The sequence below is a fragment of the Amia ocellicauda genome, chromosome 17 (genome assembly GCF_036373705.1).
Source record: "Amia ocellicauda isolate fAmiCal2 chromosome 17, fAmiCal2.hap1, whole genome shotgun sequence".
In the NCBI taxonomy this organism is placed as follows: domain Eukaryota; kingdom Metazoa; phylum Chordata; class Actinopteri; order Amiiformes; family Amiidae; genus Amia; species Amia ocellicauda.
In genome coordinates this window covers 3,251,821-3,395,999 of record NC_089866.1, presented here as the reverse complement: position 1 = coordinate 3,395,999, position 144,179 = coordinate 3,251,821, and the positions used below count along the sequence as shown (strand labels likewise).

Sequence of the window (144,179 nt, the reverse complement as noted above, 5' to 3'; positions counted from 1 at the left end):
AGATAGGATTTTTCATTTCCAGTGAAAAATTGCTGCCCCCTTGAACTGATTTACCATCCTCAGTACTGTTCTCTGCCAGCAGACAGTATCATCTCCTGTTGGTCCCTAAATCAGCGCCGGAGACAGGAGCGCTCCTGCTGTAAACCTGCAGCCCGGGCCGTGCCGCGTGTGATAATTATTGATTACAGTCATATGTTTTAAAGTGAACTTGGGTTGTGTATGCTATGTTTATTGCCACAGTTTCCCCTTCATAAAAGATCACGAATTGCTTTGCCAGGCCAATTTTTCCTGGTTTGGAATGAATCACTTCATCACGCAACAGGACTCCTGTGTAAGAAACTCCAGTGAACGCATCTGTCTGTGTGTGTGATGCTGGAAGTACACAATGCAATTTTAGATAGTGTGTGACTGTGCTACACACAGGCAGGAAGTGTATTTAAAATCTGTAGCAGTTCAGTGTGTGCCAGGCGACTACTGGTTGTGAATGAAATTCAGTAAACTTGAACTATAAACACTAGCTACAAGTAACTGTCTACCATGAATAAAGTTATGATGTTTTCAAAGTGTTCAAGTTCGAACTTTTAAAATTTTATACTGTTACATCATTTGAGAAATCTGCAGTAAAAGAAATGGGATTTTTGTTTTCATCTATTAGAATTAATCTTCACAAACTGTGGCCTACCCTACTATTGCGAGTGCTACTTTACTTGTATTCTGTGCATAATTAATTTTGTATGATTGTGTGCTTAATCACTTGTATTGTGTTGTGATAATTATTTGATTTTATGTTATACTGCAGTTAGTATTTTTTAAATCTGATACCTGATAATCTGGCCGTGGCAGCATATAATCAGGAATTTAGCATTGGCACTTAACATCCGTGAGGGCTGAATATTTTAATTTTATTTTCCTGTGCACCATCCGCAAATGTTTCCCCTCACAAAAAAGTAAAAAATGGGAAGGTTCACGAAAATTTGACATGCATAAATATTCATCTACTGTGTTTAGTGAGAACTGTACTGTATTAAAGAAGGACAAAATGGTTAAGCGCCGAACTTTAATGAAAGCATGACGATTTATGCTCAACCTCAGTTTCTTGACTTCAAGACTTCAAAGAACCTTTTATATTACTCTTCCAGAAAGTGTGTGCTGTCATATTAGCTTAAAGTACAGTCAGAGCGGTTCAGAGGTGCATTCCTTCAGAAACTGCAAGCTCAAGAAATTGTATAACACTGATGTTCACAGAATTCATTCTGTACGGTTTTGTCACTACCTTTTTGCCGCCTTGTGTTTTTTCTTTATGAGTAAGCGCATTTCATCTTTTTCTTCTGGCCGATAACTGTCTCTCATGAGCAGTTTAGTGGTTCAGGTAGAAGATTTTAAAGGATGAAGCTACTCCTTATGTTTTATCATTACTAGTGCTGAATATTAAGCATTTATTTTCACACACTTATATTAAATACAATAAAATAAAGACCAAGTTGTTTTGTGGATTTTTGGACTGTTAGTTATAACCACTAGAAAAAAACTAAGATAAACACACACACACACACACACACTCAAGTAAGTTGTCAGCTATTTTACATCACACATTCTCCTGACATGAAATATGCCGCTTCCTACCAATACATTGCAACCCCTGCGCTGAACCAGCTCCAATAAATGGACTGCAATATATTCACATTTTAATTAAAAAAAGAATGTCCGCTAGCAGGTAATTTGTTTTCCAGTGCTTTCTTTATTTTTTATTTTTGTAGTTTACTTCCTTTTACAGACATTGTATTTGAATTGTGTTACTTGCCTCAACAGTATTAAACTCTGTAGGTTACAAGCTTTCTTTTCATACATTCAGATACACAGGGCTTCTTGGCTGAATCGTGAAGCATTTCTTATATCTTAGGAGTTACCCATCAGAGCAAGCTAATTATGATTGGCTTAATGTGTTTTCTTTATGATTCAAGGGTTTACCTCAAAATGTATTAAATCCGGTTGTCAGGGGGCCCTCGCTAGTCGGCCCAAAGTGACAGGAAGTGCAGTGTGAATAGCTGTGGTGCTCTGAGAGAAATCCAGAGCAACCCTGACGTGTCTTTGAAGCTGCTCTTGGTCCTAATAAAGATGTCCCTTACAGCTATACGACTTCCTGATAATAGTGAATATTTCAACTCCCTGTGCATACAAATTGCTGCTGGTTACTCTTTATTTTCTCACAAGTCCCACAGTTCTCATTGTCCCACAAGTATATTTGGATATAAGTATCTTGATAATGAATAACAAGTACTTCTTTCCCTCCCCCCACGTCTGTTGTGAGTCCCGAAAGGATATCCTTGATTTTAAACCTATTCTGTTCACACGTTTACACCTTCAGAGTGTTCATAGCACCAAATGTTGCAGGGAAATGTTATACAGCATTGGCATTTCAAACTCAATCTTGAATATTTTTTGTATATATACTAGCATCTATATTGAGATCCCACCTGATATTGTGATCTTGCAAATAAGCTTTTACCCATATTTCAAATTTAATTAGAATCTTTGTAAGTGACTATTGTGCCCGATATTACTCAGAGTCACCATCATCCTTTCAATAAACGCAGAGACTTACTTTAACCTCTCCCAAGTTCAAATTGCTGATATTATTATATTGGAAATGACAAATGATGACACATTAGGGGAAATTAGATGGTAAAAATTATGACAAAACTAAACAAATTATTGACTTTCTACCAATCTTTATGTGGACTGATCAGTCTGTGTATTCATCCTTGAAAGGTTTAGAGTCTGGATCCTTAAGTAATTTGAACTGTGACAACTTAATATTAATCACGGAGGCTCGTAACATTCGCTTCATATTGTAAGACGCAGCATGTATTGACCACAGGTAAGTACTGTGATATTCATCTAAATACAAGGTTCGGCCATCATTTCATCTCTAGCAATTAGAGGAACGCCATGGCAATTTGTGAAGTGACAGGTTCAAGAAACAGTCATAAATAACTTGTAGGTTTCATCTTTCCCTTTTTGGCTGGAAATACTGCTGGGAAGAGGAAGAAAATGCAGGGCCACCTTTGCGTGCTTTGCTTTAATATCAAACGTGTGTTTCAAGTCAATTATTTGTATGCCATTACCACGTTGCAGCTGTAAGCATATCCTGCTCATAGGACACAACATGGAGCCAATTACCTGAACTAATACTGTTCTCGTTCAGTCTGTACTCCGTGTACATGACAGGGAACCGGCTCAAGGTGCCTTACAGTCCTAATGAAACCTGAACAGAGTGAGAGAATATGATCAGAAGTGCTGTGCGGTCAGCATTCGGGGAACATTAGATTTTAAAAAGGAAATTGTGTGGAGCGACAGGTCCACGGGGGACAGGAGTCAAGGAGCTTTAATTCCAAGTATTCAAACAAAGTTGATGCATTTTCCAAAAACAAGTGAACAAACAAACCACAAATCACATCATGGCTACTGATTGAGGATATCATTAGAAAGAGGCAGAACATTTGGCAGTATGAATTAGAAAATGGAGAAGCTAAAGAGAGCAGACTTGTCTCCAGATCAGATAAGAGTACGTGGCCCCCTGTTCCACAGAGATTATAATAGCAGGAAGTCCCCCCCCACCCATTGATAGGAAATGCACTGTGATAATATTGTGGTACTTTCCTCTTTGTAATCTGATTTTCACAATACACATGGGTGGGGACCGGTGGGTGACATGTCCATTGTTTTGTTTTGTTTTTATTTATTTATTTAACATTAGTGTATTTTAGATCTTTTCCATGATCCCACACCTAAATTCTTCTTCCAATCCCTGCTGTGTTCTAGGGTACAGGTACAGATTCCACAAATCCCACAGGACTCTCGAAAGGAAGATCTCGTAGGACAGCTCCCTCAAAATGGGAGGAATCTGGAGAGGGTTTGTGTTCGTGGGGAGGGAACACTCTGAGGTTTAAAACTGTTAAGTCATCTGTGGCATTTTCAGGTCAACGCTATAAAAGCTCCTCAAACCTATTGTCTCGTTTTCTATGCCACAGACGTTGTCAATGCCCTGGGCACCGTTCTGTTATAATTGCTCCTCAATACATTTTACTTTATGGGATGCCCTAAATCACTCCTGAAAGGTCTGTCTTTCTTTTTCCTCCTCCTGACAGTGACACACTTTATTGTTTAGTGTCTTTCTTGCGCACAAAAGAATCATAAAGCTCATGCTTAGATCCTTCTAGGGCTAGCCCAGGGAAATCTTTTACAAAAGAAACAGTCCTGTCTTACATATATATCCTTTGGAAGCTCCTCAATCTGATTACAATGTTTTTTATTCCTTGAGTGCAATGGCAGTCTGGCAGAAGAACGGCACCCTGGCTCAGATGGGCTCTGATAACCTCTCTCTCTCTCTGCTGTGGTTGGCCCCGTAACTGTTAGTGGCACCGGGGTCCTCAGGAGAGCAAAAGGGCCTTGAATACCTAAACACTGATTTAAAGAGGGCCCATTTTTCTCATCGCTCTGTATTCAGCATGGTGCTCCTTTAGATTCCCGGCTTATTTGAATTTCATGGTTTTTACTTTAAACAAGCTTATCTGAATGTCAGACTAACATAGATCGCTCAGCTGTTGCCGAGAACAAAACAGCCACTCAGCGACACACATACAGATAAACACACGGGCATGCACTCGTCAACACATATGCGCACACACGCATGCACATGTGAACACATGCACACACACTCATAAACAAATGCACACACACGCGCACACAGTGGAGAAGGAGCAGCAGCCTTTGTTACATGCATTTTTTTATTTTTTTATTATTATTATATTATCTTTATCAGGATCCTTATCAGGGCCAGTCAGTAGATTTCATTCCACAGCCGCTTCCTTCGGTGGAGACTTCGCCGTGTTCCTGCAATGGAAATCGGGGACCTCAGCCAGCCGCCTGCCGCCGAGAGGAATGGGAACTTTATCAACCCTTCCCTCCTAATTCATACATTATCTTAATGTGTTTTTGGTATCACTGAAAAATCACCCCTTCAGATGCCGTTCGAGCCGAGACGCCAAAACGTTTCCGCATTCGGATTGATTGAATAAGCTGGGAGTTTCCCCGCAGTGTCAGACGGCCGAGGAGCCTGGTCCTTTTTAAATTCAAACCGTGTGAACCTGGCTCTCGAGGATGACAGGATAGTCTTCCCTCCGGGCTTCAGGAGACGCTCTCCTTGTTCCCTTAAATGTGGGAGAAAGTAGGAACGTACAACAGAGAGGGAAACACAGAAATGTCAGAAATAAATATATACTTTGAAAATGACAGGCTGCATGTAGGAGCAAGAGGCCTTAAAAACCTAAAGACTTAAAACCCTCCGATCTGCACCCTGGTGTCGTCTGGACGTCGTGCGGTGCATTTAGATGCTCTGCAGTTACACAAATCTGTGTTTTAAACAGGGTCGTGCTGAGAAGTCCCACCTGATACAGATTTCTGTGTTATCTTTCGAAAAGAAGGTGAAAGAAAAAAGGCACCCACGAGCTGTGAGGTATTTGACTTTGCATCACGACACACTTCAGACGCAGCAGGGGTCAAACAGCGGACCATGGGTTCGTTGTTGGAAGATTGAGTTCTGAGTGCAAGATTGGTTCACATCAACATAAGAGAAAATAGCTTGTGTGTTCATTTTCGCTCCCCGTGGCTTCGAAGTGCATCCCAGTGTACCGCAGATTGCATGTTCTGCGATTTTGCAAATAGCTATTAATTTTCAAACTTGAGCAGGCAGTCAGTATTGTCTGCTTTTGTCAGTCATGCATTTTTCATGTTCGGTGTCACAACTCCACAGCTACATGTTAACAAAATGTACCAAAAAAAACAAAAACAAAAAAAATAATTGTGAAAAAAACCCACAAACGAAATAGTTACCATTGATCATTTTCCTTGTACTTATCTGGCCGAGCTGCAGTGATTCATAGTTCATCATTGGGCTTGCATTTGCTGAATTTATTTTTCTCGACCCTTTCTCTCTCCCACTTGAGTGTTGCTTTCTATTTCGGTGCCGACTGCTCAGTACATATGCCCAACTGCCCACACCCTGGGAAACTGATCATATGTAGAGGAAGAAACAATCTGACTAGATACATTCCTATATTTACGGCTGCTTGGGTTTGTGTCAGGAATGGAAGGCATAAATAGTCCAGCAAAACAACCCAACAAACTTTAAACCTGCAATGCATGGTCCCCTGACTGAATTGCCTGCTTAGTTGTTTTGAAATAAAAATGCAAAATGCAAATACTTGGCCTGCAGAACGAATTAATGTTTTATTTTGATCTGGGGTCATTTCTCTTTAACGCGATGCACAGTTTTGGGCCAGAGGTTTCAGTGGAGTTTGTGCGATTGTGCTGATTGCGCAGGGTCTGCTGTGTGGACTTCAGAAGCAGCTATAGATTTATGCTTCAGTAAAGTAGCATATAAAACAACCCAATCAATTCCATTTGATTGTTTTAGTCATTAAAAATGTATGGCATAAAGTCGTGCCCACGAGCCCCCTGTAGCATTAGAAACAGCTGTAGTAATTGAACTGGGCTTGCTTTAAGTGGATTAGTGCCACACAGGAGGAGCACCAGACAAGCAGAAAGCCACCCCACCAGGGTAATCCGAACGGTGCTCGGAAAAAGTGCTTGGAGCGTTCCCTACCCCTCTCTCAACACTGCAATAAAAACGCCAATCTTCCCAAAGTCATTAAGAGGATCTATATGGGAAGACTTGCTTCAGTTTCCCTGACTAACTGGTTCAGCAGCATCCCTTTGTTTTGTGAGCTTTTACTTTCTTTCTTTCTTTATTTATTGCTGTTTGCAGGCCTTGTAACTATGCATTTGACCTCTGACACTGCACCTGTATTGCACATTTTTCTGGATTTCCATTTACTTGACAAATATCAGTGTAAAATAGAAAAGATTTTAAAAAGTGTAGTTCATCTCTGTTGAAAAATGATATTGGGGACAGAAACAGCCAAACACATCTGTATGTAAACAGGAGGCACCAGTGGTGTGTATTGTCAAGATCTATACATAAAAACGTTATGGAAAGTTATTTTTTGACCTGATATCATCAGATGCCGACGGCTGCTGGACAGACATGTTTTCCGAGATGAATCGCTTTATAGGGTGACTTCACAACTAACACAATGAATCTTCTCTGCTTTACAGTTTGGGGAGTTTACCTGGAACAGCGTTGTGTTGGATTGAATGTTAAGTTTTGTTGTTTATGATTAAATGAAATGTGAGTTTTGTATGTTTTATTGATCATTCATTTAAAATAAAAATTGCTTTCAGAAATATGGGCTCTTAGTTGACTAGTAACATGAGGAAATAGGTCAGTTGCAGGGGTTCAGAGTGAAATGTAAGCCTACTCATAGACAGTAAGCCTACCTTTAGTGGAAAAAAGCGATTAATAAAGACTTACAAAACTAGGCATTAAAAGTGACATAGACATAATGTAATCTGTTTCATACACATTCACCGATGGGAAAGTGCAAATAAAGTCCAAAGGGATGGAGGCCTGGTCCAAATTCTCTATAAGTGCGGTTTTAATGTACGCCCACTCATGCAGAGTGACTTCCCAGGCAGAGGTTGCCTTCCCCGCACTGTCAACAGCGCTCACTGGAGTCCTTATATTACTGCGCTGACCTCCATTATTTATGATGCCAAGTGAAATTGATTGTGGTTGAAAGATCCTTACTGGAATAAAATGAGCTCCTCAATTATTGCCATTCAAATAAATCTCTGCTTCCCTCGGCGTCTCCGGGGGGAGCAGATGCGCGGCCCCCGAGTTCATGACAACAGTTTTTTCTACCTTGCAAAACGCACGGCGGGCCTCACTGTGATGCCTGTCGAGTTAAATGAAATCGGAGATCAAGTGCTTGGACCTTGTATTTATTTTATTCTATTCTATTCTGTTTTTCTGCTTTCTTGCCGGCCGAGGCCTCCTTCACCCCGCCGGGGCCAGGATAGCGGGATTGAAGCAAAGATTTCAATAGAGAGCAGATAGCGATCTTTCTACAAAAAAAAGCAAGGCCGTGTTTAAATTAAAAGCCATTGTGAGTTTTCCGTTATTCACAGATCTATTCAGAAGTGGGAATCGCACACATTATTTAAACCAATACTCTTGGTCGACTCGATAATATTCATCTTCTGAGACACCTGGTTTGTGGAACAATGAGAAATGAGACTATTGTACAAAAACAAAACAAAAAAGTGTATCTATATAATATGTATTGTGTGTGTGTGTTTACATATAATTACATAAAGTAAAATCTAAACATTCAAGAAATATGAAACAGTCGTTGCATTTAGTCTCACGCTGCCTTTCCCAAGTAACATCTTTTTGATCATGGATTATTTTAATTGATCATTTAAGGCTGAGTGCTCGAGTCTCCCTGTTCCTTCGCAGGGAGAGAGACGGAGATGAATTCTGATGTGATCTAATCAACGAGCTCCCATTCGTTTCCTGCAGACTAATGCAGACCCTCCCACACACACTTTATTTTGTTTTAACATCAGTGACACGTTGTTAAGACTCGGGCCATTACTGCTAATAGTCCTAATTGAATATATCTTGTTGTAAAACACAGATGATGTTGTCACATCAATTCTGCCTCATATTATTGTGATCTGCATTTTTAAGTTGAGGAGGCTGTATGTTTAACTCCTAACTCGTTGTGAAAATGGTCTCTCTGAGAGTGGGGTATGTCTAGTGTTTGCACAGGGTGGTATACGTGGCATTGTATTTTTCATCTCTATTGTTTCAAATGAAGCAGAGGATTGATGATTTCTGATCACGTCGGTGTAACTCCATGAATTATATCTCATAAACATGTTTCACTAGAGAGAAAAACGCCAGAGCGTAATTATACTGATGCGTGCGTTTGCTTGTTTGTTACTTCTATAGGTGAATGGATGAATGTGAATAAGACTTGAGAAAAATAATAGGCAAGTGGCCACCATTCAGACCACCGTTTCTCTAAGTCTGTAAGTATAAGGACAAGCCAGAGTAAAGAATGATTAATTATACATGCTTTAAACACTTGGGTCTTTGAAATGAAAATAAATGAATGTTTAATGAAAGCCTACCCTGAAAATCATACATATTCAGCCAATGCAGGGGAAAAAAAGAATCGGCTAACTTCCCACTGATTGAAATCCATCAGTGCTCCTGTTTTAAATTGCTGTGCATTAGATGCCATTAATTGCTTCTGTAAGTCCAGGGAATACCATACACTAATATGCCCACAGCCACTTCACTGATGTTCCTGCTCCAACTGGCCCATTGTTTTTCTCGGCAGCTTTATTAGTATGCCCAGAGTCATGTCATTTAGTCTTCCAAAAGCTTCATCACATTTCTCTTGTTCCAGTAATGTCAAGGCTGTCTATTGCATATCACATCTTTGGAGCTGTGAACACTTTTTTTCTTTTCTTTTGTAGAAGCCATTATACTTGACAAATAAAGCTCCTTTTTAATTTACTGGAGGAATTTCAAGAACACTCTTACATTGTGTGAAACTTTTACAGCGGCCCTGCTATCTCTTCTAGGTTCTGGTGAAATGACACCGCTTGTGTACCACAGTTGTGTGTGTGTGTGTGTGTGTGTTTGTGTTTTTCTGCACCAAATTCCTTGAAAGAGAATTACATATGTGAGCATTAAATATTTACCCCCATACCTGTGAACCAATCGCTTATTCCTAGAAATGATAAATTACAGGGAAGTGAGAGACTTCATTAGCATAGTTATTAAATGCCCCAAGTGTCTGATATCTGAATAAAGGGGATCACTTGATCGGTATTGAATATTTACAGACCACAGTGCTTATGATTGATATATTCCTGCAAAATGTTCTCCCGGAGAACATATAATTACATCAATTAGGAGTGTGGTAAGGTGCAGTATATTATACTTACGAACACAACATAAATAAAGAGGCAGTTTCCTACAATGTATGAAACTCGGACACAGCTATCGTGATTAACATTTTTATTGCTTCCATTTGCCACCTTGTTCTGGAGAATATAAATCGTCTGTAAATTAATTGTCATACTGTTTCATTACTTTTGGTCTCAATTAATGAATGGATGAATGAATCGACTGAGTTCTTTCTGTGTCAGATAAACCTGCGTTCATTCGTGTCCCCACCTGTCCCTCGTTTGAAGCATTCTCCCTCCCTTATAGTGCTATTGTATAGATTAGAAAAGGCCATGGATATCCTTGAAAAGCCTCTAAATAAACTCGTACTTCAGAAAATGGGAAGAATCAGACTGCAAAACCCCCCGAAGCAATATTGTTGGACGACCTGATGTTGCACCGGACGATGGAGCCATCTAAGTGCACTAATTGGGTCCATTAAAATACACTTCAGTTGCCCAGTCAGAATCTCTTGCGAGTGACTGTGCCGTTATCACCTGGGCGATAAACAGCTGTGAATAAGGCACTAGTCCTGCTTCTTCTTTCTGTGTTTTGGTAAAAATAATATAATTTATCATCTCTCTGACCCTGTGAGCCAGTAAAGGTTCCTCTTATAATTGCAACAAGGGGGAGCGCCGTATCTGCAGGAAATGTGAGCGCAGCGTCTTGTTCACAGTGCTGTTTAGGATAATAAAGAAAGTTAGGCCTGAAGCGGCTGGGCTTCATTGTGATCAAGGGCAGCCGGACCCACGGGCTCCTTACATGTTAAGAGTTTGAAATTCTGGGGAATATGTTAAGTCTCTTTCGCCCTAATTAGAGGAATGCTGAGTTTAGGTAAAACAATGCCAATATCCTGCATATAAAAGGTACAGATTGATTTCAAAGTTATTCTACATCTTTTACTATCTTTTTTTTATTGACAATTTTAATTGCTTTGGTAGAAGCAGCGATATATCTTGGCACACAAACATAAAGTATCATTATCCTTTTATCTTCCAAATAGTTTGCCTTCAATCTCAAAGATGTTAAAAAGATAAAGACACAAAAGGCAGATTGCAGGTCTTACTTTTCTTTTATGGTTTAAATGGTCTTTTTTACAAACTACATTCTAGGACCATTTGCTGCCGTGTGTTTAAGATGTTAGTGACTTTATGCTAATTCAGGCCCAGATTCTTTTTGAAGTGCTAAAGGAAATGTGCTTCTGGTGATCATGTTATATTTTAAAGTCCCTTTGATGCACAGAATGTTTATTTAATTTAACATCGCTCTGCGTGATCTGCTTAATGAATCCCATAATCATTTGCATCCCAATTAAGTCGAGCTGCACAAAAGAAACTACCTTTCCTTCATCAAGAAGCATCCCTTACTACTACTTTGCAAACCTAATCCATCCTTTCTTGTATGCAGGATTTCTAAGGCCTCCCACCAAATAGAAGCCTTGCCTTCATTTTGCATCGCAAGATAATTATTATATTATTTAAATCTGTTTCATGGATTGTGTTTAGTAATGATCCCAAGGAATCAGTCTGACAGAGATAGATTGTTTCAGAGAAAGAGGTTATAAAATACATTGCTGTATGAACACATTTCAAAATGTGGCCCCGTTGATTCTGGCACCTGTGAAGTACATTTACATGCGTGTGATGAAATATCCAGATAGAGCATCATTTGTGATCGCTAAAGGATGCCAAGAAATCAATTTCCTGTCGAAAGCATCACCAGGCAATGGCAGGTTTGAAAGCAGAGATGATTTATCCAACTCACATTAATTAATTAATAACTCGCATTAACTTGCAATAAGCATATATTATGCACATTATGCAGCTGCCTTTTGTTTCCAGCTTAGAAAACCTCTCTTATTCGCCAACACTTTCTCCTGCTGTGGAAGAAGAGAAGTGTCCCTCTCGCATCCCTTAGAGGGAAGCTCTCTGCACTGTCCCTTGATTTCCTGTGTGAATTGCCGTGGCTTCTCTAATCTGGATGGCATCACCTCTCGCTATATTGCCCGCCTCACTGAGCACAGATGCAGAGAGGGGGAGCAAGAGTCATCGGAGAGCAACACAGAGTGGACCTTTCTTTCCTGTCCCTTTTGAAAGCATGGGTTTGAATGTTTAGAATGCAGTGCATGCTGGGTAGTTTTTTTGTTGTTTCTTATTTGCTGCTAAAGCAAGTCATTGAGATGGGGGGAAATGGTTATAGCTGCTGGGATGCGTCCTGCACGGCCCGCCTGGTTATGTAAAATGTTATGGATGAGGCGGAAAGATCATTGATTGAGATCTTGACGAATTGGTCAGCTCGGCGGACAAGGAGGGTGAATTGAACACCGTCTGACAGCCTGCTTTAAAACCTGCCAAAAATAACATGAATCAGGTGCAAGTGTTCCCTTAATAAAGACAGTTTGTTTAAAAGTGATCATCACCTTACAGGTCGAGGCATTTGGGAGTGCAGGCCCATGAAGTGATTATTTGATTATTTTGGATTTGTTTTACCAGAAGGCTTTTGAAATGATTCATAGGGGAATTACAAGTTACGTGTCAGGTAATTTAACAGTGGGCATTAATTCTGTTAAAAGAATCAATTTCGGGAATGTTTATTATTGCAGGGAGAGACGAGTGTAAAACTTTTACCTGCTAATACATACAATAAAAAGAAAAGAAAAGTGCTCTGGCCAGCTTTATTACAGTGCAAATAAGTAGTAATTAACCTTGCATATGCAGCCAGTAGGTTTATTGCTGCTGTGGGATCCGACTGCGTTACAAATTAGGTAATTCTAATCTTTTCCTGCAAACTTTCTAGTACATTTAACCAGTTTTGATTGTTCACTGTAAGCTGTAATTTAAACTGATTTATGGTTTGTGTTGAGAGAAAAAGAAGTTCAGCATGAATGTTACAGAGGTCTGCAGCACCGACATCTAGTCTCCCTCCCTCCCTCTCACGCTCTCTCTCTTGCTCTCTCTCCCTCTTAGCCTCCCCCCCCTCTCTTTCTCTCTCTCTCCCTCTCTCTCTCCCCCTCTCTCTCTCTCAATCTCCCTCTCTCTCTCCCCTCTCCCTCTCAATCTCTCTCCCTCTCTCTCATAAAATAATGCAAGTAAACACAGATAAAAATCAATTGCGTATTGGGAGCAGATTTTAATGAGGGTGGCGAGTAAGAGGGTACTTATTATAGGTGCCACGTTGTCATCTGCCGTCTGCCGAACAGTTCTGTGGGAGAGAGAGGCTGTGCTAAAAGTGACAGCCATAAAGATTGTATTGTCCACCAGAGATCGTTAAACCGGAGACTCCTGCTCAGCGAGTCCGTTTCAGTTCAGACATTTTTTTGGTTTGTTTCTAAATTGTAGGGATGTTTGCACAGTTGAGGACACAAGCTTTAAACTATTTGTAAAACATCTGATTCATAAACTGCTTCTATATAGAGATGTTTATACAGTATAATTGTATGTGCATGAACCTTTTTTTAATGAATAATTTTATTTTAATAGTATCGCTATTAATTCTTATTGCAGTGTCTCCGAAATGTTAGGCTGTAACCAAACAGTTACAAGATGTCAGGCTCCTTACACTAAAAAATAAATAATAACTGCAGATTATATTTCTCATTTATATTTGTAATTCCAACAATATTTGTGAATCTCTATCAAGTAAATATGTTAATAAAATGCAACATAAATCTGTGAGTTTACTCATTCCCCCTTTCCTCTGATGAGAGACATGAAGCCTCTGGTCTCAGTCTGCAGTGCGCCATCATCATATTATTGATTTTGTAAATAAGATATGAGGCTATCCGTATGCAGGTCATATATTTACCAGATACTTCTCATTTAGGCACAGTTCAATATCATTCATTTTATATTTTGAAATATCAGTCTTCAGCTGAGCAGTCATGGAATAAATTTCTCTGAGCCATTAAATATATATATATTTATAAAATTAAGTTGCAATACATTGTAAAGACTGCACTTCAGTATTGCCAAGTTCAAGTTTACTGTGAATCAGAGCAAACAGTTTGTAACTTCGACAGCTATAGTCCTTGTTCTTTGTGTGAAAGTGACGAGAGCTGATTTTCTGTGTAGTGAAGTCTGCAGCGGTTCAAATCCTGGATGTTTTGTGTAGCTGTGTCGTCCTCGGAGAACCACGGATACAGTTTTATTACCCTGGATCATCAGCAGTGCCTCTGAGGACTACCTGACAGCCAGATAACATTAAACACTGTAACAAGATAACAGTTCCTCTGGAGGAATAAGTGATTCTTTCTCTTCCAATGCAGCAGTGAAATAGATATATTTTTACATTATAATATTATTGATCATGTTGTGATGTTATATGAATGTCTGAATTGAAAAATAAAACAAAACAAAGTGTCCTTCAAGCCGGAGCCATTCCTGCTGATTGGCTGTGACCTCTGACCTCTCTTGGCAGCAGGTCAAGAGCCCCTTGGAGAGACGCCTCTTGGCTGCTTCGGGCAACGTGACTTTATCGTTCGTGTTCATCTCTTGACACTGTGAGCTATTTATTATGGGATTTAAAAAAATTTTAGTGTTGTGGATAGAGGCAATTAATACTGCGCTGGTAGGCATTTAATAGATGATGCTACGGGGTGTCGAGGGATCCAGGTATGAAGAGTGCTCTAATTACACAGAGATGAACTGCCAACGTGGCGGCTCTCGTTACAGTGAAGAGGGCAGCAAAGCAGGGCAAGGCTTGAGTAACTAGACGGTCCTGCCAGGTGAGATCTGATTGACTCAGGTGAGCAGGAGAGGCTTGTGATGCTATTAGACGGTTTTTGGAATAAGTGCATTACAGTGTGTAGCTCTCGCACTGCTGAAGACCTGCTCTCAAGCAACGGCCGTGATTACGCAGGGGAGCGTCACGGAGGACTGACAGTGGTCTCCTGTGAGCACCTCGGGGGGACTGCAGGTGACGGAGGGGGGGACGGAACTGATTGTCAGGGTACAGTGTTCATGCAGTCTGTGACAGCGGTTCCCAAAGGCAGGAACACGGTCCCCTGGGGGGCCTCAAGGTGGCGCCAGGGGTGCCGTGCATAAAATATACAAGTTACATTTGACATGTAGGCTGTTCTGTTAAAATTCGTGCAATTCAAAATGTGCCATCAGTAGTCAGAATAATGACTCCTACTAGGAAGTGGTATGAGTTTGGAATTGTCAATCTAATTTAAAAATAAATGATGCGACTACCACTAACACTCCACGCTCGATATCCCGTCAATTTGTCACATGCTTTTCATCACGGACAAAAAGTCACTGACAAAAGATTGTGATTAACAAGTTTTCTGTTAGAAATCACTTCATTATACACTACATGGCCAAAAGTATGTGGACGAACATCTCATTCCAAAATCCCCCTTTGCTGCTATAACAGCCTCCACTCTTCTGGGAAGACTTTCCTCTAGATGTTGGAACATTGCTGTGGGGATTTGCTTCCATTCAGCCACAAGAGCATTAGTGAGGTCGGGCACTGATGTTGGGTGATCAGGCCTGGCTCACTTTACAGTTGGCACTATGCATTCGTGCAGGTAGCATTCTCCTGGCATTCGCCAAACCCAGATTCGTCCGTCGGACTGCCAGTTGACTCCAGAGAATGTGTTTCCACTCCTCCAAAGACCAATGGCAGCGAGCTTTACTCAACTTCAGCCAGCGCTTGGCATTGCACATGGTGATCTTAGGCTTGTGTGCGGCTGCTCAGCCTTGGAAACCCATTTCATGAAGCTCCCGATGAACAGTTCTTGTGCTGACGTTGCTTCCAGAGGCAGTTTGGAACTCTGTAGTAATTGTTGCAACCGAGGACAGGTGATTTTTATGCACTATCCGCTTCAGCACCTTGCAGTCCCATTCTGTGAGTTTGTGTGGCTCCACTTCGTGGTTGAGCTGTTGTTGCTCCTAGACGTTTCCACTTCACAATAACAGCACTTACAGGTGACCAGGGCAGCTCTATCAGGGCAGAAAGTGTCCACATACTTTTGGCCATGTAGTGTAGTCACTAATTAAGGCCACAGTATATCATAAGCTGTGCTAAAAACAAACCGCGCTATAATAAATCATAAATAACAGATACAGTACATATTCACTTACAAATTACATAAATAAAACCCCACTAGAGCTATTAATGCATCATAAATATATGATCATTTTTCACTTTATATAACATTTTCATCATACTGCTTGCTTTTACATTGCTAGTACTCATGCTGTTTATTTTGATTTCCCCCGTCCTGTTCCCCTGAGCTCTTCACTATGACTGCACATCTGTCTATTACAATCTAGGAAGTAGGACTTTTATTTTTTATTAACTGTACACTTTACCTATGCACTAAGTAAATAATAATAATAATAATAATAATAATAATAATAATAATAATAATAAGTAACAGATACAGTACATATTCATTTCAGTAGCTATGGGTGTGTGTGATGAAACTTGTTATTATTAAAGGGGGCCCTTCATGAAAGAAGTGTGAGAACCACTGGTCTGCAGTACCCAACTGATAAGACCCAGGAATTGAGGACTTTTCCCACCATATGAAGTTTACACTTGTTTTGTCCTGATATATCTACCATTAAGCATCACATCAGTATTTTAGAATCCTAATATGCAGAAAATGTTAAGTGTTTATTATTTTGTAACACTATAAATGAGTGTGGGGAAACAACAGAAGATCAACAGGCAGTTTTACATATCAGCTATTTACCTCATGGCTATTTCTGTCTGTTTGCCAACTGCATGACAGAAGCTAAATCTGAAATTCCCTTTTCTTATAGAAAAAAACAACCTATCAACACCACAACAGTTGTTTATAACTCCACCAAATAGTTTTTGATGCTGCAGCTGAAGCATGAAAATGCTGAGAGAGGTCAGTATCTTCAGGACAGTCTTGTGAATCCCTGAGGACAGTAGCTGATGCCCATGGTGTGGGTCAGTTCAGGTTACGTTTGGCACAATAACGGAGAGTTTACAGAGTAAAGCATAAATGTAAAATGAACATTTTAAATGTGGAATGTAAAACTGCAGAGGTTAGTTTTCAATAATCAAGGTTTAAGCATTATTGGCAAACCTTTACGTAGGGTGCCAGAACAACTTTGATATCTGTCTCATACTAATTAAATAATTAAATGAAAGGAAAATAGGATGTTGCTGTTACAGATATTGTTTTTATGTTTTGTTTTGTTTCTTTTTATTGTAGGTTGAACTCTTGCTTGGGGGCGGCCATGTTTGACTAAGACCTAAGAGTTAAGGTCATTCATCTAAGGGGTGTATACATTGATTTCTCATGCACACAGCATGCTACAAGTAACACATGTTGGTGTTTTGGTTTGTAGGTTTGTATTCATATTTTCTGAGAGCTGTTCTGATTTAATAAGATTTAAAGTATTCAGCAAATGGTATTTAATTGTATTTCACTCAGATTCACTTTGCTAGTCAGAAAGCATTTTGTGGCCCCTGAAATGAGGGCTGGATCTAATTTCTACATAATCAGAATCCTAATCACAATCCGAGCCCAACTTCAATTCTGAATGCATTCATCTAAACCTCACCCTTAATTACAGTTTTAATCGGTCTGTAAAGACTGTACTGTCATGCAAAGGAAGAATTATGAAAAATTATGGTTTGACTGAAATCAGAGTATAATGTGTAATACAGATTAGTGTAGCGTAATGGCATTTAAGTGTGTGTGTGGGGGGGGGTCTGATGATAGCAAATACTTATGTGCAGCCCAAGAGATTTTCTTTGGTAAAATACACTGTTTATCTGTGCACCCCATTAAAATCATTGTTGTTGTTGTTAATATAATAATAATGAAGACTTTTAATAGTAAAAGTAGCCTAGAAATGCCTAGAGTGTTGTTTCGTGGGGGAAGATGAATACTGCCTTTTCCAGGTGCATTGTGGGAATAATAATGCATTTGAAACACCGGGATCATTGCTGATGTACTGTTTAATTAAAATAAAAACCTTTCATGAGACGGGCTGATTACATGTTCACGTGTCAGCTGTTAATTGCAGGTATTCATCATCTTGTACTAAGTAAATAGGTATCGCCATTCATCAGTGCACGAGGCATCATTATATCCTTATCTAATGTTTATTGTGAAATAAAGTTCTAATTAGGCCTTAGTCTACAATTAAAACACAGACTGCAAAATACAGGAATATGTTTAGCACTGCAATTAAAAAATAAAAAATGCAATAGATAATAAAGACATAACTCTAACACTGTACTATTTTTTTCCTGCATGCATCCAAAATCCAGTAGTAAATTGACCACGGTTTACTTGCATAAGAGCAGTATCAGGTGTCACTGGCTTTGAGGTGCACAGTTCAAAGCTCTCGCAGGAACTCGTATCACCTATAAACAATCGTGCATCCCCCCGGCTGTATCAGATTTTTCTCAAAACATTGGGGTTTCTGTAGCAGTTGTTTTTTGCATATACCAGGGAAAGTAACAGTGCTGTCACATGTTGTTTGTGAACACCTAATCCATGCCTTTATACCCAATAAGGGCCACATGGTACAGTTGCTTTCATAGCGCAGAAGCTCCATAAATGTCCCCCTGGGCTTCCCATAACCAGACAAGTGTGTGAGGTTATTAGCTCCAGGTTTTTTGGGGTGTAATCCATTTCAGCGCCACGCCTCGTCCCCACTCATTTTCCATCGGTATAAAATGAGAGCCCGAACTTCTCTACACCATCTGGCTGGCTGTGTCCCATGGTTTCCCATCTTATTTTTCCTCAGTCAGCACGGTCTTACAATATGGGCACACAGTGGCATCTCAAGTTGTATCTAGATAAAAATGAAAAATGAATTGTTTGATGATTAATTGGTGAAAGGCTACAGAAACTTGCGGGCGGTCTATTCATTTAGCTCGCTCTCAGAACTAGTCCCACGCTTTTCCTTTGGTAATAGAAAATATAAAATTTCCAGTAACATTAAATGTATGTAAAATGTGTTTCACCCACCAGCAGATGAGATAATAAAGGAAATGTTAAAAAAAACTATGGCAGGTTGATAGTTGGCCTCATTTCAGTTCCAGTTCAGAATATATTGCAAGGTTCTAATAATGAAACAAATGTTTGGCAAAAATGAAATTTGCAAGGCTGCAATTACAAGGCACTTTCCCTCTCCATCTCCATCTCTCTATATCTATTTTTCTATCTATCTATATCTACGTATCTATATATAAAGTTTGATCATGTTTTCTGTATAGTTTATTTTTTGCGGTGCCCTGAATCACCAGTGAAATTGCCCCACATGGAACAATATCTTTCAGCGTATTTTCAAAGACGAATCTCAGCAAGACAGTGCAGGCGCTCATGCATATAGAGTTTGCCACTGGCTACTTCTTTATTAGAAGAAATATGAAATGTTATTGTTACTGGTCTGGTTATTATTGTTCAGAAATACAGCGAGTGGTGCCTTCTCACAACCGTCATGCTTACCTCCCACCCCCATAATCAAAATAATGTGGTAAACACTCACAGGAGAGCAATAAAACTCAAACGGCAATGCCCTGCTTCGATAGCTCAGCCTCTTCTGCATGTGTGTGGGTGGGGGGAATAGTGATCTTTTAGAACTGCTCAGAGAGCCTGTGGTTTTTCATGGTTTTAATGCACGCTGAACACACAAGGACGCGGCCGCATGATGTCTCATCGAGGCGCTGCGATGGTATCTGTCTTCCAAATGTGCCGTGGTTTTAGACTCTGAACGGTTTTATTCTTCGTCAATAAAACGTTTGGTTAGTGTAGGCAAGACTCGTATCCCACTGTTGTAAAGGGTACCCCCTTGCAGCAATCAATTTTCCTCCATATTCTGCCGAGTGCACGGGACATGAGCATATTTCTGCGCAATTAGGCTATTCATATATACCTTTATTAATTTGCTCTTGTCACGACCTGATGAATTAAGTTTGGTGTGTGGCCAAGTACCACTGAGCAGTCGCTGATTAATTCACTTTTGCCTCTTTTACAAGGCTTGTGCCCTTGTACTTTATTCTCTTTGACTTCAAAATGTTTATTTCATATACCCTGGTGAATACCTTTGATACTAGTTGTTTTCTTGTGATTTCGGTTTGTTGTGCTCTGTGTCTGAGTTGTAAACCTTCCCGGAGAGAAATGTAGGGCTGATGATAAGCTGATAAGTCCTTCAATTACTGTATATTTCCCCACTATTCAGTATATTTGTCATTCATACAAATGCTGATTAGTGTTTTCCAAGACCACAGAAGTGCATGTAGAATCAAAGTGGATGGATCAATTCAACGTTTGCTGTCCTTCAAAGGAAGACATCAGCGATTGGTTCGGAGGAGACCCTCACCACCTTTCTGTACTTGATAGTGCAGTGTGCTCTTCAGGTTCTTGGAACACAGAGAGCATGTCTTTGATAAATGGCATTGTAGGTCTTACTAGTGCTGCACAATATGGCCATCTGAGAGATTTAAGTCAGTTTGCACTCTTTGGACTGGGATTAGGAATCACACAGCTGTCACACAGTTTGGCACAGCTTTATTGTATGTAACGTGTTAGACTTTGACACTTACCTACTGTTGTCTCAACCAGACCTAACAGACTCTCATCTCTCCAGTCCTCCCGGGCCAGAAGACTCACAGTACCCCCCCACACACACAATACAATCACAGACTGCAGAAACCACACTATTAACTGCCATTGTCCCAGATTGTATGGATTATGTAACCAGTTTCTCAAGAGTCCCCTGCAGTCCCTGCTTTAACCGATTAGCGCCTTAATTAGTCAGTATTAACTTTATCTGTCACGTGTCTGGTGTGAAGACACCTGTGCGAGCCCATAGCAAGAGCAGGGTTTGCAGGAGCAGGGTTTGCAGGAGCAGGACACGGGCGGCTGGCGGTTGCGCTCTCGCCGAGCTGCAGCGACTCCTGTTCCTCGCTCAGTGAACGTGTGACGATGAAGCGCTCAGACAGTGGGGAGGCTGCAGAAGCACTCTCTCCAGTCATGTCCCTCAGGGTGCAGAGATGTAGCTGCTCCCAGGGGTCTTACATTGTTAATTATGCATATAATGGGAAGTCATTAGGAATATTTCTGAGCTTTTGGCTAGGGGGGATTTCCTGGCTTTGACGGCTTTCACACCTCTGATCGCCGAGAGCCCCTGTGATTCACTGCTTCATTTGTGATGCTTGATTGATCAAGGACCGCAGCCGCGTCTTCCCACAGAGAAGCATCTTACTAAACGGCACCCCTTTCCCTGCAGCCCCCATCACGCTGCTGCCTTAATTAACTGTTTGTGAATGTCTCGTTCGATGCCTTCACTACTACCCTATTGATTTGGCTCAGGTGGGGGGTCTGGTGATAAATGGACCTGTGCCAGGTCATGATGGGGGGGGTGGGGTGGGGTCTACGCACAAACACGGCTATTGGCAGTAGTGTGTAACCAGATTGCCTGTCCATGTTCTCTGTGCAGGAGGGGCATCGGTTTCTCCCGTTAATGTCCGTTTCATTTCCATGGATCTTAATAGGCTTAACCTTAACATTGATCATAGTCCAGCTCTGAAAAGCTATGAAAGCTTGCATTAACCTTATGTGGTAGAGAGAGATATAGAGGAGGGGATTACGTCCATTATTAATAGTTTTTGTTGTATTTATTATAACATGACTAAGACTCATGCAAGATAACAGCTTCAATAATGGCCTATATGCATATTTTAAGATCTGAAGCTTTCATCTAGGAATTGAAATCAGTCTTTAGTCACGTTATTGTTATTGTTTGTGCCAAGGAATTGGGGAGGGTCCTAGTAAAAGCACCATGATACAGATCCTTTATCACAGGATAGATATTCTGAGATTCTTTTCAGTTGTTAGAATGGATTTAATCTATTTTGTGATGATTTTAACATTTTATTATGAGTGAAAACATCCCAAAAATGCATATGCATTTTTTCCCCCTAAAAACAGGAAACAACACAATGCAATTTTAATGTGCCGAGTTAATGTAAAGTGATTCTGACATTCAGACCCTTTATATCTGCAATTTAGAGCCATTCTAGTCTTTATTTCTTTTCCATTATGATCAAATATTTAATGGTGTTTTAATAATAAACTGTGCTGAGATGGGACAGATCTTCCTGAATAATAAAGCCAATGAAGGAGCCCAGATCTCTAAAAAGCTAATTTTGGATCAAATCTTATTTAACATTCCCTGATTTCAAATACAACAAAGTAACCCAGCATGAATCCTTAATACTGGCTCTGGGGCTGCGCTATCCAGAGATATCCCTGATAAATAAGGTAGGAACCCATTAAATGCAAGCTCACATGTCGGCGGTGTGGTCTGCATAGTTAAATAGGAATGGGAGTTTCCTGTTAACCCATAGAGGCCAGCCGAGGCAAAGGCTAGCGTTCAAAAATTAATTTGCCTCTTTCAACTTGAGTGGTTCAAGGGAATTACACTCCACACAGTTTCCAGCGGCAGCAGCAGGGCTGAGCCAGCCGAAGCATGTTGCATTGTATTCTCCTTTCCGGCGTGTGCACTAACACGTATGTGAGGCTATTGTAGGGTGGGTAGTGAGCTTTGATGTCCTGGATACTCCTCTCACGAGTGGAACGTGTACCAGTATTTTAAGAGCGTTTTAGAAGGGAGGTTTAATAATACATGTCTTTGCGATTACCTGCAGAAATATTCTTAAGATGGTTAGAATGTGGAGGAGAAATCAATTATTGATGTGGTTGGGTTGGCCGGCTGTTTTTTGGTGGTGGTGTCCCCCCGGGGGGATGCTCCTTAAAAGAAAGCAGAGGTTTTCAGAGGTTTCAGTGACATTCATTTGTTTTTTTGCACCCCACCACCCCCTATTTTTTTTTCTTAGGTAGCAAACAACATTTTCAATTCAAAGCATGGAGGTGGAAATGTTTTGAATCGAAATCTCTTTTCCTTTCTTTCTTTCATTCTTTCTAGTCCTAGTCTTTAATGTGGCTAAAGCTTCCTGCTGTCCTGTCTTGTCCTGTCCTGGATTAGACACGTCTTGGAGGTGAAGAAAGTGCTGTGGCCGTACCCTTGACAAGTCTGCCCCCGGGGCGAATAGACCTTAGAGTGGGCAGCAGTAGGGGGGTGTTGAAACAACAGCAAGAGCAGAGAGGGACAACCTTAAAATAGTGCCAGCAGCTATACCACCTTGAAGGCCGATCTCATCAGATCTCTGAACCTCAGGAGCGCTGGTTGAAGTGAGGTTGTTCTTTCTTTCTTTCTTTCTTCCTCTGGATCAGACGTTATTCTCCGGGAGCCTGGGCACATACTCAGGGGTGAACTTACTACCGCCCACAGGAGCTTTACAAGGCATCAGGTATGAATCTTGCTTTGTATGCTGAATATCTTATATAAAATATGGTTAAAGAGGGCACCAGCTCCCTGTGGCTCTGGCGGTGATGATAGCAGCCGGGTTGTAAAGTGCACGGATGCTGCATCGCAAAACATTGATCTTCTGAACAGCGTTCTGAGCACCATCATGTGAAATTTAAAAGCTATATTTAACCAATAGGAGAAAGTCAAGAGGGTAGTGTGGGCAAAATGGAAATGCTTGTGATTTGCAGAGTGTGTATTATAGTGTTTTATCTCAACAGCTCTGTATCAATCATAAATATTTACTACGGCGCACCATTAAATGATGGTAATTCTCCGGGTCTGGGTTTCAAGAGGTTGACACGTCCGTGGTCATGTTTTAAAAGTACTTAAACCGGCAGCACAAGATGAGAGAGGTGAACTTAGCCATATGTTTGAATTTTTTGTTTACTGGGGGTTTTCTTCCCTTGAAGAACAGCCGCGCTCTGCACTTCTTCCAGTTTCCAGATGCGTTCCATGGGCGTCACGTTGGGGGATTTGCCTGCCCCTCGGCACACTTTTTATATTCTGCCCCTCTTTCCGCTGTGTGATTGAGTGCGCCTGTGTGCCGGACCGCCGTAATCCATCAGCGCTGGTTTGGGGGTGACAGCTCCTGCTTCATGAACACAGGCTCGCCTCCTCCGTCACACACCGAGATGGGATGGGATGGTTGCATCAGCAGAACGGGCCCTGATTGGACGCAGGTTTGGAGCTTGTCCTGTGTTGTGTAGTTCGCTTAAGCAAACATCCCGCAGTGAGGATGGACTAGGATCTCGGCCCAGACACCCCTTGTGCACGTCATCCCTTCAGTGTTCAACACCAGGTACTGCTTCTGAAGAGCTGCCAGCCCTGTGATTCGAGGTTTCAGTTAGGAGTCAATTATTCCTCTCTCTGTGCCCCAAAAGTTAATAATTGCTCTATTTAACTGCTTAGCCAGGAGGAGACAAATACATTACAGTCTAAGGGAAGAATGCTTTGACACGGTTTTGTGTTTAATTTCATGATGGTTCTCGCTCCGTTTCTTGCAGGCATTTACTTTGATGTGCTTTGAAGGTTTTCTGATATCATAAGCAAAACTGGATACGAGCTCCAGCTGGGTGCCTATGTCAGTGTGTGCGTGTGTGTGTGTGTGTTTTATGTGTGTGTAACATATTGTGCTGAGTCAACACCCAGGGGATAAGGAGCTGAGATTACACCAAGAGTAGGGGAAGGCCGTTGACTCAGCAAGGGTAAGAAATATCACAGTCGGCACTGTGGCCCAGAAATGTTCATAACAGTCTCAGTTTTCCCCCTCGAGCTTTATTTTATTTATGTTTCTAAAATTAAGAAATGAAAACATGAAATTGCAGCTCAAAATTAGACTGGAGCAATTGTTCGAATGAGGAAGATATGGAAGTCAAAAGTTGAACTGAGCTCCTGGATCATGCTCCACCTAGTGGCTCTTTCCTGAAAAACATCTGGGGTTTTCACACTTCAGCTGGTAGTGTTCTTCATTCGCACGTCATTGTTTCCTAGGCCTCTGCAGGAGGCACCTTCCACAGAAGACAGATCAGTGGGACACTTGTCCTGGCTCTCGTTTGAAGGAATACATGGACGACATGTTAGTAAGCTATGTGCACATGCATGTTAAGGAATCCCATGTCTAAATTCCTGTCAATGACTCTCTTTTTAACGATTCGTATTCAGTGTTAGTGGAAAAGATTCCAGTCCAATAAACTGTGGCCGTGTCAGTTATGTGTGTGTTGGGATTGTTGCTTCCACTTCAAAAGGAAACACCTGTCAGTAATTGTCTTCTTGTCTAAAGATTAGATGGATGTCTAATTACAAAATAAAAGTGTCTTATTGGAAAAAAAGAAAAGAAAATGGTTACCTGAGCGTAGACATCCTGAAACAAAATTCCAGATCCATTCATTATGTGATAATCAAAGCTGTCTTAGCAAGAGTCACTAGATTAATTACTAATAAAGTGTCCCACACTGCGGTGGACTGGACACAGTGGCAGTCCTGATAAAAGAACGATCCGGTCCACTCAGATTTGCACATAGTGAACCTAACGCCATCCACTGGTGTTGCAAACCTTTCTGTACTTAATCTCGATTTCCAGTTCCTCCACTTCAGCTCCAGTGTTTAATTACAGAAGACACTGATGCACACGGAGGCAAATAACACTCCCGTCATTGCAAATCATTACACAGAAATCAATGTTTAAAATTGTTGGGTGGTTGATTGATTTTCAGCAACACCGAAGAAAGCAAAACCCACAAAAAAATCCACCAAAAACCGTGTTCTGTATCTCCTGCTCAAGCGCTCAACTGGGATCCCCCCCCCGGCCGCGAGAAGTCCCCTCGGTGCCGCACACATATGTATTTCTGTTGTACTCTTATAATATGAGGGATTTTGTTCAAATAAATTGGCCTTTGGTTTAGCTGTTCTACCAGCTGCAGATATTGAATAAAGCCTTCGGAGACCTGTCGAGAGTCAAAGTGCAGAACTCGACTTTCGGTCGTTCTCGGGGAGCCGCCACAGTTACATCAAGCATGGTAGGTCTGGGAATTAGAATCTCTTAAACAATTTTAAATGGATACGGCGTTGCACTGAAGCAAGACTAAACCCTGCGCCGAGGAACGGACGGCTATGAAACTTGATAAGCTGAACGTATTTGAAATTGTTGTGTCATTAAAGCACGGACAATATTTATGAACTGTATTTCAAAGTGGTCTGGTGCTGAAGGAATAAACCTCTGATGCATGCCCAGCATCGCAATTTGCAATTTGTATATTTATGTACATACTCTTAAATATTTAACACAGCCTCTTCAGCTATGTGAAAATAATGTATTTTATATATAAGCCTGGAGTTATGCCAGTTTATTACGCAATGCATTGGTTGTATGTGTTTTTTTAAATAGAATTTGTTATTCTAGTTACTGTGTGTGTGAAACAGTGTAACTCAACTTGTATTTCAAGGGAAAAGCCTGGCATTGTAAGGGCAGATTAATCAAATTATCAAGTACACTATTGTTTAAAATATATAAAACTGTCTACATGTATTATATTGTATTCTGAAGGATGTATTTAGTGTTGCTGGAAGTGGTAATTTGCTGACAGCAGCTCTTTAATATGCTAAAATCCCAGCTTCTTATTCCACAGATGATAGGGGCTTCATTTAGCAGTGTAACACACAGTTTTATCACATGCAACAGAAATGAAGAAATTAATTTAACATTTAATTGGCAGAAGCTGCTTGATTTACTAAATTTTTATATCAGACATGTCTGCTCATAGCGGGGCTTGGGTCTGGCGGTAGTCCCACATCCGAGAAATTGAGATTTCTGTGTGTGTGGCCTCACAATCCCTCTCTTCAATATTTAACTGGCAAAGAGGGGAATTCCTTTTGAAAATGATTAGGAAAGGGTACTTGACCTCCATGTTTTATTTATCTCCTCTTTCTGTCATGCAGTTTGCTTGTAGAGGCAGCTCCAAAGGAGGGAAGGGACAGGTTAATTTGACCGGGGATTTTCAGCTGAATGTATCGTGGGGCTACGGTTACCTCTGCCACACCCAAGAGAAGAGAGTCTATAGTTTGTGCTCATCCTCCAGAGACTGAAGTGTCAGCACGTCATTCCCACAAGTTTATCCTTCTGTAGAGACAAAATCAGATTGTGCCTGAAGTCTGAAGACAACCTAAAATATATGTGTACAATGATTTCAGGGTTTTGTTTTGCTCTTTCTCTCCCGAAATGACAGCACAAACGAAAGGCTTTTCTGCGTGACTTCTGTCTGTTGGGGAGCACAGCTTTACCAAAACCTCGGAGATGGAGACTCACATGTGAGGCCATGGCAGTTGATGCATAAAAGCCTCTCCTAATGCCTCAGTTGTGAAAAGCAGCGGAGAAATCAATAATTTGTAGTCAGCAAGTTCTGAAAGATATAAAAATAGGCCCATCACGTATTCATACTAGAGAGAACGTGTTCTCAAATTTCAAAAACATCTCTTCAATACCGAGTTGAAGTACTTTTAGTGTTTACAGCGCAGTCATTCAATTATAACGTTGTTTTGTGAGATCTTTTTAAGAGGTGCTTGTGTATAATTTGCTTTCAAAAGGCAGTTCGCTCCCTGTCACTTACCAGGCACACTGTCAGTTTCCCTTTTCCTTTTTTCTAACCCACAAAGCACCCCAGGATTCACGTTACTTGACCTTTCTTATGCACCAGAGCAAACCTTACACAAAATATGAATCTGTTTAAAGCATGCAATACAATAAAAGGAATGCACGAGAAGAAGAAAAAAAGGAGCATGCACACACACACACACACACACACACACACACACATGGGCACACTTACTGTACAAAGCGAATCCTAGATTAATCTATGTGGGAACATTTAAATCTAATTGCTCATTTTCTTAAGCTCCCGCGTTTGCCAGACCTATCCCTCACATCACCCGTCTGCTTAACCATGCGGACAGTTGAAATTTACAGGATGCACAATTTAAATTTTTATTGTGTGCCTTTCCAATAGCCAAATTAGATTTGTTATTGACTTAACTACTAGAAAACCAATAAATCCTCAACAAAACATTAGATGAAATATGTGGCATTTCTCTTGTAATGATTTTGCGGTTAGCGTTCATGGGCGCCGTTAAGGAAAACATATGAAAGAATCGATCCACGACCATTACCTCACAAACCCGTCTCTGCATTTTGAGAATATATTTCCATCTTTAACTGTTTTAAATATCTGATACAATTTTTTGCATACATTTATGATTTGATAGTTATAAATATGTAGTAAATGTGTCAATACAAATGCATTGTGTCAATATAGTGACTGCACTTTTTCAAATAGCTGTTTAAAAAGCATTAACTATTTACCAGGGAAGTTCTGCGCAGCTGCAGTTTGTCGTTGGGGAGCATTTGAGATTTTCTGAAAATCGGGAACGTTACTGGATGTCCAGTTATTTTTAATCTGTAGTATTTCTACCGCAGTGAATGGTAAAGTTCAATTCCAGTCACAGCTACACAATTTTAGGGACTTTTACTTCCAAAGCGGTTTCTCTCATTTTCAGTGTAAATCGCTGATAAAAGTGAATTACTATTGATTGCTACCGAGACACTGACCTTCTGCAGGGAGACCTTATGAATTGAACGAGCCACATTTAACATTGACAGACTTGTGTAACTTAATTTCTGGGTGAAGTTGAAACCACAGAGGAATTGTCAAATCTGTTAAATTTTCTCATAAAATGTATCTTCCTTAAACTTGGTTTTGCTTTTTTAATACAGTGCTACTGGGTTAGACCCTACAGACAGGTCCGACCACTTCCTATCTGCCATCACAAATGCATAGAAAATGTAAGCATTTACAATGTAACAAAATAATATATCAGTGCTTTAAGTTAAAAGAGAGAGAGAGAGAATATGAAGGCTAGGAAAGCAGCTGTCATAATGACTGATTATTAGTATAATACATTGTCATCTACCCACTTTTTATCTCTGGCGTGCAGGGCTTGGTTGCCCAGTAAAGCTGAAGTGACTCTGATACGGGAAATAAATGACACCTTAAAATTTTACCCCAAAGATACAAAAAAACTAAACCAAAAAAAGGTTGAAATACATATCATTGACAAGCTTGCTGACCAATACTGTGTCTCTGTGGTTAATGTGTTACGCTAGTGACTGCAAAACAGGGAATACAAGAAGAGTTCAAACCAAATCCTGCTGGCGGACCCGATGCATTCATTCAAACTGCATGCCGTTCGTTCAGGCCGGTGTGAGCTGTGATCAAGTGCAACCACAGCTCAAACAATGCAGCACACTGAGTGATTTAAGTCTGTATAGCAATGGACAGCTTTCTATCAAATGTGACTTGATATTTTTTACAGAATTTGCACAGGCTGATTTTATTATGTGATGCTGTGAATGCCTACAAGAGACAGGAGACAAGCTATGAGATATTGCCCCTGAATGATCAGTCTCAGACTTGTTTTCTTTTGTAATTATATGGCCCCCAAAAAATATTTAATATTTCATTGATTATATACCTTTTTGGTTTGTTGGGTTTTTGTGTGCGTGTGTGGAGCGTGTGGAAGCAACAAAGCGTGTTAGTACAATTATACAGAGGTCAGAGGTCGCTGTAATCCTTTGTTTGAGTTACAAATAACTGGAAAAGATCATTTTGATGTCGGATTTATAATCATGATGAAGAAACAAAGTGCCTAGAATTAATTAAATTAAAGAGTAATGTAGGAAAACGGTATTTGATTGCAATGAATTGTTCCCGTAAATAAGATGGTTTGCCAAAACTTTAGTATATCTTTTCTTTTGAGAAAGCCTGTAAGAGAAGAGATTTTTTTTATGAAGCTGTCCTTGTGGCTTGCCATGTTATTTGTAGAAACGTTATTATTAGAAACTTTGTAGTCTAAAGCCCCCTAGCAGGCAGGCTCCTTTCTCTGGCAGTGTTACATCTCCGCTGCCATGTGGGGTTGACAATGGCATATTGACATCTCGAGTCCCTCGGTGACCATATCAAATAACCCTGTCAAGAAATGTACATTTGAATTTATGCTTATTGTATCTTACTTGCCCTGCATACAAATATTATCTTTACACGGGATCATGTGGGCATCGTTTCTGGAGAGCGATGTCACCCGAGTGTTAAACTCAATTCTCAGCATCTCCAAGCATTTCTTACTCCGATTCTTGTCATCTTTCATGAGGCAAGAATATCATATTCCCTAGAATGTGGGCTTAGGATGATCTTCATTTTATTTTTCTAAGTTTAAGCTTACATTTATTATGATCCTTTTGGTTTGGTTTGAGATCGTTTTGAAAACGTGCTGCAATTCTTAAATAGATATTATATATATATATGTTCTTCTATCAATATCATTCTTTATTCTTACATGTTGACCAAAACATATCTGACTGGTAACGAGGACTGTATTTTATTCCAGCTGCACTTACATGTTATTGCACCGACGGGATTTAGGCAGGGTGTCCTAAGAACATCAATTTATGTTGGAGGATTGGAAAATATGCCCATAAAGCATATTGTTGTTCGGAAACAACTGACCAGTCAGCATAGTAATCTTAAAGACAACATTCTTGTTAAAGTAAGGAAAGTAGAACGTAACAGGGCTATTTTAAAAGAAGCTGAAAAAATCCATTATCCACAGCGGGCTACATTGTCAAGGAGTATAGAGATTAACTGCAAGCAGGCCAGGCAGAGGTGGAAATTGAATAACATTTCTGCAAGAATAGAAATATATAAGATTTAGCAAGGAAATAAGGGAAAGCCTGGAAGGATTACTTGCAAACCTTCATCCAACCCCCATTCATTGTTAGCTACTCTAGTTCAGGGCGTAGATAAAAGCCATCTCTATTCTTATTCAAGTAAAATGACAGCTGTAGGCATCTGTGAAAGGAAAGGGATTCACTCTGCTGTGTGTACAGGAATTAAGCAACTGCAGAATGACTCGCATGACACTCTCAACCCTAATCCGTGCACGGCGCCCGTTCGCAGAGCTGGAACATTTTTAACAGCCTGTTTACCAGCTGTGCCACTCGCCAGCCCCGCTCGTGTGCAACAGTGCTCAAAATATTCCCATTCCTGATCGCTCTGAATTTATAAAGGTGGCTTATGAAGTGGATGAGGTTTTTTTTTTCCTCTCTCACAGACAATCTGCTTGTAATTCTGAAGACACACGTGGAAAATGCTTATCGTGCTCTAAAAATAAATTAATGGATTTGAAAAACGTAGTGGGACTTTTCCTGGTGATGGTGAATTCCGGGAAATATGAGTGAGATGTCTTAAAGGATGCAAACCAAGTATAGTGGAACACTTGGACGATCCAAGGGTCTGAGGGAAACGATTTTACTGCGACAGAGGGGGAAATGTTGAAAGGAGGTGTGTACTTTCTGTAGACTCGGTACACGCTGTTATTCAGTGGAATTGGATGCTAACAAAGATGTCGCAGTTTGTTTTGCCGGTGATTGTGTACATTTGGCATTGACTAATATATGTATATCATGAATACTATTCCGAGCTGCTGCTGCTGAGGTTTCCTAAATGCAATCAAAAATTGTAAAGTTATCCGTGATATTTGCCATTACTGCCGTGTGGGTAAAGTAAATTTCAATTCATTTCCATTCAAATTCGAATCCTTGTAATAAAGTGCATTTCTTAAAGACTTTGTTGACTGTAGAATTTCCTAAACACACCTTACGGTACAGTGCACACTATTACAGTATTTATACAAGTCACATCGGTGGCTGGAGGATTTAGAGTGGCTTATTAACTGAGAGTGACAAAGCCTGAGCAGCAGCCGATGTATAATGCATGTTCTGTGCTATAACATTATCCATAACTGCTTTGAACACCAGGGGCCTGTCGTCCTTTTGAATTACACTTCACACCTAGCCATTCCCCCGCCTCACAGAGACCCGGAGAAAAAGACTACCCTCGGTAAAGACGAGATGAGGTTGCGACAATTTGGGACACCTCTCCTGTTGCATTATCCCTGTGCTGCGTCTGTGCCCGGCCGCTGGAGCAAGAGCAAGTGTTTCAGACCCCGACTCGGAGCGCGTTCGCCAGACATTGCTTTTAGAGCCCTAGACATTAAAAGGACTGACAATACTGCTTTCACATCTTTCAGAAAGAATATTCCCAGAGACGGCTTCAGCATAAGGGTTGTCATTACTGCTGATTGCCAGAGTTTCTTCAGGGAAAAGGAGCAGGTTTTCGTATTTCATTTAAAGTGCACTTAGTATGTCATGTTTCTGCTTAAACACAAATTGCCTTTATTTGTGAGTAAGCACTGAAGGTCAAGGGAGAATGTCACGGCTTTGTTTTACTCATTCATCGCCAAACGGTGGATTCGGAGAATCTGGACTTCACAGGATTTGCTCGTTAAACGTTTTTGTTGTTATTTTGTGAGAAAGAAAAGAGAGTGCAACAAAAGCAAACAACACAACCGACAGTGCTTAAATGTCTCGTAAGAACCGTGTGGTTAAGGGTGCAAGAAAAGAAAGAAAGAAAACACATCAAATGCCATCCAAGTATCACAGGAAAACAGACAGATATCATGGGCTCTCAGTGAGCCAGCATGAATTGCGGTTTGGGTTTACATTTATTTTCTGAGGGCTTTTCCATTTTAGTTTGATCCTTTTAATTGCATGTTTGTAACAGAAGTTCAGTCCCAAGCAAAGTCGCTTTTCTTTACCGCCTACCTCTTGTTTGAACTGAGCGTATGCAAAAAGACCAAAAAAGATGATGTTGTTGTTGTGTGCAAAACAAATACATGGCAGGCTGACTGATGCTGGACTTCTGGATGTTAACTGAATGTGGGAGCAAAACCATAGAGACGCCTTTCTTCTGGTTTCGGGCTGAATTTCAAATGCACCCATGCGATTAAAACACAAACATTATTAAATAAAAAACGTACTTGGATGTGCTGGTATATATGTATGTATGTATGAAAAGCTGCAGTTTGGATCTCTTTTTATTCCATTTTGTTTTGCTGTTGCATCTCATTCAGTCATGTTTGCCCAGTGTTATGTCTGTCTTGTTCTCACTCCCGCACACTGCTCCTTCGCCACCACCCACAGACCCGCCAGGCGCTTAGAGGAAAGAAGGAGAAGGGGGGAAAAAAAGTAAAATGGTATTCTGATAAATTTCACTTTAACCTGCTTCCCAGGAGAAGCCACAAGCCGGGCTGCGTTTAACGAATCCAAGTGTCAGAGAGCCGCCAAGATTGGAAACCGACTCGCAGATTGTGTGTTTTCTGTCGGTTACAGATGATGGGTTTGTGGCTCTGTGACCGAGGCCTCCTAATAAATGAATAAAAAGGAGAAAAAAAAATATATAGCATCTGTAATGATTGTTATAGTGGACAAAAATTAAATGGACACCGCAGAAGGACGTGTGGCACCAGATTTTTTTATTTTCTTATTTAGAAGAGTTACATCTATGTCCATTAAGTAGACGTGGATGTTATTCTTCACTTTAAAATAGAATTAAGATGTGCACCCCCCCACCCCCCTCAGGTATCCATCTCCACCTTGTCTTTCCTCGTCCTTGTTATTGGAATGACAAGGAATTCTCCATCCATTGATGAATGGGACCGGCACTGTTACGGACAGGTTTAAAATGTAATTTTATCGCACGTCGACGGCACCCCACAAAGAGATTAAAACGAGGACGAATACCCTTAGTGTGTGGTGGTGTGTTGCCGTGCGATGTGTTCTTTAAGAAGAAAAACAAATGGCTGTGTTTGCGAAGACCCCTAAACACAGGCTGCGAGCTCTCGGCCCTTAAATGCAACGGATCCCAGAACTGCATCAGAGAAGATGCACAGGCTATACTTTAGTGTGTTTCAATAGAGGGTGTAGACATGTGTTTGACTCTTTTTTTTTTCTGTATATATACAGCATGGTAATTGTAACAGGTGCGCATTTTTATAAAGTGACAACATGCTGTCAGCCGTTACCAGTAAGTGTACAATTTGAAGGCGAAATTATTATTTTACTGAGGATTTAATTTGCACTTTAGAAGAAGTGAATTGCGTCACATGATATATTTCACCTCGACTTTACAACATAATACTAGCTTGTGGGTATTTATGTCAGAGTAATCAGAATATAATTAAGAATTTAATTGACATAAATCGGTCGCCTGATTGCTTAAATAAAGGTCAACTAGTTTTTAATTAATTGTCACCCTTTAACAAATTGTGTAATGGTTTCGGTAATATATTCCTGGTCCCTCTTAATTTTTCTCCTTCATCTTTCTCTCCATCCTTTGCACATTGCCTCCAGCTATTTCCACTACCTATGTGCCCAGTTTTTATTGTAACGCTATACATCATTTACATCTGACACGCAGTGTTAAAGCACAGTCTCGGATAGCTAATAGAAAGTTCAGGGTCCTAGCTTATATGTTGATTGCTGTGCCTGTGTTACTCTCAAAGCATAGCCGCACTACATTCCTTTGCAATCTTCAGTTTCAAATATCTCATTTTCAGGCTTGATATCCTGTTTAATCAAGCCTTTTATGACACATTCTTCCATACTTTTAGTGTGTACTATGTTAAAACTGCAGCTTTTATAGGATTGTACAAAAATAGAGCAGATGCAAGCTTTTTGTTTTTCCTTTTGTGACGCTGTCAGTTGCAGATTCATTTCAAATCACAAACACCTGGTTTATTGAATTTATGAATTAATTATCAATTTTACTACCATCAAGTAAAACAAGAGAAACAGTGCATTGTAACCAAAAGTGCTCGCCCAATATGTTATTGAAGTGCCATCTCATGGGGCGTCCATTGGACTGTGTCGTGTGCCATTTTTTAAGCATACTTGCCTCTCAGTCACGCATTTGTCTCCAATTGAACATTTAAACAAATTGGAGTGGTTAATCGGAAGAAAGTCCTATGGACCTGTATATACCTCTAATGCTTTTTACAGTTGCTACACTCCAATTCAATTTCCATGCTCTAAATGCTATTGAAGAAAATGTTTATCTCACAAACAGAGCAATTGATTTCCCTCGTAGGCTCAATTCTGGGCTGGGAAAGGTACCATTATTTATTCTTAATATTACCGGCAACCTCCAGGCCCGATTTTATTCAGAGCCCGGGAGGCGAACACATTGATATGACATTAGACTTTGCTGATAGGGATATTACACGGGATGAATTAAACGAGACGCACACATTCTGGGAACAAGCTCACCGTATCAAAAGCAGGAGTCGGAATAGAAACATTTTACCTCAGTGTTTTGTTGTTGTGTTTTCCTATATAACAGACAATTCAGCAGTTTGTGTTTAATTCTCCACAAAGACATAAAACATAGTCTGGTAAAGTGTTCAGTTAAATTGGGAAACACTTGGGAAGTTGGGAAAACTGCCATTTTCATTGTAATCCTTACCTGATGATAACCTTTAAAAGTCAAATGGTTAAACCCGTTCCCTGCGTTGTCATTCCCCCTGACCTCTTTAGAGGTGTGTGCTATTCTATATGTCATGGCAACCGGATTACTGTTAATTAGAAATCTACATAGTAGGCATGAAAACGTGGCTTCATAAGGTCCAGTGATTATGGCCTTTATAATATTATTAAAGGTGACCGCCCTGTTGTTTAATGTACCATACATGCTATTGTATTACAGGGTATTGATATAGGGTATTGTTATATTAATATAAGGTAATGGTGCTTTCATTGCTTTTATCTGCATCTTGTACTGTATAGTTGTTTTGCATTAGTTCTGGGGTTCACATTTAGAACTGTAATTAGATAGAGAGGTAGATGGATAGATACTGTGTGGCAGAAAAGTGTTTCAGCCAACTATTAATAACACTAGGGTCTGGGTTTCGATGCTCTTATGTACTCACCAACCCATTTGGATAGTCAGGGCCACATCTTCTGATAACAAGACCCTCAGCCAACAGGGGGTGGAAAATAGTTTGGCGATGATGATATACATATTTAAGCTCACAAGGATTTTTCCTTGAAAAAAGATCTGTGTTGTGTTATGTTTCTCTCTGTGTCCTTCAAACAAAATGTAATGCACAGGAATGGGTGTTATTGTACGGACTGTGGCAACAGAATCAATTGAAAATAACCTTCATTGCTCTTCTGTTGAAAGGGAGCATTTATGTAACCTGGGTTTTAGATATACGGTTCTTTCAAGAGCTATTTCAGTTCCAGTAAAAACAAATAAAAAATAAATCACATGACCAATCTTGAACTGGACGAAGTGAAAGAAGGCAGAGAAAGACATATCGCTTCAGTCTGGCTCATCCTTTCTGGCGCGGCATTGTGTGTCGCTGAACACGGGCTGAGTTTGTGTTTGCTACCTTTGTGTTTGTAATGTACTTGTGGTTCACATTCCAGTCAGACTTTTAACATTAAAGCCTAATTTACCCTCCCAATTATTTTGTTTACCATCATAGTTTTTTCATCACTTTAATAGTCATCTACAGACCCTTCTGTTGTTTTGTGAAACATCCAATCAGTTGTGCATCAGTGAATTTAGTGCTAAATGTAATCCATCCTCAGTAATATCATCATGGTTCTCTGTTTTGCTGCAGTTATTGCAACACTAATTATTCATGGTTGTAACCACTCGGATTCAATATGTGCAATACTCATTTAATGGCCCGCTCTGATGTGTTCAGCACTACTTGTGTTTGAGGGATGGCTGTTTGTTTACGCAAAGTAAGCAGAGAAATGATCATTGTCCCGTGTTGAAAGAGTCCATCAAACACGTTTAAAATCTGTTTCATCATTTATCAAGTGCCGGAACAACGGTGTGATTTAAGATTAACATCTTTAGAGAGGCTGTTGATTAAAACATCGACATCGCTCAGGTTCCATATTGTTTAGATACGTTGTCCTTGATGGCTTTTCTGTGAGGACATCTAGAAATTAATTTACAAATAAAACCTCAGAGGTGCTTCTGAGAGTGAACGCCTCATATATTATGTATTGCACTGGGAGAGTAATAGTTATAAGTTAATAGTTTTGGCTTCGGGTTGTTGTTTTTAGTACACAAAGTGGTCAGTACTTAAATAGGACAATTAAACTGTGGGATACTGTACTTCAATGTGAAAAATGTAAATATTATATTTTGATGTCAGTGTTTATTAAGCTCTGAAGAAATATGTCTGTAGATATATAGATAGATAGGTAGTTAGATAGACAGGTAGATATATAGATAGATTAATATTTAATAATCTAAATAAATAAATAAAGCCCCAGGACTCACAGCATCAGAGCATGACTGACAGCCATTTCTTGATTGTTTGTGATTAAGGGGGGAGATTATGAGCATAATGCTATTACACTCCGAGAGATATCGTCACATATTAGTGAGTTTCTCCCGAGACACCCGTGCCCTGGCGTCTTCCTCGCAGAATACTAAAGAGAGACTCGCCTGGCCTGGAACGGAGAAGTTTCAACATTTGTCATTTGTAAAGTTACAATGATTGATTTGCACTTAGTGTTCTTATTTAAGCATGCAGGGACTCAATGCAGTCCTGCTCTCCCAAATCTCTAGCATGTGCTGGACAGTAAAGGTTTGAAGCCAATGAAAAATGTACACATCTCACAGAACCCGACTCTTCTCTGTTTTCTTTTTATGTAACGCTAAAAATCATAATTTCCACAGTCGGAGCAGCTTACAATACACTGAGCAGTCTTTTGCTATAGAGGTCAAGCATAAGAGAACATCTGACTGTTTTTTCCAGTGGTTTTCAGGCAAACAATATATCTGCCAATCATCCATCGTACAGCCGTCAACTACGCCGCATTGTGTGTAAAATAGTGTATCGGAAGAAAGCGTTTGAACTCAGAGATGTAAGTGCAGGCAGTTGGCTTCCATCGTGACAATGCACCGAAGGACTGACTTTGTGTGTTGCAACTACCCCCGTGCCTGGAATGGATAAAGCCAATTAAATATTCTCTGTATATAACTTAACAGACTAAAATCGATAGGAAGGGAACAGATCTTGAACAATTCTAAGGTCATGGCAAGCTGCTATTCTTCAAATTGTCAGATTTCAGATTGATTTGTAGCTCTGGGAGTTCTTCTCTGATCATGAAAATATTTATATAGTGAGCTATGAACCTATTACCAAAATAAATATATAAACATGTACTCTTATACTGTGTGAGGTGCTGGAGTTCTGCAGCTGATGTGTAGCTTGTGTGTAGCTCAATGCCAGGAGTTGTGGGTAGAGATGTGAGGGAGGTTTTGTTTTTCCCTCAGAACAAGGACTTTCTTGCTTTCTCTTTTTATCATTTTTGTTATTTAGCTGACGCTCTTATCCAGGGCAACTTACATTTGTACCCATTTATACAGCTGGGCATTTTACTGGAGCAATCTAAGTGAAGTACCTTGCTCAGGGGTACAACAGCACTGCACCACCCAGGATTTGACCTTGTGTAACACATTGGGTACTGATATGTGTCGCAATGCTAGCTTATTCTTTTATAACCAGTGAAGAGACGGAAGGTACGACTCATTCAGGGACACAGGTTTCATCCACATACTAATAAAACACAGCGAGAACATCTGCGATGGATCATGTCAATAATCAATCTATGACTAATCCCACTGATATCAACAGAAACAGAGTCTTGAAAGTAAAGTGGGTTGCGGTCGTGTTGTGGTTGCTGATCTTTCCTTCACAACGTTCATGACTGAGCCGGCGCTCCCCGGGTCACAGCCATGGCGTGGTGCGGTCTCTGCGGGGTTTGCAGTCCCTGTGCACGTTTTGTTCTGATTGGACGGCCAAGGAAGCATCATCATATCCTCAATTCAGCCAGCCATGGCTTCCAACAATTAATTGTGGTTGGGAGTCCCATGGGATAATGTTGATGTATAAATGTTTTGTGTGATGTATTTTATGCTGTAGTGCTCTGTATAGGAACAGTTTAGCATGACACATGTGGCCGGTATCTCTGTTAACTGCTTTCTTGACGACCACAATGGAAATAAGTAATTTGACTTTATTGTGTTTTTATCCTCAGCGTTTTTTTTTTTACAGTTGCACAACATCATTTTGTCTGTGAGGATACAGACGAGTGACAAACTAAAGGAAAAACCCACATGCAGTGTCTCAGTAAGGTGTTGGGCACCACGAGCTGCCAGAACAGCTTCAATGCTCTTGGCACAGATTGTACGAGTCTCTGGACTCTACTGGAGGGATGAACTCCATTCTCCCAAAAGATATTCCCTCATTTGGGGTTTTGATGATGGTGGTGGAGAGCGCTGTCTAACACGTCCATCCAGAATCTCCCATAGGTGTTCAATTGGGTTGAGATCTGGTGACTGTGAAGGCCATAGCATATGATTCACATCATTTTCATACTCATCACACCATTCAATGACCCTCGTGCCCTGTGGATGGGGGCATTGTCATCCTGGAAGAGACCACTCCCATCAGGACAGAAATGTGTCACCATAGGATAAAGGTGATCACTCAGAATCACTCTGTCATGATTTGCAGTGACCCTTCTCTAAGGGGACAAGTGGACTCAAACCATGCCAGGAAAATGACCCCACAGCATAACAGAGGCTCCGGACCCCCTCACTGTAGGGGTCCAGCAGTCAGGCCTGTCCCGTTCTCTTGGTGTCCCACACATGCACTCGCCCACTTGTCCAGAACACGAGCCAGTTGAGCGTCTGTGTGACTGAAGCTCCTGCCATTCGTGCCCCAATAATGCCCCAATAATGACCCCTCTTTCACAGTCACTGAGATCCTTTCCTCTTGCCATCTTGATCCAAAACTGAGGTCAGCTGGGCCTGCTCAGCATTTGTATACATGCCACAGAGCAGGATAGGATGTTAATTGCTTAATTGTATCATGCAGTACACCTGTTTGGAGGTTTCTGGATTCATGTTCCTCCACTCATTTATTCAGGTTTTTCCTTTAATTTGTCACCTGTCTGTATGTTATATTGTGTTTTGTAAGAAATGTTTCTGTCAAATCATTCATTCATTCATTCATTCATTCATTCATTCATTCATTCATTCATTCATTCATTCGGCTTCCAACAATGCGTTTTCTGGGTGGGGGGGATGTAAACTGTGTTTCATTTTGTGATTTCCCTCTTGTGTGTTCATCACATTTCCGTGTCCCTTGCGCTTGCTTCGTTGCACTCCGTCCATCGGATTTTTTTCGATATGCAGTGAGGAAATTTGAGACGTGTTTTACAGTTATATAAACGTATGAGTTTAGCCGAAGACAGATTGATGAGGGGAGGCCCCTTCGAGCGGTGAATTGACTAACGCTCAAAATGACGAGGATGCAAAATGCTCTTTCGGGAGGGAAAAGTTGAAATGATTACAACTTCAAGGGAAGCAAACCTTTCTCCTTCCCAACAGAAGCAAGTCAAGAAAAAAGCACTGAGGATGGTTATGAAGACAGGCCTGTCCATTAGCTCAGTTTCCAGCTATTTTTATGCCGTATCTATTATTGTATTCCTGTCAGAAATGTTCCCTGCTTTGCAATTGCTTTAAAATCTGACCTATAGTGCTATATTAGTGCATTTATGAATTGAATTAAATGAGCTACTTACTAGTTTAATTGCCTTTCCTGAGTGAATTGTGGAACATTGCAATTCTAAAAAAGAAATGACACTTGTAATACAATCCTCCGAGGACGGGAGCAGATTCACCCTCCTCTCGCTGGCGGACACGCTTTTACTCTCTCTTCATACTGTTTTAATACCTTTCTATAACAGTCGCTTTTCTATTCATAGATCAGTTTCCACTTACTTGTATACCCAAGGTTATTGATTGGGGGAGCTAATTAAATTTGGACTTCTGCGCTCCCGACACCGGCCAATCAATGACTGGCTTGGTCTTCCCATCTCGGATTAGTCGAAGACACGTTCTGTCTGTCTGTCCTTTGCCATTGTAAAGCCACCCCCACACCACTTCCACCCTTGTTTTATTGCCTGTTTTACATGCCAATTAGTGCTACATATTTTATTGCATTGGCTGTTGGCCATATGCACACAGTACAATAGTATCTTTAGTCTGGGGACGTTGGGACATCGAGGCAGGCTGGACCCGAAACCGTGCCAGACTCAACTTTTAAACAAGTTATCATAAATTAACACAACAAACCTGAGAGGCAAAGAAATGCAAAGTATCCATCATTTGGTTTAAATGAAGTGTGCGCCTGTCAGAAGAGCATTCGGGATAACAGAGTGCTAAATTATTGAGCAGGCCTCGCAGGAAGCCAGTTCATATAGAGTTATCCTCCGTGGTATTCTGAAGACATCCATAAATAATAAACAGTATCGATTGGCGCAGCAGGCAATCGATCGCGGATGAAGTAAAATTGGTGACCTCAAAATTATTTTGGTAAACCAGGCTCATCTTCATAAATCAAGTGTGCCGCACAGAAACAGTTTTTAAAAATGATTGTATACAGTATGTATGAGCAGTGAGACGTGGAGTGGATTTAAATGAGCACAGCTGGACCGACTTGGGGGAGCTTTAAGTCTTTGCAACCCTTTGGCGATCCACTTTGCTCCCCTGTGATACTGACTTTTCTACGATAGAAAAGCCAATTAACAAGGGAGCGGGGTTTCTTTCTCCATGTTCTGTATTACACTTAGTATCTCGTTATCTTATTTATTTATTTCTGCACATTTGTAGGAATGGATTGGGGTGATAAGTTGTCTAGAAAAGGAAATTGAAGTTCCGAAGAATGTTTTCCCGTGTAGTTAATGTGCGTTTGATTAGCTGTTACTATTTCTCCTTGTTACATCTCAAATGCCTTGTTTATGTTGCCAAAAATTTGAATAGCTGCCTCAGCACTTGTCGATTCATTACAGTGTGATGAATTTAAGAAGCTTCACACGTTTATTTCCCTCCTGTGTTTGTTATTTAGTAGATCTAGCAGCTGAACTGATTCTGAGAGAAATGCAAAAGGAATGTTGTCAGATTTTGACAAACGGCAATAGACAAAAAGCAATAGAAGTGTATAACGGTTCATGTTGGCTCAAATAGGGATTTATTTTTCGGGGGACAGACCCATGCGCCTGCAGGTTCTGCTCCGTAGATCACCATAATGTAAGCCTCTAATTGGTATGCTTTGAATGTCAAGGACAAGCACATGCACTGCATCAGAGGGAACAAACGGGAACACGTTGTCTGAAGGAAACCTCCGCTGATTTTGAAGTTGTGCCGAAACTCAAGACCAAGAAGGAAAGCAATTGTACAGGTCATTTTCTCTGTAGGTGTTGTGCTAGTCATGCAAAATAGTGCTGCACTTTATGCTTTCATTTTCATTTGCTTTGCCTTTTAAAGGAGCTTGTCTGTTTCACTAGAGGCTATTTTTCACAGCGAGCTGAACTGTAGAAAGAAAGGAAAGGAGAGGGGGGGATGAAAAGTGGAGATGATATAGAGTATTTTCCAAATCAGTTTATTGGCAACTAAGCACTTACAATCCAAAATTTCATCTCCGTTTCTCCCGGGGAGGTTTCTGTTGTACCGTAAACAAGTAATAAATCTACTTGAGCAGTCACAATGGAGTCTGCCTTATCAGAACAGGTTGACAGGTGACGTGGTTTAAGATTACAGAGATAAGGAGTGACATTTCTGTCCTCCAGGCTTCTCTGCAAAATAAGCCAACGCTAATAACAACAGTAGTGTGATTCAAATTCCTCTAATAAACATATATGATTGTGTGTACCTTTCACTGTTTGGGGTTTGTATTGGTTAATTGATTTCCGGTTATTTTAATTATTGTTGTATTATTATAAACCAGTTTTTTCATTTTTATCAAAGGCCAGAAAACCATGTCTAAATCGTGTCCTAGTAATATACTTACCTTTTATATGTAGAATATATCTTGTTACTATAGATAATCTAGCAATTTGTAGCACAAAAGTAAATTAAGATGAACAAAAGAAAGAAAAATGCACTTTGGATGTGTTGTAGAGTTGAGACAAAGGCGAGACCCAGATCCACATAGAGCCGCAAGCTGCTATCACTTGTAAATATGTTTTAATTAGTGATGACATTTGCTACTATCTGCTCAATGTGGGAAGCGTTTAGGTTATTTCCATATCGGAGTGGAGGAAGCCGTGCTGAGGTGGATTGTTTGTAGTGTCCTTGATTTTTTTTTCTTGTGCAATATATTCTTCAACCCACATTACCAGATAACTTGGCAGAATGTAAAATTATGTCTCTGATAAATAATTACTGGGAACTGCTATTGTTATCAAAATCAAATTAAAATTTAAAATGAAAAATGAGAATGTGCCTCACACACACGGCGCACACAGTACCAATGTGTAATGGGTTTCCAAGATGCTCATCTCTTTTGAATACCAAATTTCAGAGCTGTAATCTCCGTTGTCTAAATCTATCTTGTTGTTGTGGTTCTGGGGCTGAAAAATTACACCTTTGCTGACACCTAGAAATATGGGTGGAAGATTGAGAATACATAATACATAATACAGAAAAGGTTTATCCACTTCACAAATTACTGGAACTGTATCTTGTATAGAAAATAAAATGCAATGGAGGTTTTTATTTGTGTGTGTCATACAAGATGTACACGCTGTGTTGCATATTGCCTGTTGGAGAAGTAGGAAATGTCTGATAAGAGAAAATGTACGCACACTCAGCTTGTATTGTCTTTTTGTACAACCCTGACATACATATATATATATATATATATATATATAAATGTATCTTATTTTCAGGATGGTCTCTTCAGCTGATGGACTGATTGATGTTTATATGCATGTATATGTTTATAGCATGTTTATAGCACACACAGTGTCTGGCACCTGGGGCTGAGGATCACTTGCTGGCCAGACTGGGGTGATTTTGCTTCCCTGAGACAGTGGAAAGCTCTTGCGTAATTCTTTGCTGGGATACGACCGAGTTGACTGACCTGTGTCTCACCTCAGTAGTTTTAAAATACACAAATCCCACAAAGTGTCATAAATCACAGACTCGTGTGTTTTGTTTGGCCATCCATTTCTGTCGGCACATGGCATTCGCTGTTTCCAGCTTTCCTGAATTAGGCGCTGTCAACATTTCTCCCTTCCAGTTTCTCTCTCGTTGAATGCAGTTTGAATGCAGCATACTCAGCAGATGCTATCAGTAGTGTGTGATGATGACAGAAAGGTAAATGGATACATAGACCCCTATAATTTACAGATAATCTAAATTAGCATAGTGATTCAGCAGATACATAGTCTCATATTAGTGTAACCCGTGTTACTGCCCAGGTGTTTTTGTGAAGTGTTGTTTTTGGCAATTTGTTAATTTAATAGTCCAGGTAATCAGTCACAGAGGACATGCCCCAAGCGTTCTGTTATGGATAAATGCACAAACATTAAATGTGCAGATGCCAAATTAAGGTATTATCAATTAAATATAAAGAACAAAAACCAGAAGACTACACTCACTGAGTTAATTAACTCTTAAGGTCATGTATTTAAAGTTCCCTTAGCAAAAGTATATATAGAAAAATGAAAAGACCACTGCAAATTGTTCTTAAATCAGCATCTCTACACGTATGGCAGCCATTCCATTCCAGTGTCTGTTGAATTCCTACACAGGCACAGCTCATTGTACTGAATGAGGTACTGAGTAGGTGATCTGAAGCAAATCTTATTTAACGAGGAGAAGTATAAAAACCACTGCTGTGGTCATCGCTATCCTCTTGCAATAGGACCAGCTGGATGACAAAAATAGTGCTAGTAGTACCTCAAAAGTAATTGGCATCAAAAAAATAAATACTGACCATGCCAAAAGAGTTGAAAAGGAAAGTTTTGAATGAGGAAATGAAGGGTTCAATTCTGGCTTTACTGGCAGAGGGATACAGTGAGCATCGGGCTGCTTCCATCCTTAAAATTTCAAAGACGGCGGTTCAAGCAGCAGACATTGGGGACAACAAAGCTACAGACCGGCAGAGGGTGAAAACGACTCTCCACTGACCGGGATGACCGCCAACTCATTCAAATGTCACTCAACAACCGTAGGATGACATCGAGTGACCTACAAAAAGAATGGCAGACTGCAGCTGGGGTGAACGGTTCGAAACAGGCTCCTAGGGGCAGGGCTGAAGTCGTGCAAAGCTAGAAAATGCCCTTCATCAATGAGAAGCAGAGAAGAGCCAGGCTCAGGTTTGCAAAAGACCATAAGGATTGGACCATAGAGGACTGGAGTAAGGTCATCTTCTCTGATGAGTCTAATTTTCATCTTTGCCCAACACCTGGTATTCTAATGGTTAGACAGAGACCTGGAGAAGCCTACAAGCCACAGTGTCTCGCAATCACTGTGAAATTTGGTGGAGGATCGGTGATGATCTGGGAGTGCTTCAGTGAGGCTGGAATCAGGCAGATTTGTCTTTGTGAAGGACACATGAATCAAGCCACGTACAAGGTTAACCTGGAAGAAAACATGCTTCCTTCTGCTCTGACAATGTTATAATGTTCCCCAACTCTGAAGATTGTGTTTTCCAGCAGGACACAGCCAGGTCAATCAAGGTGTGGATGGAGGACCACCAGATCAAGACCCTGTCATGGCCAGCCCAATCTCCACACCTGAACTCCATTGAAAACCTCTGGAATGTGGAAGAGGAAGATGGATGGTCACAAGCCATCAAACAAAGCCAAGCTGCTTGAATTTTTGCACCAGGAGTAGCATAAAGTCACCCAACATCAGTGTGACAGACTGGTGGAGAGCTTGCCAAGACACATGAAAGCTGTGATTGAAAATATTGATTTCTGAACTCTTCCTAAGTTAAAACATTAGTATTGTGTTTAAAAATGAATATTAACTTATTTTCTTTGCATTATCCGAGGTCTGACAACACTGCATCTTTTTTGTAATTTTGACCAATTGTCATTTTCTGCAAATAAATGCTCTAAATGACAATATTTTTATTTGGAATTTGGGAGAAATGTTGTCAGTAGTTTACAGAATAAAACAAAAATGTTCATTTTACCCAAACACATACCTATAAATAGTAAAACCAGAGAAACTGATCATTTTGCAGTGGTCTCTTAATTTTTTCCAGAGCTGTATATACATGTCTCTTGTTGAGTCATGGCAGCAGGACCAAACAAACAAATTGAGCTGCTTGATACGAGCAGTAAATATAATCTGTACACGCCGCGGTGTTCACGCATCAGTTTACATAAATAGATCTCTTCCGTCCCTCTCGTATTCTCGAATCACATGGCGATGAAGCTGTTGGCAGCAGCTTTTTGTATGCAGGTCTGGAATGGGATTATGCTTCTGCAGGTATCCGTCTCTGTGTTACAGCTGGGCCCGAGGAGCCAAGGCAGCAAATACAGGGTTGCCATGGTTTCCGTTTCAGAGATGCCCGCCGTTCCTGCAGCGGGGGAGTGTCGGCGGCCGGCCGGCATCTCGCTACCCAGGCAGGGCTCACCCACATGACCTGTGCGCCACCCCACCAGTTACTGTGCGTTAAGTCAGAGAACCGGAGAATGTCTGACAGGTTTCAAGTCGAAATGAAATATGTATGTGTGTGTGTGTGTTTATAATCCATAAGTTCTCCTCCAGAAAACAGAATGAGAACAACTCCCAATCAATCCACCACCACAACCATCTCTAATTCAAAATAATACAAATGAATTACACTCACCTAAAGGATTATTAGGAACACCATACTAATACTGTGTTTGACCCCCTTTCGCCTTCAGAACTGCCTTAATTCTACGTGGCATTGATTCAACAAGGTGCTGAAAGCATTCTTTAGAAATGTTGGCCCATATTGATAGGATAGCATTTTGCAGTTGATGGAGATTTGTGGGATGCACATCCAGGGCACGAAGCTCCTGTTCCACCACAACTCAAAGATGCTCTATTGGGTTGAGATCTGGTGACTGTGGGGGCTAGTTTAGTACAGTGAAGGAGACGTGCAACTGTAGATCAATTCGTATTTAAATAAGCCCTTCCTTCTCTCCCTTCTTGAGTCTTTCGGAAAGATTAAATAGTTGTGGCTCTACAAGTGTGACCCATTTAACAATAAGCCATATCTTTCCCCTGGAGATGTATTTCTCTCATGTAATACTAAACAGCCAATGAGAAACTCAGGGGCCCCGTGCTTATTTCAGGCTGACCCCAAGGAACTACGACAGTCAGAGTTTATCTGCAAGGTCGCACGTCACATGCTTCACTGCGGCTAAAAGCATTTTTGAGGGGGTGATTGTTTTGTTTTTTAACCCAGATGTTTAATTTCCCAATAGGCTCACAGTGAATAGACTAATGTAATGATTTGTAAGGGTAAAATGTTAATGTTTACATTGAAGCAACTGTGATAAATTAGTTTTGAGAAAAAAACATAATAAAACTCAGGTACACACAAACACATGCAAATAAACACATGAGTTACAAGTACTACTTTGTTTTTTGCAGGATTTGATGCAATATCTTAAGAAACTGAGCAACAACTTAAATATTAAACAGGATATATCTATCCCTTTCTCTCTCCCTCTCTCTATACACACACACACTCACCTAAAGGATTATTAGGAACACCATACTAATACTGTGTTTGACCCCCTTTCACCTTCAGAACTGCCTTAATTCTATGTGGCATTGATTCAACAAGGTGCTGAAAGCATTCTTTAGAAATGTTGGCCCATATTGATAGGATAGCATCTTGCAGTTGATGGAGATTTGTGAGATGCACATCCAGGGCACGAAGCTCCCGTTCCACCACATCCCAAAGATGCTCTATTGGATTGAGATCTGGTGACTGTGGGGGCCAGTTTAGTACAGTGAACTCATTGTCATGTTCAAGAAACCAATTTGAAATGATTCGACCTTTGTGACATGGTGCATTATCCTGCTGGAAGTAGCCATCAGAGGATGGGTACATGGTGGTCATAAAGGGATGGACATGGTCAGAAACAATGCTCAGGTAGGCCGTGGCATTTAAACGATGCCCAATTGGCACTAAGGGGCCTAAAGTGTGCCAAGAAAACATCCCCCACACCATTACACCACCACCACCAGCCTGCACAGTGGTAACAAGGCATGATGGATCCATGTTCTCATTCTGTTTACGCCAAATTCGGACTCTACCATCTGAATGTCTCAACAGAAATCGAGACTCATCAGACCAGGCAACATTTTTCCAGTCTTCAACTGTCCAATTTTGGTGAGCTTGTGCAAATTGTAGCCTCTTTTTCCTATTTGTAGTGGAGATGAGTGGTACCCGGTGGGGTCTTCTGCTGTTGTAGCCCATCCGCCTCAAGGTTGTACGTGTTGTGGCTTCACAAATGCTTTGCTGCATACCTCGGTTGTAACGAGTGGTTATTTCAGTCAAAGTTGCTCTTCTATCAGCTTGAATCAGTCGGCCCATTCTCCTCTGACCTCTAGCATCAACAAGGCATTTTCGCCCACAGGACTGCCGCATACTGGATGTTTTTCCCTTTTCACACCATTCTTTGTAAACCCTAGAAATGGTTGTGCGTGAAAATCCCAGTAACTGAGCAGATTGTGAAATACTCAGACCGGCCCGTCTGGCACCAACAACCATGCCACGCTCAAAATTGCTTAAATCACCTTTCTTTCCCATTCAGACATTCAGTTTGGAGTTCAGGAGATTGTCTTGACCAGGACCACACCCCTAAATGCATTGAAGCAACTGCCATGTGATTGGTTGGTTAGATAATTGCATTAATGAGAAATTGAACAGGTGTTCCTAATAATCCTTTAGGTGAGTGTAGTTCAAAGTATTATCACAGATGTGCTGATGCCTATGTGTTTATACACATGGTGGCCCTGAAGTGGCAAAACACAAACACATTTGTAAACAAGCAAACAGAATTGAAAATGAGAACAGGGAGAAATTTGAAAATGTACAGAAACACGATAACGCAAACAACGATCGCACCAGAGAGGAATTCTCGGCTGATTCTCAGAGAGGAAATGATATCACTCACCAGAGCTGGAGGAAGAGGAAGCTGGTAATATCTGCCTCTGCTAAGCTTTTTTTTGCACATACATTCACTTTAAGAAGTACAGTCAAATTGACAAGGATTAGCATACAAACCCTTTTGTAAAAACACAAATTCTGCAGATGCACACACTGGTATTTCCTGTCCTCCAGCTGCTGTTTCATCCGCAATGTTATTTCCGCTGTGAGAATCAACTTCCATTCTGTTCCTGTGGGGTTTTTTTTGCATTCCTAAAGTACTTTGCAGTCTAATTTTCTTCATTTTTATTTTTCAGATGTGTTTTTGTTTGGCCACCGTAAAAACATACTTAAATGAATCAATGACTTAGAAAACATCCAACAATCTTCTCAAACATTGGGGTGAGAGAGCTTGAAGAATTAACTTGTTAGTTATTAAAGAGATGTTAATGATAGTGTGAGAAGCAGATGGGGATCAGTAATTAGCTATTTCTATTAATTAGATGTTTTTTTGTGTTGTTGTTTCTTTTGCCTGCTCAGAATGAACGTGCAGAATATTATTTTGGTTTTGGGAAAATCCATTTATATTCCTGTGTGAACAGAGCATTGAGATGTCAAGGAAAACAAACCACTGTCTGAGAATTTGAATATTTGCCAAAGCTAACTTTTAATTAGGGATATAGATGAAGATTGAAATCTTCTTACAGTTTGATTTAGGTTATGAATAAATTATTATTTTGTGTTTGATTAGGCACTGAAACCAAGGGAAGTGATGAAAATTGTGGTCCAGGCTAAAGTTAGGTTTGGAGCCCAGACTCAAGTTAGGCTCTCATTAAGGTTGGAGTTGTTGTTCCTCTGAGGTAACTGAGTTGGGTCTGTGTGGGCGTAGCTTGAACTTTTGATGTTGCCTTGGGTTTGTGTTCAGGCTGTTATAGATCACAATGGGGCCGTTAACCCACTGATGTAATGCAATGGGCTGTTTGTGAAACATATCTGTGCTGCACTGTAGTGCAGTATCGTAGTTCAGAATTCAGATTCAGCATATTATTAGGGTGTTGGGCTAATTACTTTAATTCTATCTATGAACTTAAGATTTGGATTTTTAAGAATTTCACAAAAATATGGAAAATCAAGAAATTGGAAATTTGCCCAGGATGATTTTAATTAGTGATTGAGATGATGGTGGAATTTGCTTTACAGTTATATGTTGGTAATTTATACATGATTATTGTCAAATACTTTTAGCTAAATTTAACTTTGCAATTAAATTAAGCCATTAAATTTGGTGTACAATCCGATCGCATGACAATTAGAGATTGAAAATTGCATGAATTCAGTGCATATTTTTCTGAGGTTTGCATACATTTCTTGACTCAAAAATGTGTCTTCTGAATGAAGCAAATTGAAGTTAAATCAAGGAGATGTATAAGCAATATGCAGGCGATGACACTGACAGTTTAAGCATCCCTTGGTGAAGATTCTTTATCAATGGGAATCATCACATTGTCAGAAATGTTAAATATATATATTTAACCACATGGTGTCCGTGTCAGTTTTTCCACACATCTCCAGTTTCCATGCTAACATGTTTGTACTGCAGACGGGATGTATTTATGAATATGCCTGCTGATAACTCTGCAGGGTGTACCTGATGTGTGGGCGTGTGTGATATGGAGATGCCAGGGACTGTAATATTTATGTTTCTCAAAAGAAAGAAAAGCAAATCTCAGACTCAATCCAGCGATGAGCAATTGAGATAAAAGCTGAAGAAATAAGATTTACCACATCACAGTATATTTTAAAAGTAAGCTGTTCATTTGTGTGTTGTTTTAATGATGATTCCGACTATAGCTTACCACTACAAACGTATGAAGCAATATTGAGGGCCTTGTCTTTCCCAGGCAAACGTCACTAGAGGCCTTGTTTAGCAAAACCTGCTTTGGCAGTTTCACACATGTAATTACTACAGAGTTAGCACACTAGCATTTGCACAGGAAATGCGATTTTAAAGATCCCATGCCATAGCACCCACATGCACCCAGCAAGTCTATGCACTGTGAGGGGAGTAAAATAACCTATGATAAGCAATTAAATTACATTCCTTATAAAACGGAAGGATATACACTACCGGTCAAAGGTTTTATGGAAATGTATGCAGTTTAATGTCTCAGTGTACTCTGAAATTAAAGCATAGAACAAATAAACAACTGGAGATAAAAAAGAAACAAAATTGTTGTTTAACAAAATTTAACCCCTTAAGCTGACAAACCCCTCTGGTACTCTTGAAAGGCCACCAAATCTCTGTGCTTCTCCTTAATCCCATATGTACTCTTCAGTGTTGGTGCTTTCTAGCGATGTGAAGCATTCTTTTGACGTCAAAAACATGTTTTTTATACCCCCCCGCATTTACGCCCCCCATCCTCCGCATTCTGAAATGGGGTGGGTGGGGGGATACTTGGTCTGAGTAGGAATACAAATTCTCTGAAAATATTGACAATTATGAAGTTTTGGTAGAAGCAACACACACCCATAGAGAGCTCAAAATGTCAAGATGGAAAACTCTGTTTACAGTGTACTAATACACAACAATTGTACATAATTGGATCTGAACTTCTCTGTGTTTGATAGAACATCAAATAATATATACTGGATTAATCATTAGGTTGTTCTGAACAAAACAAGTCTATTTGCAAAGAAATCCAATCGAAACTGAGTGATCTGTGACCGTCAGAATGAGACCCCCCTGGAGCAGACTGGCTCTGAATGACAGCGGGCGACACGGACACTGTGAATCGGATGTGTTTGAGAATTAAACGTGCTGGTAGCCAAGACAATAAGCTTTCAAACCAGGTGTGCATTGTAGGAATACAGTATCACTTCTATGCACAGGAGCTGCGCGTATCACTTAAGACGGTGTAGTAAAACAGTATATAACTGAAATTTACATTCTTTTTCAGTTTTTGGTAACCTAAACTTTTTTTTAACCTCTGGCAGTTTACTGCTTACCTTTGTACCATTTCAGGTTTTTCCACTGGACTGCTTACATTTCAATAAAAAAGGGAAAAATGACCGGTTGTGTATAATTTATATTTAATAAGAAAGATAATGCTTCTGAAATAGCAGAAAACCTGAGATGTGAAAAGAGAAACAGAAAGAGAAGATATACTGTCAAAGAAATCGGGTCTACCCTGCTTTGCCTGACCTGACTTGCTCTCATAGCGCTGGCAGCCTCGCTGGAGCTCCAGGTTCAGATTGTGCTTCTCTCGAAGCCTGTAATGTTTCCTCTGTGAGATCAATATCTCATCCATCATGTAGAACTGCATCATGCATAACACAACGAGCCTGGATAACATATTGCCAACTTCATGAAGAGTTTTCTGCGCAGCTCCAGTTGTCAGCCAACGCAGAGCTCTGCTTTGGTGGAGCAGGAAGCCGTTGACTAGTTACAATGTCAGCCAAAGACTCGGCACAGTTTGAGATGTGAAGCCCTTGGGTTGTGAGCTGTGAGACAAGAGTGGGAATACAATTCTGTAATGATTGAGGCAATTAATAGGGATAGATGGATTCGTATGATTCTACTGATAGCTACACGAAATGGGTATAGATCTGGGCTGGAAAAAACATTGATTTCACAGTTTCTAAAACGCTACATTATACATAACCTCATGAAGAGCATATTTGTCAATGAATAGGGCTTAGAACTGTTCTGAAACTACAGCACATGCTCCACCTGACTGAATGTCTACAGGTTTTCCTTTTTCTCCTGCCTTCACGGTTCATGCAATATTTATTATATTATAATGTGAGGCATGTGTGTAGAATCGGGACAGTTATTGAACACACACACACTAGCACAAAATCCTATACAGATGTGTATGTTTCTGGAAACAAAGACACAGCCATGTTGTCTAATGAATCCCTTGGATATTTGAAGAGATTGCTGGATGATATCCATGGATCAATATTCTGTGAGCTACTAAACTAGCTGGTTGGGTCAGATGGCCTTCTCTCTTATGTTCTAATCACACGCACACGCACATGCACGCGCACACATACACACACACACACACACATGCACGCACACATGCACGCTTTGCACTCCAGTGACATCCCATGCTATTGGGTGTTGGAAGCTGTAAAATGATTTTTCTCACACTCCTGCAGAGGAGTCTGAACTTGTAAGAATAAAAATAGAAAATGCTGCTGATGGAAAAAAATCACAGCACACAACAGAAAAGTGCTCACATCAGAAAGCCGCAGTTACTTAAACTGACTATGTTATTTTGATGCTGCTAATGGAGGCCTGTGTCGGACTGATGTGTCAGTCTTTGGTTTTCCATACCAATAGTGTAACTATGACATACTTTTACTTATTTTCTAATACTTTTATGGGAAGTAAATATGAACACAATTTTATTGTTTTTGAAAATCTTTTTCTTCTTTCTTCTTTTTTATTCTGTATAAGATTCTGTTATGAAAAAAGTATTTATATTCACAACCACAGTTAAATGGAGAACTCTTCTGCAATTAAAGTGAATATGAAAATATAACGCATTTCACATCAAATTGATAGATTTCTGTCGGTCCCTAATTAAAGAACTACTTGAACACACAGTTCTTTGATGAGTTTTATGTTCCACGGCCTTTGTTATACTCAGCCTAGATAAAGTACATATGTATCTAAACAGCTCAGAAAATATGTACTAATATGTCTAGTCATCTGAGCATATGCTTTTGTTGTTCTTGGAGTTTCATGAAATATGATGTCGTTTTTGTTTTGATGTATATTGTTGTCTTGAATTACTAATGACTCAACATTGTCTAGGTTTAGAGGGCTTTTTAAGATTTGCACTGTTAGTTTAAAAAGAACACAATTAGAATAAGTTGATCTTTAGCAGCGTAACTTGAGTTTAACAATTTAATAGATTTAATCACAAAATCTATCTATCTATCTATCTATCTATCTATCTATCTATCTATCTGTCTATCTCTTTATCTATATATCTGTCTGTCTGTGTGCCTGCCCTGCCTGCTTGTCTGTCTATCTGCCCCCCACACCTATCTCTTGCACTGTAATGGCCCAGAATTTATTGATACATTTTTATTTCACATCCAAAAACTTTGTATGCATTTCGTAACTCATTTCACGTACTATAGCATCTGAAAGGCATAAGTTATTCCTTTATCAGACTAAAGTGGTAATAACTAAAGTTATAATTGAAATAGAAAAGGTGGCTGTGTCATCAATCCTGAGATTAGTGAAGTGTAGATTTCAGGCAATCAGCACCTCCTACAGACTTTAATTAATCTCTCTCTCTCTCTATCTCCCTCCATATATATAATACAATATATATAAAAAATACATGATTAACTCTGTGCTGTGGCAAGTTCAATTGGAACTTATCCCAGATACGTTTGTTATAACTTCAGTGAAAGAAAGTATGCAGAACTATGTTATGTAACTGTGTACCACTTGCAGTCAATACTTTTGAAATGCATATTTATCAGTATCAGCTGTTGGGCTTTTACCCATATTATATGTACCTTTATATTAATAGCTTAACAGTTGATTACAAATAATTGCAAAATGAGTTATTGAACTGTGTTGCCTGTACTTAAATGTACCCAGTTCACATTCAATTCATGTTTCCATTTAAAATCTGCTCATATTGGGATTGGATAAGGTTTCTGGATTTGAAAGCATTCAAAGCATCCAGTAGTGAAACCCACCACCCCCCGCGGTGCTGTTTATCCTCTGAGTGGCCGACGAGCACATTGATTTGGAAAACACCAAGCACCTGAGTACTTTTATTTTAATACGATTGAAAACAAATAACGGTGTTTGCCTCAAAGAATAGGAGCCGCAATCTCGGGGCACTTAACAGAGATGCAAAATAATAATGCGAGTAATAAATAAATAAAAGCCGATCAGAGTTGCCGAACACTGCTGAACAAATGTACTTTGTCCCAGGAATAATGAGACCACGGGAGAGCTGGCATTCTCCATCAATAAACTGATCCCTTCAACTAAACATTTAGCCCTCCAGTCTCTCGGAGGAGCGCACTTCATGCTTGCACTGTTATGGAGTTGGGATGAGAATCTTGTGCTTTTTGGTCAATACAAACTGGAGTGTAACCACTTGAGAATTCTCGCCCTGTGTATTGTGTATGTCAGTAACCTCTCTGACACACCAAGAAGAAGAAATCCAACATAAAATGTGTTTTGCCTCATCCAAAATTAAAGCGCACATTTGACACTTGGCAGAGACATACTCCTCGTGACAAGATTGAGACGATGTGAAGTGAAACAGAGTAGAGTAGAGTGCACATTAAATTAAATGTTGAATGATATTTAAAAACATCTTGGTAGGGCTTATGGATAAGCCCGGGAGAGATCTCGCTTATAAATAGTGTGTAAGAGTGGGTACAATATAACATGAACTGAACTGCAGAGTGACAGACAAAGGTGGATGTTTGATTAATTTAATTTTCTGCATTTCCTTTTCAACATTCAGCAGAGCAGGTAGCCGTCTATTTATCAACTAAACATGCAAATCAGATTACTTCATATTTGATGGGTAACTCTTCCAACTGTGTTAAATAAAGCATAGCAATATATTTATAAAGTGAAAATGTTAAAATGGCAATGGGCCGGACACATTGCTTAAGAACGGATCAAAGATGGACAAAGGAAGATATTAAATGGATCCCAAGAGATGAAAAAATACCTAGAAGACAAGCACATAGAAGATGGGAAGATTAAGTCATACACTTTGCAGGCGTGATGTGGAAAAGAGAAGCTGTAGATCGAAGCAAGTGGAAACATCTTGGGGAGGACTTCATCCAGCACTGGACCGATATGGGCTGATGGTGATGATATACACTCACCTAAAGGATTATTAGGAACACCTGTTCAATTTCTCATTAATGCAATTATCTAACCAACCAATCACATGGCAGTTGCTTCAATGCATTTAGGGGTGTGGTCCTGGTCAAGACAATCTCCTGAACTCCAAACTGAATGTCTGAATGGGAAAGAAAGGTGATTTAAGCAATTTTGAGCGTGGCATGGTTGTTGGTGCCAGACGGGCCGGTCTGAGTATTTCACAATCTGCTCAGTTACTGGGATTTTCACGCACAACCATTTCACGCACAACCATTTCTAGGGTTTACAAAGAATGGTGTGAAAAGGGAAAAACATCCAGTATGCGGCAGTCCTGTGGGCGAAAATGCCTTGTTGATGCTGGAGGTCAGAGGAGAATGGGCCGACTGATTCAAGCTGATAGAAGAGCAACTTTGACTGAAATAACCACTCGTTACAACCGAGGTATGCAGCAAAGCATTTGTGAAGCCACAACACGTACAACCTTGAGGCGGCTGGGCTACAACAGCAGAAGACCCCACCGGGTACCACTCATCTCCACTACAAATAGGAAAAAGAGGCTACAATTTGCACAAGCTCACCAAAATTGGACAGTTGAAGACTGGAAAAATGTTGCCTGGTCTGATGAGTCTCGATTTCTGTTGAGACATTCAGATGGTAGAGTCAGAATTTGGCGTAAACAGAATGAGAACATGGATCCATCATGCCTTGTTACCACTGTGCAGGCTGCTGGTGGTGGTGTAATGGTGTGGGGGATGTTTTCTTGGCACACTTTAGGCCCCTTAGTGCCAATTGGGCATCGTTTAAATGCCACGGCCTACCTGAGCATTGTTTCTAACCATGTCCATCCCTTTATGACCACCATGTACCCATCCTCTGATGGCTACTTCCAGCAGGATAATGCACCATGTCACAAAGGTCGAATCATTTCAAATTGGTTTCTTGAACATGACAATGAGTTCACTGTACTAAACTGGCCCCCACAGTCACCAGATCTCAACCCAATAGAGCATCTTTGGGATGTGGTGGAACGGGAGCTTCGTGCCCTGGATGTGCATCCCACAAATCTCCATCAACTGCAAGATGCTATCCTATCAATATGGGCCAACATTTCTAAAGAATGCTTTCAGCACCTTGTTGAATCAATGCCACATAGAATTAAGGCAGTTCTGAAGGTGAAAGGGGGTCAAACACAGTATTAGTATGGTGTTCCTAATAATCCTTTAGGTGAGTGTGTGTGTGTGTATAGAGAGAGGGAGAGAGAAAGGGATAGATATATCCTGTTTAATATTTAAGTTGTTGCTCAGTTTCTTAAGATATTGCATCAAATCCTGCAAAAAACAAAGTAGTACTTGTAACTCATGTGTTTATTTGCATGTGTTTGTGTGTACCTGAGTTTTATTATGTTTTTTTCTCAAAACTGTAATTTATCACAGTTGCTTCAATGTAAACATTAACATTTTACCCTTACAAATCATTACATTAGTCTATTCACTGTGAGCCTATTGGGAAATTAAACATCTGGGTTAAAAAACAAAACAATCACCCCCTCAAAAATGCTTTTAGCCGCAGTGAAGCATGTGACGTGCGACCTTGCAGATAAACTCTGACTGTCGTAGTTCCTTGGGGTCAGCCTGAAACAAGCACGGGGCCCCTGAGTTTCTCATTGGCTGTTTAGTATTACATGAGAGAAATACATCTCCAGGGGAAAGATATGGCTTATTGTTAAATGGGTCACACTTGTAGAGCCACAACTATTTAATCTTTCCGAAAGACTCAAGAAGGGAGAGAAGGAAGGGCTTATTTAAATACGAATTGATCTACAGTTGCACGTCTCCGCCGGATTTTATTTTCCGCTTCACAAAGACCCAACCTTCTCGGGGATTTTCACGTTAACTTTAAGGCACTTTTTGAGACGCTTGCTTCGAGCCAGAGAGGTGGTTCTTGGAGAGTCATGGCTCTGGGAGAGCTGTGGGGAGAGCCGGGGGTACGCAAGACGAATACGACGACACCGGCCAAAAGATAACCAAGTGGGAAGCGTTTTCCTCCTCTGGCTCTCAAGAGCTGATCTGCAGTAGGTTTTTCTAGCACTGCCTTGTTTTGTATATCATTGTTACAAAAGCTCAATTCTCATGTTTTTGTGAATAATCCACTGGAAACCATTTGTGTGTGTGTGTCTGGGTGTCCTTCAATCTTGAATCACATCGATGCTTCGTCAAATCGTTGATTCACAGATTTCCCGAGGTGGGCCATGATGATGCGTTGAGGAAGAGGAGCTAATTGGAGCACAGTTTAACCATTACAGTCGGGGAAGTTTGCTTTCTTTTCTTTCTTTTTTAATTCAGAAAGTGTATGGAGGGAATCCTAACATCAGGCAATTTCCTCCCGATCAGCAGATATCCAGTCACGACACGTTAACGGCTGATGAGAACCGCAGTGGAGAAAGTTACGAAAGTGCTGGCTATGTGGAAAAATAAGTGCATGTAAGTGCAATAGCTGCATAGCCTGACAGAGGAAAGTAATGACAGGTGAGCTTTAAAGATTTGAAATGTACAGTGCTAAAAAACTGAGCAGGAGACGAGACTCCCACGTGGATTCGGTTGATCGTGTTTCAAACTCAGGATACTCATGACTCAAAAAACCAAAGCGTGTTATACCTGCGTAAGTCCTAAACCAACAACTCCTGCCTGCTGGGGTGTAATCGCAGGATGAGCCGGTTACAACAAAGCTAAATACTGCTTTAGAGTTATGTTTCATTTCTTCCACGCCAAATACCTTCTTCTGTGTTCATTCAATCAGTTCTGACTAGTTACTTAACAGTGTAACCGCTATTTTTAATTTTAAGATTGCATATTCTATATTTGAATCCTGGCCCTGGAAAAGGACAATACAGGGTCCCACCTGCAGCAGAGAAGCCGTCTGGATTGCAGTTGGGGCCGTTTGGAGGAAACAGGATAAGAAAGGGTATTACAGGTTGTGTCAGGTTCTGCTTCAAGCTGGGGGTCTGCTGTCCTGGACAGTCTGGGCCAACTATGTGGGAAAGGAAAGCTGGCCACAGTCTGCTAAAGATGTATCCTAGATACAGGCCAGCTCTCTCTGAGATACAGGGCCCAATCTGCCCCGCAAGAAGAAGCCTTAACCAGTTGAGCCCCGACATGGACTATAGTCTGATATGTGCCATGCTGTCGTGTGGTCAGCATATGGAAGCCTGGTTCCCCTGCCGACTGTCCAGCGAATCTCCGATATCTAGAAATTATAAGTGCTTTACAATCACAAGATACCTGGTTGTCCTGTGTCTAATGCTTCAGGTTATCCTGAAACACTGCAGTGTTAATATAGTTGTTGTGCATCAGTCCTACTGTGGAATACAGAAATACAATACACCACCTCCTCAATTAGTTCCTGTAAGCCTGTATCTGTATTTCCCTTTGGTGAAATGTATTCACTGTATTCAGAGCAGTACAGGGGAAAGTTTGTACTTTTTTTTATAAGAACAGCATGTTCTTTTTTTCTCCTACCTATTCCCCCTGTTAATTGATTCTTCCTGTCAGATTTCAGAAACATGACCTATCAAATCCCCAGCAAATTTCCCACTTTGACTTTGTTGGTATGCAGCCCGAGTGAACGAGACTCGCTGGACCCCGGACCCCCGCTCTCACCCCGAGGGTGGCTGCTCTCCCTGTCCATGTGCTCCCAGCACTGGCCGATAACAAACGGAATACATTTCTGTACAACGGACCCTCGCAGCGCTATACGGGTCCTCCAAGACACTCGTGTAATGATACGGGGGTTGTTGTTGTTATGTTTTTTCTCCTGTTTCTTTGTTTTCTAATTCAAAATAAATAAGAAACATCAGCCTCTTTCATATATATATATAAATATACCGAAGAGACATCAGAAGCTTTGCTGATGTAATCTGGTAAAAAAAACATGTAGACTGAAACATTTGCAAACATCTCGGGGAGGGAGGCGGCATATATAAATATGTATGTGTGTGCATGTATGTTTGTAAAGTTAATTGTGTAGAGGTGGTTTTGGGTCTTCCTCTTCTTGTGCGAGGGTGTTTGTCAGTGTACAATTTGGTTGGTGATCAAGCAGTTAAATGGATTTACTTGCTTTCGAAAAACTAAAAAACTAAAAAAGGACTGTGGATTCTTAATCTCTGTTGCTTGTGACTCCTGCCTGCGGAGGTTTGAACTTTACCAAGCATGACTGGGCAAGCTGCCCTGCTGTGAAGTCAAACACGGCACCTTCCGAGAAGGGGAAAACTGGCAAACACCCTTCGGTCTCGCGCAGCACGTGCTTCCAGCGGGCCGCCTTCTAGGACCGCTGGGGCTCGGAGACGTCAGCCGTTCTGCTTCTCTGACCCGAGTCTGATTCTTAAAGCTGTAGCAGTGTCACTTTATCAGGACTGGAACAGAGCGTGGGGTGTGCTGGCAGGGAGCAGCACTGATTTGCACATTTAGCAGATGTTTTGGTTTTGTCTGTGTAATGCCACATTAAAATCCCTCGCTGGTTTCGGGACCTGTATGATCCGTGTCACGCATGTGAAATTCTCAGAGACATTACTAATACACGGAAAGAGACAGCACCATTCCCAGTTACCTGGTTTGTTTCTGTGTGTTTTTAATGTGTTGGAGTGTGGCATGATAATTAAAGATTGGAAACAAATCTAGGTAGGAAAAGTGCATTGGGATATAATAGCTTTTACACTGTTCTGTTTTTCTTTTCAATCTACCTTATTACACTATAGCCCTTCGGAAAGTTGATCAGTACAGTACAGTACTCCATTTTGCTGTGGCAATGTTTTGATGGAGATGTGCCTGACAATCAAGAATTGTTATCCTGTCCATTGTTTCATCAATCCTTTTCTTATTTAAAAAAAAAATCCCCCACACAAGTCAGCCAAGCACCCTTAGAGAATATTTTCTTGACACATCCCTTGACTGATGTTGTCAGTCTAGACTTGTGATCACATGACGATTGATTCCATTCTGATGCCGAGATTTGTTTTTATGCCGGTTTGCTGTGTTAGTTTGTTTCTGGTTTTACCCAAAAGTGTTTTTTTAGCTTTTTTTCCCCATCAAGACTAAGAAAGATACAAGATAGGAACCCTATTTACATCATAATGTTTGTTTCCTTTGTGTGTCGGTTCTTTTGAACACAGGAATGCAGGGATTGATGTTGCAAAACCTAAAAGGAAATACACTGAAGTATTTCTACCTGCTGTACAAAAGCCTCACAGTAGCATGACCCCCCCACCCCCCACCCCCATGCTCCTAATATAAGAAACCTTTTAACCCACAATGATCCTTGAGTGTGTTATCTACAGAATGGATTCTCTTTTTGTCTGGAGCTTTTATTAAAACTGTAGGGGAATATATTGTGTAACATTGGTCGGTATTACTATTTTAAAAAGAGCCGATATGAGGAAATGTGAGGCCAGGCACCGGCCTCTTATGTGACAGTTACAAAGAATAAAATCTTATGATCATCCCCCTCCCACTTGCCACCATGAGGGTGTCAGATTGGAGCTGAGCCGATTAGGAACTGGCTGTTAGAAGAACCTGGTGTTATAAAAAGACAAAAGATTGCAGATTGAAACTGTAACGAAGCAGCGAGGATCTCCATTGGGATATCAGGCACTTTAGGCACTAAATAAACTAAATGCACCTCCCGTGGGAAATAACTGCCATGGTGGGAACCCTAGTTGAACACATAGCTTCTCCTCCTAAACCTCTGCAATGTAGGCTTGGCATGAAAGCTGACTCTGTACCATTCGTTCAACTGCTGTTTCAGCATGCAGGCCTAGAGGTTGTCTCGTCCTGTGCGTCTCTCTTTTGGACCCGAGAGGAGAAGGCGCCGTCTTTGTCCTCAAACCACACGCTGTTTAACCACCAGCAGGTTAAGTGTTAAAGAAGGGCTTCACTTTGCGAAATTGGTCCCACCGTGCCACCGTGAAGACACATCCTGGAGTCAGGGAATGAATACATGACTTATTTAGTGTCTGCTGCCACAATATTTGAGATGTTTCTCCACATTTAGCCCGTGGCCTCGTCCTAATGAAGCGGTCCGGAATGCAGGAGGAGGATTCTGCCTGAAGAAACGACCCCCCTGCCCCCCCAGCCCAGGGTTATATTAAATGATGCTCCACATCCGTAATCACATGTTCATTTCTGTCTTGTCAGTTCCTCTCTGAAAGCCCAGCTTGCTGTTCCTCTGTGCTGAAGACAGGCTGCTTGTGAGAGCAGTCTAGCAGCAACCTCTACTGTACCGACGCTGAGCGAGTGTGAATAGGGAAGAGAAGTGACAATGACAGCCTGCCAAACCAACCCTTTTTTGACTACACTTTTAACAGTCCTGTCAACAATATTTATCACAGGCAGTCAGATGAACCTGAGCGGCATGTTTTTTATTTCTTATAGTTGTTAATGAGTGCCGATGATATCCTTTCCCTTCTAGCAGTCCTGTTTGAAGGGTCAGTTGCCGTTAAGCCCTCGGTTACTGCTGTAGCCTCCCTCACCAGCGAGAGGGAAATTAGCATCGCATCCTCACGGGCCGCGAGACGTTTTATTGTCACCCTGCGATCCCTGGGCCGTGGTGTGAACGGGAGATTTGGCACAGCTGAGCCCCGGTAGCTGAATTTAGTCAAGATATGTGCCACTTCACTGGCGCCAGGCGCTTTACTGCTAGTGCTTAAGATGCCTGCAGAATATTAATATATATATTATTCTGAACCCCAGCGTATTCTCCTCGAGATTTGGCTGTTAAGCATTGAAATCGGTAACCCTTACTTACTACTAGATCTGTGTGTTTGTTGTTTAAGAGCAACTTCAAAAGTCTGTGGCAGAATCGTAACAGAAATAAACAGAGTGTCACAAAGCGAAAGGAAAACTCGTGACCTGTTACCGTAAAATACCTGGTAGCCACAGGGATTGTTATTTTCCGCTTTTGGATTGTGAAACCCTATCAACTCATTGCCACGCTCCATAGTTCTGTGATTTGTGGGGACGCTCCTTGTCTTGAACACATATTGTAGTTTGCAGCGGCCGCTTGAATGAATTATTGTTTAGGCTCTTGTAAACTATAAAATGTAATTGTCAGTCCCCGGCCTTGTATTGCATAAACATACATCTTAGTCAATGGTACAGCAGATTGCTGTTACATCGCACTGATTTTAAACCCGATAGGGAAAATGATTTTCAGCAATTTTCCAATGTGCTCTGTGTTTTTTTGCGAGTAAAATAGCTGACTGATGTTCTGCAACATTGTGTTATCCATTAGCTGCTAAAAAAACAACAACAAGTTATGTTGGATTAGTTTGAAACTAGTTCTTTGGGTACATAGTGTGACGTAGCTATCACATGACCCCCTTATTATTACATAACGTTGTTTGGACATTAAAAGCTCCATCAATGGCTGTAATTTTCCTATTTGTGATCAATGTTTCCCCCCCACGAATGCACGTTCACTGGAATTGCAACAAGACCAGGGGAAATATATTAACTGGTCATGGATTACTATTTTGTAATTGTCTTTTTCCATCTTTCTTCGCAGTGGAGACAGGTCTCGGTGGGAAGTGTTTCTGATGGGTTCAACTCTGCTGTGGTGTCTTTTTAGAGGAGCTCTATTCGGAGGTGAACGTTTCTGTTTGATCCGTGAGAGCAGACTGCCATCGGCATCGCGGGGCAGTTGATGGTGCAGATGCTACTGTTGAAAGAGGACTAAGTCTACTGCTGTTCCCTTTTCTGTGTCCTGACCCAGATATTCAGCTTCTCACAGTCATGGATTATGGTGCGGGTAAAATAATTGGCATTGTATCATAACTAGGAGAGTCCAGGTCCTTTGTTTCCATGGGGGCTGTGAAATTATTGGGTTATTGTTACCCTGGACCAGCGTTTCTCTCCTCATGCGGTGGAAGGAAGTATTTAGCATTCGTTTATCAGGCTGGGAGAGGAAATTATAGTGTACAATTGTTGTGGTGTGGACACTATCAGGGGTAAGAGCATGAGGGATTTTGTGACGGTTACTGTTACGGTTAGGATGTGATGATTGTTGTTATGTATAAAGTAATGTGCACAAGCGTGTTACAAAGTTAAACAGTTAAATGGTGAAATAACTCAATTAAGACTGTCGGACTGAGATTGTGAAATGCTGTTCTGGCGGAAGACAGGCAGTAATATAACTTTAGACATAAACCTTTAATGTGCAGAAAACTTTCATCGCACGTTTTTGCTTCTTCACACAGCAGTGGCTTTACCTCGAGTTCATCTGGCACCGAGCATCGCTCTCTCCCTTTTGAAGAAATGTAAATGAATCCCTCTGTATCTGCCGATTAGAGAAATGGTACATTTAAACTTCCTACAAGTCATGGCAATTTATCCCGACTCCACTTGATCCAAATTACAATTACACACTGGAGTAAAAAATGGAAGTAAGCCAGACTTCAAAGCATTTAAATACAATTACAGAACTATTATCATGGCAGAGATTAATTAGGGATTATCTTTAATTTACCATAACCTTCAGTTTTGTAATGTAGTGTTTTACATAAAATTAATAAGGTAATTTTTTTTAAATATACATTTTATGAAACTGACATGCTGTACATGAATACTTCTTTGTATTATTTTGGTTATTTATCTCAATTTGTTAAAAAGGGTGGGGAAGAAAGTTATGACATCACTGCGCAGGAAAGGAAGTTCGGGATGAGAGACAGACCTTCTACCTAATCGTTCCGCTAAATCCTGAACCAATCAGAAGCTGCCATTTGTCTTGTACTCTGCCAGTGTTTGGAAGAGACTGTGCCCAGTATGTCAGTGTATTTAGATGTGTATACATATATATACACTCACCTAAAGGATTATTAGGAACACCTGTTCAATTTCTCATTAATGCAATTATCTAACCAACCAATCACATGACAGTTGCTTCAATGCATTTAGGGGTGTGGTCCTGGTCAAGACAATCTCCTGAACTCCAAACTGAATGTCTGAATGGGAAAGAAAGGTGATTTAAGCAATTTTGAGCGTGGCATGGTTGTTGGTGCCAGACGGGCCGGTCTGAGTATTTCACAATCTGCTCAGTTACTGGGATTTTCACGCACAACCATTTCTAGGGTTTACAAAGAATGGTGTGCAAAGGGAAAAACATCCAGTATGCGGAAGTCCTGTGGGCGAAAATGCCTTGTTGATGCTAGAGGTCAGAGGAGAATGGGCCGACTGATTCAAGCTGATAGAAGAGCAACTTTGACTGAAATAACCACTCGTTACAACCGAGGTATGCAGCAAAGCATTTGTGAAGCCACAACACGTACAACCTTGAGGCGGATGGGCTACAACAGCAGAAGACCCCACCGGGTACCACTCATCTCCACTACAAATAGGAAAAAGAGGCTACAATTTGCACAAGCTCACCAAAATTGGACAGTTGAAGACTGGAAAAATGTTGCCTGGTCTGATGAGTCTCGATTTCTGTTGAGACATTCAGATGGTAGAGTCAGAATTTGGCGTAAACAGAATGAGAACATGGATCCATCATGCCTTGTTACCACTGTGCAGGCTGGTGGTGGTGGTGTAATGGTGTGGGGGATGTTTTCTTGGCACACTTTAGGCCCCTTAGTGCCAATTGGGCATCGTTTAAATGCCACGGCCTACCTGAGCATTGTTTCTGACCATGTCCATCCCTTTATGACCACCATGTACCCATCCTCTGATGGCTACTTCCAGCAGGATAATGCACCATGTCACAAAGGTCGAATCATTTCAAATTGGTTTCTTGAACATGACAATGAGTTCACTGTACTAAACTGGCCCCCACAGTCACCAGATCTCAATCCAATAGAGCATCTTTGGGATGTGGTGGAACGGGAGCTTCGTGCCCTGGATGTGCATCCCACAAATCTCCATCAACTGCAAAATGCTATCCTATCAATATGGGCCAACATTTCTAAAGAATGCTTTCAGCACCTTGTTGAATCAATGCCACGTAGAATGAAGGCAGTTCTGAAGGCGAAAGGGGGTCAAACACAGTATTAGTATGGTGTTCCTAATAATCCTTTAGGTGAGTGTATGTAGATATCAGTATATAGTTAGTTATATAGATATCTCACTCCACTATGGAAAAAAAATACCAATTCCTAATGCCATAGCTGTCCATTAATTCTGTGCTGGTCCAAACCTCCATGAGATAATTTCAGCTTTTGGGTTCTGGCATGTCTGGAGCTAAAGTCATGCCTTTCCCTGCATCAGGAAGAGCTGACCTTGGCGATGTCTCTCCACGAGGACACCACAGCTGGTATAAAACATCAGGGAGACTTCATTTCGATCCCGTTCAACACACAAACTGCTAACACATGAGCCGAACAAATGCTGTAATGTGACAGTGATACATTTTTCTAATATGCTATTATCCACATAAGAAAGAATGAGATGTGGAGTGAAGATACAGGTGCTTGCTGACTGTGATCTGAAATTAATTATTCCTGTTGGTGACTGCCATTCTATTCTGCATACAGGAAATGACATCACGGCAGGGCTTATCGGCCATCTTGACAGCAATGTCTGCTGATGTACAAGACATTCTGCTCAACTCACTCCCGCTGTTTGTAGCTTTAATTAATTGATGTATTTCCCTATCAGCGCTCTGTAACTATATTTCCTTTTTTATCTTTATTAAAATACATTCCCTAGCTTGTGAGATCATCAAAGAAGTCTGTAGATACATTCCCAAAAGGCTGATTACGATGCGTACACACGATGCCGTTTCAACCGTTCCACAATAACCTATTATTCAGTCTACTTTGTGAACATGAAATGATAAAAATACGGTAGGTCGCACAAAAGGATGGTTTTTGTTGTTGCTTCTATTGCAACCCCTAGGTAAAGTAGGTGTTGTCAAGGATCAGATTTTTGTGTTAGTTAGCAGTTGCATGCTGGGAATTGGGAAAAGCTCTGTGGGTTGTACTGTGCATATCAATACTGACTGTACAGCGTATAAACCCACCTGTCAATAGTAATGTTTTATAGATCCAACCGCTTTCTCGGTGGATAATTGGGTCACTTTTGTTGCCTAGCTAGCTCCGATCCATGAATTTTGTAGTGTTTTAATTAGGTAAGAAAACAGAATATGTTTAAACTTAGCAGAAGAAGCAGAAGTTGCGCATTATAGCATAATTAATCACACAGTGCCACCGTCATGTAACTAATGAACAATCTGAAAATGTAAAGAGCTTATCATGAAATGTTTTCCCATCTCCAGCCGGCACAAATCTCACGCTGCAGTGATTAATGTGGAAATGTTTCTAACAGTCTCGTCTTTGACACACTACTTTTTTTTTTCTTGAAAACAAGATGACAAAGACATAGTTAAGCTCTATGTTCAAGAATACCCCCTATTAAAACACACATTCTGTCACAATATATATATATATTTATCTCATCACCTCGGATTTCATCGCTCCAGTGCTGGGTGATGGCCTCCCTAAGATGTTTCCAGATGTTTTGTTTCTTTTCCATAAATATGTGACGATGTATTCTGTTTGACGTGGGTTGGTATTGTTTGTTTTTTATTTGTGTGACTGCTCACAGGAATACCACAATCATAAAAACAGTGCAGCACCATTAGGCAACCCATGGTGAGTAATTGCAAACGTCTTACCTCTCTGTAGGAATATGAATCATATTTTAAGTAAATAAATAAATAATTGGTAGAGAATGCTCAGAATGGACTGCCCTGGGCAGGAGACTGGGATTAGTCAGCAAGCATTGGTCTCTCCGATATGATTGACAGGAAGTATTGCGAGATGCCCAAAGGTAACCTGATTACAGGGAGAGGGGAGTCTGGAGATGAACGGTGTTTACCTACCTGTCTGGACTGATGAAGGAGAAACTGCAGCACATAGCGAAACGGGGAGTGCCGTGTCTGCTTTACATTTTAAAACAAAGCAATGGAAGGGCATGTCTCTGGAGTACGTGCTGCTTTCTCACACAGAGAAACATTCAGTGCACCGAACCAGCAGGAGCAAATTACCTGCAACACTGTCACCTTGATTCAGTCCACGTGTTTCCACCCGGACTCCCGTCTCCCGTCAGGCTCCTTCAGCTCAACTACACGTGTCCATAGGCCCCTTTGTTCATTTCTTCATTTGGAACCTCTGCACCTGAGATGAAGGTAACGCATGTAAAGCTAAACAATGCAGAATTGTAAGAAATATGTGGATCAAAATAACCCCCCATCTGACTTCATTCCCATTCCCATAGATTGAATTGTCAGACACTATAATCCCCCAGAAGCCCTATTCCTAGTTATTAAAGCTGCTGTTTTGTAGCACAGCTTCATTCCATATATTCAAGACCAGAGGCCATATGCAGAAAACCTTCTCCTAAAATCATGTGTGAGATAATAATACCAATATTGTGCCGGCCTTTTTACAACCATCTGTTGTTGCATTTTTCTTTTTTCTTCCCCAGACAAATGAAACGATATGTCCAATACTCACAGCCTTATCCGTCTTTCATTCGGCATCACTTAGCGGAACAATTCTCTTTATTCATAAAGACGCCCCGTGAAGGGGAGCAATTGCAGGCTGCTATTGTTATTGTTATGAAACCCAACTTCCTCCTCCTCCTCAGTGTCATTCCTTCATCTGCTATATTAGCATTTCTCAGATTGTGGCTACTCTTACTTTTATTACTTTCTATCGAATGTTACCTCAGACAAACACATGCTTGAAATTGAGTTATGCAAATTGAAGTCTGCCTGGCGCTGATAGACAGTAAAACCGCAAAAGACATGAAAAAGGCATTCAGCACAAGACCTGTCTTGATATGGTAATAAAGCCGCCGTGATAGAGACGGGGGTCAGTCTTTAAACATTCATTGCACTCCGCTGACATAACATCGAGTCTAAACCGGGGAGGAATATTAGACTAAATAATATGGGTTTCAAGTACAAGCTCCGTTTCATTCTTGCTCAAAAATTTAAATGGACAGTAAATCAATAGACTGCATGCTGGCAGTGGGTCTTGACGCTGGCGTGGTTTAATCTTCATTTAGCTTTTACCCCGATGCTTTCATGAGATGAAATAATGATCTTTTTAAGCTTTAGTGTCCATGTACTTAAGTCAACAACAGTTTCCAAATGAATTGCAAATATGTGTAAATGGCACCATCTTAGGAATAACATCCAGCATCTGGAAGCATATTTGCCGGGAGATGCATTTAAAAAGGGGGAAATGCCTGAGGAATGGCAGTGCGGAAGAGACCATCAATCTCAGACACATCTGGGCTGCTCAAACACATCTGGGTTGTAAAACATCCAATAAAACAGGAGTTACTAGCAAGTGCTCTTTTTTTGTCATTTATTTCACTTCCTCGTATTTGTGCATGATGATATCAGATACGACTCCGTCTGTATTAAATCATGGCGAGCTGACAGTAATATGGGATTTAAAGATCTGAGAGAAATCAGCTGTAAATGGAGGAGAGAATGATAATGTGTCTTCAGGTTCCCAGTGAAGCTGGGACCCATGTGGCAAGCGGCCCTGGGTCACAAGCCATTATACACACTGCATGTGAGTTCCACGTCATTGTTAACGTCTGTGTGATTTATAGGCAGGAGTGCCACCTGGTCCCATAAACCAGCGACATTTTCAAATGGATCGTGACATTTATGCCTTCTCTGCAGCTCACTGGCAGACCTGCCACCTGTTTGATCAGGGTGAGCAGGAGTCTTACCTGGAAGAGTCTGGGCTCAGAAAGTCATATCAAAATTCAAGTCTTACAATTTCAGACTGATGATACAGGTGTTAAATATGGCATAGACCAGTGGTGCCCAAACACGGTCCTGGAGAGCCGCTATCCAGTAGGTTTTGTTAGTCACCCTAAATCTCTACACAACTTCATTTCACATATCACCTGCTTAATTGATCACATTGAAATGGTTACAGGTGTTGATAGACATTGATAATTAAATAAGTGACCTATAAAACCTGTTGGATAGGGGCCCTCGAGGATTGAGTTTGGGCAGCACGGGCATAGAGAGAGGGAGGGTGGGCGGTGGGGATATGCAACGTGGGCAGGGTGTGTAGGGGGTATGGGATGGGTGTGGTCTGTAAGGATGTGGTAGATCAGGGGTTCCCAATGTCTGGTGATGGAGGGACAATTTCCCGAGGTTGCATGGGATGGGGGGGCCACAGTAGAAAATTAACGATTTTATTTCCTATACATTTCTGTTAGGGAACATTTATTAACTTGAATTGTTTTATTATTTTTCCCCAAATTACATGTGCTATTTGTAACAGAAAATTGTCATAAAGTGTAAACATATAGAAAAGCTTCAGAAAAGGGGTGATTGAAGGTCGGCTTTGGGAGGGCACACCAAACATCCTCGAGGGCCGCATTTGGCCCCTAGGCCACACTTTGGGAACCCCTGTGATGAATATAAGGGGGGCAGGAGTGTTCTGGTATCTAATATCTAATGTGTTTTTATTGCTTTGGCAAAACAATATATTATGTAATGCCCTTTTTACATTGGATATGAATTTGAATTTCAGAGTGAACATGAAAGAGAGTAATTATATATATATATAGAGAGAGAGAAAGAGACATATAATTTCTGTATCCAGTACCATTTTGCATTCATCCTGTTTCTGCTTGTAAGACCAGTTCTTTATTAACACAAGCGCACAGGCATTTCTGTTTCACTGAGGATTGTTCTCGGCACATAAAGGGCCGAGACAGGATTAAATGGAAGGACCTTGACCCCAGCCCACTTTGCAGTGTGCGCCTGAATTCCATTGTGCAATTCCACCATTGTCTGTAACAAAGGCACGTATTTGCAGAGATTATAATGCATTTGGCAAACATTCAAGGTCAGCACTGTTGGTATGACAGAAGACCAACTGACAAATTCTTGAAAATTTGATTTACTTTGTTGACGTGATGATCCCGGTTTTTCAAGTTTGTCCAGGTCAAACATTCTATTTCACCCAGTCGCCCGTGGGCAGCAAACTCAATCCGGCTCTTCATTGATTTTTTTCCTCTGCCATGAAAAATGATTTGTGAGTACTTCCTTCCCTGTTTAAACTTTGGCAGATATTGTTCTTCAAGGACTTGCGATGGTGTTTCTCCAGTTGACAGCTTTATTGGGTAATAGCGGTGTTTTACCTGTACTCCTCTAGCTTGTTCTTTTACACTACATGTGTTCTTGTAAAAAAGATTAGCTTTACAGTGCTGCAGCTGTAGTAAAACCTAACCTAACCAACCCTCAGATATTGTGTGTGTGTTTCAGGTCCTCTGATTTCTGCTCATTCTTTCTATACCATCCAAGTCTTTCACAGGACTTACTGCCGCTCTCACTTCAATGCAGGTTCACAAGCATCATGAAAACAGAAATACTCAGGAGCGTCTCAGTACTGCATTAAAAATAAAAAAATAAACCTTCTTTGAAATCCATCTTCTTTACCTGTTCAGCTCCAGGTAAGAACATAAGGTCTGAGCAACTGTTTCAGTTTAACAGGCCTGAACAGCTTTTCAGAGTAAAGAAGAGCATTTGTAAAGTGGATGCTGAACACAGAGAAATATACAACCCAGAATAAGGACTTTTCCGAATTTCTTGAAAATGCTTTACTTTATGCAAAATAAAACCATTGAAGCGACGACAGGATTTCACTCTTGACAGCTGTTGACTTTTCATACCAAAGTTTACCCGAGATTCACAGTGGTAAAACCGGACATGCCCAATGTAAAAGAACACTTCAGAAGGAAGCGTTTCAATTTGCGATACAAAAGAGAGCCAAGGTGATTTGGGTCTGTATAAATATTGTATTAATCTATAAATAATCCTTCTTTAGCTCGCTGGGTATAATCGCCACGGCCTATTCATATGTTTAAGGAAAATTTCACCTTGCAATTAGGAGACCTTCAAACCAACCAATGCAGCATTCTGTGACGGGAATACTTTACTGGTCTTTAAAACAAAATTGGCAGTTCAACTGTAATAAAAATACCAAAAATGAGAAAAGCATGTAAGAAAAGTAATATGCCTAAATTTTTCAGAATAGTAAGAGTGATTTCACACCTGGATAACCATGTCTGGTGTTTAGCGAGCCCCTGGTAAACTTTGCCTCCTATATTTATTGTGTGTGTCCTGTGGTACCAGCTACAGGTGTTAGGACTTGCCAGCTCTCAAGTCACTGGGCCCCCAATAAGGGCCTTGCACACACACCATGGGAGAAAGGTAGAAGCCTGGCTGGTATAACGATTCACCCAGGATATTGGGGGGCATCTTCATCAATTCCAGCACGAGACCGATATAGACCAAATCACAATTCTTCTGAGGAACAACATTTTTTTATTTGGTTTTGTGTGGTGGCGGAGGTGTGATTTTCTTCTGGATAGTTTGGAAATCTTTGCATTTAAAGTCACTTGATAAAAGAAGGAATTTTTGTTATCTTAATGGGATATTTCAGTGTATTATCCATAGTGTCGAATGAGCAGTTTACAGCGCCCAGTGGGTCAACAGAGCCACCCCCAGAAAACTCCCCGGCTTGGCCTCATTTATTCATGAACTCACTTTCCATATTTCGAAATAGAAAACAGCAACTTCGGTTAAGAGGAATCAATAGCACAGGTTTCAGTTAATTTGACAAATGTGCTTTAATTCCTCTTAATTCCCAGTGCACAGGACTCACTTGGTTTTTTAATCTTCTGTCTTCTTAATGAGGTTTCGGTCCACTCTGAGATGGATGGTTTATAATGGCTGGCATATTTTAATAGCTTCTAGCATTAATAGCTACTTAAAAATCTCACTGGCATCCTTTTTTTTTGTCTTTTCCTTTGACATCCCTTATATTATGTTTAAAAATAAGTGCTTTATTAATCTAGCGTGCCGGTAATGTGTTTTTCTTTCAAAGCGTGATTGCAGTGATTATTTGGCGTTATTTGGGGCAAAACTGTAATGAAGGTTTAGGAGGGTTATATACCCTATTTTAAAAACTCCTTGTGCTAAATAGGACTAGAATTTTTAAATATCAGGGCTGCTTGAAAAAGTCCCAAAGTGGTTGATAAATATCTGCATCGTACCCACCACAGCCGAGTGAGAAAACTGTTTTAATTTCTCTGAGTATGAATAATGGCGTTGTGCTTTGGTGTTCCACGCTGGCAGTACTGGAGAAAAAGTCAGCTTTTTTCTTTTTTTTTCTGTCCCTGAGAATAATGTTGCACCTGGATTATGCAATTATGCATCTGGTACTGTAGTGTAATCCATTTAAAAAATGCTGTGCTTTGTTTGCTGCAACAAGCTTTCAAATGGAGATGAGTTGAGTTTTTTTTTTTTTCCTCTCTCTTTTCCCCCCAGCCTTTTAAACAATTTAGGTTTAGGAGGCCAGCACCCTTTATCCAGACTCCTGCATATTGTCCTTGTCGTTGTATTGTTTACCTCATGAAACCAAAACCGCTTTTAAGTTCATATTTTCTCTAACCCTTAATGTTGAACAGGATTCATCCCAACAGTTCACCAAAAAAGTCTCGTGTCTTAACGTTCGGGAGACGTGATCGATCTTCTTCGGGGAAACTCCATGAGAAAAAGGTGAAGTCCTTGTTTCGTTTTTTTTATTATGGTTGCTGTTTTCAGTGTTTTTGGTCCCTCACACGGTGTGAAGGTTAGACAGGAGGCAGCAGACACTCTCTCTCACACATTGTTGGGTTTCAGTGGGTATTGATACTTAAAATTCTTCACAGACATTTATTAAGGTTTGCAAGCTTTGAAAATTAGTCCCAGAGGTTTCGGTCAGAAACGTATAAAGCAGCCCACAGTTTCCTGTTTAGCTGTGCAGACAGATATCCTAAGTGTATTGGAAGGCTACTGCCTGCAGTCGGGAGCTGACAGTAACTACTGCAGGGGTAATTGGGATCTCCGTTTTCATGTAATTTGAATGTGTTATTATAGCGATTTCCAATACATAGATGTGCCTTTGTACACTAGTAAAAATTTAATATAGCCATGCCTCAGAAATGTACCATATAAAATATGTTGTATAGGGAGACACTAATGACTTCAGTCTGTTTAATTATATATAAGAGTCAGTACTACTTCAACGAAGGTGTTAGTGAACAAGATGAGAGCCTTCTCCTATCAGTGTGCAGCTACCAGCCAACTACAGCCACACCCTCATGAAATAACGTTTAGATTATGATGTTTTACAGGTGCTATAAATCCCCAATAGCAGGCCGTGTGTTGATGAATGGATGAAGGTGAAGGTGCCTTGAACTGAAATCAGTTTTGAATCGTAGCTCTGAAGTACATCTGTGTAGTCATTGTATCTCCTTAGCTGGTAACCTGGTTTAAAAAATATATAATAACACAAAACCTTTTCTGCTGTGTTTCCTTGGTACTCTGTTTACTTGCCTCTCAGAGCGATGCAGGGATTGTGATACACATTTGAAATGAGGCCACTAGAGGCGTCTCCACTGCCTGCCTACAGGCTAAGATTCTTTTTCGTTAGAAAGCAAATTGACATGGGGACCAAAACTCTCCTGTTGGAACAATAGATGCCACCAGCAATAGAGACGTACTGAGAGTGGGTACCCAGCAGAGATCAGTCAGTTTTTCGCATTTCAAGCTCTGTGCTCTGCAAAGCTGATTAAGTGAAGCTGCAGAATGAGTATTTTTTAAGATGTTACCCGTTGTAGTCTGCCTTCATTAAAAGTGAAATCAGTGGCCGTAATTTCTGATCATCACAACATGTGAGGCCTTTGGTTCACAGTGTTTTTGGTACCAAAGCCTAATTGCAGCTTGTCCTCCACATCAGTTCCTCCGAACGGTCTGTGACATTGTGACCAAAAATCGTTTCTGGTTTGCCACGCAGAACTGTGCATCAATCCTCCTCCTCCAGAGCTCGCAAACTTGTTGGCTGTTGTGTTGCCAGCATAGTCTCTAATTAAAAATGAAGGCAGCCATATTGTCTTTAATTAAGCCAAAATGACAAACGCTCCTTCACATGTGGTCTCTTGCTACTGAGGTGGCTGCAGATCTATCAAAGTCAGAGCATGTTGGACAGCTTAGCAGGCTCGAGTCTGTACGCATGATGGAGCCGATAATGAGTTGTGCAATCTGCAGAGAAGAGTCGCTACACACATGGAGAGATACACATACATACACACACACACACACACACATAATTTTAAACAATCTCTTTTCCGGAAAATGTGAGAGCTGCTTTGTCGTGGCACCTGTCAGAACCCACTGCTGACACCAGCGCCTCGGGTGATTTTCAACCTGTAGACCTCTAAAGGTGTCAGGTGTGTTTTCGGTAGTAGTGGACTAGTTGACATGACCAGGGGCATAAAGAAGGATGGCTGAGTTGAAATGAAAGCTGAGAATGGAGGTGGCATTAAAAGAAATGCAACCACATATAATTACGTATTAAAGCTTTAAGTCTGTGTCTTAATAGGGAATGCTTGAATAGGCTTCCCATTGTAGAGTGCCAAAGATAAAGAGTTCTCTTCAATACACAGTTTATTAAGCAAGAAGCAAAGTAAGTTAATTAAAGCCACTCATTGTCCCCACTGAGTGGCTGTAATTAACTTAACTTTGCTTCTTGGTGTGATGGTGGGTGTGATGGGTGGATTATTTTGGAATGGGTCAAACCATGAACAACTGAGTCTCATTAAAATATACATTAATAGTCTTATTGTATAATTATGGCAATGCATAAAAGCTGGGTCCTCTCTTTTGTTTCCAGTTTACTGTTCCCATACTAAGTAGTTTATTGGAACCAAATTAATTGTCAACAACCAGCAGAGTCAAACTGATTCAACCCTGCCTTCTGAGTGAGGATGGCTGTCTTTTTCATGTCTAATTTCATATGCAACATCTTTTCTCTACATGTAACTGTTAGCATTTTCTATGTGCAGTACACATGATGAATTATTAATCATTAGTTTTGCCATGCATTATTAACCAATAAACATTGCAATGCAGAACTTGACAGTGAACGTGCATATGCAAGGACTATGATGGAAAAACAAGCATTTTTTTTGTGTGCGTGTAGAAAACCAAATAAAAATCGATCTTAAAATCGTTCTTTTTCGCATTCTTTCGTTCTTTCTCTTGTGCTGCGTATTGACCTGCTTCGCGGCGCGTTCTGTCAGGCGCACGGTTGAAATTATCAAATGATCAATCAGTCATCTCTCAAAATGCACCTGACACATCATGCTTTTAATGTTGATTTCCTTACCACATATCAATAGCTTCCAGTAACTAAAACTTAATTCAAAACGGACTCCTGTACTTCTGTATTGCGGTAAACCATTTGCATTTCGCTGCAGTCTATGTAAGGAGAGACAGATGAATATTGATTGTGGAATATATTTGATTGAGAGCTGCTATTCTGATCATAGTGTGAGCCTTTAACTTTCTGTTTGATCATTGGCCAAACACTACAGGGAGGTCTTTATTTCTCTATCTCTCTCCAGTTCCTTTTTCTCTTTTTTTCTCACATTGCTTTGGGATACTTGATATGAAAGGCACTTTATATACGAGAGGTTCTTGTCTTCGTTAGTTTTGTTTGCCATATTAGGCAAATGAAAACGGTGAGAAAGAACAGTCCAGCTCTCTCTATAAAATGTATTTTCTTAAGTGCCAGAGATGAAAAGCATGTTTGTAATGCTCCTAATTAAGGACACACTGCATTTTCATTCCCCACAAACCAAATTACCATTACAAATGCCTGTGATGTTGCTTTTTCGCTCTTCTGAGATAGTGGGCACTTCAGAGGAGAGTTATGAACTGGGATGTTGTGATGTCAGTGGGTGTTTGTTTTCTCTCTAATAAAAGATTTTCTTGCCTAGTATTAGTCATCTGTTCGGTACGCAAAACCATTAAGATGAAGTGGCCATTTCACAGGCTGTGTTACAGGCGACAAATAACATTAAACACTATTTATATGACAAATGTTCAGAACGAGGCGTCCACTTGAGTGCCTGGGCTTGACCTCCAACTGTTTACAGAAGACGGCTAATAAACCCGTATCGATATTGATAGACAGGCAGAGGGAGCGAGGGCTGCAAGGAAGATAAATGGAGATCAAGGTTATTTGACAGTGCGGCCATCAGTGTCAGATTATTGCACTTGTTTTCTTTAGGAGAACATTGCTGCTGTCTATCTGAGTCTCATATCAGACCTGCGGGGTGATCGCTTGTGCCGGGTTAAATAATAGACTTTGCTACAAAATTATTGCAGAGATGTATATGGTAGAAATGTTCTGTTCATGCTAGCCTCCTTCCCCGGATCCGGAGACCTCCAGGGTACACCGCGTAGCTCATCTGTGTGAGATATTGTGATGCATGGCAAGAAGTTTGCTCTTGGATGGTGTATTTCACTTCCAGTGAGCTACAACCTTAAGTGAGTAATGCTCGAGTGCAGCAGAGCAAAAGACTGTGTTCATCTATCATGCACACTCAGGTGCCATAATCTGGAAAAGCAAAACAACACGTTCAATTATCAGGTGGCTGTGCAACAGACAATTAGGGTCATATATTATTCCACTCTCAGTTGCACGGGATGCAGCTTGGCTTGCATTTATTGCATACTTAACAAAATGATAACCGTGATGGATTTCTTTTGCCACGGGAGGGTATTTATCAGAAAGTGTGTGATCGACATCGGGAAATGGCACAGAAATGAAGTTCATTAATACTTCAGTACATGGCTAGAGCTGAAGAAGAAATAGTTTGTAGCCTCCAGATACTCATACAGTGCTGTCTATATCATTCCCACTTCTTTTCCACAGCGCAGGCAAACACAGGATCACAACATGGACGAACTACAATTTTCAGAAGCAAGATGTGGATTCATAAACAACTTATAAGACAACAACTCCTAACTTTAAGCGTTAAATTCTTATCTCCATGAATAAAACAACCATGGTGGTGTTTTCTTTTCTTTTTTTGTATTATTATATTATACCATAAAGGATCTTGGGCTTACTGAAACATCCTGAGAATTGACTCGTTTGTCCTTGGCTATTGCACACCTGGCTCTCAACAGAGGGCAGGATAAAGAAACTTTGCTGTAACTAAATACTGCAGCAGAGAAGCGGTCTATGATTCCTCTGAGCACTGGCTGCCTGCTGACCTGTGGTTCGGTACAGTGGACTCGGACTCGGATTGGCTGAAGCCAAGGGCCAGTCAGATTGTTTGACTGGGCACTGACCCTGCTCTGTCATTTGATTGGTAGCTCTCCTTTAAGTTCCCCACTTCTTTAACATGTATTTTTAATAAGCTCATGAACTTATGTAACTGAACTGCCACCTCTTGAGCTAAAGTTGTCAGTTTTAACATGGTGCCTGACCAATGCGTCTGAGCACTGCACAATTTGTAATTTCCGTTCCACGCACCATAGTGATGGATGAAGTCTCCAGCAAATAAAATAAATGTGAAGGTCAGATTAAATTATCGGGTCCATTTCGGATCAAATTAAAAGGGTATGAGAGACTGGAAATGCTGCTGTTTCCTGATTTGGCTTAATAAAGTGATAAAAGACTGTGGTGGTTTTAGGACTGGTACCATGTTGTATAGAAGATAAAAAATATCTCACTAATTGGAAACTCAGCACATGAAACAGGTAAGCTCTTCCCTCCCCTGGCCAGAGCTATAATGCAATTAACAAGTGTCAAAGTTGTCTACAAAATATAATAGCCATAACCGTGGAGGGTTTTGTCTGTTTTAGTCTCAGAGCTCAGTTTGGCAGGAATTACTCAACTCGCCTCCTTCTCCTTCGTCGGTAAAGAATCATTTTCCTTTGACTTCACTTTGCTGATTACTTCTGATAATAATTGTATAGGAGGTGGGGGTGAGCGATCGAAAGGTCCAGCATGGGAAAGTACTAGTAACCAGGTGGTTTAATTAATTCCTCTGCTAGGTGGAAGGCTGCGTATCTCTCTCTCGCCCTCTTCCCCCTTCCTCAAACGCCTCTGGCTCTTTTATCCTCAACAGCTCCGAAGTCCCACTGCGTGTGTGCTTGTGTAACAATGCAAAGAGGTTTTTAATAATGGATATGTGTGTGCATCCTCTTCAGGCCATAGAGAGGTTCTTTACAGGACTAGAGAGGGGAAGCTGCTACTCTCAGAGCCTCTCTGCTCTGCGGGCCTCACTTCTCCCCACTGCACCGTCAGCTCTGTGACCTCCCGCTCGACAAAGAGACCGCTGAATGATGCTTCTGGAGTTCGGTTCAAGGATGACTATGCCAGTTTGTTAAATTTAACATTTCAGACACCTCTGTAGTGCAGTGGTAGGCCCTCCCGTCGCTGAGAAACTGTTATAAAAACTCTGCTGCCAGATCTGGCACTTCAGAAGTGTTGTTCAGCCTTCTCAGGAATACCATGTGCCTTTAAAGACAGAGGAGTAGATTCTAATATCTGTCTCACGGTCTCATTTTCTAAATGGCCTATTTCCTGTTGTGTTCATTCCCAGTGTCTGTCTTCTGGGGTTTCTAATGAGATTATTTGTCAATTTAATTAAGTATTCCAGAAAAAAAAAAAACACTCCTTCTGAGAAGACACCTCTTGGCAAATGAGGGAGCGTCAGTGTTGTCGAGGGTCTGGTGTTCGACTGCGCTGCTTCGATGTGGGCGGGACTTTGAACAAAACTTATTCTCCTTTCCTGTCCCGCTTCCGTGAAGTCCCCCACAAGGGTGACAGATACAGTATGCTCACGTGATGCCTGGAAACCATTCTTGAGAAATATACAGTATGACCCCATAGCTGTATTCAGCATTCACACACGTTTACTGGCCTATCACCTCGCAGTTCAACCCCATGGCTTATTGCAGCAGTGAATTACTGATTAAACTCCTTGTGGTAGATCTATAAAGCTGCTGTTTTTATGTGTTTTACCGCTTGGCATTACATTGTGAGGACTGTAAAATATCTTCTAAATATGTTAATCTTTGGTGTAGGGAAACCATTGGTAAGAAAGTTGAGACTGTATATCTGTCACATTTATGAGTGTATGCTTGATATAGCTGCCTCTTTTCCCACAGTACCAGCAGTAGCTTATTGTATTTGTATATCACTGACATAATTGCAATTCACTTTTATTTAAAGGCCCGTTTTGTTCTGTGAATTCAGGAGCAAAATTTGTTCAAATACCAGTCAGTGTACATTGTGTTTTTGTGAGAGATTGTCTGTGCAGCGTCACAAAGCTTCCTGCATGCATCCAAGTGCTGCTATTATTGAATTAAAATTCAATGCATTTTCTTCTTGTTACAGAGATGTTGCATTTAATTTGATGACACCACGCTAATTGAGGCCTTGCAAATTGAATTTTCATTAAAGGCAATTAAATATTTTGCCAATAAGGTATCTCATGCCCACTGTTACAGGATGTCCAAGCAATCAAACTCACTAATTGTACATTTTCATGTTGTTGTTTTTTAAATATATTAATTGGTTCTCTCTTGTCTCTTGTGCTGCATGCAATCTTGTTATATCTTCCTCTTTGATATACCACATACAACAAAATTGTATCAAATGTTTAATCATATTTATGTTTATTACAGAAAACAAATAATGCATTCAATTTGTTTACAGTAGGTGCTCCTCAGAACGCCTCCAGCTCTTTCATTGCTCTTTCGCTTCTCAGTATTTCTGTCACATAATGTCTGTATGGGATTGGATGCTTCATTGAGTCATATTATTTTCTATTTGGTGTGTAAAAAATATAAACAAAAAACAATCATTTTTGGTAGGGTAATATAGAAATATATAGACCGTAGCTATATCAAAATTGCACTGTTTTTTCCCTTTGTAGTCTAAGACAATTGTGAGAAATGTCCTCTCTGGACCGGAGTGACGATTATAGCTGAGGGCCCAGTTTTTGTAATTGTGTTTGACTGTTTGTGTTTGTATGCCTTTGTTTTTAATATGTATATAATCTGCCCTTCTGGTCTGATGTGTGTGCTTACCTGCTGTTAGTACATTTACACAGTAATGCTTGTTTATTATCTAGGGTGATCAAGGATTTATTTTTGTGCCCATTTACAAGCTTTTTTTTTTTACATTGTCTTCAGACTTTCTAAAAACAAAGCACATGGATGGAAAAAACACTTTCCTATGTGGATATCCCTTTTGTACATCCATATGTGGCATCTATCTCTTCTCTCTCTCTCTCTCTCTTTATTTATATATAGATAGATAGATATAATGGATTTAAAGCGTATCTTTTCAATGGTCAGTGGTCGCATCTGAACTTCAGCTGAAGATATTAACGGCAGCGCCGTGAGGAGCTCCATAAATGCATGAGTGAAATGGGTTTTCAGACATTGTAGACTCATCTGATAGGATGGAGTCCGAATTTCACAGCTGCATATCTCCGCTCTCCAGGCGGGAGGAAGGCTGCCGTAAATCTCCTCATTTCCTCACTCAAGACACGAAACAGAAACACTCTCGTCACACCAAAGGGTTTTAAAGACCCGTCGGTAAACAAGTCGTGTGACGTCGGGAGCAATCAGCTCGCAGTTATGCAGCGCTTACAAAGCAGCAGGAGACGTCACAGCTTTCAAGGCTCTCGGCACAGAGCACACAGGTGCTGGTTTTCCTTTTGTTTCAAATGTCTGACGAGTCCATTTTAGTTGTCGTTTCATCACTGATTGATAATATCTGCGTTTAACACACTGTAGTCTTCTAGAGAGACAGATAACATCCTACAATCAATGACACTTCTTTGACTACACGTCCACGTGTCCTTAGTTTCTCCTGGTGCAAAGGGTGAGTTGTATACATGCATTACCTAACAATCATCCCATACCTTAATGAGCCTTACAGTGCAAACATAAATGAGAAATGCAATTATTATTCCTAACTAATTTACTATTAAGTGACCAGGCTTCAGTTTATCATTCATCGTGTAGTAACAATACCTGAAATGCACTTAGCGGTTGTAATTTGAAAGTGAAATACAATGCAAAAAGTGTTTTTTTTTTCCCTTTCTTTTTTTTATTTATCTCTACCTTATCTGTTGAGTGGTTGACTTCTAAGCTGAACACACTGAACCACCTACAACCATCCCTTTAGTGTTTCGCCAGTCGTGTTCAGTAGTGTTCAAGTTGGAAACAGAAGAGCCATCCCTTAATCACTGACAGGGGATAGAATGTGAACAGAATCTTTTTCCCGCACATTAAATAATTATTCAAAAGGTTCATCATGTGAAACCGATCTATAAAATGCTATGCTATGCTACATAATTACTGGATCATACATATTGTACAGTTAACATCAGGCATTTTTCTCCCGGGAAGCCCAGTACATTCAGATTACACACCTAGAGTAGGATAGCAGGGGAATTATACACATTCTGATCTGATCCGTCCATGTGTATCTTTGTATCGTCACATCAAACCTCAAGTCACTGGATTGCTGTGAGTAAAACCCCTTTAAAATAAAACTACAAGAAGTTCAGCAGATTATTAGTGTAAGAAATATACTGTCAATAAAAACACTAAATAAAAACATTGAGTTACAGAAAAAGGAACCACAAAATTACCCCTGTACTGCTATAGTGGTATCTCTAATTATTCACACAGCACAGCAAATATTTTAATGTCATACCCCTTCTCTTCAGTGGCACTGATTTATTGCACCCAAATGTCAAATCCATTGTCATGGTCAACATTTCGATCTTTATAGAACTTCAACAGGGTCACTGAAGATCAAAACACTAAAGAATTGACATTTGGGTGCAGTGAATAATTTCTGTTGAAGCATATATCCATACCCATCCTTGGTAGTTAATCTCCAGCTCCAGCAAACATACAACAGGGGGATTATAGTTTACTTTTGAAATTGAAAACACTATATCAGTACCCTACCATTTTTGGTGGCTTAAAACTATACCTTTCTTCCAAACTATAAAGGCCTAGAAACCCAAACGACTTGGTGGAGTTTGGCATGAAACAGACTGTAGCGATCGCACCATTAATTTCTATAAATCCTCATTTTCCCCTTTGATAGAGAGGACTTTGCAGTTATTGAAGTAGCATTTTGTGAAGTTCAAACTCCGGCCAGATATCCTCCTTTCCGAACAGTGTAAACCACGAGTGCTTTTCCAACACAGGCGATGGGAATTAACCCGTGTTATATAATCTTTAAGCAATACATTTGTGATGATTAGTTTCCTTTGTTTCCGACATGAATAATGAATGTTCGGTGGGTGCTAACCTGTCTTCCGTGAAGTAATGTTTTGTGCTGAAAGTGTTCACATCGGGATATTACCTCATCACCGTGTGTTCACTGAGGTGTAGTTCAGTACCGGTACTGAACAGCAGGCCTGGGGGCTGCAGAACTGAGACACGCCGAGAGGTAATTATTTTAAACTCTGAAAAGAAAACTCTTACTGAAGGGTACAAATCAAAACCTAAAACTTAAATGAGGTCAGACTGAGAGCTGAAGGCGGGGGAGCAGCGTTCTTGCTGGTGGTTTGTAGTCAGCCCGCTTGATAAAAGCTGACACTTTGACAGTCACCACAATACTTCGGTTGGCAGCCAGGCTTTCAAAATTGAATTGCATGCAAACCAGCTGTGTGGATGCCTACGCTCAAGTGATCTGTTATCAAACCGGCATTATTACACCAGATAAAAACACATTTAGATCATAAATTAGGAATGCCCTTCACAGAACTGATGATTGTGCTGAGAAATATTCAAGACAACTGCATCACATAGCAGCAAGAGGCGGGGGGGTCATTTTGCTTTGCCTGGGGCTGCTGCCTGTACTATCACATCCTACCTACTGTTGTACCAGAATGAAATCAATGAGTAAAGTTCAAATGTATCACATTTCTTCTCTTCCCGACAGCTTATTTCATGGATCACAGGGAGCAAACTATGGCTGCTTATTCAACAGAAGAAGGAATTAATCAATTTTCATTCTCTAATACATTATATGACCTATTCTCTGTTGGCCTATCCTTTCCAATGATCTGAGGCTGCTAAGGGCCTTTAATTCTGGCAGAGAGAAAGGAATTTAAAATAATGACAAAATCCCAGGGAGTGCGCAAGCTTCAATCTGACTAACTGCAGATGGCAGAAATCTGCTTGATGGGGAGAAAATATATAATGTGTGCGGTTTCAGATGTGTGAACTGTAATTATATCTCGTTTCGAATGGACAGTCATTCTGCAGATCAGCGGAGCACAGTTCCGAGTTCGCTAATTAAGGTTCAACAACATAACTACGTATTTTGTCTTTCTTGTTTTACGTTCCTCTGTGAAAATGTGCGGTAAGTCCCTTTGTCAAATACCACTCGTGCTTCGCATCAGACTAATTAACAGGGATCGTTACGAGAGCAGGGAGTCGGTGGGAGTTTATGCACCATTGTTTCTCTGTTGACCGTCATTGTGAGCAACGCACACCTTCAATGACATTATCTTTACCAGTAACCTATATTTGTATTTAAGTGCTATTTTATATCTATCTATATCTGTATATGTTCATTTTAAAGCATTTTTATTAAAGCAATACTTATGTTCTTGAAAATATCACCTCAGAGACTTCCCCTCTGCTGTGAGCCGATCCTCGGCCTGAAAGCCGCAGGGTCATCAGCGTTTTTTTCCCACCTGAGCGGTCGATTACTTAATCAAACCAAATGGAAGGAATTAACCATTGTTTCCATGTTGTAAGCGGGTGAGGGTGTACCAGAGACCTGCAACACCTGCAGACTCTACCGGTCTTGTTTTGTTTCTTCAGTTTGTTTGTTGTTTCAGATTCTAACAAAAACAATAAACAAAACAAAAAAGATTGAGGCTGTGAATGTTAGGTTTTCTTTCACAGGGAATTAAGGGACTCAATTCAGTGGCTGTTTTGCTTGTCATGTGGTTGTAGAAAAGCTGGTACAGTACTGCATGATTCCAGTTCTTTGTGCCACGATTCCCCACGGGATTGTGTGAGATGCTCAGCACTGGCGACGTGTCTTGTAGGAGGACTCCCACACAGACAGATTTTGTCCAACAGCTTTGTGTGCCGCGCATCTCCAGAAACAGACTGGATTGATACAGGCAGTGCATTTTGGTTTCTTGCTGTGAATATGAGAAGTAGCTGTTATATTTTTCTTTTTATACAAGAAATCATATTAACAGCTCATTGTTGATTATACCTGGAACTTAACAGTTGATCGTAGTGTAGGTTTTGTGTTATTTCTGTATTGTATTATTCATTGTGTAGTGTGTGCTTGGATTCACTTTAATTATTTAACAACCTGGTGCTAACCTTTTATTAAGTAAACTATGATTTTATTGAGGGAAAGTGACTTGTGAATTGGTTGATTGATTAAAACTGAGCTCACAGGGTTCGGCATGTTTTAAACAGTCAAATGTCAGTAAAAACAGGGAGGAACGTGTTAAAAACTGTCTGAATGCAAGATGAGTTTCCCCACCTTTCCCTGCATTTTCAATCTCTGTTGTTTCCAGTACCAATCATAAACCACTGGCAAAGCATATTCTGACAAGCTGAAATACAGAAATTCTCCATGCATTTTAAGTAGGCTAATTGCTGGTATATAGGCTGATATGGATCAAGCTATCTGATTATAACAAGGCAATTTCAATCTTGTCTGGTCTGATCTCACACATCCCTGGCACTTGTTTCCACACAACAAATCTGATCAAATGCGTAGAGAAGTTTCATAATTCACTTTTTCTTTTTCAGTGATTAGAACTGTCCTACAAAATCAGCATCGCTTGAAAGCGAAGCAAGGGACAGGTAACCTCACACAGCAATTAGCCGAAGACTCATAGTTTGTAATTGCTTTCAGGGGGTTTAAATACTTTCAGATGCATCTCCTCTGTCAAACCATGCCGCAGAATTATCTAAAATAAACTCTTAGCAAAATTAAATAAATGCTTCAAAGCTCTCTCTGAGCCAGAGGCTGTATTGTCAGAGCTGAACCGTTCTGGATGGTTATTGGAGATGAAATAGAAAAAGAGAAAAAATAAGGCCGTGGGTGTTTACTTCACTGTTTGCCAATCACAGTCCTGCCCTTCCTGGCATGCTTGGGCCGTAATCTCGTAGAAGGTGAGGCTTAGGAGTAATAATTAGTTCAAGTGCTCTTTTCGCTTTAAAAGCCCCAAGACTTTATGCTTACCACTGAGATCTACAATTAACTGGTACGCCCCGGAAATTTCACAGGCAGAGGTAAAGCCATAGAAGTGACTTCCCATCTAATGGTTTTGTGTTAAGGATGAGAATATCCCTTATTGTTTCTGTAGACTAAAATTTCCCTCCCATGTTTCTGAACTCCCCGTTCAACCCGCCAGTCCCACTCGATACCCGCCATGCCAGTTTGTCTAAGTATGCACTCTATTGATCGCTTTTTTGAACGTGCAAAGTAGTTCTGTTTTTCTTTGTTTCTCAAAGATGTTGCTTTTGTTTCATCGCCATCCATGAGAACCTGTCACTTGGCAACTTGCTCCATTGATTTTGCTCTCTTATCAACAGTTCTCCTCAGCTTTACTACACTGTGACTGATAAAATAGACAAAGGGAGACTCCAGATCCTCAGAACAATCAAAGACGTGTAAAGCTTTGTGCTTTCCAAGCTTTCGTAACTGCAGTTCTCTTTGAATGCCTTGTATTGCTTTACTACTGGGTAAAACTGACTTCTTACACAGCGACAAAGAGGTCTTCTATGTACAGCACTTATAAGTAATTCCTAGCATTGTTTTCGTTGCTCTCTGTAACAGATGTAAAACTCTATTGGTGGAAGATAATTCAGAGGATATATATTTTTTATAATGGTCTTGAATTCATCCACACAATTGAAAGCACCCTGTCTGAATCTCTCCGTCAGATTATCATGTAACTAAAATACTGTAGAAATACTGCACTGCTCTTAAACCCCATGCATTACAGACATACAAAAGTCCACACAATCTCCTGTTCCTGTCAGTTTTTATCCTGGCAAATCAGTGTAACCTGTTTTGTTGAGGGAGCGATCTTCACGTATCCAAGTAAATACAGTTGACCAAATTACACTGTAATGTGTACCTTGTTGCTTCGGAGGGCAGTAATTTCACATTTAAGCATCGCCACAGTGAAATAATTACGATAAAAGGCCCTGGATATGAGATTTATGGGAGAGAGTGTTTCTGAGGTGGGACACTGTATTAACCTTTACCTTTTTAGTTTCACTCACGTAGTGAAATTTTACTTTAAATAAATAACAAATGGGGTCACCGGGCTCCCTGTCTCATCACTGTGCTGTGCGAACCACAAGGCACAGTTGGAGGTTTTCTGTTTCCTTTTCTTTTTTTCCCCATTTCCCTGTTAAAAAACAAAGCACAAATCATGAAACGTCAGGCTTTGAAAAATGACCCTAATCGTTCTGGGAGTGGAGAGTTGGTTCGTAGTGTAATGTGCCATGTTATGACACACTGAAATTCTTCAATTGAATGAAAACTAATGAATAACTAACTTTCTGACATTACTTGTATTACACAGTGCTTAGGAGCTCCGTAACGCTGACAGATCAAGATGAATTTGACAACATTACCCGTCGTACCGCCTGCTCTCCACGTCCTATCCCTGCACTGAGATACTCCCCTTGGTACACAACACTCCTGGGACGTGTTTCTTGAAACACAGTTTGGCAGGACAGCCTTGTCACGAATAACGGCTTTCGATTCAGTCGTTAACCCGGCCCCCACCATACTGGATTAAGGTACACCAGTGAGTGCTGTTGTCTTAAAACATTAACCTCTTTAAACCCTAAACAAGGACGAGGAGGAGAGGAGTGGGAGTGCTTAGTTTTATTGACAACGAAACAATGTAGCCAGCAATTTTACACTCACTATTCAAAACGATTTAATTAATAGGCCTGCCATTAGTTACACAGTTCAGTACTTTTACAAAGTGCAGTCCGGGATATAACAAAATGCAGGTACATCCAGTTTTTGAAAAAGAAAGAAAGTCCACTGCAGTGGAAAGAAAGACAATTTTCAAATGAGTGCCAGTGAAGGGATGGCAACAGGAATCTTTCATTTCCGGGCATTAGCGTGTTTCCTCAGATGTTCTTTCTGTCTTTTGGTTTCCAAAGTGGATTAGTCAGACACGCTTAATCTCCAGCGCACTCAAATTCATGAGCTATTATTCTGATTGCACAAGAAGGCAAGAGAAGACAGCTCCTAAGCCACATACTCGACGGAGACACCCTTATCACCCGAGTCACACTGAACCGGTTGAAAGGGCTAAAGGTCCCGCCTAGTTGATTCCCCTGTAAAAGACAAAAGACTGTAATAGTCATGCAAATGAGACTCGCCAGGAGAAGACAGAGTGTCAGACTCGTGCAGTGTTTCCTGAATCCTGACACATGTATGATTGGCAAAAGTTATTAGCTGAAGTAATTAGCATTGCATTATTCTCCCAATACCAAGAGAAAGATCCTCTGCTGCTCCCTGTTGCTGCAAACGTGTTACACACGTGTCTTTGTCCCCTCGATGCCTCCGACACCAGCTTAGTGCTCAAGGCTGCTCTCTTGGGATTTAGACATCGCAGACTCATGCAGGGTATGAAGAGCCTAGAAACATTGTAGAAGCAGGCTAATAGGCCAGGCTTTTATTTTTATTTTATTATTTTAATTATTAGTATTTTTTAATAATTTTGCTTCCCAGAGATGCAAACAAATCACATTCAATGTATGGATACACTGGATTGAAAACAAGATACCGGTAATTGTGTTAGCAGTCTAAGATTCAATATACTGTGAACTCAAATAAACACAAAGCACTTCAACAAAACTGTGGAAATACGCCTTAACCAAACCATCAACATTATGCTTCATTAATGCATTAGTGCATTGTTTATGTCGCAATTGACAGTTAGTTAAATCACTACAATTAACAGCAATACAAATATATAGCTATATATATACGGTATATATTAAAGTGCCATGTTCATGAACAATTTTAATATCAACAAAATAAATAAACTTAATTTCCTTTGTACAAAGATTTCAGCCATGATGTATCTGAACAAAGGCTATCTCTGGTAAGAAAGGGCCAGGGAGTGTGAAAGTAATTATTTCTACGCGCTGTTGGTTTTCACTGGATGCCTCAATGACTGACAAGCAGTAAAACCTGCAAAGGGGGGGACAGTGATCAGTTTTCACACAAAAAAAGTGCAGTCCCCTGGCCCTGCTGTAACCGATGCCAGCGCTCATGGTTGGATGTAAACCGAGAACCACAGATACATTTAATTTCTGTATCTGTGCAAATCATCACTGCGTTTTATCATTCTTATTTAACATCCACCCTTTTCCAAACACTCCCATTAGAGCCCCCCTGAAGAGCCATTAAACCCACAGCAGAGCAACATGTTTTCAAGGGCATCAGATGTCTAACACTGTTTACTTCTTCATGCATCAGCACACACGATGGTTTCAAGGCCCGCCCGTCCCTGCTGTTGTAATTTATACGGGTGCGTTTTAGTCCTGTGGCAAGCCCGGCACACTTGCATTGAACTGTGCGGAGCTGGAAATGCTATAAAAATCTAATATAAAAAAACAGGCTTCCAGTTTCTCTGATCTAGGCACTGAGTCATGCAGAAACTTCCCACAGAACTCCACCTAGGGCTACTGTCTTTTACATTTCAAGACTGATACCAAGATCTCCCAGTGTGTGTTCGCAGCCCCTTGAGCAGACCCAGAAGAGGTTAATAGTGTGCTAAGATCCCGAGCCAGAACAATTTGCCTGGAGTCTCTTGTCTCCCCCAAAAAGGATTTCAGATGCAAACTCCTGTGCTGCGGCGCTTGCACTGAAAGCTGAGGAAGGCGCAGAGAGAAAACGCTTGAATTCAGAGGCTGACGCATGAACTAAATCCCGAAAAATTCTAATAACTTTGTCTTGGAAATGCAGAGACGGTGCTGTCAGTCTGACAAGCCGAGAGCTATTGTGCTGTGTGTCTCTCCTCACCATTTTCACAATCCGCTATGACAGACAATCTGCATAACACAACACTGCAAGTACAATAACACACATCTATATAGGAGTGTTTGTTTCCAGTGCAGTTGTGTTTTTAAGGGGGAGTGTCTAATTTGCAGGTGATGTCAAGTTCACTCCTACCATGAAGCCAGAGTGGAAATTCTGCTTCAAAGTGAACTTGGATTGTCCTTCGCTTGAGGGGTTTGGGTCAGGAGGAGGAAAGAGGAAAAAATAAAAGAACAAGCCAATCTTTTTTATTTTTTCGCCGTGCCCCTCGCCTAACTCTACAGGGTGGCGTTGTAAAGGGCTAAAATAATCCGTAGACTAACACGAGGCTTTGAAGTTCACCATATGGTGTTATGTATCATTATCAATGCTTGTTGTTCTGTTTTATGACCTGTAGCTAATCTGCAAAACTAGGGTGTGTTGAATAGCAATTAGAAACATCACAGCATTGTGTTTGAAACATCAAAGTGTCCTCGGCTCCCCATTATCACAGCAGCAAATCCCTCAAGGACCGGCATTTCATTATCTGGCCTTTCATTTGTAATATCCCAAAAATACAGTAATGCAGGGATATAGGGTGTATTTTACGATCATCTGCTTAATGAGTCGTATTATTAAATACAAATACATATATTGAATATTCATCAGTTTTATACATAAATGCGTGCGTGCACTTCATCCTCTGTTTCACAACGTAATTGATTTTATTGCACAGGCCCTCTTGTGCGGAAGAGCTGATTAGCAATGCTTTCCTTTGTTGTGGTTCCTGTGCTAGCGATGCTTTGTAGGAAGTCTCCCCGGCGCACTCCGCTGAGCCCTGGAGTCCAGCTTTTCAAAGCTGTGGTTCGCCGGGGGCCTCCAGCCTAATTACAGTTATAGATTCACCCCCACGGTGTGCAGGGAAGGTGACCAGATCTCAAACAGGAGATGCCGAGTGCAGGAGGTCGCCCGACCTCTGCAGCGCCGACACCTGTTGGATGTGTGAGCGTCTGGCTGCAGAAAAGAAAAACAGCCCGGCTTGTGAAAGTGGCCGCAGCTGTAGACCTCTTTGAGACTTTCTATGTCTGTATAAAAACATGACGGTGCGGAGGCTGCTGTATTGAGGGATGCAGTCCTGTTGCAGACCCTGCTGAGCACTACTGTTTCTAAGATGATGGTCGTTTGCATGTAAGGGTTATTGTCTTCCACGGTGTTTAAAGCTTTGCCTAGGGAACAATAGCTTACTACCAGCGTTCCTGACAACTTGGCAAGTGCTGTTACTGATACCCACATTGAACTCTCTCTTCCCAAAACAATAAAGCTTTTCCCGACGCCAGTTACATCTTCTGAACGCCACCATGGCCCTGGGAACTCGGGGGACTTTAAATTCAGCAACCAAAACAAGCCCTGTGCTTCTGTGAATAGAGCCTGCTCTTCTAAAAAGCCCTTCTGCAGCAAAACGTATGATTACGCTTGGCACTTAGTTAAAGCAAATTACATCCTGGTATTTTACATTCAAGGAAAATTACATATCTCAGGGAAGAAAAAATAACGTATTACAACAAAATGAATGTAACAGTGTGCAAGTAAATTATCTTTCCTTTATTTTCCACAGCACACTTAAAGACGGTGTACGGCATCTCAGACGCCTGTGAGCGAACAGGTCATCCTGCTGCATTACACACAATCCCGTCTCTTACTGAATGTGCAGAAGCAGGCATTCATTATTGTATCATTGCCTGAAATAACCTTAATTTCCTAGTTCTGTAAAACATAAAAATATAGTAGGAAGGCAACGAGAGATTTGAGGCAGACGATTCAAAGACAAAGGTGAAATAGCCAATTTCTCTCAGCAGATTATTCCATCGCTGAATTTATCAGGATGCACGAAGGGAGCCAGGAGTTGAATTCGCTCCATTTAAGTTATCAAACAATTTGCTCTTCAGAAATAAGCACCTGGATTAGATCAGATAAGGGATGAACAGTAGATTCGTACGCGGAGGGAGTGAACTGTTTTCACTCCTGTTTATCCCATCAAAGACAGCTGTGTCGATTCACACCTGTTATGTCCTCGTATCTCAGTATGTCACCATTAAAGCATGACAATAAAAGGTGGCTGTGTACAGTCTTTGTTGCGGTTGTTGTTTGCGCTGTCACAGTTTAGTTCCAAACATTTAATCTGAGATACAGTTGCAGATAAAAGCACACAATTATTGTTTTATGATTATCAGTCGTCGGTGCAGCTGTAATGGTATTGTTTAATTAAAGTACACCGCCGATCCTTGCTGTAACTGTGTGCTTAGTGACAGTGCTGTGCTTAATTCAGACTATTGTGTGTTTTATCACCTGCCCCCCTGCCCTTTCATATATTCCTTATACGCGTCTAAGAGGAATTCCGGCAAAGTCACAGACGGGGGGGGGGACTCATTCGTATAAGATGGTACTTCCATTCCTCTACTGAAGGGCTGTGTTTCAGCGAGTTAATGATTCTCAGCGGAATTAGCCTTATGATACCTAATTGGCAGAGAAGACTCAATGATCCCATCTTCAGCGCCAGGCTGTTTTGTTGTTTTTTCTCCAGATATTTGCTGTTTTTCTTCATTAGCGTTGGTGATTTTTCTCTTCCTCACCCCTTCCAGCGCCGCAATTAGAACCTCTCCGTCCCCTCGTTCCTCTGACGCCCCCCACACTGCGGATGAAGGCGGTTTCATTAATTTTACAATAGAAGCAATCTTCTTTCTGAATACACCACAATTACAATATTTATACCTCCAGAAATCCTCTCCCCACAGCCAGTCCTGAGGAAACTAAATGAAGAATACCCTCCCAATTAGGCTCATGTTATTTTAATAGGTTCTTGAAAATGATCTGGCCTCGTTCCTTCACAGTCGGGATTTAAACATCTCTGCTTCTTTCTCTTTTTTTTTTTTGGTATCTTTGCCAGAGACTGTCATTAATAATATATACTCTGTGCATGTTGTATGACTGACATGAAAAGCAATATACTGTTTATACTGTTTACACACAAAGAGAAGCGGTTACAGTGAAATAACTCGACGGCAGGCAAGGAACGGGGGAACGGGAAGGTGACTCAGAGAGAGACACGTTTGTGGGCTGAAACGGGAGTGCGAAGGAGTTCATTAAAGTGCATTATATCACAGCGAGAAGACATCGTTGTGATATGACTGACACTTTGGAGTAATGATAGTGGATTCCTAATAAATTCTAAAGGGATAATAGTGGATTATTAGTGGCATGGAGTAATGCATGTGCATTGTCAAGCCTGCCGAAGATTGGAGGTGGGAGGGGAGCCTTTATTCTTTACTTAATAGCTGTCTCTGTGACCTTGTTATATTTGCCAGGCTGCATTGAGAAGCTATATGGATCTCTTTGATACAGAGGCAGCATAGAATTGCATTGAGACTATTTTGTGGACTGAAGGAGAATGACAAAACGTGTCTGGCTCCACACGTTTCTTGTTATGGTTCGTAACTATCTTCAAGGCTGGAGACTCCTACTAAATCTACAGATCCGCCATCTTCCCCTTCACCCCAAAGTGTCCGCAAGTGTGGTGTCCCAAGACACAAGGGATTCTGGGAGGGTCAACTGGGTGTCCGGCCTCCTGTAACTCCAGGAGAATGGAGCGAGGGATTGTGGGAGTCGATCCTGGCTGGTTTTTTGCTGGGTCTTTAGCTCTATTTCATCTGTGTCGATAGGCTCGAGGCGCCATTGCAGAGTTGCTGCTTAGATGAGCACAACTGGACCGAAATGTAATCAATTTAAATTGAATTTGGGACAAAGGTAGAGAGAGAACAGAGGATGTTTAGTTGATGTTCCACTAAATCTCAGTGGGAATTCAACAAAGACTGTAATATATTTCACTTACTGATATAAACACTAATAAGGGGATACACAAGGTTCACAGATCCACCTGACTCTACGATTGCTCTGACTGTTTAGGATCCAATCGTTGGCTCCTCCACTTCAGAAAGTAAAAGCAACCGTTCAGGTTTTAACTGGTAAATGTATTCTCTTGTATCGTCTATGAGTCATCTTTTTCTCGGTCTGTGCTCCCTATAAGAAGATAAAATGTCACTGAAGCAAATCCTTAACAAATAGGACTTGGACCGATTTCTCGGGTCAGATCTACTCCTCCCCGATAAGATATTCCTCATTTGTACAAAGGGCGGATACTTGTTCTACAAATTAAACAGATTAGACAGAGCATTTGGATTTCCATTATCGCTGGGTCCATCCGGGTCAATAATGCAAAAGTCCTCCATGATTTGATTTGGCCTCGGGGCAGAAACTTTTTTCAGGTTCACGCCTGGTGGAGTCCATGTTTTCAGAAAGAAATAATAAGAAAAAAACTTCTTACAGGCAGTCATCCTGTTTCTTCCAAGAATTTGAGAAAGAAACTTTAATCAGCTTAGAGTGGTCACAGCATTGCTCAGAGGGAGAGAGGTTTTTTTGGTAGTACTACTGCTGTTAACACTAAAATTGTATTATATCTTCATTACGGTTTAATGCCATAAGACCCATAAGAGCCTTGCTCTCTTATTTTCCCACCACAGAGATTAATGGTCACCCGATCCTACAGAACTACAGAAATAACCCGAGACATATTTACTATATGAATTGTTTTCTTTATAGGTGTTAATACAACTTAATAGGCTGCTATGTCTTTCTTTATTTGTTTACAGAGGAGTAATGTGTTTGGCTTTTCTGTAGCTCAGAAACAACCGAGCAGCAGCAGAAGTGTTGTGACCTGCAAAGAATGTAAAATTCTCAGAATTAAGGATACGTTAATATTAATATTATTTTTGTTTGTACCTGTCTGCATTTTAGTATTCCCAGAAATCATCCATATTTATTGCCAGATACTCTATTTTTCTTTGAATATTCTGTGTGTAATATTTTGATTTAATTCTCGCTTTAATTTTTTTTCTTTTCTTTTTTTTTTTATCCTACAAAACAGGTTTGTATTTACCATTGTAGTAATTGTCTTTTAAAGATCCCATAGTGGGGGAATCATAGGAACGCACAAAGCCGAGTCACATTCTAATTACACTCTCCCATATTATACTTATTATTGTTGTTATAAGTGAAAGTGTGCGACAATGACAACTTGGTAAAGTTTCAGTATTATTAGACCACAATTGCTTTCACGGTTTACAGAGATTTTAGAAGAACTGAGATACCCATCGTATTAGTGTGAACCAGGCAAAGTAAATTGATTTGCTCATCAAATAAGCATCCGCGAAGTATCCGTGAACATATAGAGCGCCGTATGCTGCGCTCTAATGCAGTACTTTGCATAAAGTTCATGGCCGACTATATCCCTTACAACAAGAGTGCACAACAGATGCCCTTAGGATGGAAGAAAATGTACAATTAGAGAGTGACAGTGCTTTGGTAGTCGGTTACATTTCATAATAAGACAAGTAGATGGACAACCAGATTAAGCGACGTTATTGAAGCGCCGCGGTGTTGAATCTCACCTGACAGCGGCTCCCGTCTTCACTTTCAAATTAAAGCACTGCCTCGTCTTCTCGGGGATAAGATGCATCCAACAAGGATGCCTCCCTAATAAAAAAAGAGAGAGAGAAAAATCTGAGCTGAGGCAGAAAATGTAATTCATCTCCTACAGCTGCTTTGAAAGGGAAGCCCATCGATATTAATGTGTCCATTTATGTATGTTTTTTCCGGTTGAGAAAGCATGACTTCAGTTATTACACAGGTTAACACTTCTGTAGAAATCACCAGAGACTCATTGATTTTACTTTTTATACTTTACAGGCTGTCACTCCACTTCTGTGCCGAACATCTATCAAGCGTACAATGGCAAAATCAGATTATTCACGCTTATTCACGTTGGCGGCCGTCTGTGCAGGCTGATTGAGGTCTTCAAAGACAGGGTAATGAATCTCCATATAATGAACACCAGATATATGTCATCACACTTTAAATGGAAATAATAAAACAAAGACATTTCTGGCGGGGGGGGGGGGACTTTTCTGAAACTGTATATAAAAGAAAGCTGTGTATTCTTCATAAACAGGTCTTCTTGAGTGACGGCAGTTTACATTATTCCCAGGAAAGAGGAGGAGATGGACAGAGGAGGAGATAACTGAAACTAATATCCTGACAAGGGGTCTGTGGTTCTATGCAAGGATTTTAACACAACCTAATGGGGCCCATAGCCAGGGAAGACATCACTGGAAGGTTGTGACTCCGAGCAAGTTACATCCCTCAACGGTGAACCAAAGACAGATTATAGCACAACCACGGCAATGGACCCAGATCCCCGCAGCCCGGTCGTGTTGTGAAACGTCTCGTCCGCAGTGGGATGTTGTTTTCCAGAATGTTCCCGTGGCTCAGCAGCGTCCTGAGCATCCTCGATAAATCTAATCCACATCGATATATCTGGACGAGCCTGGACCGAATCCATGCTTCATTATCTGATTGGAAAATAAATACACTTTTGGCACGAATACAAGTTCGACAGTGGTAGTGGCGGAATTCACCTTGTTAGGAGCAGGCTTTAATTGAATGATTGACTAATTGATTAGCGCTGTAACAGATAGAAGATAACTCATCTGCATTACGCCAAGCAAACAAGAGTGATGGAGGGCCCTGTCTCGGATGATTCATGTCCCTCCTGCGGGGCTGATATGGGTTGAGCCGACGTAATCAGTATCCATAGATGCTCCATTGCCTGGTTTGTTTCCTTTTACATATGGTTTACACACCCAGCATCGTCCCGGCTCTCACTCGAGCTGTGACTGTAAATGCGATCATAATGGGTGCGGAATTAATATGGCTATGGTGCTTTTTTTGGATGTAAAAGAAAGCACAGGAGGAAAAGATTATAATACTAGTCTCCAGTGAACCATTAATTCTCACAATGAGTCAGACTGGTACTTTCCCTGCTGTAGATAAGTGGTGAAAATGTGACCTCATCATTGGCAGAACTGTATCTGTGACGCCTCGTGGTTGCAGAGGTGATGTGTGGTGCATTGGATCGTACATGCCCTCCCCTCCACACACACCCACACACTCACTCACTCAAGGCAATGCATTCTGCAGGCTGGCAAAGCATTCAGCACACATCTCCGTGCTTTAATACAGGGATATCGGTCAGCAAGGGAATATTTATGTCAGGTGGACACAACAGAAACGGTGCCCTGAGGCGGGTGTATAAAACTAGACCGTGTGACAACTTACTGAACAGGAACCCGGAGAAAGTACAGTGTTGTCAAGTGCGGAGGTGGCGGGGAACGTGTGCTGTAAGAAAAACCTTCAGCCTTGGGCTTTAGGGCACACTGCAGGCACATCACCGCCCGCACCGCTCATTATAGCCGGAGACAAATGGAGGCCGCGGTAGTTTTATCTAATGAGTGTGTGTCGTCCATACCACGAACACACAGCTCTGCTTTCTAATCCTGCATTCCTCGAGTTTCTAACCCAAAACTCGAAACACACAGAGGAAGATTGATGAGGGGGATATCGACGTGTATGGGATCATGGATTTTGGCACCAACATGGCACACACACGTGGACATCTTTCAAAACCTGAAGCGAACTGTTTTTTGGCGTTCTTTTAATCCTAATTTCACCTGCACGGAGGTTGAAGGTTGCATTTTAAAACATCTCAAATCTAGTAGAAGGAATTGCGCACAGAGCCAGAAGTAGTCAACCGACTCGAACGGTCACTGAACTTTATACCAGCCAGCTGCTGATGAGCCAGAGGAAATATATTTTGCTTTAGTGAGTTCACCTGAGGAAATATTGTAGTTCTTTCCGTACGATCTTCGTATCTGAATTGTCTTTGTTCCAGCAGAAGACTATGGGCAACTTGTTTACAAAGCCGAAATGGCGAAACAAAATCATATTTAATGTCGAATTCTTCTGTCACAGTACAGATGCATATTGAGTTTAATGCAAAGAGAACAAAATGAATGTTTTTTGTACACAGAATTGTTATCCCTCCTACGAAGACTCTATAATATCTGGAAACTGGCTGTTGAGATTTCCATCAATCGGCAACACACTGGTTCATATTCAGAGCCCAGTCTGAACACAATCCCTGGCTGGCAACACATTTCATTGCTTAATTAGCAGCGCTGTAGAGAGGAGCTGAATTTTGTGATTAAATGTGACTTTCTCTGCTTTGCCTGCAGATGTATGTCTTTCTAGGATTTTTTTTCTTTTAAATACAGTACATATTTATTAATCCTCTGTCAACACTTAACACATTTTGTTCATGCAGTTTTCTAATGAAACCAGCCGAGTTAACAAGCAAAGGTGTGTTCTCCATTGACAGATTTAAGTGACGCCCCTGGGGGGTGAATTTCAAAACATGAAATTCAATATACACCCTTCTTTTACAGAACCACGTTAGGCAGGTGTATGTTTTTATGTCAAATCTTAAAAAAAAAAAGAAAAACATTTATTCTGCCTTTGGGAAGAAATTTCATCAGAGGTGTAACAGCTTATTTGAATTAATGTTTGGTTTGATCTGAATAAGCATCTAGATGCTTATTCAGATCAAACCAAACATTAATTCAAACAGGCTGTTACACCACTGATTAAATTTCTTCTAGTTTAGCCTCTCGCCCCCCCGGAAGAAAAAAACCTTATCAGGACTTAAACTTATTAATCTAGTCAGTTAGCAAGTTACTTCTCTGCAGGGTCTAATGCTAACCCTCACAAGCCTAATCTCCCAAGCCTTCCCGTGGGATGATTGAGGTGCTAGCCGCTCACTTTATCTCAAATGTACACTTGGACTTCAGGATTTCTCAGAGGGAGCCAGACCAGGGAGAGCAGATACGTTTCCTATTAAAAACAGCAAAATCATCTGCTTTGGGAAAGGGCAGAATGAGACCAATGATCTCAGGAACCTTTCATGAGATACATATATTTTCTTCAGCAAACGTAACAGGACGCGTAACTGCTTTCAGTTATTTCAAGTGACTTTAAAATTGTGGATATGTATATCAGTGTTATAATAATGATCGCAGAAAAAAATGAAAAAAGTCTGTCTTGTTTTGTTTGCTGTAACAGTTAAAGCAGTGTCTCTCAATCCTGCTCCCAATTAATTAATTATCAATAGGGTACTTAATTGAACCCTAATTTAACTAATAATTATATTTAAAAAATAAAACACAAAAGGTCAGGAAGCACATGAATTAAATAGAATTAATAGAACTTTTTTTTAGATTTTTTACTTTTCCAAATCCCTGCTATTTACCCTTTCAGGTGAAGGGGAGGAAATACTAGTTCCTGTGTCTATATAATGACCATCTGTGAGGTTTTAATGCGATCTTCCCCAGCCTGGTTTATTTTAGATTCTAACACCATGAGATGTTTAATAATTCTAAAGGCAAATTTATTATCAGCATTCATCACACTTGTAGTTTCCTTGGTTACCAAGTAAGCAGTTCTTGCCCCTATTATCTAAAATCCTAAGGCTACACGCACCACATTTGTCACATAAACTGTACAGCGAGGAATTCTGGTGCAGAGAATCGGTGCTGCTCTTAAAAATGTGTTTGACCTGTAGTTAATCATTTCGTTCTGTGCCAGGGAAAGTTTGCGAGTTATTGCGGCAGAAATCTGTTGCGTTTGCACCACGCCGCTGTTTGGTTTTCTTATCTTCTTCTCTCATTCTCTTTCCGTGAGACTGAACCCGCGCAATAGCTTGCCAGCATCTTGTGTTCCCGAGTACACAAGGTTCATTAACTCCTCGGAGACGTTCAACCAAAAAAAAGAAAAACTTGTTTCTATTCTAGTTTCCATGGTTGCAGGGTGCTATTTTTATTTTTATTTTTTTGTGTGCGTTTAATTTCTTTGTTAGCCTTTTGTTTTTCCATCTACTATCTGGCACTTTTCCCCTCAAGTGTCCAAAATCCTCGCAGACCTTGGCCTTGATTGTGCAGGGAGTGAGTTTTGGTTTAAAGCTGTAACAGTCTCAGTACTACAGTACACTTATGAACCACCGACCAAAAACAAGATTCAATAAATTATATCCCTTTTACAACCCTTTTAGCACCTTCTCTCACCCTTCACAACAGTTATCTTTACACACACAAAGGGGGATCGTATGAAGGTGGGCCTGCCGTACAGTACAACACCTTCACTCCAGCAGTGAGTTCTCAGCTGCGGTGTTTAAATCCCCCCCTGACATTTTTTGACAGGGTTCACTGTGAGACAAAACCTCAGTTACAGCAGATGCCAGTTTAACAAAGCCTTCATCCCTCTTCCGGCAGAAAGTCTCTGTGGTTCCCAGGGACCACACCGTTCACAGCTCTCTGCAGCCGGAGGAAACCCACAGCCGACAGGCACCAGAGTGTGGCTTCGCACTGGAATCCAGTCAGTTGGCTCTGCATCTCTGTTGCCTGCCGTCATGCGACCTTGGACGTTTTCTTGGGCCGCCCCACGACCATCTTAATTTAATTAAAGCATGACGCTGAAGGCAAGGCTGCAAGGCCACCGAGATCAGACCTGTCAGTTGCTGTGAAGCGGACTGAATGTGAACCCCGTGTGGAGAACTGGAGCTTTTGATCTTTGGTACCTGTTGCCACATTACGTCTTTAAAAATAAAATAAGTATGTGTCAGCTTTTTATGATGCTCCACCTCACACGGTCCATTTCCACTTCATCGCTGTGCTGGTTTAACCTGTAATGGGGGCTGTTTTGAGAGACGCCGCACGTATAGAGAAAATAACCTCACCTTCTGCTGCTTCGTGCAAGACGTGTGATTTTCTTCAACCTTATGGCAGTGGAGGAGTGTATTAAAATACACCATATTTAAAATAATAGGGTACTGCACAGACATGTTGTAAAACAGGGAGAAGGAAATAAACGGAAATGCTTCCCACAAAGCTCTGTAATATTGCTGTAATGTTGATGCGCCTCATGTAGCTTCGGGACCTGATGAGGGTGGCGTTGCTTCAGCATGCAGGTCTTGCACAGCGACATGTGTTCATCCCTGTGTTTTTAAAACCATTCTTTAACTAACTTGTGGGGCACATCATTGCAAAATCTTTTCTTTCCCCCCACCAGTAACATAACAATATATAATTGTTTTATCCCTTTATTGACGCATCACTTACAGGTGCTGTCGATAATACTGCAGATTCTGAAGACGCACACAAAGCTACTGCAGTTAGTTATTTATGTCTTCATTTGTGTTTCATCAGTTGGAAGAGTGCGCTGCTGACGTGTGTGTAGCTGTGTGTTGTTGCGTAGCTGCAGGAGGTATTTCTGTAGGTGATGTAAGAGGACCAAGGCAATATGAAAATCTGCAGTTAAAAGCAGCTCTCACTGTCCTCCTCATTATCATAATTACCAGAACATAAATCGCATCATCATCATCACCTTTTTATGAGCTGCCAGGGCCCTGCAGTTGGCCGGCAATCTCCACACACTCGCACCTTTTTACAGGAGCTTTTTACACGGCGCTGTCATTTGACCACCTTCCTCTGACCCGCTGACCCGATGCTCTCCTCGACCGTGTGACGTCTACACTTCTATTATCCCTGCCTGTCTTCTCATAACTCTGTTGTTTTCGTGTTTGTTTTTTTCGTTCAGCAAAAACAAACACGGTTCCCATTTCACATCAGCCTGTGATCTGTCGGATTTCCTACCTGTCAGCTGTCAGCTCTTGTAAAATTGTACCGACAGAGCACAAAAGCAAGAATGTAAATATTTTAACTCGCCACATCTGTGTATGCAAATCTACTTTAGATTAAGTAGAGCTGAGTAAACCCCGCAGCTGCCGAATGCAGAAACAGGTCTACTGTACACTGAGTCTCACCTCCTCCCGCAACACCTCCCTGCCCATCCTGGTTGTAGTTGTACACGTATCCCCAGCGCTTTCACAAAAACAACACTGAACGTTTTCACTCATAAGCCACCTGTTGGAACTGGGGGCAAACCTTTTCTCACCACTGTAATATCTGTGAGGACGAGAGACGACAATAAATCCTGTTCAGGGAACGCTGCACAAGGGAGACCAGCGCTGTCTCTCTCTCAGCCCGTTGTCGCAGTATCCCCGAGCTGCCCACACACTTCCCATTGTGTCAGTACCCAGTGTGCTGAGGTGAAGAGGGAAAACCCTAACTAAACACCAAGCTGTGGAGCACGGTCAGCACTGAGCAGCGAACACAGCCTGACACCGGGCTCTGGTGACTGCACACCGCAAAACTACACACGGCAGGAATGTCAAGTGCTCTTCCCCTTCAAATGTGGGGAGAGAAAAATCCCTGTCTCCCGTGCTGCGGCATTTGTTCACATCACTGTTGTGTCAAGGGTTTGCCGAGATGTTTGCGCGTGATCATAGCTTTGCCTTTAAGGCACAGGGTGACATCTGCCCAAAGTCACCAACCTGCCAGCTCGGGGCTTAAGGACGTCTCTGCAGCTGAAGGCAGGAAGGGGGACCTGGGCCGGCGCAGTGCAGCTGAAGGAAGATTTCCTGCTAAGCGAGCAGAGAAATTGCGAAGCTACTCCTAAGCTTTTTAAATCCCTTGTAAACGCTGTACATACTTGGAATCGTTTTTTGCAGCTTTGAACAATATAAATAAACTCCACCATCCCATATTGGAGGCAGCGCTCACCTGCCCCCCCGTCTAGGTCTGTCCCCACCTACTCTTAATCGCCCCCCAGCAGTCGGTGGCAGCAGAACTAAGCCGGGTCATGGAAGCCAAAGAAATTTACCAGCTTTGGCAGCCGGAGACAACGACTGAAAATATTTAACTTCCATTGTGAGGGAGCCTTTGTCGGGATGTCGTTATCTGAAGCATGAGATGCTTTTAATGGACTGAGAGAAACAGTGAGGGTTCAGTCGCACGCGGTGGTGCAGCCTGGCTCCCCGGTGTGTCTCTGTCCTGGCGACCTACAAAGCTATTTCTATGTTTCTGGAGAAACGGGAGGACACACTCAGCTGGTCTGTCTTTCTTGTTTGGGGTTCACGTGACGCAAGCCGCCCTGGTCTCTGTCATGGCCAACAAGCCGGTGGACAGCGTGCAATGGTAAAGGAAGCCATTATCATATTCACTGCTAAAACAGCACAGATACACTTAAAGGACTGTCTTAATAAAGCAAAAATTTGGGACTGAAATAAACTTATGAGGATTACAGTTCACGTGTGATTCTAACTACTGTTGGGAAACAAAGGGTGGGTGTTTTGTTTAATGCATACTGCACAAGGGTTTATAGTGATGGCGAGACGCTCTAGGACACAGAGAGACACAACTGTTGCTAAAATCACAATTGATTGAAAAGGTACCTTATATCCAAAAGGTATAAGGAATTGACAAACCCTAGTATAGGATCTGTAGAAGGAAACATAGCCTAACTGTGTATCATAATTCTGCAATTATAATATTTTTAGAGACTATTAGATTTCACTATTTTTCTCTCTCTCTCTCTCTATCTCCCTCATTTTATATATATATATATATATATATATATATATAAAATGTATAATAGGAAGATAACTTGTAGTTTTAAATGCGTCTCGATAATAGCTACAGCTGTAACGGACAGTAAGGGAACCTGAAAGAGTCACGATGCTGTCGAAATGCATCAGCGTCCGGCCTTGTCTGAATTCCCACGCAATTAGATGGAACATCAGAACAACCCCCCCCCCCCCCCCCAATTAACCAATGTGAGGTCTGTTTTAATGTCAGAAATGCGATTGATTTCACCTCCGGTAATATTTGAACCAATCAAAGCTATTCATATCACAGAACATGGAGGGAAAAAACAATGTAAAGATTCCAGTGCCCCTTGACTTGAACCCCCCGCAGTAGACTGTAAGCTGGCTTCCTGAGGACCCCTGTCTATTGTTCTCTCCGTTCGGCTTGGTCTTAATGAAAACACGAGCACAAAGAAATCTGATCTGAGCGCCGTGCTTGTCTGCGTTGCCTGTGCCCTTCAAGATAATTTATATATTTTATATCCAGCAAAGGAATGTTTCTCTTACTCTGAGAGGGAGGGGGAGAAAAAACACTGAAATAGATGATGCCCATTGGCAGTTCAACCATCTCCATTGCTCGCTGTGTTTGTTTGTTTGTTTGTTTGTTTGTTTTACTATTGACATGCACTTATCTAGAACGTGCTATTAAACAGAAGCATTGCTGCCTCTGCTCTGTGCAAACTCATTTCACTCTTCTCATTAGGTGCTTTATGTGAGACTGTTTCTCAGCCCCTCTGATAGGAGCCGGGTCTCCCATTACTGCTGCACTAGTGCCCTCTCCAGGCCTGTGGGCACGCTGTCTCTCCAGCTGGGAGAGCGAGGGAGGGAAAAAGATCAAGAATCTCTCTTTTGACGTTTCAAAATCACAAACCGCCACGTATTGTTCTGCATGAGGGAGGGAGTCGCCCCTCTGCTGATTGCGCTTCACCTGCGATTGGAAACACTACAGACCTGCCTCCAGTGTGTTCAACGCACCCCCCAGCTCAGATAAATCCCCTCCCTTTCAGCGCGTCTCTGCTGGGCCTCCGGCAGTCGTTTCCATAGCCCGGCTGTGACGGCGGTCCCCGTGTGAGATGCACGCTTTCCTTTGCTCTGTGTTGAAGTCACATAAAACAAGGTCTTTAGTACATCGCAAGCAAATTCAATTCCCCTTTAATTGTCTATCTAATTCAGTTACGCTCCTTGGTCCTTCAATACTCGGGCATGTTAATTGATTACTTGCTTTCTACTTTGTTTATGGTTTTTATGAGTTTTCTTCATCTGGCTTTTACAGAGGAAGTGTGAGGGTTTTGCCAAGTGCTCCCTGGCTTGTTTTCTTCTGTTTTTTGGCTTGTGAAAGAGAGTGTCAGTTTGGGGGGACAATTCTTTTTTTTTGACAACTATATGTATGTGTAGTCCTTGTTTAGGTGTAGCTGACACCCGCTCCAATGCCAATCCACTGTCAGAGAGGAGTCAAAGCGTTGTTTTGTTTATTAGTTTGTTTTCTCATTCTGTTCTAAACAGTGGGGGGGGCAAACCTTTGTTGTCATTCCCAGAAGGGGTTATAATGATTTAGCACTGCTTTGTTTCCAAGATACAGAGAGATTCAGCAGCGGTGCCAGTAGTAACATAATTTTCTCCCAGAAACCTAAGGGAAGAGTTTGCCCTTCGTGCTAAATACAGCCCACGATCTCTCTGTTCTGTATATTAAGTAACATCAAAGCAAACTTAAATTATAACTTTTGTTGCCACACACGGGGGATTTTCTCCTCGCGGCTCATGCTCCATAACCCAGAACACGCGGCTCATCCCTGCCGCCGCCTCCCTCCCGCACAGCGGGCCCAGCACGGAGTGTGGGCGGCACGTCTCCCTCTCCGGAGATGCCTCAGAGGAAGTGGCCTGCTGCCGGGAAGCTGCAAGCGTTCTGCGATTTCCAAAATTAAAGCATAAATGATGATGATGATGATGATGATGATTAGTGTTTTATAAGCAGTAGTGCAATCTCTATATCACCAGGCATGTTCACACTTTATAATAAGGAGGTGTGATTCCTCATTCATTAATATATGATGACTGTTTTTCTGGTTTCTGTGGTTCTAGTAATAGAGGAACTGAACAAAAAACAGAATGTCTCCAGTCTGTGGATATGGATTCTCCTATCTGTGTCACTTCTCTGTTTCTTCATCCAAGGTTGTGGACCATGCAGGAAATCAGCAGAAGGGTTTCACGTGGGCAAAAGGCAAGGGTGAGCTTTTCAGAAAAACGGGGCATGTGGCATAGGCCATCTAGTTTCACATCTTCAAAACTGTCCTCGTTCCACTTTCGTTGTGTGTGTGATTTGATTTGTTAATCATGGAAAGGGGGATGTTGTTGCTCTTGCTCTGTTTTGTTGTGGTGTGAGTGTCATTCACATCAAGAGGGGAAATAGCTGTTAGACACAACTTCCTCATACAGACACCACCTCATGTTTAATATCATAACTGAAATACAGAGAAAATGGTGTGAAATTTGATAGCCACAGGAAACCGTGGTAGACTTGTTTCTCTAACATGGACGTCCAAAGAAGAATCCACTTTTCCTGTTTTATGTTGGAACGGTGTTGAATATACAAAGATCATTTTGGCATTTCTATTTGTGCTCTTCGTTCGTGCATTATAACGACAGCCTACAAACAAACGAGGAGGTCATCTTCAAGTGTGTGTAGTAAAGTGCAAATGCAAATCGTTTTTGCTCTGTACGTGTCACTCCACTACAGTGGCGCATTAGGGCACAACAAGACTGACTGATAGGGGCCAAGAGCCGCCGCACAGAACATTGGCATGTTCAAATACTTGCAATTACATGAAGTAACAGGTGCTTGAAAAGGCCACAGCGTGTGTCACCTGCGTCGCACACATGGGCCGGCCTAATGATATTCCCCTGATGCAGAGCAGCGGAGAGAAACCCTGCTGTCACCAAGTCACACTCATCAAGCACCAAGCCTCCACAGCATGGCATAAATTGGGTTATGAAATTATACTCGGGCCGTCCAAAAAGGCAAGATATCTCATCAGTGGCACGTGTTGAGTTTTCATGTTTTATTAGGGGAAGGGCTCTCGTGTGCGTCTTCCCGGGAGCGGTGGCGGTGAGGAATGAGCCGGCCGAGCGCGGCTGTTTGTAACAATCTCCTCTGACACAGCCGGCCTCATCTTGCATTTATTTTTTTCAAAATTGCTGTGCCGCAGGTGAACCTAATTAGTCTCCTGCCCTCCCCCACTTACTGTGAGATTCAAGCATGCAGGAGAAGGGGACGAATTTGCCGTACAAAATGCATAAATAAATGCACATTTCTGTGCTCAGATCTACATTTTGATCAATTTTTCATAAACTTGGAACGTGTGCAATTTTCAGCCCATATTCTGTTTATTACATTCCCTGCCTGGCACAATGGGAGAGACATACATTCAGCTCCTGGTGTTGGGAAGCAACAGGGATAACCGATGTAATAGTACTGGAGTTTTGAATCGACTGCAAAAGAGCTTTTCCTCATTTTACAGACCAAATTTCAAAAGTGTCACAAGTCTGAAATTGTTCTGTTTAATCCAACAGAGGTGCATAATTCTGGTGTGCATCTATTTCTGTGTCCCACTGGGAAACTGCATCCTTCATTTGATATTATTAATACATTGAACCCAGTGCCCTGGGAAAAAAAAAATACACAATCTTCTCTGAAACCTAAAAATTCGTCAGTATAATGCACTCATATATTTTACTGTGGTTACTATACAGTACTTAAATATTCTGTTTTAATTGAAGCTCAGAAATATACGTTTTTTTTTTTTTTCAAGGATATATCCCTTCTTATTACCTAATACACACTCCTTTGATCTAGAAACTTCTGTTTGTAGATAAATAGTGAAAAGTGTTTGGCTGTTTGTTTTGTTTCCCCCTCAATAAATAAAGCTTAAAGAGTAAAAGTGTGTGTGTACAGTGAGGGGAAAAAAAAGTATTTGATCCCCTGCTGATTTTGTAAGTTTGCCCACTGACAAAGAAATGATTAGTCTATAATTGTAATGGTAGGTGTATTTTAACAGTGAGAGACAGAATAACAACAAAACAATCCAAAAAAAACACATTTCAAAATTGATTTGCATGTTAATGAGGGAAATAAGTATTTGATCCCATATCAATCAGCAAGATTTCTGGTTCCCAGGTGTCTTTTATACAGGTAACGAGCTGAGATTAGGAGCACTCTCTTAAAGGGAGTGCTCCTAGTCTCAGCTCGTTACCTGTATAAAAGACACCTGTCCACAGAAGCAATCAATCAATCAGATCTCAAACGCTCCACCATGGCCAAGACCAAAGAGCCATCCAAGGATGTCAGGGACAAGATTGTAGACCTACACAAGGCTGGAATGGGCTACAAGACCATCGCCAAGCAGCTTGGTGAGAAGGTGACAACAGTTGGTGCGATTATTCGCAAATGGAACAAACACAAAATAACTGTCAGTCTCCCTCGGTCTGGGGCTCCATGCAAGATCTCACCTCGTGGAGTTTCAATGATCATGAGAACGGTGAGGAATCAGCCTAGAACTACACGGGAGGATCTTGTTAATGATCTCAAGGCAGCTGGGACCATAGTCACCAAGAAAACAATTGGTAACACACTACGCCGTGAAGGACTGAAATCCTGCAGCGCCCGCAAGGTCCCCCTGCTCAAGAAAGCACATGTACAGGCCCGTCTGAAGTTTGCCAATGAACATCTGAATGATTCAGAGGAGAACTGGGTGAAAATGTTGTGGTCAGATGAGACCAAAATCAAGCTCTTTGGCATCAACTCAACTCGCCGTGTTTGGAGGAGGAGGAATGACCCCAAGAACACCATCCCCACCGTCAAACATGGAGGTGGAAACATTATGCTTTGGGGGTGTTTTTCTGCCAACGGGACAGGACAACTGCACCGCATCAAAGGGACGATGGAACGGGCCATGTACCGTCAAATATTGGGTGAGAACCTCCTTCCCTCAGCCAGGGCACTGAAAATGGGTCGTGGATGGGTATTCCAGCATGACAATGACCCAAAACACACAGCCAAGGCAACAAAGGAGTGACTCAAGAAGAAGCACATTAAGGTCCTGGAGTGGCCTAGCCAGTCTCCAGACCTTAATCCCATAGAAAATCTGTGGAGGGAGCTGAAGGTTCGAGTTGCCAAACGTCAGCCTCGAAACCTTAATGACTTGGAGAGGATCTGCAAAGAGGAGTGGGACAAAATCCCTCCTGAGACGTGTGCAAACCTGGTGGCCAACTACAAGAAACGTCTGACCTCTGTGATTGCCAACAAGGGTTTTGCCACCAAGTACTAAGTTGAAGGGGTCAAATACTTATTTCCCTCATTAACATGCAAATCAATTTATAACTTTTTTGAAATGCGTTTTTCTGGATTTTTTTGTTGTTATTCTGTCTCTCACTGTTAAAATACACTTACCATTAAAATTATAGACTGATCATTTCACTGTCAGTGGGCAAACATACAAAATCATATGTGTGTGTGTGTGTGAGAGAGAGTGTGTATTAAAATACTATTACCACTTTTTTTTTTTTTTTTTACATAATCTTGTATTAAATTAATTTAAGCTTTAAGATAAGGTTTACCCTATGCAGCACATTCGTACATAATGAGTCTTACATTGCCTTTTAATGTACTTCACAGCAATAGTCGTATTCAATATGCTGATATCACAGTGGCTTTTGTGCAGGCAAAGTTGAAAGGAAATGGATAATTTCAAGCACAAAAAATAATAATAATAAAACGTTATAATTGTATTAATTACAGTGACATTAAATGGCAATCCTGTGGGCGTAATGGACTGTGGTGGCTGTTGTATTATTATATTTCCAAATCACAGTATACACGTTAATGTAGATACTTTACAGATTGTTAAGAGCCAATTTCTCAACAGGTAGCTTTTAACAGAAAGGTAGGCAAAATTAAAAAGCAGAGAGGGTTTAGTGCTTGGCCTTCATGGCCCAAAACACACAGGAAACAGCCTGAGAAAAGGTTATTGTAGCCTTAAATTTTATCAGGGACAGAACATGTTTTGGTCGGCATCTTTTTACGAGAGTGGGGGGGAAGAAAGTGCAAAGCAAACTAAGCGTCATCCCCTCCAGAGTTTGTTATATTTATTAGTTGTAAGTTTCTCCGTGTGATTTCACAGGGCATTTAACTTTATGCTTCCCATTCATTATATCTTGAGGGATTTCATGACGTCCCATTAAAAGCGTCACCAGACTTTTAGTGGCGAGTCTTAACCTCTAATCGCTCTGTGGCTGTTCAGTCTGTAATGCACTGAGACTCCGCAGTCATCCTTCACGCTGACAACTGCGCTCCGGACAGCGGGCACGGGCTCCTGGACACACGTGTGACGAAGAACCGAATCCCAGGACCTCTGCACCCCTCTGTGCCTCCCATCAGTCACTCCCTTCAGGATTTATGTATTGATGTAGTCTATTTATTTAAAGGGAATCTATCCCAGGGTTTTAATTTTTCAAAACTCTTAAGAGAAACATTTACAATTGATAGATTTCAAACTAATTTCAAAAAATATACCATAATAAAAACACTGATGATCAGTTTATATCAAATTGTGTATATATATATATATATATATATATATATATATATATATATATATATATATGTGTGTGTGTGTTTGTGTGTTATTCACAGAGAAATTTAGATTGACATAATACTAGAATAACAAATGTTTAGGTCCCGGCGCCAAGCTAAGTGGCTTTGTGATAGTTTATAACAGCATCAGGTTTATCTTAGATTCACAGAAAGTAAACTGCAAGGTATTTGTTAAACCTGTCCCCCGGTGCATTTTCTCTGAGCTCACTAATGTCAAGTGAGCAAGGTTTGACATTTAGACTTCGAAGCATGCTTACTAATTTCACAGCGGATTTGGCGAAGGTGTACAGTACATGCTGCTGTCTATTATTTTAGTATGCAAGCTTTTTTCTCCCATAACAATGAATTAATTGAATGTGTCAACAGGCCAGATAGAGTGGCTTGCCTGGGTATAACAAAATGGCACTTAATTTGATTCTGATCTGTCGTGATGTGACTTTGATTCATGGGTGGAATTCAGAGTGTGATCAAGCAGATTACGTTCAACAGAGGCTGCACCTTCAATGAATCACCTTAATGCTGCCGGCAGTTGAAGATCTGGTAGCTCCCGTTGTTCGCTATGTTAATAATCCATTATACCTGCTCTAAGCTTTCTGCAGCATCTGTACAAGCGGGACGAGTAATTAGGAACCTCTTGTCAATAAGGGGCAGGGGCAGAAAGGTCAATTTTACCTCTTTCTTCCAGCAGGGCAGGAAGTCTTGGTACAGACCTAGATTATCCCCCACTGTTGTGAGCATCTCCCACAGATTCAAGGTGTTTGAGGTCTGATGATGGAGATGGTCCATGCCATTGCTAAGGGTCTGTTGGGTTTTTCAACACTAATCACTCTCTAGCATATAGCAAAAAACAAAACAGAAAAAATAGCAGAAATCCCTGATAAACTGTTTCTTGAAGGACGAGAGAAGTCATCCCTCGATGGTATTTTGATGTCTGCTCTCTCAGTTTAAACTGCTGACATGTGTAGAGCACTGTTGACAGCAGCAGGAGGAGCTACAGCGCCGAGCTTCTGCACCTGCAATGACCTTGAGGTTCCTTTCCATTTTTGCAGGGAACATTTGAATAATATATTCTGTTCTCATGCAAAAGCACTTCAGACTCCGGTAAGCAGAGAGATCAACAAATAGGAGGCTCTATTACCTTATGAATATGTGGTTATCGCTTGGTGTCTGTAGTGAAGTTTATACTTTGGAGTTGACATTAGAGATGAGGCGCCAGTAAATGTTTTTCATATGTGAAGATGCTGTGACCTTCTGAAGTCACTGCTTTGCATCTGGGCATGGTCTCCTAAAACCACATCTCTCCCAGAGCAGAGTAGCGTGTTTGTGTTCAGGGTTTTGTCACATTAAATTTGTCACAAAAGAACTGTGTTCTCCCTCAACTGCTTTGCATAAAGAGCTCCAAACTGCAACGGTACATAATTTATAAGAACTAAAAAATGTAACGCTGAGGGACAGCTTTCTCATTGGGAGGTACATTTCCTTATATATCCCCCTTTCACCAATTCCGTGATGCCAAACAAAAAAGAAGCAGTCCATAAATGTCTAAAATGTCTAAAATATCTACCGAAATGAAGCGTCTTTGCCACTTGAGGGATTTTTGGATTTGCGTAAATCCTGTTATTTATTTTAATCATCAAAGGAACCCTTAATCCATTTTAATTGAATACAAGGTTGTCAAGCTCCATCTGAAAATGAACGTCCCCCAGTCTCGATGCAAGACACAAAAGCTTGACAACTCCTGAAGAAAATTAAGTATTTATATAGCCAGCTTCCCACATACATACAGACAGAAAGAAAGGATGTGAGGAGAGTGTGTGGTGCAAAGGAAATATTTTCTGTATTTCTATGGATTAGTCTTCCACAGATTTTCCACCTATTTTTGTTTTATTAGTCTGGTATGAGGTGAGACTCACGAGCGTCGCCTCAACCCCCTGGTTTCCACTGTAATCCTGTTCTGAGTGTGCTGAAAGGCTAAAATCTCTCCTCCTTTTTCCAGCTGAAAACAATTATTTCCAAGTGAATACCATGAGTTTGAACATGTTGAATACTAGAAGCTGATCTGATGTAACATCTCCGCCAGTGCTCTGTAAGGCTGGGGACCGGCTGGGCACGTGTCTCCAGTCCCTGGGGGCTGCGGCCCAACTGATTTTGCAGGTCTCTTTACACCAGTAGCTGCTTGATATATATTGGAAATGGATGGGCTAAGCAGGCAAGATTACTCACATGATCAGCGCAGTCCCATAGTTCAGAGCCCCCCCCATCCCCAGCCTGCTGGGATAAGCCACAGTCAGATTTTATTACAGCTTTTACTACAAGGAGGGAATTGCCCCTGTGTGGCATCAAACAACTACCAGTGATTATGCTGGATCACTAGTGCAAATACAGTAGGTGCTTCAAAACCATCCGGGGCGATCCCCATCTGCTCTCAGATGTTATTATCGGATCCAGCTGCGGTGCATCTCGCTGGGGTACAGGCTGAATGAATGGACTCCAGAAATTGTACAGCTGCCACTGACAGGCTTATAATCAGTGCGTTGTGCTTCAATGCAGAAATTGTTTGCTACACACACACATACATATACACCGATCAGCCATAACATTATGACCACCTGCCTAATATTGTGTAGGTCCCAAAACAGCCCTGACCCGTCGAGGCATGGACTCCACTAGACCTCTGAAGGTGTGCTGTGGTATCTGGCACAAAGACGATAGCAGCAGATCCTTTAAGTCCTGTAAGTTGCCCATTTTTCCTGCTTCTAACACACAAACTTTGAGGACAAAATTTTCACTTGCTGCCTAATATATCCCACCCACTGACAGGTGCCATGATAACGAGATTATCAGTGTTATTCACTTCACCTGTCAGTGCTCATAATGTTATGGCTGATCGGTGTATATGTGTGTGTGTGTGTGTGTTTATATATGGAGATGGACTGTAAATATATGTATGTGCATCCATTTCAGTTTGTATATCTTCAAATGTGCTCAATATACCGTTAGCTTAATATTTGCTTAAATATCCGTCTAAGTAATCCAGCATTTAAAGGGCCATATTCTCCGCTCACTGTCTGAGTGAACCGTACAGGGCTTTATATAACAAAGGTATTTTTTAATGCGGCTGCTTCTTCAGTGGCAGAGAGATGTCAAGTTTCTTTTCATGTCTTTTATATGTTGTATGGCATCACGTACTCGGCTGGTATGTGAAAAACACATCCAGCAACCTTTACCTCAGAGGAAAGTTATTGATCATCCGAGACTTGAAAAGGGTTGTTTCTCTTACATTTTTAATGTTAAACTTCAAATGGTCAATAGGATATTCCAAGCAGAAGTTACTGCTTTTGTGCGCCCGTTTCTCAGACACAACTATCGGATGTCTAGATTTATTTATTGTAGAAAAGGGGGTTCTGTTTAACCCAGACTAGTTGCCATCATGTATCGGTATAATAGTAAGCTTATGGACTTATAGCAGATCACAGTGGCAGGGTTTTAATATAGAAAATTAAACAAATCATTAATATAGGCCTATGGAGAATAGCTGAATACAAGACTAGACCTCCATAAAATCATCTTAGCAAAACACCTACAGAATATAGAGTGCTCCCATAGACAGGCACTGTAGTGTATTTTTATTTCTTGTCAAATCAACACTAAATTGGTCTGTAAAATAAATAAAAAACTGTGAACGTAAAATCTCTTCTTATACCCCTCCTTCAGATCATAAGCATTTAGAGTAGCTGTTAATTTGGGAATGCCACTTTTATGAAGTCTTTCTGAAAGCACTCTGTATTCTTTTATTTGTTGACAATTACAGTACATAAATACTGGGTAATAGTGATGGGATTTAGTGCATCACAAACATGTCAAACTAAATGTCTTTACTCGTCCTGGGGTCAACAAGGAAGACTTGGTGGCTGTTTCTTGAGTGAAATAGGGAAAGGACATCAATCAGCCCGTACTGTACTAGATTGAGGTTATTACCTTTCCCATTTAGACCTTTTACAATCAATATCTATCTCTTGTCTGGATAATAGAGACAATAGTAACCCCCGATTAGAAGGGTTTGATTTTGACACCTGGAGAGCAATGGCCAGAAAGGGTTGAATTACAGGTAGGTACCACAGAACTGGATATGACTGTCAGGGTTGGCACAGGAAGACGAGGTAGATGTCTGCTTCAATTCTGCAGACAACAAAGACAAAAACAAAATGAGAGGAAGCGCCTGCAATAAAGACGTCACTGTCATCGCACGAGAACTTCATAATTAAGCTGAACAGCATGAATCAATTTGAAACACTTAAGAGTGTCTCTCCAAAGCGGGAACACGATTTAACTGGATAGGTTATTCTACCACAGGAATTAATTTCCTCATATACTTAACCAGTGCAATCTGTTACCTTTCCGTCAGCAATGAGGGGAATAAGGTATCGCAGCGGCAGCAACATCAGTTCAGACAAACATTGAAGATTAACTGATTGGGAAACTAATAAAACAAAGAAAAGCATGAAGGGGGACTGAATTGTGGCCCTTGTCTTTAAAGAACAGCTTACATTCAGTGATCAGCACAATGGTGTGTTTTTTTTTAACATTAACAACAATAACTGTAAATAAAATACTGCAGTTATCATTAAATATTTATACATATTCACGTTGTCGTTTTTTTTTATCTAAATGAAACATTATATTTTTCATTTATCCCATTAGCTCTACTGCTCGAAGCCATACTTTATTTGGATGAGAGACAACAGAGGAAAATAGTTTTACTGCCTCTTCTCCAGGGAGGGCTGCACCTCAGTTGTGATTGTGTGATAGTCTTGTATATTCTTCCATTTATGGCAATTTATTTCTCCTTATGACAATAGTAGCCTCTGCCAAGAGACAGTTGCAAGCAGGCAGAGGCAAGACTGTGGGAAAGCAGTACACACTCACTCATGGTTTGTTTTTCACCATTACTGGAATTGGAAAATTTAGAAAAGATAAAGGGAAATTTCAATATTATAATAACCGCTTTTCTGTAGCCGAAAATATCTGCTGCAGTATCCTTAAAAGGTGTCAAAACAAAAAGAAAAGAAACACAGACTAAAACACTGCCTTAAATGTTTTCCCTGTGCAATTTAAACGACCGTCATCTGAGAAGTATGTAAATGCTGTTGATGAATTCATGACATTCATATTTCACCCCCAGGCATAAGTACTTTTTTTTATTTTGGCAAAGATACACATACGTTCAGAAGAATGGAAAATACTTTTACTCTCAGATGTTGGCATTTCTTTTTTTAATAAATCTTTGTTGTATTTTGTTAAACATTTTGCCTGGTAATTTTTACTCCTTATAAATATGTGATTAAACAAATTACTCCACCGTACCCTTTTACCTTAATGTAATGTGGTCAGCATTTTATAACAGGCCTTGACTGGATCCCCAGCTTAACACATTAATAAAGTGAAATTCGTGTGAACAGAGGGCTGAACAGAAACAATAGGTGTTAGATCAGGTTTCTGAGATGGGGAAAATTATGTTCTTGCTGTCAGATTTTAGCAGGAGGGAGAAGAAAACCTCCTGAATAAGAAGCATCTGAAATCTCTAAAAGACATGCAGTGTTGTGTGATCTGTAATCTTTTTTTAATTAGATTTGCATCGGAGGAAAGCGTTGAGATAAAGCATTTGGAGATAAAAAAAATTACATACTGGCACGGATGGAGGCGGAGATTTATACCAAAGAAATAAGTAGGCTAAACCCAAGGAAACCAATGTGGCCTATTTAATTTTAATTCCTGTCATTAAATCCATTTGCTGAACAAGACCAAGGCAGATTTACCTTTCTGGAATACCTAATAAATGTTAAAGGCATCTGGTGTGACTTTATTACTTATGGCCTCGTCCCTGGCACTCCTTCACAGATCAGCTAACTGCATTCACTACTCATCGTCTTAAACAGCTGGTTAATATTCACCAAACACCCTGCATAATCACCAAGGGAGGAATTAACAATAAATGAAGTACAACTAAACAGATGTTGTCATTTGAAAAATCAATCCATCCACTAAAAACAAACCACTTAGGGTATGTCTAGAGATTTGCAAGGCATGCATTTTGGCACAACTTTAATAAGAAAGAAGAAGAGAGGAAATCAACCCATGGCCATACATTTGTAAATATGTCTGTCGACTCAAACAGTGGATAGGATAGAGAGGAAATTGATTTTTATGTTTTAATATACTCTCCGTGTTTGTACTCCATTTTGTGTTGTCATGTTCCTTTTAATAGGCTTTCAAAATTGCTCAGGCAATTCATCTGATGGCAAACAATGTGCTGTTGTTGTTTTGTGGTGTTGATTAATGTAACAAACACAGGACGAGCTAACACGGATCAGTGAACCAGAGCATTCTCTCTTCTCCCTCCACGTCAAGAGACCTATAAACACGTCTCTTTAAAAAGGACACTGGAGCTCAATGTTAAAGGTTCACAGAGTGCACAAGCAAAAGATGTTTTCATTTTCACTTCCCTTCTCAGCTTAATTCATGATTTGGGAAAGTTTGAGACATTCCTATTCTGGAAAATGTGGACATGGAAATTACACAGAATAACTAGTGATCAAAATACTAGTCCCACCATTGATGTTTATGAAAAAGCAGCCCAAGTCTGGCCTGAATCATGTGCCTCTTTTGAACATGTAAAAAATATATACGTATAAATATTGACCTAAACATATTCAAATGACACAATGTACAAACCAATCCAATCCATATAGTGCGTTCTTTGGGAATCTTACCCACATCTGCAGTTAAATAAATCAACCAGCCAACCTTCAGCTCTCAGAGTCCTTGAAGGACATAATCATAAACTCAGAAGGTATTGTACAGTAACCATACATATTTATTTGTACAAATTTAATAAAATAGATGTATTAACTTCCATTGTGGTACCCGAGCAAGAATCCATCCTCACCTTGAAATCTCCTTTGTGTAATTAATAAATGAATAAATACATATTCTGAGGTTACCAAACACTTTAAAGACATCAAGTGAGTTGTGTGATGCCTAAAAACAGATTAGGCACGATCCCCAGTTATATTAAGATGTCCCTCGGCTGCTCCAGGTGTCTCTCTCCTTGAGAAAATCTCTGCCTCTCCATTCAGCAGAAGTCACAGCACTTCCAGACTGCTGAGTCTCAGCATCCGTGTGGAGACGAAACTTCATTAAGGGATTAATTCAGCCAAAAATACACCACTGCTGAGTCAAAAAAAAATGAACGTGGATGGGGAGAGGTCAGACGTTATAGCTCAACTAAACAAAAGCACATCAACAGCTGCTGACTATACAAATCTTTCTGTAGGCATTTGGTGAAGATGTACCTAAATGTACTGATTTCCCTTATTTTCTCATAAACATTGAAATGGTGTGTTTGCTGTACTTACCACAGTCCCCCAGATTCACAGATTGTCTCTGGATGAAAAAGAAGCAGGTTAATGAACTTGAATGTGCTGAAATACAAATAAAATGACATGAAGCTGAAATGATCACTTCCTATGTTTCCGTTAAAGGAAACATTGTTGCCCAGCTGTTACAATCTGTGTATCCACCCTGCTGCTGCTGCTGCTGCTGTTTCCAGCCGGACCGTATTCACGGTAACACAAGCGCAGTGTCAGTGTTTCCTAGCGGGATGAGAGCATGCTACAGTTTAGGTAACAGTAAGACTGCTTTTGAAAACTGTTAAATAATACATCACCCTTGTGTATGTTGTAACTGTATAAACACTGATGGGAAATATTGTAAAACACGGCTTGCACGGGTCCAACACCAGTCGTTTATGGTAGGCTGTCATTTTGTGCAAGGAATAATTTTGCTACAGGAACATGTATAACTAATAAAACACCAAAGTTTTCGGTTAATTTGTCCAAAGTGAATTTTTGAAGATGTTAGGTTATTAAACGGTGTTTGCTCTTTATCAATCGCGGAATAGTTGATTCTATGTTTGTACCAGGAATCTAATCATGGAAGTCAAGTAGAGGCGATTACTGTTTTCCTTATGATTCTGTATTTCCATTTTGCGGTCATTTACACGTATGTTGGTTAATCTTAGTAGTGATTAGGAAGTCCCATACAGATAAACAACGCATGCGCAATGTGTAATCAACAGCTGCACTTGTAAGAGGTCAGTGAACTGCGATTGAAGGGTCTTATTTAGCTGGTGCAGGATCGTTATTTGTTTTGGACTGAAGCGTCAGTCTAATCCTGCCCCATTGCCTTTGCATTCCTGTATTTGAAGCTTGCTTTATCATGTCAGACAGCGGCTACATCTGCTCCTCTCAACCATGAGGTTTGCATGATTAAAGGTACTTGCCCCCAAACCTTTTCATTTAAAATAGCGTCATAAATACTATGTATGGGAGGAATGTGTGAAAAGTCCCTTTCAGCTTTACCAATTAACACTATAAGCTACACTGAATTACATGTTTTGCAACAATTACTTTTGTTTGTTAGAGTTGTTTCTGCTGTAAATTCTATTGCAAATGAAAATGACTTATTAAATGTCTTATTTGCTGCTGCTGCTGCTGCTTCTGCCTTTCAGAGTAAAATGGCTCAGGTCTGCAGTGAGGTGAGGACAGCATTACCGTCTACGGAGGCCGAGTTTGTGTTGCGCTTCAGTGACAGGATTGACCGCAGCCTCGCCTCCCTGCTGGAACAGGCGCGGGTGCTGATGTACGGGGAGACGGTGGGGGCCCAGCTGTCACAGACCAGCCAGGTGATCTTGGACTTTGCCTGGGAGAGGCTGAACACGGGGACATGGAGGGACGTGGACAAGGAGTGGAGACAAGTCTACTCGTACGGCTGCCTGTTTAAGGCCGTGTGCCTGTGCCGGGGGGAGCCTTCCCAAGATGCACTGCAGGAGGCCATAAAGACCTGCGATATGGGGCTGTTGATGGGAGCAGCCATCATGGACAATGTGCTTCAAAGACTTGTGGACATCCTGCAGAAAATGGTGAAGAAAAGGGTTCTGGAAAACGAGGGTCCCTGTGAAGTCCACAGTGCAAAGGTCTGATTTGTACGTAGTATTTATGTAGGATATTTACTGTACAAACTTAGCACACGGGTTCTGCTCATGACAGATTGTTCTGTACTCTGTAATGTGTGTGAACCCACCTGTGAGTTGCCATCTCCAACATCACAACCCTTGATTTAAGTCTCCACACTCTTATGTGTTGCAGAAAGTCAGGACGGAATGTGTTTGTGTGCCAGAGATTAGCCCGACGCGGGCAGTGCCCAGGGTCCGGTGTCCGGCGCTGGAGTGTTTCAGGACTAACTACCTCATCCCACAGAAGCCCGTTATCTTGGAGGGCGTCATCGACCATTGGCCCGCCTTCAGGGAGCACCAGTGGAGGTAAGCATGGTCTTGTACTGTTCGACAGGTGATTGAACACTCTGTGTCGTTTCAAATGACATAAGTTGCACAACCTCTGCATCAAGCATACACGTAGTTTTACTCATCAGCTCAAGGGCAGGCCTTGTCAGAGAGCTGTGATTTTAGGAGGATGAAGATGGATTCACAAGTCTCGAATGTCTGGAGGCGTGGAGTTCCCTCCTTAAACACAGTCCTTCCAGTAAGTCCTCATGTAATTAGGACAGGAACATTTTTGGCAACTATACAAATGTATAGACATTACATTACATTACATTATTTGTCATTTAGCAGACGTGGGAGGGTGTTGTGTTGAAGTAAGATAAGTTGTTCAGTTTTAGTTAGTTATACTTAAAAACTTTTGGTGCTTTCCTCTAAGAAAAAAACATCTTGATGAATAAGTTGTACGTGCAGAATTTAAACAGATTTACAATACCTAGGAGGACCATGTGCCTCGAGGCGGCTTCTGTGACTGAGCACATTCAAGCCTGAAACAACACAGCTAAAATCTTCTCTTCCCTAACGGAGAGGCAGTACAGTGATGTGTGTTGTCACTGCAGCAGCCTGGCACTGGGAAGAGAGCATCTGACACGCCTGCCTCCTTTAGAGAGTCAGTCAGTCAGCGTAACCCAACTGTCACCCATCCTTCAGCTTGTTTTTTTTGTTTTTAAAAAGTTTCCATGGCAAAATGTTTCTCCCTGCTTCCATACACTCTCGCAGTGGTGGAGTATTAATGCTTCTGGAATGTATTAACAGATTATTTATCTCAAAAGACCGTTTTGATGGCTTTGTTTGCTTTTACCCTCCGAGCATTCACCCTGGGTCGGGATTTGGGATTTATAAATAGGAACTGAGTGGCTTGAATCTTGGATGATCTCTTGTGGTTGCGGAGTCTTGTCCCTTGTGTACTTCTTTGCCATGTAGAGCAAAATTCTTCAGCCCTGGTCCAACAAAGCTCTTAAGTAAACCCGTTAAGTGCACTATTGTCCTTATTATAACCTTTCTTTTCTCAACAATGGAAATGTTGGATGTTATTATAAAACAGTACTAAGCTTGGTTTTATATCACCCGCCACTTTTGTTTTCATATATTTTCTCAAATACCAGGTGTCTGGAATTATTCCTGCTAAGCTTATCATATGAATGTTAGATAGTGTATAATTCCCACCTGTGTGTGTCTGCCATCTGAAAGAGTTGTTTAAGTCAGCTGTAGGAGAACACTAATCTTAATTTCTTGGCAACAACAACACCTAAAGCAGAGGATTTCTGAAACCAAAGACTGTGCAAGAAAACCGCTATGAAAAGGACAAAAAAAGTGTGATTGAAGGTTCAGTAAGCCAGAGAAAGTAAAGGCTCAGTTGGAAAAGAAAATCCGAGGACCCAGGGGCATTTGAGGACTCGGACTGAAAAGTTAGAGAGCTTTGAAGGGTTGAGAAACTTGAGTGTAACAAAAGCACTTTGGCTTCCTCCAAATCCCTCTCGCCCTCAGCGTCGGGTATCTGCGGACGGTCGCGGGCTGCCGGACTGTGCCTGTGGAGGTCGGGTCCCGGTACACAGACGAGGAATGGTCACAGACCCTCCTGACCATCAGTGAATTCATAGACCGCTATATTCTCCGGCAGGTAGGTGCTCGAAAACAGATGGATGTGCGTGTTTGTTTGTTGTAAAAATGTGACCTGCAGTCTCCCGGGCGCTCTCTCTCACAGGAGGAAGGAGCTGGAGTGGGTTACTTGGCACAACACCAGCTCTTTGATCAGGTGAGGCCCCAGTCGCGCTGAAAACAGTAACGGTTGACCATGAAGCCTTGTGTGTTTAGTCCAAAGTAGCACACTTATCAACTTAATAACAGCTGATAACAGAACTCGTGTTTTTTATTTGGTTGTAAGTGGTTTCTGTTGAATTTCTCTGCAATGGGAAGCAGTCCTTTAGGGACTTGGCCTGAACTCAAAGTCAACAGGAAATCACCTGTTGTTTTACCAGCAGTTCGAGATTGGCAAAAACAAAGTCTCCAAAGGTTTATGTACTGAACAGGGTGTGACTTATTGTATACCGCTGGGTAGCCAGACAAGAGCTACAATGCTTGGGTGTCAATGCAAGGTTTATTCAGACCATAGAAGCCCTTTCATACTTGTCACACAGCCTCTCAACTGCTGGCAAGGACGTAGATCTTGTGGTATAGTTCTCATAATGCCTTTTTCAGATTTATTTCTCATATAAAAAATACATATCTAACGTACGGTGTCCATATTAGGACACCCTTACTCCTCAGCATCAGTTAGTTATCACCCATATTTGATATCACCCATCGGGTGTCACTCTTATTTGGCATCAAGCATCATGCTTATTTTATGTCAGTTCTCATGCATCACTCCAATTTAATCAGGTGTCATTCGAATAACAGTAAAGACAGTTCAGCCATTTGATTGGCTATTAAAGTCAGTCCCAGAAAAAACACAATCTGATCCCTGACACAAAATTCAGGTGATACCTGACATTAAAATCGAGTAACACTTGATACCTGATATAAAATTTGAATGACACCTGACATAAAATTGGAGTGATGCATGAGAATTGACATAAAATAAGCATGATGCTTGATGCCAAATAAGAGTGACATCCGATGGGTGATAACTGAGGGCTGAACGCTAAACTTGCTGATGCTGAGGAGCGAGGATGTCCTAATATGCACACTGTACTAATTGAATGAGTGGCATTACTATAAATGTGTTGATATTTATGGCTCAGCATCACAGTAGCATGTCTTAAATGTTGTGGGTTATGTGTCTTTGTCTGTGCATGGTGGCCTGAGTGGAGAATGAGGCTGTGCTGTTTGTTCTCAAGGTCCCAGAACTCATGCAGGACATCCGAATCCCTGACTACTGCTGCCTCGGCGAGGAAGACGAGGACGACATCACTATCAACGCCTGGTTTGGGCCTGCAGGGACCGTCTCTCCTCTACACCAGGACCCCCAGCAGAACTTCCTGGCCCAGGTCAGTGTGATGCTCAACAACCCTACCGAGGATCCTCTCTCTTGAACGGGGATCTGTGGCAAGCCTGGCTGTCCTGCCGGGACGCGGGCGTTTCAGAGAACTGGAATCAGAAAGCAGTTCAGGGGTTGGGCAAACCCAAATAAGCCTTTAATGGTATAAGAAATGGGACAGAGGCAGCAGTGCTTGCAACCTGATCTGTATTTCTAAGTATGGCGGATGGTGTCAGATGAAGTTCATGTCACTGAACTTTCGTTTTGTTATTTAAGAACTTTACATTCAGTGGGGTAGAATAATGAATGATGACGACAATTAAAACCCTCACATTCGCTCCAATACGTCGCCATCTTACCATTAACAGGCTGGTCATCTTTCTGCATAACAGGTTGTCGGAAGAAAGTACATCCGCCTGTACTCCCAAGAAGAGACGGAGAGGGTGTACCCCCACCAGTCGCGGCTGCTTCACAACACCAGCCAGGTACGGGCCGACTTTTCTCCTGTGGGTTACTGAGGTGTTGCTGCAGCGTTGGGGTCAATTCCAGTTCCCCTTTTTTATTTTTGTCATGGATAAAATTGGCTCTACTGGAATTGGAATCAAATTGAGTGTGGAATTACAAACATCATGGACCCCAACCCTCCCGAGCCACACAGGACTAGAGTTCGAAATCTGGCCTCTTAAGATGACCCTGGTCAACGCCATTGCCCCGCGGATTCGGTCCTGCAACGATAAAGCTGTGCTTCAACTTTCATACGCACACTAGGTGTGCGGAAAGCCTGGCTTAATGTATTCAGTCAGAGATTGCCGCTATCTTCGCGGGGCAATATAAGATATAACTCTTATCTCACAGAGCAGATGGCAGAACGGACAAAAAAAGGAGTTGCGCCCAACACTGAGCAGAACTGATTATGATGCCTGTCAGTGATCAGTATTGTCCAGCATCTCTTCAACAGAGTGGAATTTAATTAGTTTTGATTCCAAATTGAAGACATTTCCATTATGCAAATATTAGTCTTTTATTTTTCTTGTTAAATTAATTGTTGCAGGACAATTAGACTTCATTAAAATTGAATCGGGTCCTGTGTGTAATGGCCTTAAATACAGCTAGCGTCGTCAAAAATGATCGCCAAGTACAATTTCACCTCCTTTAAAAACATGGTGCCGTTATTACAGCTGAAAGCCTGATAGCACATAAACCACTGCTTTGGTTTAGGTCCTTATATATTTACAAGTCAACTTTCGATCTTTTTATTTAGTCACGACACTGCGCACCCTTTCTTTCGATTCCTGCGCTTCTTGATACTTGGTTATATACCTTCATGTTCCTGACTGTGCTGTTTAGCTGTTTTTGAATGTTATATTCACCCCATATTTGCATGTTTTTTTAATTTCATAATCCTCCCACAGAGCATGTTTAACCGACACCATTTGTTTTTACTCTCCGTTCTTGTGCTGTTGCGTAGTCTCGCGCGCAGCAGTCTGCTCCGTGCCGTGCCAGCATCAGATATGAAAGGATGCTGACGCGGTATGGATTTGTATAAACAGTGGAAACAGCTCAACACACTTGCACAACAGTGACTGCACCGTGCTAGTGCCGCAGTGTCATGGAAACATGTGGAGCAGAAACATGCTGTTAATCCTGTTCCGCGGGATCTCTGATGTGGAATATTAGGAGGGTTTGCTCAGTATCTGTTATAAACTTTTTGTGCGCTATAAAAACTGTTGCCCCCTCCAAAATGTGTTGCAAAACTCCAGCCAGCTTCCTGACCCACGAAGAGAAGTCTTGGCCTTATCTTAACACTTTACAAACAGCTGACCTCGTATGAAGACTCCCGTCTCTATTACACACACAAATATTAAACTCTAAATTAATTTTCAGGTGTTATAATGTGGAGGGAAATTAAACCATGTAAAGAAATGAAAACACTGGACTAACTGTTTGACTGTCACCGCAGGTGGAGGTGGAGAATCCGGATCTGCAGCGCTTCCCTGCATTTGCGGACGCCCCCTACCAGGAGTGCGTCCTCGGGCCCGGAGAGGTGCTGTTCATCCCGGTGAAGCACTGGCATTATGTGCGCGCGCTGGACCTCAGCTTCTCCGTCAGTTTCTGGTGGTCATGAAGGACAGCCGTGTGGCATGGCATGGGCAGGGGCACGCGGTCTCCAGTTCAGCTCTTTCCCAGGTATCAGCAGTAAGACTCCAATACTGCCAATCATTCAGAAACCCCAGCAGTGTGGAGACTGTGAGCAGGGCGTTGTGTTTCCATATGTCTGTACTACACGGCAGGCATGAGGAACTGGGATGGGTGGGGTAGACGCCAGACAACCCCACCTAAAGAGAACTGTACCGCCAGCGAAGGGGCTTTTGTGCGTGGCGGCCGATTTCCTCTCCACCCTGATCTGCCCCATGCATCGTTTGCATTTTCACAGGCAGATAGTATTAATAATGGGATGTGGGGCGTCATTTTTGCTCTAGAATGTACCGAAAACCAGTATGCCAATAATCCATCAGTTAACGGCCAAACCAAAATATATAGTGCGAGTCGAGCAGTCCCTGCAGTTTTAATAACAAAAGGGCTTTAGAATCTCAATCCAATTTCTTTTATTAAAAAAAAAAACCATGTTAGACAAAAACGGAAAGTCAGAAGCGTCTGTAAACAAATGTTGGCATACCAGCTATAAAACAATAAAACTGCAACCTATCGGAGAGGCTTCACCTCCTGAGCCGTTTGTGTCGTGAGCCCTGGCTGAAGGGAGCCGTGTTTTCCTTCACCGATCTGGGCTGGCTGGGGGACGGCGTCTGGGAGGGGGGCCTGGTGAGCTCTAACACAAACAGGACAGAGTCAGTCGTCTCCCTAGAACAAGCATACTGCCCCAAGTGCTGGGGAACAGTGTGTCATCTAGTAAAGAAACAAGAAGAACTTAATACTTGGACATCCTTCTCTGCTGCTGCTGTAACTCTGCACATTTGGAGTATGAACTGTAACTTACGAACTTAATAAATGTACTCGCTCTAAAGTTTTTGGTCTTTCATTTTCCAAGCTTTTCACAGAAGGGGCTGCATGTTTTCATATTTAGGTGTATAACTGCATTTTTATCACTGACCTCATGGGGTTTATAACTCAGGATTAAACGCTTAGACCCATTTGATCACCAGCACTCAGGCCCTGCTGTCCGCCTAGAGAGCATCCCCGCGTAGAGGGACAATCATTGCAGCGCTGACGTACAGCAGTTCACTCTTCAAAACACTGACCAATACCATCCACATTACAGACTGCTCTATTAAACCTCTATGTATACGTTTTTATAAGAGATAAAACGGTTAGTTACCTGGTATCTCATGGGGCCAGAACTCATTACAGGAAGGACAGTGCGGGTCGGTCCGACCTCTGAAATACTTTGCAACACAAGGGATGTGCATTTTGATGCCACAATGTGGGTTTTCACACATCTGACTCTGAAACAGAGGAGGGGAACATGCAGGGGGTTAAACTGCGGCACCAACTGAGCCTCCACACACACTTACAAACGTCACAATCACCATTTCAACCCACTTTAACTCCCTGACATCAGGAGTCACAGTCAAAAGGGATGCTGCGGCCACCGTGATGTTATCTAGAGCCGCTGCACGATGTGCAGACGCTGACTCCGGCCCCGCCAGGGTGTTAATATTGCAGAAGCAGCACTGAGTCAGACTTGTAAGTCCTGAATATTTCAAGAAGTGTTCAAATATGTACAAACTAAGTACCGCCAACTTATCAGACACATTATGGATCTGTTTACAGACGAATCTTGCAAGGCACCAGAAAAAGTGCGTAGAATAAGTGCGTAAGTGCGCCGAGTCAGCGGAGTCCCTTTCCTCAAGAGTTTTGCCTTTTAAGAGGTCAGCGTGGAAGACCTTACATCTGACGCGAGTCAAAACTGAATCAACGCAGGACTGAGCACTCATGGTCTCACACACACATTGCAGGAATGCTGTGGTCAGGACACATGAAGAGGAATCTCCTCAGTAGTTCAGGACATGCTTTGAACTGGCATCACATAAGTCCACCAACACCTGTCACAGCACACAGACCCACTGACACGCCATGCAGGTGACCTTCCTGTCCTGGACACTAAACTTCTCTACAGCATCACTGAGGAGACAATGGCTTAAACCCTGACTGAACTCCTCTCACCGTCCCGATTCTACACCCAAACATCACGGCCAACAATCAGTGGGTTTTATATATTTATAATCCAACAGCTCTCAAAGCCTTTTAAAATGTTCCACGTCTCCTTCAGTATGCTGTGCTCATGATTGAAAGGCCCGGCGCAGGGAACTCCTCTGGCAGGGGTCTGATTTTTCCATCCCGAGTTCAAGCCAGCGTTGATGAAAACCACTCTGCCGTGACAAGTGTGGAAGGTCTTCTGCGAAGCGGCTTTGGCGGCGTTCCTAATGTATGTGACAACGTATAATAAAACCACCCAGCATGAATGCCAGTCATTACCAAAATGGAGCGCGCTGGGAGGAAGTGCGGAGGTTAAAAACATGTCCATCCCCACCTGCCGAGCGATTTTCATTAGATTGAGGCCGGGGCTGGGTCGACCGCATGAGAAAATAATTCAATCTTCCTCCCGTCAGGGTTCAGTGCCGTCCAGAAATATATATTTTTGTGGTTGGTTTCGCACAGTCTGTATTAACTTGTTTTTTTACCTGAATGGCGATGCTGCGACAGATATTGCACACCTTGACCAGGTCCGGATAAGTCCTCTGAATGTATCCCTCCATCTCGATGATGCAGCGCGTGCTCAGAGTATAATCCCCTTCTTTCTATTGAAGAAGAACAGAACAAAAGGATACATCTACATTTAATGAGAAAAAACAGAGCATAGAAAATCGAACAAACTTGTGTGTATAGATTTAAAATGCTGATTTCAATAGAAATTCTGGAAAATGTATGTTATCCTCTTTCTCATCTGATCTCGTTGCTGAATCTCTCTCAGACTGAGAAGCGTCCTACCTCTCCTGCAATCTGGTAGGACGAAATAGTGGAGACAATCCGCTAGAGGAACGTTGCTCTATTGCCTTTGGATTTGGAAAAGAGTTCCCGAGACACATCATAAGGACAACGTGTACCTCACAGAGCCACTTGTCCAGGACCAGCCTCTGCAGGACCTGCTCCGTCTCTTTCTTCTTCATTTTCTTCGTCTGTAGGCTGTCAGCCAGGTTCAAGAGGTCAGTGGAAGAGGCCGTTCCGTTCTCAGAGTCCACGATCAGGTCCATCTGAAGACTCGACAGATACAAGCCCCGTCAGACAAGACGTCCCCCCACACCGTGCGGAAATCGGTTTGTTCGTCTAAAGGAGTTGCCGAAAACCTGACGGGCTATTCTGCCACTCTGGGAATAAGCGAACTGTAACACAATCATTAGGCTGAACTATTCACACGGAAACGACTCCGTCTTCAGAGTTCTCCAGCTCTCGGGTGTGAGCTGTAAAGAATTGGATTTCAAGGCTCGAGAGGACAGACTTCGGTTAATTTATTATTATTATCGGCTACAATAAAACATTCAGGAAAAGCTTGAAATATTTCCAGTCTGTTAATCAGACGAAGTGAAGGACTTCATCACAAATTGCGTGAAGTCTCCCCTCGATGAGAAAACCCATGAACACCTTCAATTAATTGCATTATTATCCCTGTGCATAAATAATGCAGGAAATGTCACAAGTGTACCGACGACAATTAACAGCTTGAGCTTCAAAATGTGTTAAAAGGCAAGTTACCACACACACGTGCACACACACGTGCACACACACACACGTGCACACACGCATGCCTCAGCTTAAATAGTTTTTTTAAATATCAATGAACTGAAAAAATGACCATATAAAAACATTTGTACTCACTGCTTTTCTAAACAACTCCAGCTCGTTATCTGAATAATCTGATGCCATTCTCGTGATGTCCGTTTCTGCAATATTCACCTTGAAGAGAAATTAAAAACATGTTCAGGCCTGTTCAGAATAAAAGGGTAACACAACCGAAAACGCTTCATTAGTGCACACTTGCTTGAAATTCTCAGAATAGAGCTTAAAAAACACTGGTGTGGCTTTCTGGAAATGTGGGGGGTTTTGGCCTGGGAGCACAGAGGTGTAACTGCAGAGCTGATTAATCAAACTGCTTCAGCAGACTTGCACTAAACTGCACTAGGTCAGTGTTTCTCAAACTGTTTTGGCCCACAAAACACTCAGCCAATGAACACATTCCCACCCAGCCCTAGTGACAAAACACAATCATGCATATTACCCACTAATAAAGACAAAAAAACAACAACACACAACTCTAAGGACCGCCCCAGTGGACTGCTGACCCCACTGAGAAACTGCTGTCCAGGAACTGCTGTTTGTAAACCATGTGCACATTTCTGAGAATGACATGGCATGTGAACGATATGACTTGATTGGAAGATAAAGTTTCATCATCACATGCTAACGTGTTCGCCACTTCTTGACCACACAACATGATTTCCACAAAAACCCATCTAGCTACTGACTCAACATGTATGGCTGAGCACTGTGCGGCCCCGAGACACTCGCACAGTGTGGCCCAGAAGAGAAAATCCGCCCGGCTGGATTCGAGATCAGGATCTGATCGCAAGGAAGTCCGGGAGGTGGGACTGACTGTGAGGAAGCTGGAGGAGGGACAAGTCCAGGACAGCTCGCATGCGTTCAGAGGGGGGTAAAAGTTTAGGGTAACTGGTCAGAATTGTGATGAAAAATTATATGTACTGACCAGGGCGTAGTGCTGCTGCCCGTCTTCTTCAGACACCCCCTTCCTGATGTGCATGAACATGGGCTGGAGGTGTGCGTTGATCACCCCGAGAAACTCGTCCAGCCTATCGTGAGCATAATGAACTATGATACAAAAAGGGGGAAGAAGTGTAACTTGCACAACACATCTCTTGAACTAAATTTAAATAGTTCCAGTGTTTGCTCTACTCCCAGAACCTGCTCCTTTAGCAAAGTTTTCCTAACAATGTTTTCAGAAGTGTCGTCCTCAGAACATCAGATACAGGCACAAACACTGGAAGTTAATTATTGTTTTAAGAATTTATGATGAAAGTTACACAAATATACAGGCCAAAACAACTATTACACCCACTGAACAAACTCTGCTAATTCTCTTCAAACTATTTTATGAATGCAGAGTGTTTTCAGAATACCCACACACATTCAAGGCTTCCACAAATTACAGTACACTGTCAAAGCATCACACATCAATCATAACACCTTGTGCACCAAGTCTGCGATAACACGCTTTTATCAGGAAAATTACTACCATTTCCTGCTAGACGTGACATTTATTGAAGAGCACGTAACAAAGACAGGGCACTCAAAACGGGAAGTTGTGCAGCAGCAGCAGCAGAGAAGTAAGCCAGGGCTGAGGATAATGTAAGCGTCTGCTCAAATTAGATTTTGGTTTTGTATGTTGTGGGGTCTTGGGTGTGGGTGTCAGTAGCTCAGTCAAGTCCCAGGCTGCGTAATGATTAAATACACGCCACAGCTTCTCACGGTGGACAGTTTCAGGCTACAAGGGGGTATTCCCTGCACACGTGACTCAGGCCTGGCTGAAGCATCTAAAGCACTTGGCTGCGGCACTAATCCAAATGAAAAACAGATTCCCTTTGAAACGTCTACGCTTTCTACGTGTACTGAGATATAAAAACACTTCCTCACTGCAGGCTTCGCACATTTGGCTGGGATAAACTAAACAGTGCAAGCTTTCAGGAATGAATACTGTAGGTTACAGTTGTAGCTGCTCCTGTAAATATCTCAGCCTTGCAAGTTTAGTAGGAAAGTTCAAATCTCTGATCACTAAAGACGGGGAAAACAGTGGTCAGTAATATAAATACAGAACTGATTCAATCTAGTAAACACGACTAAAGCCACTACTCTCCTACAAGTGGATACAATAACAGAAATGGTCAAGGACACAAAAGGAGGTTATAATTGTCCTTGTTGCCCATAATCAATTCATGAATTGAACAAAAACAGGGAAAGTATGCACAGGATGTGAAGGTGAAGCACGTCACTCACTAAACCCTGCACAAGGAAGCGGTCATCAGTCTGGGACCTGGGGTGTGTTTCTGTCCGGGAAGCAATGGACGCCACTGGGCCGAGAGTCACATCATAAATAAGCTGTCGGCGCTCTTACCACCGTGCACCTCGCAGCAGTGCCTGTGCAGGGCCTGGGCCTTGGACCCCTCGATCATCCCATTGCACATTATGGTCTGGAGGAACCTGCGGTGGCTGTCGGTCATTGGTCGGGCCATACTGCACCTACTTCCACAGCCTAAACCTGTACAAAAACGGGAAACATGCACGTCTGGTCTAATTTTATTGCACCATATCAGCTGCAAATGAAGCAATGCATTACATTTAAAAAATACACAACAACAACACATAATCTTAACAGCATCATGTACATTGCACAGTGTTATTGTGAACTAGCTATGAACTGCGTGCCCTATTTCAGAACTACAGCCAGGCAGTTATCCCAGACTCTCTCATGCTTAATGACAATACACACATTTAAATCACAATGCACTGGGTTTTCCATTGTTAGGGTTTAAAGACACAAGCACACCTTGATCATTGGTCACTTGAGATCTGTCTTGTGAACTATATGAATCATTTCCCAACTTACTATCACTGGGGCTCACGCTTAAGCTGCAGATGATCAGACAAGCACACTGCTGACCTTTGACCTGAGATACTGAACACAACACCGAGCAAACAAACTCACCGTGCTGCGCAATTACACTAAGATCACGATCGTGCAGCGCAAATGTGCGCCGATCTGCGCGGGTCCACCAATGGAGCGGCGGGACTCGGCAGATCTGCGCAGAACTGTCAACATCTGCGCAACAACAACGAGACCTGTTCCCTATTGGGCGGTGGGGGGGAGCATTGAACGGGATTGGCCCAGACGCATATGTTAATTAGGCAAACCAAAGAGCATCCCGATGTTTACATTTAAAGCCATTATAATCGCAAAGTGAATCGTAGGTTTGTTTATCGTAGAAACGTAAAGCAATTTAATTTGAAATGTAACAATGACGTTAAAACAAGACCAACGAGAACTACGGTATCATAGCTGGTCATCATCGCTTTCTCTGACGTCATTGTATCGCGGTAGTTCACTAGCACTAGTGTAACTGTAGTCAGTTTAATAACACGGCTGCCTACCTCGATCCTCGGACTGTGAATTTCTTGCTTTTTCCTTCTCTCTCCACACACTTCCCGCCAGCACCAAAACACTCACATGCGCAGTCCAACTCCACCCCTCCACTTCCGCTTCCTGCGACCCAAAGAAGAGTGGGGTTGATAGAGAGGTTTCACGCACGTCACCACCGCTCAAACATATGCGAGGCAGGCGGCCATATTGGAGCAGCCTACGATTCTCAGATAAGAACATCATAAAGTTTACAGAGGAGAGGAGCCCATTCGCCCCATCGTGCTCGTTTGGTGTCCATTAATAACTAAGTGATCAAGGATCCTATCCAGTCTGTTTTTGAATTTTCCCAAATGGTCTCTTCAGCCACATCGCTGGGGAGTTTGTTCAGATTGTGACGCCTCTCTGTGTGAAGAAGTGTCTCCTGTTTTCTGTCTTGAATGCCTTGAAGCCCAATTTCCATTTGTGTCCCCGGGTGCGTGTGTCCCTGCTGATCTGGAAAAGCTCCTCTGATTTGATTAAGTTTATGCCTTTCATGATTTTGAAGACTTGGATCAAGTCCCCACGTAGTCTCCTCTGTTCCAGGGTGAAAAGGTTCAGGTCCTCAGTCTCTCAGTAGGACATTCCCTTCAGACCTGGAATAAGTCTGGTTGCTCTCCTCTGAACTGCCTCTAGAGCAGCGATATCTTTCTTGAAGTGTGGAGCCCAGAACTGCACACAGTATCCAGATGAGCTCTAACTAGTGCATTGTACAGTCTGAACATCACTGCCCTTGTTTTAAAGGGTATATGGAGTTGGAGTATGGAGTATATGGAGTTGTACATATAACGCTAAAAATATTACATTTGTTGGATGTTTTACTTGGGAAATTGGTATTAAATGCAGACTCCATTAACTGTTACCTGTGTTTGTTTTTTTTGCAGGTGTAGTTTAAATGTAGACGATTGGTAGCTCTGGGCAGAATTTATATCAAGCTCTAGTTTTTGTTCCCCCATTATCTGAAACATTATCAGGTTATATAAATACCGAATTCGTCGTTACACCGATCTGCACTACATTAGCATTGTTATATTCAGGGAGGTGAGTTGCTACATCTAGAAACCCGTCTCTCCAGTTTAACCGCATGCTTTTAGTGAGAAAGTGTGTCGCGTTAACCAAAAACCATTGAATACAAGTTTCTACTTCGCGATTCAAGCACAGTCGGGATTTGGCCCAGATCGTGATCGACCTCCATTGGTTATTGGTTATTGATATGCAGGTTTGATATAATATAAGGAGCCGCACAAGCCATCACAAGAGCCCCGGTTGGTGTGCTTGTAGTTTTGCAGAGGCTTGTCAATTAAACCCGTGAGAGGAAGGACAGTGAGCCCCGGTGGAGCCGAAGCAACTGCCTTCATGTTTGGTGGCTCATTGAAAAGCCCTGTCTAGAAGTATAAAATAACTACAACCTAAACACAAAGAAGTTGCAGTGTGTGGGCAGTGATACCGCGGCAGGTGCGCGATAGAGAGACAGACGCGCATTGATGGAGTCAGTCATCCAGACCAGTCAAACGGTTGCTGTTATCTGACTTATATAACACCAAGTTCACAGTAACATGATACACTTATTGGATATCCCCCGCCTGCCTGCCAACGTCCACTCCTTCCATGAAAAAAGGGATTCAAATATATGCAAATATGTCTTTGGAGAATTACAGTTATCCGCGAGTTGTTTGGTCCCAATTCAGGCCTCTGAGCTGGGATGAGGGGATGCGTGTTTCTCTGCCATCTGTTTTACTAGGCAAATTTTACATCCAGGTGCCGGGAGAGATAATATGTAACAGATATGCAGTATAATGCAGTACTAAGGGTACATTTTATTTATTGTTGTATTAGATATGAGTACATAGTTTTGTATAATACAAAAAAGTATATTATTATTATTTGATTCTGATTTAATCTCTACTTTTTAAAAAATATTTGGAATTGATTTTAAAACATTGGTATGCGCATCTTTTCAGACTCTACTTTAGTCTCTAATTTAGTCACTCATTCTCCTGTAAGATTGCACTTATGCAAGGTTTTGTCATAATCTTGCCTTTGCATTGCACTCGTGTTGATTATTCTGATTTCTCCGATGCTTCCTTTCCCTGAGCTCTTAACTTTCACTTAACATCGTGTCGGCAATCATCAGCTTTTACAGTCTATATGTAAGATCTTATATATTAATTGTATATCTCATATACACTTGTGTAAATTGTGAATTTGTAAAATGTATTTTGCCTTGAATTGCACTGTATTATTGCACTTTGTGTTGTGCTTATATTTTGTAAGTCGCCCTGGAGAAGGGCGTCTGCTAAGAAATACAAATATTATTATTATTATTATTATTATTATTATTATTATTATTATTAATAATAATAATAATAATAATAATATATATTATTAGTGTTGTTGTTGTTATTATTCCTATAGGAAACGCTTAGATCGCATACCCAATTTAATATTAAATAGATATTACATGTATAATCTATTAACATTCAACTAATTGGTAAATAAAGTTATATAGAATCGTAATGTAATATCTATCTATACCAAAAACGTTGTCTACGTGGGGGACAATGTCTCATCCTCTACAGTACAGATACGAAACATCAGCCAAGAGACGATTAGAGGAAACTTTGATATCCACCGAGAGGCTGAGCGGTTGTGTAACCTGTGTTTCTGACGTTGACAGGGTTGTTGGTTCAGATCAATTTGAAATGAACAGTCTGTTGAACAATTCGTTCAATATTAATATTAATATTAATTGAATATCTCTTTCATATTATTAATTGGACCACGCAATCTAAAGTGTGATCAAAATATAAAGAAGGACTCGGGTTACATTTATTCATGTAGGCTTTGTATATTTTAGTCAAATTTCCATTACACGTCTGTTTAACTATGTCAGTATTGTACGAAGTAAACTTGCATTAATCACTGATTTTTGAAATTGAATTGTATGAATTGTTTGTGGATTATTTATTTGTGTGGTTTGCTGTTCAGGCTGTACAGCGCTGTGTGGCCACCCTGCGAAAGGCGCTATATTATCTGCGGCGGCGCAGAAGGTGCGGGGCGCCTGGCACTGCGCCTCAGTGTAACCGGCTCCTCATACGCGGCCATGTAACTTAGTTTGCCACACTAAGGATATACGTTTTACTTATTCAAAAAGACGTGTTAACACAGGATATTAGTGTCCTTTACCATACGGATTGTGGCTGCCGGCGCCTGGGACGTTTTCATTAACTCTGAATTTATTAAAAGAAGAATAAAACCAGAAAACAACTACATCGGGAAACGTTTCCAGTCCCAAAGGTAAGTTTAGGAGTGTGTAGTGAAAGACACGCGTCTGTCTTGAACATCAATCTTCAACCAGACACTGTGTGTAGAGTAAATATCGAAACAATTATAATTGTTGTATGCGGTTGTTGTTTGGGACAAACGACAATACAGGATATGGACTATGAACTACCAGGAAACAATACTGGAAAAATAGCTCCAAGTACTCCAGCTGGTAATGTATTAATTATATGTGACGCGTTTAGTTTAATTGAACTCCAATAGTGAATCGAAATCGGTTGATTGTAATTCTCTATATTGAAGTTGTATTAATTTATTCACTGTGATAATAAGAAACAGACCAGGGCCAGTGTTTAAGATCATTCACTCTGAAATCCCCGACATCCGCGTCAGCAGGAGGATGTTGGATGTTTTCCCAGTAAACGAGGATTGCAGGGGCACAATTTCCAGGAAAACTGCAGAGCTGAACTCTTGGCAGCGTCCCGGACACGTACGTGTGTAATAAGAAGAGCTCACATCCCTTGAAAGCAACACTTTCAGAACTAATAAAGACTACACATGCAGATTTCGTAACAGTGACATGGAAACAGTATCACGCCGCTGTTGATGTGAGATGCTTGTTTCGGTGCAGATCTGAGCGGAGAACATGCGTGTGGCGGCCGCGGCGATGGTGCTGTTCCTGTGCGAGCAGCTGTGTGAGCAGCTGTGTGGTGAGTGATCTTACTGTACATGTACCGGGTGTGGGCAGTGAAACCCCTAAATGTGCGCTGTATAACCCTGTTTATAGCGCCCTTCCTTCGTGCACTGAGGTGGTGTTGTTTCTATGGATCAGTACACGTTTTTTTATAAGCAAGGCGAGCTTTCTTTAGCGGATCTATACAAGAGCAGAAAAGCCAATCTATACCCCAGTGCCATTGATCAGATCCTTTCTAAAACATCTCATAGGATTATTTATGATTGAGTAAAGTGAGAAGGGAAGTTAACATTAAGAAAAGGCACTAGTCCACTAAGTAAAATACAACTTTATTATTCTTTATTTATTCATTTATTTGCATCCCTTCAGCAGTGTTATTTACTATTTCATTAACTTAAACTATATTGTGTTTCATTCGATGTTCTCCAAACTTTCAGCTGAACTGGATCCAGAAAGCATTAAGTGCTACAATGACTATGAAACAACAATGACGTGTGAACTGAATGCAGGAGAGCCCACCGATTGCAAGAGAGGGCAGACAATCATTTTTAGATATGAAAAGTAAGTTTGGTGTTTTTCATATACTGTACTATAGTCTAACATTTACTTTGGATTGCAATGAACTTCGGCAAACTCAGACTAACGAGATTAGCTAATTAACCAACAAAGTAGACGGTGGAAGGTAGTGGTAATGTATCTGATTGATCCTATAGATCCTTGGCTTTGTAAACTGTTCACTTCTCCACCTCACCAGATGCTATATACATGCAAATTGATGGTAATAGTTGCTGGCACATTAGTAAAATATACAGAATGAGATATAAAGGACCCATAAAGGGTCACAGAGAAATATTGTATTATGTATAAATGATATGTTTGGATAGTATTTACATCTTTTTTTTTTTTTTATTAAGATGGAGAACAAGTGTGTCAAAAATGTATTTCTGACCTGTTACTATATTTACTGTGTGTATGTTTTAGTGTGAATGACATCACATGCAGCTTTGCCACACTGCTATCCATGTCTTCATCCACGCGTTGTGAATGCAAAACTGAGATGCCAAAGTTTGTTCACGGCGATGAGTACCGACTCTATCTGTCGTCTGGAGGGAACGACACGTACTTGAAAAACGTGATCCCTGTGAAGAACAGTGAGTCCTCTAATGTCCCATTTAATGTGGAAAATCTCATCTGTCTTCCAGGACTCAAGATCATTGTGTAAAAGGCTAATTTATTTAACTGTGCTAGCTTTATGTCTTATGAGGTTGACTTAATCAGAAAAAATACTTTGATTAGGAGGCTGGTCTAAGGTCGAAGTAGGATGCAAGATACTGTTTATAGGACACACTCACACAATAAGGCCTGTCTCCCTCCTGGATAATAATGGCTATGAAATAGATCAATCTAGTGCTGTATTTTATTCTGTAATTATGTAAGTCATTAACAATAAAGTGATTTAAGTAAGGATGAGTAATACATATCGATCCACTGCTGGACGAAGGCCTCCCCAAGATGTTTCCATAGCTTCTCTTTTCCACGTCATACCTATAAAGTTTATTGTTTAATTATCCCATCTTTTGCATGTTCATATATATATATATATATATATATATATATATATATATATATATATATATATATATATATGTATTCCTTTCTCTCTGCATTTGTTTATTCTTCTATTTCATTTCCACTTTAGTCAAGCCAAGACCACCTCATAAACTGGCTGTGAAACAAGGAGAAAATGGAAACTACTTTGTGAACTGGTCAAAGAACTACACAAAAGAAAGTTTCATTTATGATTATTTGCATTTTCAACTGAGCTACAAAAAGAAAGGGGAACCTGACAAGGTAAATTACTTCACGCTTTTTAATTTTCTACCTGATGGCTCTATGTACTAGCAGTTTTGCATTTTTGTTTTATTTCCAAACGTGCACACAATATTCATGCTTTTCTGACAGTATGTTTGGCTGTCACTCTCAAAGCTGCACATCAGACAGCAAGTTTGTCTGTGCAGATTATGTAAACACTAAACCTGTCAGGACAAATTTAAATTGAATCATATTCAAATACTTTCAAAAACACCTTCAAAGAAACATTTGTATCTCTTGTGGTAAAGAAACACCTCTGATTGAGTTAAATCTGAACGTTTTTCATTTTAATAAGCAACTTTGAAACAGAACAGCAAAAGTTGTATTTTGATCTCATAAAGTAATAAGAATGAATTTAGCTAGAATTACAAATGTTGTGTCACAATGAAAAAGTAACCCTGAACGGCCAGGTATAAAGAGATCAGGTATAAAGCTAACATATATAATTTTCCAACAGAATGCCCAAACTGTAAATGTCAGCAGCCAGCACTTCGAAATATTACAAAAAGAATTACAACCTGGATATGAGTATGTGTTGAAAGTCAGATCGTATGCCAGCGACTACAATTCACAGTTCAGTGACTGGAGTGAAGAGCTGGAGTGGAAAATCCGTAAGTCTGTGCACTATATTTGATGCATACGACCTCGTTGGGTTAAGTACAGCAATGAACACAGGCCAGTTAAGTTCGACGAATATTGGGAGTGGTTGCTGTAATGGTTTCATTGTTTCCAAACCACTTCCAAATGTTGTATAATATATCTATATTTACACATGTATGTATTTATTTATTGTTGTTTAACCGTTTTATTATAGTAGATTTTTTTGAGGTTGATTTAGATACTGCTGTAGGAAATCAGTAATGAATGACATGAAGAATCAATAAGTTTAGTACTGTCTAGTATGATATGTTATTAAAAAATAAATTACCTTTGGTCACATATTAAAAGTGTACATTTACCCTGCATCATTCCAAACAATGTATAGCTTAACTTACTCACATTTTCTCTGTGTGGTCCAGGGCCTGGACTCCTGGAAGTCTTGAAGGTGTCCATCTCTGTCCTATGTGTGTTGCTCATTGTTGCCATCTTTGCTTGTTATCGATGCTATACCAAGTAAGTACAATTAAAACACCACTCAATATAGATTTTTTTTTTTTTAAAGAAGCCCTGTTTAATGTCTATTTAAAGTGCCAATACTAGACTGAAACCAGCTCTGCAAACCTAATCTAAACAATGTACTGTGAGACCTAGAGGCAAAACAACAGCTGGCCAACCATAGTTATTCCTCACATTTCCTTTTGTTTATCCAGAGTGAAGAAGAACTACTGGGATGATGTTCCTGACCCATCGAAGTCCCACATACCACACGTGACTCCTAACAAGTACACAATTCCGGTACAGTGCTTTGGATGTCTCCTGAATTAGAAAATGACAGAAAATGAGATTGTGAATGGGGCGTACAGCCATTGCTTACAACCTCTTAGTACTGAATAACTTTCAATACGGCAGCTTTCCCCATGACTAGAGTGTTCAGGATTTCTGGGCAACACCCTTAACCTTAAGGGACACTTAAGGGGGGAAACTTCACTAAAGTCATTTTACTGTATGCAGTTGGGTTCAGGGATTATGGGAGTAAAGGGCTTTCACCACCACAGTATTTATTTGTTATATTTCAACCCCATCCCCAAGTGATATTCCCTTCCAAATTTAAGCAAACACAAAAAAAAAATTAAACTGAACAGATTTGATACGTTGGATAAAAGACTTTGCAGCCCTCACCCCATCTGAATTGTGGTTTAGTTTCCCAGAGCAATAGACTATGCTACTGCCTGAATACTGCCTACAAAATATGGTAGAAGTAAATCATTAAGTATATTTAATAACTGTCTTTGCAATTTACCAACAACACTACATAAAGAACTGAACAAGATCCAGTATGAGATGGCTGCTGTTTTAAGCTTCTTCGAACAGAGAAGTGACACTGACCTCCTCCATTTTCCCATTCCCAGGTGAATGTCCTACAGTCCAGCCACGTGTTCATTAGCCCTGTAGCCGTGATCCCCCAGAAATTAAACTCTGCTGAAAAGAATCCCTGGTAAGCACATTGTGGTTGTAATTTTCTGTCCACAGAGGAAATATAGTCATCTCTGTGGGTGTCTGGTCATCCTTCCCAGAAGCCAGTCCCAAGGACATACATTGTTCAGCCTGTGTTTGTAAGAAAACATCTTGTGCAAGGTAACCATGAGGTTACTTCACATCTTCCACAGCTTGTAACACCCAGTCTTTAACAACTAGATATTTGCGTAAACCAGAGTTCCAGAGGTTTATGCCAGTAGGGGATACTATGCTAGTATATAAATATTGTGTGTCTGTATCTATCTAGATATAAAAATAAACTGAAAATACATTTCCCACACAGGACAAATTTGATGTTCTCAACATCACCAACGGATGTAGAACGCCTGCTGAAGATAATCCCTCCCAAGGTCTGTGTACTTGAAGAAGAAGAAGGCCCTCTGGCACCCTTGACAGATGTAAATTACCAAGGCTGCTTTGATCCTCCTGACCTGAAGGATGGATACCCTCAAATTGTCTGCTCCTATGCCCTGACTGAAGGACAGAACAGTCCCACCGACCAGAGGATCATCACCCAGGCGCACATCGACAATGCCCTGAGCGCGTTGTTTCGACACCAGGGTCTACCTCAGCCCATGGGACCCACCTGCGCTTTCCCCTGCAACATGGAAATCAGCAATGCGTATAAAAGCTTTGATAACGGAATATTACTAGAGAATGAAAACTTGGCTGTTAAAATGGGAAGTCCCCCAACTTTAACTGATGACGGCCAACTGAAGCATCTCTGTGGCTCCGAGGGCTCATGCTGTTCCTCTGAATCTGGGTACAAAAGCATCCCTTACTCCTGGGTGTCTGCAAGCTCCCACGATTTAGTCTTGAGTGAAAGGCCACCTTTCTGTGCGCAGTCACTCATGTGCTGTGGCTCTCGCCATCATGCCCTGAAGAGCGCTTCACAAACCCAACAGGGCAAGGACCTTCAGAGCTGTCCGGTGGCGGTAGGCTCTATGAAAGCCCCCATTCCGTCAGATACTCTTGTGCTTACTGTCTCGGAGTACCAGGCATTGGACGGCAGTGAGACCGGTCCTCTACCAGCGAGACTTGGCTCCGTGGAAAATCCTGCATGGTTTCCAGAGCAGCTGAATGAAAAGGCTCAAGGCATGAGTGGTACCGTGCCGTCAGCCCCAGAGGTTGTCACGATGATGGATGAGTATCAGAGCTTCAGTGACTCCGTCTTGCAGGGCAGCTCGGGCGCGGCTGATTTCAACATGGTGGCTGTGGATCACGACCCCAAAGCCTTTGAGCAGCGGATCGCAGAACTGCTGGTCTGCAGTGCAAACCCTGCTTATGCTGGACTCCCGGCATCAGTTGGTAGTCTGCCATTCTGTGACGAAGGCTACCAACCCTTACAAAATACGACTGAAAACACGGACAATGAGAAGCCATTCATACACCTTTCCGGACACATGGCACCTTCGAAGAGACCAGAACTGCACATCTTCCCGGACTTGGACGAGACCCTGACACACACGGGAACATATGATGTCAGCGATTCGTCATACCAGAGCCTGCAAAAGCTGCGTGGTGAAAGCGAAGCGGACTCCGGGTCTCAGTGTAGCTTGGATTTGGACTCCCTGGCCACGATGCAACACTGTTTGGACTATTCTTATAAGAAACTGTAATGATCGCAAAGCACCACCAATCAGGAAACAAGTATTTTTGATCAGAAGTACTCCTATCACTACAACATCTGTATTGTATACTCATTATGATTACCTAGGCCAAAATTACATACAAAAGTGATCTTATTTTTTGTATATAGTTATTTTTATGTGCGTTTAAAATTGGTAGATTACTCCCCATTTCTCTTTTGTTTGGTGGTACTTTCAAAAGTTAAAATACAGCCTATTGTAACCTCCCTGTGTCAGGGTATTAGTAACAGGTTCACTCCCTCATGTCTCTGTAGCAACTTACGTCTTCTCTAAACAGCTATGAAATTTGCAAAAGCTTGTCCAAGATGGTCTTGCTGTTGGTAACACCCCACAGCCCGATCAAAGCCACCCAGAAGGAGGCATTTCTCGTAAGGTCTACAATGACATCATGTTTTTAGTGCGGTTTGGGTTTTTTTCTCCTTTGCGGTGTTGTGTGGTTTGCTTGGTTTGGTCTGGTGTGCTTAGTCTACTGGTTTTGGTCTCCTTTTAAAATTATGGAGGAAGTTAACCATCGAGGCACTGGATAGATTAGTGCGGTACAGAGCAGTTTTTCAAAATCAGAAGGCAAGAGTAGATCGAGAGGAAAAATGTATTTAAAAGGTTCATAAGTGTAGCAAGAGGACTCTTAACATACTGATGTGTTTGACAGTGAGACTTCCTAATTGCACAGTAATAGAGGAAGTGCCAAACCACACAATCCAAGTTTACAGCGTGTTTCGCTTAGTAGGGGCTCAGATGTTTAGAAACCATTGCTTAACAGTCTTTGGAAACAATTGTGAAAATGTTTGCTTTATTTATGTGTCTGTTTTGCTCCTCATTGATGGGAATTCTATGGACAACAGGAAGGTGACAGTGCTTTATCAACGGGGCCTGCGTTTACAAACACACAAGAACGTTTCAGTGAAGGGTGAAGATAGGGCGAGGGAGCAAGGGGCCACCGTGCTTCTACATCTTGTCCCATGCAGCGCAGTTCTGTGCTTAATTTAACCAACAACTTACTTGCAGAAGCCATATTTTTCAACAGGCAGGAATGGAGATAAGCAGGGTGCCACCTATAGGGCCCTTTTAGCAGGATGGATGGGAGCATTCACCAGACTAATTTGACTAACACATCACAGGAGAATGTATTTTTACTGTCAGATGACTATTCATCTTTGCTAGAGGGTGCTTTACTAGGCAGCTTTAGAAACCTCCCCTCGATGATGCCAGCGTCAGTGCGGGTGGCTGGCCCACAGGAGGCTGGATTCCTTGAAGATAAGATGCGCACCGACAGGGTTGCCTTTGCTCCCTGCCATCAGGGGGTGTCCCAGTGTGACTACAGTCCTTTAAACGTGCCGCTTTCTGTTGAAAAGAAATTGTGTCAAACCATGAGAAATGCGACTTTGGCTCTGAATTGGGGGGGGGGGGGGGGCACAGCATAAAACAGTCATAATGGCAAATTACACTTGTAGCTTTTACTGAATCGCAAATATTTCGGCCAACAAGAGAGACGTAACGCAACACTAAGTAATGGTTGTTTTTAAAGACTAGCCTGTCATGTTTACATTTTTGGGTTGTTATTGTTAATGTTGCCAATTCTTAGGAATTCTTTGGCCTGTTAAAAATTTATATATTGTACAGAGAATGTATTTTGACAGTTGTGAAGTTGTTAAAGGTCTCCATTCCCTGGTACATCTCCAGTTCTGTAAATGTTCAGTGATGTTGTATAACAACAGACATGATAGTGTACCTGAAGATTTCTTTTTTAATTTTCAACCTTTGTTAGAACTGCAGATTTAGTTACCATTTACAAAACCATATTGATAAGTTTTTCATTAAAATTTGTTGCGCTCTGATCTGCAATACTCCGTGGAGGAATCACATATAGTCTTAAGTACATCGTAAAACAATCATAGCTTATGAGATTCTCCTTTTTTTAAGGGATGCAGCTGTTGTTTAAATACTTCCACAATACTTTTTGCAATCTGCTTCCAATTGGCAAACTTCGTGCTCTTAACTACAATGGTTTGGAATGCGTGGAGTCACTTTGAGAACTTTATTATTCGATTACACAATGCATCTTCACTTTAATAAACATTTGCTTATTTTCTCAGTCTGTTGCATGTTTCTTTCAGGTGCAAATAATATGATAGTAAGGATTTTATGAAAGAGTATGAAATCTAAGAATCCCTGTGGGTAGCCTCAACCACATCACAATGCAGTAATAACCTTGACATGTATATTTTTTATCATAGTTGATCCAGTCCTGCAGACATCATTCCCTTTCTCTGACACTTTCCACTTTGTGAAATTTCTGGCATGTATATTATTTGAAACGCAAGGATAGGTGTTTCAAATTACAGTTCAATTAGAATGGTGATAATTCCTTTGCGAAGGAGTTAAGTCTGCTGTGAACAAGTTGAGAGAGACTAGCTCCACTAGGTAACATGACCTGGCACACACTTCCCCCTTTCCAGTAAACTTGAATAAGAGGAGGGAAACGCAGGCCTGTACTTATCCCAGGAACTCAAACATACAAGAATAAGATAAGCAGTTTGAAAGTAAAAGGTCATGTTACGGTCCTAACTAAATACAACTGAGCCTTGAACACGTCATTTCAGTTTTTCAGAAACCAGGAAGAATACAGGTAGTAAAATTTAAACTTTAACAGCATTCATTGCTATGATGTCTTATTCATTCATTTTGTACTGGTGATAGGAAAGGCTGAAACGAGCAAAAGGAAAATATTTATCTTAGCAGTGAAAACAAATTAAAACCGTGTGATTTTTTTTCTTTTACTCAGAGGACTGTATTGGACTGTTGCCTGCTGCAGTATTTCAACACACTAGGGTGGGTCCACAATTACAATAATTGTATTATATGTCCTCAAAGTGTATCGGTTGTATTTGAAGAACTAGTTTAGGTTTTTCCCTGTCACATTCACAAGTGGGTGAGTTTTGAAATTAAAATGTTAAATATCCTCATGTTTTTCTTACACTAATTACTTAAAAATATTTCAGCAATTACATCCTGACACTTTTTTCCCCAGGGTATCCTCAGGGTTTTTGTCCATCACACATCTCTTACCTGCTACTAAAAAACAAGCTTTTTCTAAACCTTGCTTCCTGTTCACAAACGCTGAAGTCATTATTGTTCAACCTGAGTCATGTGGTTTACCATAGTATGATGGAAGAGTTGTGTTGTAGCAGATGCATTTCTTCAATGTCAAATTGAGCTGTATGGTGGCAAACACCACACA

At 41.2% G+C, this 144,179-nt stretch overlaps 3 protein-coding genes and 1 long non-coding RNA gene across 11 annotated transcripts; 2 read left to right on the top strand and 2 right to left on the bottom strand.

The window, feature by feature from the left end:
• The first annotated feature begins 70,548 nt into the window (after positions 1-70,548).
• On the top strand, positions 70,549-125,074 carry kdm8 (lysine (K)-specific demethylase 8). 5 transcript variants are annotated; one of them, XM_066689012.1, is made up of 9 exons: positions 70,551-70,652; positions 73,090-73,180; positions 118,242-118,706; positions 118,879-119,051; positions 120,558-120,690; positions 120,775-120,825; positions 121,910-122,059; positions 122,442-122,534; positions 124,010-125,074. In XM_066689012.1, the coding sequence occupies exons 1-9, from the start codon at positions 70,639-70,641 to the stop codon at positions 124,172-124,174; spliced, it is 1,335 nt and encodes a 444-aa protein (XP_066545109.1). In that variant the 5' UTR covers positions 70,551-70,638; the 3' UTR covers positions 124,175-125,074. The 5 variants fall into 5 exon arrangements, with proteins under 5 accessions (XP_066545111.1, XP_066545109.1, XP_066545114.1 ...); XM_066689014.1 differs by lacking the exon at positions 120,775-120,825 and having other exon boundaries at positions 70,549-70,652; XM_066689017.1 differs by lacking the exon at positions 73,090-73,180 and having other exon boundaries at positions 70,558-70,652.
• On the bottom strand, positions 116,526-117,348 carry LOC136712433 (uncharacterized). Its single transcript, XR_010804829.1, has 2 exons — positions 117,088-117,348; positions 116,526-116,899 (listed from the first exon to the last, which is right to left on the bottom strand). It is a non-coding gene; the product is annotated as an uncharacterized LOC136712433 (long non-coding RNA).
• On the bottom strand, positions 124,639-131,527 carry nsmce1 (NSE1 component of SMC5/6 complex). 3 transcript variants are annotated; one of them, XM_066689019.1, is made up of 8 exons: positions 131,284-131,527; positions 130,250-130,393; positions 128,828-128,949; positions 127,942-128,019; positions 127,173-127,319; positions 126,750-126,866; positions 125,384-125,510; positions 124,639-124,876 (listed from the first exon to the last, which is right to left on the bottom strand). In XM_066689019.1, the coding sequence occupies exons 1-8, from the start codon at positions 131,513-131,515 to the stop codon at positions 124,767-124,769; spliced, it is 1,077 nt and encodes a 358-aa protein (XP_066545116.1). In that variant the 5' UTR covers positions 131,516-131,527; the 3' UTR covers positions 124,639-124,766. The 3 variants fall into 3 exon arrangements, with proteins under 3 accessions (XP_066545116.1, XP_066545117.1, XP_066545115.1); XM_066689020.1 differs by having other exon boundaries at positions 124,639-124,953; positions 130,250-130,420; positions 131,284-131,390; XM_066689018.1 differs by having other exon boundaries at positions 130,250-130,420; positions 131,284-131,390.
• Positions 131,528-134,360: 2,833 nt separating this feature from the next.
• Positions 134,361-143,033, top strand: il4r.1 (interleukin 4 receptor, tandem duplicate 1). Of its 2 annotated transcripts, none has more exons than XM_066690345.1 (10): positions 134,361-134,605; positions 135,222-135,300; positions 135,722-135,845; positions 136,266-136,435; positions 136,984-137,135; positions 137,614-137,767; positions 138,176-138,269; positions 138,467-138,551; positions 139,166-139,251; positions 139,576-143,033. In XM_066690345.1, exons 2-10 carry the CDS (start codon positions 135,237-135,239, stop codon positions 140,909-140,911), a joined length of 2,265 nt encoding a protein of 754 aa, XP_066546442.1. In that variant the 5' UTR covers positions 134,361-134,605; positions 135,222-135,236; the 3' UTR covers positions 140,912-143,033. The 2 variants fall into 2 exon arrangements, with proteins under 2 accessions (XP_066546442.1, XP_066546443.1); XM_066690346.1 differs by lacking the exon at positions 134,361-134,605 and adding an exon at positions 134,623-135,080.
• Positions 143,034-144,179: the final 1,146 nt, after the last annotated feature.

Coding starts and splice junctions, on each gene's coding strand:
- kdm8 (XM_066689012.1), top strand. Junction 120,826..121,909: donor AACACCAGCTCTTTGATCAG/GTGAGGCCCCAG, acceptor TTTGTTCTCAAG/GTCCCAGAACTCATGCAGGA. Junction 122,535..124,009: donor TGCTTCACAACACCAGCCAG/GTACGGGCCGAC, acceptor CTGTCACCGCAG/GTGGAGGTGGAGAATCCGGA.
- nsmce1 (XM_066689019.1), bottom strand. CDS start 131,515: ATGATGTTCTTATCTGAGAATCGTAGGCTGCTCCAATATGGCCGCCTG. Junction 128,950..130,249: donor CTGCTGCGAGGTGCACGGTG/GTAAGAGCGCCG, acceptor TTTGTATCATAG/TTCATTATGCTCACGATAGG. Junction 127,320..127,941: donor TGGAGTTGTTTAGAAAAGCA/GTGAGTACAAAT, acceptor TCGAGTCTTCAG/ATGGACCTGATCGTGGACTC.
- il4r.1 (XM_066690345.1), top strand. CDS start 135,237: ATGCGTGTGGCGGCCGCGGCGATGGTGCTGTTCCTGTGCGAGCAGCTG. Junction 135,846..136,265: donor ATCATTTTTAGATATGAAAA/GTAAGTTTGGTG, acceptor TGTATGTTTTAG/TGTGAATGACATCACATGCA. Junction 138,552..139,165: donor CTAACAAGTACACAATTCCG/GTACAGTGCTTT, acceptor TCCCATTCCCAG/GTGAATGTCCTACAGTCCAG.